The following is a 144,179-nucleotide window of genomic DNA, read 5'->3' as shown; positions in this document are numbered from 1 at the left end:
TGGACAGAGAAATACCCAGTGTACCTGCATGTAACTCCCCTTGAGCTATTACTGAAAAAGGTGTGAGCAAAATCCTAATAAGTAATTCAGGGGTTACAGTCTCTGTTGACAGAAATGTTGACATTTTGCCATTTGACAACCAAACAGCAGCAGCGATTCCAGGAAGGACAAACACAGCAAGAGTTTATTCAAATGCCAACTTTACTGGAAGCAGAACTCAACCTGACCAAGTTTCGGAAAAAAACCTTCGTCAGGGGTCATATAGGTTTCCACAATACATTCACAGACTCAAAGCATTAATGTAATACCTGCATTTAAAAGAAAAATGAGGTCCAATGTCAAAAGTAAAAGAATGCAGCCAACAGTATCTGCATAGAAAAAGCTCTGGTCCAATTCCAGAAGTCAGTAACTATCAAGTCTGTAGCCCAAATTCAAAAAGCACAGTTAAAGGTGATGTGTTGCCAATAACAGGCAATATTAACACGACATGTTGAGCGTTTTTTGAGTTCCACATTAATAGCACTTTTTTTTAAAAACCCACGTTAAACATGGGGTCTATGAGCTAAAACAGTTTGCAGTTTCTCATGAGATACCTAATAGAAAAAAAAAGACATTGACAGCCGTCGACATACTCTGTTCTTTTTTGATTGCGTTCGTATAGATGCCTTATTCAAAAAGAACATTCCTCCCATTTTGTGCCTATGGAAAAAAAAGAAATCAGAAGAGAATAGGACCACAGTGTCACAGCAGAAAGAAGAGCACTTTCTATGTATCTGAAAATGCAATGAATAATATAGCTGGGACATGTCGTTAGGTGGAATTACGTGTTTTAATAATGTGCTCTTTGTTAATGCCAATCCCTGCTTTCCACAGCCTCGGACACTGAGCAGCAACTAGCTAAGCAGGAACGGTCTGGTGCTGAAAGAATGTTTCAGCACCAATTTGCTTGTTCCTATTTGCTTTCCAAGCCTTGTGATCCAAATTGTTATGGAGCCTGTAAAAGGATCTATTTCTATTAATTTGGCCCGGTCGCTTCTCTTGTTCTGGCCATATTTAGTTTCTTTGGCAGTTCCACTGAGTAAATTAATTGAAACTGAAGTGACACCAGTGGCCAGTCCTCTGTTCTACGGTTTCATGCATAAAACCAGCCTCCTATCTGCCACAGAAACAGATATGCCGCACCTGCTGAGAAGGTGAAGAAATGCTGAAATGAATGTTTCAGGTCCATTTCTGCACTACATATAAGCACTGCTTGTTGGCCTTCCCGGTGAAACAAAAAGAGAAGGGCAATCCAATGCTGTTTTAATTAAGCAATCTCTGGATCATGTTCACTTGAGAGTTTTGCCACAGGCTCAACATAGAAGAATACCTTTGCTCAGATAACAGCACAGGACTGGGCTTTGTTCTAATCTTCATTTAGAACCCCCCCCCCCCCAAACTAGAGGCAGTACTTCTGTTTAAATGCTAGTGCTTGAGTGACTACAGACCTTTAAAGCTGTTTCCAGATCTGATCTTGACACAAAGTTGGGCTATTTTACTCCAGTACCTCGTACATGTCATCTTTAAAGTGGTGGCTGGCCACAGCTATGATTTAGGAGTGCTCCAACACATCAGAATAATTATTGTAGCCATCGTATAAGTTTTATTCAGAAAATGACCTTTTGGTAATTTCCTGCCTGTGGGAGAAAGAAAAATTTTGTTGAAGAAAGCCTTTTTTCTTTGCAGGAATTTGGGTTGTTTCATGACTGGCTAAATATTTCATGCTGCCACTAGAGGGCAGACAAGATCCTTGTAGAATATTCAGAAGGCTTGCCTTATTTACATGATACTGTATATGCAATATATTTCTTTAAAAAATGTATCTTCCATTTCTGTATCAACAGAACGTAGTAGTATTAATGTTGTGTAGCGCACTGGTTTATCTTTCATTTCACAAGCCTTCTCTGGAGTAGTCCTCACACTCTAGTCGAGAACACACTCCCTGAAAGGTTTTGCTTGATACAAGACTATCTCTACTTCAGGAAGCAGGTGAAAGCTTGGCTCTTCTCCCAAGACTTTAATGGAAGAAACAACTAACTAGCTAGACACACACACAAGGACTAACACCGACTGCACATAGTGTCTGTCTACCTGTCTTATCTAGATTGTAAGCTCTTTGAGCAGGGACCATCTTTTTGTGTATGGTGTACAGCGCTGCGTATGCCTTGTAGCGCTATAGAAATGATAAGTTGTAGTAGTAGTAGTAGTAGCAGGACTTGCTCCGCCACTCTTACCCTAGTTGAGAGATTATATTCATGCACCTGACTCCATGTGCAACTTTTCCTTAAGTCAGTCATCCTTATTTCTGTCTTACTCCTGTTACTCTCTTATCTATCTATGTTTCACTCCACTTACATACTATGCTACTAAAGGGCCTCTTTTATCAAGCCGCAGTAGGGTTCCCACGCAACAGTGTTGACAGAGACCATTCAAAGTAAATGGGCTTTGTTGGTATTACCGCACTTGATACAAGAGGCCCAAAATGTTTTATTGTATATTGTGTTGACATTGTAAGTAGCCTACTATACCATAATATGTACCGATATTTGAATATATTTAAAGGTCCTTTTACAAAGGCGCGCTAACGTTTTTAGTGCATGCATTAAATATGCATGTGCTAAATGCTTGAGATGCCCATATATTCCTATGTTGATTTTTTCCTGCATGGGCCTATTCTGCTATATTTACTTTTAAGGAGGCATTCAAGACTCAGCAGGCTTGGGTACTTGCTCCTTGTGATGCTGGACAAGTCACCTAACCCTCCATTGCTTCATATACAAAATAAATACCTGTATATAAGGAGGAGTGGCCTAGTGGTTGGGGTGGTGGACTTTGGTCCTGAGGAACTGAGTTTGATTCCCACTTCAGGCACAGGCAGCTCCTTGTGACTCTGGGCAAGTCACTTAACCCTCCATTGCCCCATGTAAGACGCATTGAGCCTGCCATGAGTGGGAAAGCGCAGGGTACAAATGTAACAAAAAATAAACTAGATACTATTGGAGATTCTACATGGAATGTTGCTATTCCACTAGCAACATTCCATGTAGAAGGCTGCGCAGGCTTCTGTTTCTGTGAGTCTGACGTCCTGCACTACGTGCAGGACGTCAGACTCACAGAAGCAGAAGCCTGCGCGGCCACATTGGTGATCTGCAAGGACCGACTTCTACATGGAATGTGGAATAGCAACATTCCATGTAGAATCTCCAATAGTAGCAACAGTGGAGGAGTGGCCTAGTGGTTAGGGTGGTGGACTTTGGTCCTGAGGAACTGAGTTTGATTCCTGGCACAGGCAGCTCCTTGTGACTCTGGGCAAGTCACTTAACCCTCCATTGCCCCATGTAAGACGCATTGAGCCTGCCATGAGTGGGAAAGCACAGGGTACAAATGTAATAAAAATAAATGTAAACCACTTTGATTGTAACTACAGAAAGGTAGTATATCAAATCCCATCCCCATCTCCTTTTCCTTACTTGCTGCATAAACTTGACAGGCATACCATGGACTTTGGTTTTACAATGCATGAACAGTAAACCAGCCTGTATTTTGATAAGTGCAAGTGGGATTTTTTTTTAAACACGATCATTGCATAGATGGACTCTGGCAAACAGATTATATGGTTCCCTTGAAATTGATTTTTTTTCCACTGGATAAAAAAATTTTTTTTTAACCCAACCCTCTTTTATGGTGATGAACTCCTTTTTTCTAAAGCATTGTGGGACAGAAATGAGTATTTTAATAAAAACACCTGTACCATTCATTTGGCTCTCTAATTAAAATTCCTAGAAGGACCCATAACACACAATTTCACCATAAATAGGACTCAATATAAAGGCACAGATGTAATATACAGTATTCTTGATTCATTGTAAAGCTGTTTGAGATCCTAATTGTAATTTTTAAAGTGGATTCACTCATTCAACAAAGTTTGGGCCTGATCCAGCACTAGGTGATAAGGCAGGCACTTTGCATTTAATGACATCGTAAGGTTTGCCAAGTTTCCAAGTTTATTAAGATAATTTACTATCCTACTCATCAAACATGTGCCTGAGTGGCTTACAATCTAAAAAAACGGATACAGGATTAGGCAACTGTCTAGGGCAGCAGCTTTTGTGGGGGAGGGAGGAGCGTCATGGAGTAGCTGGAGTCAAAGCAAAATAGTGGGTCATGACAATAACAGGGAGGGTGGGCAGTTTTCAAACAGCCCATTTCCCCAGATGAGGGGTGCTTTGAGGGTGATCACGATTGTTGAGGGCCTAGAAATTAATTGGAAGGGGTGCAGAGCTGAAGGTTTCAGCAGATCCCCTTATAATATTGCACTAGTGCTCTTTGGGGCCCTTTTACTAAAGGTTGGTAGGGTTACCGTGTAGTGCACGCCAAAACAGAACTACTGCAGGGTGCGTTGAGGCATCCGGTGGTATTGTTGTGATGTTTGCATACTGATCCCTGTGGTAGAAAATAGAAATTGTCTTCTAGTGTGTGTGTGTATGTGTGTGTGTGTGTGGGGGGGGGGGGGGGGGGGGGGGATAGATATGCCCTGTGCTAATCAGGTATAAATGAGAGTGGGATGTTTGACCACGGAAATTCAAATCATGGAGACAAGAATCTTAAAAAGCTTGTTTATTGATGAAAAGACGCTACACAACTGTTGTGTTTCGGCCGTCAGCACACTATATATATTATAGGATATCCTCTTAATACACAATTTTATTCACATGTCCTGTATGCCTAGTCCCTTTTTCATTTATTCTTGTGTTTATATAGATTTTACTGCACAGATGTTTTATGCAACATTAGCATTCCATGGGAATATTGTACATGCGAATATGTAATTACGGAAAAAATTTTCAGCTTTCATTATAAGCTTACTTTTCATTATAAGCTTACCGCCCGTAACTATACACATCATAGCATATCCTTCCAATATAATATTTCATTCATATGCTTTGTACGTCTAGTCCCTATTCTATTCATTATTTATATGTATTTTATTGTACGCATTGTTCTTGCAATATTTAGCACTTTATGAGAACATTGTATATGTGAACACATTTTTTGACGTTTAGCAAATGATGTTATTCCCATATTTTATCTTTTGATTTTGTTTTTTTATCATGTGTTATTGCTTTACTGTGGTTTTTATTTATCTTATAGGGTTTATGTTTTTACTTAATTTTTCTTTATTTTTATATATATATATATATATATATATATATATATATATATATATATATATATATATATATACAGTGCACTCCATTTAAGTGCACGTCGGATAAGCACATGCTCTGTTTAACTGCATGCCGTACTTCGGTCCCGTTTTTGGTGCCATCAATTTCTATGGGGACAAACTTCGGTTTAGCCCTCCACTGATAAGTGCAAGATTCGCTTATATGCTTGGTTTAAGACAGTTCCTCTGCAGGAAAGACTCCACATAAGCGCACGCACGGAATATAGAAGCCGATTGGCACGTGACAAAGGGGTGGTAAATTTGAAATCTCGTTGGTTAACTGCCACGGGCACAATAAGCGAAAGAAAGTTGTTAGCGTGTACACTGGAGTCATCGTCGTCATCGTGCAACTGTAAAATTTTAACACTGCCTGAACGAATAGAAGTTCTTAAAAAATTAGAAAACAAACAAAGCCAAGCATCTATTGCTAAAGAATATGGTGCCAATCCCAGTCAAATTTCATGTATCTTGAAGCAGAAAGATCAGCTTCTGGAAGACTGGCAAAACAATACAAATCCGCACAGGAAACGAAAATGGGCGGGAAAAGCTGAGGATGTAGAAGATACTCTTCTTCGGTGGCTTACATTTGCCATAATGGCGGTTGCCATTTCCGGGTAACAGAATTACAAATGGTAATGTGTTAACTTGCATACATGCATGTAACATAACATACGTGAACATATCATGGTATAGATATATATCATGTGCATATATATGTTAAGGAAGAATAAATTATGGCAATTCATGAAAGTTCCTGAGTAAGAAATTGGAAGAATAAATTATAGTAATACATGAACGTTCTTGAGTACGAAATTGGGTTGTATCATTCTTTAGGTCATCAACTATGGAGAGACCATATTTGACATAGAGATTGAAGTGGTTATGCTTATTCATTAGTGGTAAGGAGGTTGATCAGTCAAGTGATAAGATTTCAATTATGTCTATGTTGTGTAAAGTCTTATTTTTTGGTGTTTAAGATGGGTGTTTATGGTATGCCTTCTTGAACAGATCTGTTTTCAGTAGCCTTCAGAAGATAGTTAGGTCTTGCGTTATTTTTATGGCCTTCGGTAGTACGTTCCATAGCTGCGTGCAGATGTATGAGAAACTGGTCGCGTATGTGGATTTATATTTTAGTCCTTTGCAGTTAGGGTAATGGCGATTGAGGAATGTGCGTGCTGATCTCTTTGCATTCGTGGTAGGCAATTCTATAAGGTCTGACATATAGGTCGGGGCTTTCCCATGAATGATTTTGTGGACCAGGGTGCAAACTTTGAACGCAATTCATTCTTTTAGTGGGAGCCAGTGTAGTTTCTCTCTTAGGGGCTTGACGCTTTCGTATTTCGCTTTCCCAAATATGAGTCTGGCTGCTGTATTTTGAGCGGTTTGAAGCTTCTTAATGATTTGTTCTTTACATCCAGCATAAATGGCATTGCAGTAGTCTAGATGGCTTAGCACCATTGATTGTACTAGGCTGCGGAATACTTCCCTTGGGAAGAAAGGTTTGATTCTTTTAAGTTTCTATATTGAGTAGAACATTTTTTTTGCTGTATTTTTCGCATGATCTTCAAGTGTGAGATTTTGGTCGATTGTGACTCCCAGAATTTTTAAGCTGCCTGAGACCGGGAGGGTGTAGTCCAGTGTGTTTATGGTATTGGGTTTGTTTGTATTATATTGTGAAGACAAGATGAGAGATTGTGTTTTTTCTGCGTTCAGCTTTAGTTGGAATGTGTCCGCCCATGAGTTCATTATTTGGAGACTGTGTGTGATTTCATTTGTGATTTCGGCTATATCTTGTTTGAACGGAATGTACATCGTAACATCATCTGCATAGATGTACGGGTTGAGTCCTTGGTTGGCTAGCGATTTGGCTAATGGTATCATCATTAAGTTGAAAAGGGTCGGCGAGAGCGGTGATCCTTGTGGTACTCCGCATTCAGGTTTCCATGGTGTTGACATTTTTGAGTTTGATATCACTTGATAGGTTCTTGCTGTTAAGAAGCCTTCAAACCTTCTAAGTACGTTTCCTCCAATCCCGAAATAATCCAGGATGTTTGAGAGTATTTGGTGGCTGACCATATCGAACGCGCTGGACATGTCAAATTGTAGGAGGAGCACATTGTTTCCCGTTGCAATTAATTGTTTGAATTTGGTTATGAGAGTAGTTAGCACTGTTTCAGTGCTATGATTGGATCGAAATCCTGATTGTGATTTGTGCAGTATGGTGAATTTGTTTAGGTAATTGGTAAGTTGTTTGGTTACCATACTTTCGATTAGTTTGACTACCAGGGGGATTGATGCTACTGGTCGATAGTTGGTTGTGTTGTTTAATTTTTCTTTAGGTCTTTGGGTATTGGGGTAAGAAGTATATTTCCTTTGTCCTTGGGGAGTAGTCTGTGTTGCAACATGTAATTCATGTGTGATGTAAGGTCTGTTATGAAGCGTTGGGGGGCAAGCATTAATAGGTTGCTGGGACAAATATCCAGTTTGGAGTGAGTTTTAGAGAATTTATTGATTGCTTGACTGATGGTTTCTACGGTCACTAGATCGAAGTTATTCCAGGTTCGATCTGCTGGGTATTCACTGGGAGTTGGGTCCAAGCAGTCCATAAATTTTTCGTGATCATTGGTATTTAGTGGTAACGTGGATCATAGCTTTATAATTTTCTCATTGAAGTATTTGGCAAGGTTGTCTGCTGATGGGATGTCTGTGCTGGTTGTGGTGTCTGTTAATTTATTCACGAGTTGGTAGAGTTTATGTATGTCTTTGTAGTCTGGCCCTATTTTGGTTTTGTAGTATGCTCTTTTGGTTTGTCTTATTGAGTATTTGTATTTTCTTTGCTGTTGTTTCCATGCGTTAAGTGTATATTCATCTTTCATTTTTTTCCATGCTCGTTCAAGTCTCCTAACTTGTGTTTTTAGTGATTTCAGTTCTTCGTTGAACCAAGGTATTGAGTTTTGTCTACGTGTAGTTCTTTGTTGTAGTGGTGCAATTATGTCTAATGTGGTCTTACATCTGTCATCCCAATTTGATAGATAATGTTTGGAATCTGTTTGTGTCATCCAATCATTATTGTACATCTGTTCCCATATATAACCACTGCTCATTTTTCATGCTAGTGGAGGAGTGGCCTAGTCGTTAGGGTGGTGGACTTTTGGTCTTGGGGAACTGAGGAACTGAGTTTGATTCCCACTTCAGGCACTGGCAGCTCCTTGTGACTCTGGGCAAGTCACTTAACCCTCCATTGCCCCATGTAAGCCGCATTGAGCCTGCCGTGAGTGGGAAAGTGCGGGGTACAAATGTAACAAAAATAAAAAAATGCTTTCAAGGTTGTTGATCTGACCTTCAAAACTGAACCCAGTAAAGGTGGGACCTTACTAGTGACCTATATAAGAGGATTATTACTTCTGTTTTTCTGCTGCCAGTCCCCCTCCTTTAGAGCTGGAGGTTTCCCTATTGCCTTATCACATTGACAAGCAATCTTGAGATCACACGAGATGGTAAGATATGCAGTGTTGAGGCAATTCCATACAATCCAGAGCATAAGAATAGCCATACTGGGTCAGACCAATGGTCCATCATGCCCAGTATTCTGCTTCCAACAGTGGCCAATCCAGGTCACAAGTACCTGGAAGAAACCCAATTAGTAGCAACATTCCATGCTACCAATCCTGGGGCAAGCAGTGGCTTCCCCCATGTCCATCTCAATAACAGACTATGAACATTTCTTCTAGTAACTTGTCCAAACTTTTTTTCTATCTAGTTACGCTAACCGTTGTTACCATATTCTCCGGCAGCAAGTTCCAGAGGTTAACTATTCTTTGATTGAAAAAATATTTCCTCCTCTTTGTTTTAAAAGTATTTCCATGTAATTTCATTGCGTGTTCCCTGGTCTTCGTACTTTTTGAAAAAGTGAAAAATCAGTTCACTTCTACCTATTCTACACCACTCATGATTTTGCAGACCTCAATCATATCCCCCCTCAGCCATCTCTTTTGCAAACTGAAGAGCCCTAACCCCTTTAGCCTTTCCTCATATGAGAGGAGTTCCATCCCCTTTATCATTTTGATCGCTCTTCTTTGAACCTTTTCTAATTCTGCTATATCTTTTTTGAGATACAGCAACCAGAATCGAATGCAATACTCAAGGTGAGGTTGTACAATGGAGTGATACAGAAGCATTATAGTATTATTGGTCCTAATAATTCCTAGCATCCTGTTTGCTTTTTTGGCCACTGCCACACACTGGGCAGAAGATTTCAACATATTGTCTACAATAACACCCATATCTTTTTCTTGAGTGCTGACTCCTAAGATGGAACCCAGCATCAGGAAACTATGAATCAGAATATTCTTCCCAATGTGCATTACTTTGTATTTGTCCACATTACATTTCATCTGCCATTTGGATGCCAACTAAAGTCTTTAGTTTCTTAAGGTCTTCCTGCAATTTTTCACAATCCGCAGGTGTTTTGACAGCTTTGAATACTTTTGTGTCGTCTGCAGATTTAATCGCCTCACTCGTCATTCCATTTTTCCACCATAAGAAACTTTTTTGGATAAAGAAGAACTTTGCCATGCATCCCACTATAAGTTTGCAAAGCCAAAATGACTCATGTTTGCAGCGGGCTTTGTTAAGTGATAAGAAAAGGTGCCAGTGTTCCCCTCCCAAAAAAGTCCTCTTGGGGCTGAAACCAAAAGAAGAAGCTCGTTCTCCTACATAAGAAACAAACTTCATTTGATATTCAATTGACTTTCTAACTTAGCAGACAGGATTTTCCATCTTCAAATACTGAAAATAGATTGCATTCTTGGCCCTTGCCTGAGAAGGTTATGGAGAATAAATGCACACCCTGGTAGTGCTCTAGTGATCCCCCTAATCTCAGTTGCACTTTGTCAGAACGAGGTAACTGGTAGTTAAGTAAAATACCCTAGATCAAAGGGGGGATTAATCACCAACTGAATCCATGCTGAATAAACCTGTCATTCAAGAAAATTATTTCCACTGAACTTAGCGGAGGGATTGAAGGTATTTGCATAAGAGGGACCAGGGCTCTTCAGCCAGGTTAAAAGGTTCCGAATTCATCCAGTGTTTAGCTTTTTGCCTTCTTTTCCTTTCAGCAACCTCATACAATCTTTCCTAATCTGATAATACAGCTAACTATCTCAATGATGTCAGAACAGGAAAAGTATTGCAAAGTTTGCATGTCGGATGGATCAATTTCACTTTCAGTAACTCCTAAATCTGATTTGTTGGAATTTAAGATGTAATCCTCGAAAAAGTCCCTTAAACCTGAGGAGTGTTTATTAACATCCTTGTTTTCAACTTTTGTCTTAAAGACAGCTATTTCCAGGCAGCCCTTCAGAAGGGGCTCTGCCAGAATTCTGAACCCAGGTCAGGTCTGGTGACAGAACTTTTAAGCGCTATCTGATGCCCAGCTGCCTTCTTCCTGCAGCGGTGGTTACGCTAGGTTTGTGCTCCCCTCAGAACATTAATCTTGTTTTGATGCCATGCACGGTGGCCCTGGTTATGAAAAATTTAAGTGTCAGGCTTATAATTCCATGTAGCATGTAGAACAGGCATTATTTTCGTCTGACAAGCCAGTGCAGTTTCTGAGACTACTACTACTACTACTACTTAACATTTCTAAAGCGCTACCAGGGTTACGCAGCGCTGTACAAAGCATCACTCTCCATTTCTAAACTGAATAAATTGCTCCACATTTATAAATAGATAGATAGATAGATAGATAGATAGATAGATAGATAGATAGATAGATAGATAAATCAATTATGAGGACCTGGAATAGCTGTCCAGTTTACTAATGTATTGTACCTCACTTTTTTATGGTGTCTTTTGGTCTGTACCCTGAGAAAGGCAGGGACAAATCAAACTCGGGGGTACATATAAAGCATGGCATACCATGTAAAATGAGTTTATCTTGTTGGGCAGACTGGGTGGACCGTTCAGGCCTATATCTGCCGTCATTTACTATGTTACTACGTTTCCTGGAGCACACACCCACTCGTTTTTGCAATCTGGAGCTTTCCATTTCTGGCACAGTTTCATAAGTGCGTTAAGGTGTTTTTCCAACAACCCGGACCTCATGCTTCCTCCTCATGTTTTCCTACATGCTGGAATCCAGGCCTCTATAATACATATCTGACATGATTCAGTTCTTCACAGATAAAGGAGTTCTTATGGAACAGAATGGGGGGGGGGGGGGGGGGGGGGAAGTCCTTTTTTTCAATGAGACCCTTACATTCAAGACATCCTTTAAGTTAAAATAACAAGACAAAACAAAGAAAGGTTATAAAAGAAAATGAGGGAAATCCATATAGAAGTAATTTTTCTTTGAGAAAATGATTAAAGTTTTAACCCAAGAAAGGACTTGGAGTTTCTTATAGCTTAGAATAAGAACTTGTCAATCACGCTTAAGCTTCTGGAATCGGAATCCCTTTGAAATGCAGCTGTTTCTTCTTTAATTGTGGCAGCGGACTCGAAAGAACAGAAAGGTCCAGCCTTAAAGATGAGTAAGGAATACAAAATAGGGCCGGATTAGCTGTGGAGTTCAAAGGTCGCTAATTACACTAAGGAGTTCCCAGACAAGGGGAGAACACTGAACAGGTCAGCTACCAAACGGGAAACAGACTTTGCACCAGCTTTAAGCCTTGGGAGAAGGACCCGCAGTGCCTTTCCCCTAAGCTTTGTCCTGCATTTTATTCCCCCCCCCCCCCCCCCCCCGACTGCAAATTTAGGAGCTGTGCAACTGATGTGCTAATTCTGAACAGTGCGGGCAAATTGACTTGTGGAGTTTGTGTGACGTTTCTGTGCATTTTGGAACAGAGAAATTCTGAGGAGGATTTATGTTAAACGGGATGGAAATTTAGGAGAAAAAAAATATTAAACAAGGTATTTTTCTCCCAGTGGCTGTAAGAAATATCAGATTTACCCCGAGTACAGACAGTTTTGATGCTACATTTTTTTTGGAAAGATAGATCGATTTGATGGATGTGCTTTCACCCCAGTAACACCTAAGTCAGGTGCCACACACAGCTATACTTAATATTTATTTGACAATGCTGCTTTCTGAATTTCCACTTCCTGTCTGTGCTTTCTATCAAACCCTGCTCCACAGGTTTGACTGTCTTGCCTGTTGCTCTAATTTACACTGCTAGGATTATGATCATTCGAACATTTATTGGGATGTATGTGATAACACAGGGTCAGCATAGCATATTTTGAAAATGTGCATGGTGCTGGCATTGTAGGTCAGAAGCTGGCCCAGTGTCTTTACATGCCATGGGGTTGATAATCCCAGCAGTTAAATGAACCACATCATTAAATAAAATAACCACAGTTATGTTAAACTCTCAAACTTCTTAATTCCGAGCAGTGCTGCATGTGTTAAGCAGTGAAATGCTAGTTCAGTTGTTCGTCCTGCCAGTTTATCTGGGGGTTTTGGCCCTGTTGTTTCATCCTTTGGCCTTTATTCTTAGGTTCACTGGCTTTCAGAACTATTTTGTCTTGTTTAGGAATGGTTGAGATGAAAGGTGAGCATCCTTTATTATGCATTGATCATCCCTTCTTTTGAAAGAAAAAGCCTTGGAAACCATTTAGGCCTGCTTGCCAGATTAGGCGGTATAGCAAGTTTAAATAAACATAAACATGAAGGGGTCCTTTTACCAAGGTGCGGTAAAAGGGGGTCCTGTGCTAGCAGTAAAGCATGTTATTGCCATGCACTGAGGTCCCTTTTACTGCAGAGGGTAAAAAGGCTGGAAAAACAAACAAACATGGCTGTGCAGTAAGTTTAGTACATAAGTATTGCCATACTGGGAAAGACCAAAGGTCCATCAAGCCCAGCATCCTGTTTCCAACTGTGGCCAATCCAGGTCACAAATACCTGGCAAGATCCCAAAAAAGTACAAAACATTTTATACTGCTTATCCCAGAAATAGTGGATTTTCCCCAAGTCCAATTTAATAATGGTCCAGACCTTTTTTAAACTCTGCTAAGCTAACCACCTTTACCATATTCTCTGGCAAGTTTGTACTTGCTGTGCAGCCATTTCAGGGGGGGGGGAGCACTTACCACCATCCATTGAGGTGGCAGTAAGGGTTTCCACACTAACCTGGTGGTAAACGGGTAGCGTGCAATGCTGCCCGATTATCAAACATACAGAAAAAGATTTCTATAGTGCCAGAAATGGCGTGCACTGGGAACGGAATTAGAACCGGGCCGCACACCAACCCTTTAATAAGAGGGCCCCAAACAGAAGGGAAACCTAGACCAGGGCTTCCTACCCTGTCCTGGGGCCCCACAATCAGTCGAGGTTTTAGGATATTCTCAAGGAATATGCATGAGATAGATCTTCCTTACACTGGCAGATATGTCTTATCCATATTCATTGCAGGCTTCCTGAACACCTGACTGGCTCTGTGGTCCCCCAGCACTAGGTTGAGAAGTCCTGATCTAAACAGTGGTGGTAAATAATGATAATAAGGCCTATCTAGTTTACACATTTTCACTTCTTGTCTTAGTATCACAGACTCCACATTATGGGGTATTTTATTTATTTATTTATTTATTTATATATTAGGATTTATTTACCGTCTTTTTGAAGGAATTCACTCAAGGCGGTGTACAGTAAGAATAGATCAAACATGAGCAATAGGCAATTAGAGCAGTAAAAATATTCGAACAATACAAAGTATGGCATGGTATAATACTTGCAATGACAACACAATATGTACTAGAACATTATAATTGGTAGTGAAGGGTAAGGCAAAGTTGTAACGTATAGATGAGTAAGAAAGTAGGAAGAATTAGAAAGTAAGGTGATTGATTTGAAGAAAGTTGCACGTGAGGTCAGAGAGATGATTAAATATTATCTCAGCTAGGGTAGGAGTGGATAAACATGTCCCGCTGCAGCATGTGCAGCATGTGCAGCCCGAGTCAATCCTTGTGTGTGTGAGTGAGACTAACAAGTTAGTTACTTCTTCCATTAAAGGCTTGGTTGAAGAGCCAAGCTTTCACCTGCTTCCTGAAGTAGAGATAGTCTTGTATTAAGCGGAGCCTTTCAGGCAGCGCATTCCAGAGTGTGGGGGCTACTCCGGAGAAGGTGCGCTTGCGGGTTTCACATCGTGTAATGTTTTTTGGAGAGTGTGTGATTAATGGCAGTCCTTGGGAGGACCTTAGTGTCCTTGGCGGTATGTGGAGGATCATCCTATTCTTCAGATACTCGGGGCCATTTCCTTTCAGGGCCTTGAAGATCAGACATATTTAAATTTAGCCCTGTATTGTACTGGTAGCCAATGAAGTTTTTGCAAAAATGGTGTGATGTGGTCATGTCGCTTCTATGAGTCTTGCTGCTGCTGCATTCTGAATCAACTGGAGCTGGTGCAGGCCCTTTGTAGTCAGACCATTGTATAGTGCATTGCAGTAATCCAGTCTTGATGTTACCATGGCATGCACAACTGGGATAAGATTTACCTTCTCGATGTAAGGAGAGAGGCAGCGTAGCTGTCGCAAATAGTAGAAGCAGTTCTTGAAGGTTGCTTGGATTTGGGGAATCAAAGTAAGTGTTGAATCTAATTGTATTCCAAAGTTCCCGACTTGTGATTTGAGGAGGAGTTCATACTTCCCAAAAGGGATTTTGATGTCAGGTATGTATCCACTTGTGTTATGGACCCAGAGAAGTGTGGTTTTACTTGGGTTCAGGCAAAGTTTGTTGTGTTTAGCCCATTCTTGAATTGATGTTAGACAAGTGATCAGTTTATTCAAGGCTGTAGGTAAGTCAGGTTCAATGGGTATGAGTAGCTGCACTTCATCCGCATAGATGTAGAACTGAGTGTCCATTGACCGAATCAGCTCAGCTAGTGGCTTGAGGTAGATATTAAACAGAATAGGTGACAGTATTGATCCTTGTGGCAGGTCAGTGTCCATGGTGGTGATGAGTTGCTGCCAATCATTATGGATTATTGCCTATCTGATAGGGTCTGAACCAGGCAAGTACTGTTCCATTGATACCTGTTTCTGTCAGTCGACCTAGCAAGATATCATGATCCACAGTGTCAAAAGCTGCTGAGAAATCTAGCAGTACTAACATCGAGGCAAACCCCTTGTCTCGGTTTCTTTGAAGATCATCTAGCAGGGATACGAGGACCGTTTCTGTTCCATAATCAGGTCTGAATCCAGATTGACATGGATCTAACCAATTACTCTTTTCTAGTCATTCATTAAGTTGAACACAGACTGTTTGTTCTATGAGTTTCCCTAGAAATGGGATGTTGGATACTGGCCTGTAACTTTCAAGTTTGTCCTGGTCAAGGTTGTTTTTCTTCAGCAGAGGGTGAACCACTGCCCTTTTTAATGTTGGTAGTTGCCCATTAAAAAGAAAGGTGTTCACAATTTTTTGTGGCGCCTTCTATAAGGCCCATACTTGCCTGCTGCACTATCTTTGATGGGCAGGGATCGAGGGAGCAGGTAGTTGGTCGAAGGTCTCTTAGGATTTTGTCAAGGCTCTCCTATGTCATTAGGTTAAAAGTGGTCCATCTGTCTCTGTTAGGAGGGGGCAAGTTTGTGCACCCCTGGTTGACTGGTTGGACACTGGGTGGGATTGCCTGTAAATCCTGATGGAGACTTTTAATTTTGTTGGCAAAGTATGCAGCAAAATCATTGCAGTTCAGTTTAGACTGGGCAGGCTGGTTTTTTTGTGGGGGTTGCAGTAGGCTGTTTACTATTCTGAACAGCTGCTTGGTTGAATTGGCAGCCTGTGCAAAGCATTGAGAGAAATGCTGTTTTTTTGGTTGCTGTTAAGGCTTGGCGGTACTTTGCCATGTGCTTCCTGCAGTTTAGCCTGTCTTCATCCAGGTGAGATTTGCGCCATCTCCTTTCCAGTTTTTGTCCTTTTTAAGAATCCGAAGTTCTGGAGAAAACCAAGGTGAGCGTTTGTGAGTGGGGCATAAGACCTTTTTTAGTGGTGCTGTTTTCTCTAAGGTCTTGGCTAGGTGTGTATTCCAGATGTCAACTTGTTCTGCCACTGTTGTCTTTTCATCTACATGCGGATAGTCCAAGGCCTCTAAGAAATTCTCAGCGGTCAGCTTTTTTTTTTTTTTTGTGACTCTGATCTCCTTCCAAACTCTGGGAGGTGCCATTTGTTTCAGGTGGTCACTTAGGGAGAATTTAATTAGAAAATGGTCTGACCATGATAGGGGTGTTATTTAAATACTGTTTTCCCAGAATTCTGGGATATCCACTCCTTTGTAGAATACCAGGTCTAGTATGTGACCCTTTTCATGGGTTGGAGAATTGATCACCTGTGTAAATCCTAGTGCTGTCATCGTGTCCAGAAAGGCAGCTGTGGTGGTATCTGGGGTTTTGATGTGTAGATTGAAGTCTCACATGATCACCAGCCTAGGGTAATTCAGGGTCACTTGAGTAATCAGATCTAGGAGGTTTTGCACAGATAATGTGTTGTTACGAGGTGCTCTGTAAATCATGAGCAGCCAGATTGGCTTCTCCTCTTCAAGTTGGATTAAAAGAGATTCTGATCCATGTAGCTGGGAGATGGATATTCTGCATAGTTTGATTGTGTCCCGAATCAATACTTCTACCCCTCCACCCTTTCTTCCTGGTCTTGGTTGATGTTGGATGTTGAAACCTGTTGGGCATAGTTCAGCCAGTGGTAAACCCCCACTTTCATCTAGCCAGGTTTCACTTATTCCTAGGCTGTCAAGATGCTGTTCAATTATGGCATCATGGATCACCGAGGATTTCTTTGCAGCTGATCTGGCATTTACCAGTCCTCTAGTTCCCAAGGGTGGTCTGGGGGTGCTGTGGGGTAGCTTTGGTGTGACAATGAGGTGATCTTTTAAGTACTGTTATGTAGGTGTTTGACCTCTTGCACTTTTGCCTTCTACTTAAGGGGTTTAAGCCCTTAAAGTGCAGTAGGTGCATGCTAACTGGCTATCACAGAATGTGATTTTGCGGTGTTTTGTCTATTATTGTGTCCTAACCCGCACATTGATAGTTTTTTTAGATATTGCTGTTTGGAAGCGGTGTGTCATTCAAATAACATTGCTATGATACTAATGCTTTTTTCACAATACAACTTACCATATAGCTGAGGGGTCAAGAGTAGATATATAAATGGGGACAAGATGGGAGGTACAGAGTCAGTTGGGATAAATAGATGGGTGGCTAAAATAAAGGCAAGTTCTTTGTACAGTTAAACAAGATGTAAGGAATTGATCTAAGTTACAGCCGCTTGATAACAAAAAAGAGTGTTTAAATCATGTTTGAAGCACAAAGACTTTATAGTTGGAAAATATAAAATTAAGGGCCTCTTTTATTAAGTAACTCTAGCAGTTCCCGGTGTGGTAATGCCGACAAAGTCCATTCACGTTGAATGGGCTTCGTTGGCATTGTTGCACAGAAACCACTAGCATAGTTTAATAAAAGAGGTCCTAAATTACTTTTAATACAATTAAGAGAAGCAGGAGTATGTTGCTCTTTTGTTTATATATCGGCTGATGATGTGTGGTGACCTTTGATGTAGTTTTTATAGTTCTGTAGTAAAAATTATGGGGTCCTTTTAATAAGCCGCTCTAAAACGTGGTTGGCACTGTTGTCATCACATGAGTTTCTTGCGCACCGAAGCCACTTTTAGCATGGTGGTAAAATGGCCGCATTACCATATATTTCTTTAATGGCCACATGCTAATTTCCCAATTAGCATACGGCCATTACCACAGGAGCCCTTACTGACATCTATTTTGTAGGTGCTAAGGGCTCCCACGCTAACCCCATGGTAATTGGACATCATACAGCAATATTCCTACGCTACCCACTTAGCGCAGAACACGCCTACTAGTCACGCTTCCTGCACTGAAAAAGAAAAAATATTTTTCAGCACAGGATTAGTGCTTGCTGATGGGCACACTTCTGTCGGACGCCTCAGCACATCCCGTGGCAGTGCTTTTTGATCTTGCGGTAGGCACATGCTAATGCCAACTGTGGCTCTGTAATTCTCTGAGGGCCCCTTTTACCAAGCTGCAGCAAAAGGATGCTGGCGCTGGCGTCTCATTTTCCTACAGGAAATGGCCATGCGGCAAGTAAAGCACTTGCCGCACGTCCATTTCAGGGTTAGCCCTTACCGCCACCCACTGAGGTGGCGATAAGGGCTCCCGCGTTAACCTGGCAGTAGCTGGGCAGCACACTGCACTGGCTGATTACCGCCGGGGTACACTCCGGAAATGAGGCGCACTAGGGGTGGGAAGTATCGCCGGGCTGCTTCGGTAGCCCGGTGGTACTTCCTGTATAACAAGCGGTAAGACCACATCAGGCTTACCGTCGCTTAGTAAAAGGAGCCCTTAGACTAAATAGATAACGTGGGAAATAAATTTGTGAAAGAAATAAAAAAAATCAAATCTCTTAGAGTTAGAACAAGAAGTAATGTGTAAGATATTCTGGAGCAGAGCCTTCAAAGATTTTATAAATCAGGCAATTCTCCAAGTCTCGCCTCAATTGGCAGCCAAGAGAGGTGTTACTCTGTCATGTTTGTTTAATTTAAAAATCAATCTAGCTGCTGAATTTTGCGTTAACTGCAAGCTAGCTTTAAGCACTGCAGAAATACCTGATTAAAGGATATTATAATAGTCCAAATTTGTAAGAACAAGAGCCTGAACCACAGACTCTTGAATTCTAGCATAACTCTCTCTGATATTGGTTTGTCTTGTTTTTCACATGTTTTACCTAGATGTTGCTAATTACTCTCAGATTATTTTTCTAGAGGTAACTGATCCTTTATCTGTTTTTGAGAAGAAAGAATGAGCACATTTGCTGATCGTCTAGTCTCTCTAATCAATTAGCTACCGATCAGTGTGATTCCTTTGAATGATATTGTTTACCTATCACTAGGATTCCATTGATTGGGCTTGTTTTCCGATGTCTTACCACAGTTCTCTGAAGCCTTCGGAGATTACTGACTTTCTGAGACACATTTTCAAAATACTTATAGACTTACAAAGTTCCATAGGTTACCATCAGGCTCATTTTCAAAAGAGATAGATGTACAAAAAGTGACATAAATCAGCATTTGGACGTTTATCTCACAGAAACGTCCAAATCAGTATTATCAAAACTTCTTTTTGGATGTCTTTCTCTGAAGTCCATCAGAAGGTCGTCCAAATCTCTTTTGTATTTTTAAATTTAATTATGCTTTTATATATTACACAAGTAATAAACTTGTTACATGTAACATAGAGAGTAAAGAAAAAAAAACAATAGTAGTATTATCACTTATAGTTAATTAAACATACATCTTTCTCTTTGTCCTCTTCCTTAGACCACAATTAAAGGGGGGAGGGGATAAAAAGATCTGGGAAATCAAATAAGGAAAAATAAGAATTTAATAGAAAGGCTTCACCCCACCCCACTTATTCTTAAATCATGCCGATCTTTGCCTCTTCAGATCTATAAATGTTCTCAACTGTTCTGGAGAATAAAAAACATATTTAACTCCTAAGAATTTCACTATACATTTACAGGGATATGCTAATAAAAAACTTGCTCCCATTTTCTTCGTTTCTTCTTTCATATTCAAATTTTTTTTCCTCCTTTCCTGAGTAATTTTAGTCACATCAGGAAATATCCATAATTTTTGACCACAAAATTTTTGATATGCATTCTTAAAGTATAATTTTAGTATTGCATTAAAGTCTTGTTCAAATATGAATGAGATCAAAAGTGTGGCCCTATTTTTAACTCCAGATAAAGAGACCTCCAAAATCAAAGAAATGTCTCTTAGGTCATCTTGTTTCTCATCATTTTGAATTTGTTCTACCTCGTCAGAAGTTCTCACCTGATCATTTTTCATAGGAAAAAAATATATCTTGTTTATTGGAGGAATATTATGGATTGGTATCTTTAAAATTTCAACCAGGTATTTCTTAAACAACTCTAAGGGAAGAATCCCAACTGGATTTGGAAAATTCAATACTCTCATGTTCAAGCGTCTGTTATAGTTTTCGATTTGTTCTATTTTTCGTCGTATATTTGTATTATCTTTCATGACCATCGTGACATTTTCTTTAATATTTGAAATATCATTTTGAAAAGTCTGTACCTAATCTTTGAAGTCATTCTTTAATCTGTCCATCGATTTAGAGAGCAAGTCCACTGTAGAAACCAAATTCATGATTTCAGATCTTGATTTTGTTATAGAAGCATTCATGTTCTCTATAGCCTGCCAGAGAGTGTCGAGCGTTACCACCATGGGAGGATTCAAAGATCCCTTCTTCTGCAAGATTATGCCATTGACTGCTCTAGGGGAGAACCATCTCGATAGGCCCCGATATCCACGACTTCCATGATTTGTGAGCCCATTTTCTCCTCCCGCGTCATTGTGGGGCATGGTGGAGTGTCAGTTTCCAGGGGAGAAAGGGTGGTATTATGCTCCAAGAGTGTCAGGTTCCCTTCTCTGGCGTTCAAAGCAGAGCCTCCCCCTGTCTCAACCTGTGGGTGTCGGAGAGCGAAACCATCCAGTCTGCTGTTTCGGGGAAGAAGTCAAGGCTGGAGATGGTACAGTCCTTACTACCCCTTTTCTTTTCGTATAGGGCACATTGTCACTGCTGAAAGATTAAGTTATAAAGAAAGAAAAGACTCCAGCAAACGTCCGACGGTTCTCACTCCTCACAGTGTGTCGGCACCATCTTAGCCACTCCCCCTCAGTCGTCCAAATCTCAAAGGTGGCGTGCTGGGGGCGTGTTCAAGGCAGGACTTGGGCGTTCCTAAGACATAGATGTCTTTCAGCAATAATGGAACAAAACAAAGACGTCCAAGACTAAAACTTAGACGTTTTGAGCTAGATATGTTTATATAACAAACAGCTGCAGTGGGAATTGAACCCACTTCCCCAGGATCAAAGTCTGCTGCACTAACCACTAGGCTACTCCTCTACTCCACACAAGAGGTGCCCCAAATGACCACTGGAGGGACTCGGGGATCACCTCCCCTTCCTCCCCCAAATCACAAAACATTTTTCCAAACAGCACTTTCAAAAGGGAAAAGAAAGATTTTTTAGTAGAAAATGACCTTTCCTGTTCTGATTTTGGACATTTTACAAAAAACTTCCAAATTTAGACTTACATGTCATATCCAAAAATGCCCCTTGTGCATTTGACTTGCCCAAAGTCTACAAGGAGCAGCAGTGTGAATTAAACCTATGTTGCCAGGATCAAAGGCTGCTGCACTAACCATCAAACCACTCTTCCTCTGTTTGGGACACCTTGCATTTGGACGTCTTTGCCTTCGAAAAAGGCCAAAAATCAAAGACGTCCAAATACAAGGACGTCCATGGTATTTTCGAAAACAAAGATGGATATCCATCTTTTTTTCAAAAATGACCTTTTCCCCGCCTCCGGATTTGGACGTTTTACAAAGACGTCCAAATCCCAATTTAGATGTTTCTTTCGAAAATGCCCCTCTATGTAACTTTGTAAGTCTAAGTGATTTGAAAATATGCCTTATATGACCTCTGCATGAGTTATAGAAACTACCAGAGTTCCAGGGTTTTTTTTAAACAGTTTGACTACATATGTGTACTTTGTTGGAAGTTGATCTGTTCAAGGTTTATTGTAAAAGCAGTGTAAGTACTAAAATCAAAGCTTTTTGAACCCTTTTTAGTTGCTCCTCCCTGCACCATTGGCAAAAATTACATAATGCACAGTGTCTCAAATGATCCCATAGAGCAACAGGTCTGCTTGGTTCATGAGGTGCATCTGATGTCATTATTGACAATGAGCCAATAAGATCCAGTGAATGAGAGATTATGGAGCTATGTGCCATTTGCATAGATAAAAAAAAATATTACTGCATAGAAATCAACATGCACATACAAGTAGTGATTTTCAAAAAGGCACTTCTTATACAGATGTGCCATAACACACAGACCCCCTGTTTACTAAGCCATGCTAGCGGCTGCTGCATGCTAATGCCGACACAGTTCGTTCACTTTGAATGGGCTATGTTGGAATTGCCATGCGGCTGCCACTAGCACGGCATAGTAAACGCGGGGAGGGTTTTCAAGGAGATTGATCCTGGGCATGGTTTGGGCAGTCTTTCAAAGTTTACATGTATTCTGCATTTTAAAATGGAAATAACATGCACAACCTGGAAAATTTCCCCTCAGCATTTACACCTGGTTTGAGCCACCCACGACTCTTGCCTAATTTCTCACTTGGATCTACCAGTTAGAGGAAAACTTGAGGAGGAAACATGCTGACCTCTTAGGCATTCAAAATCACCTCAAATTGCCAGAAGTTTAAGTTTTGAAAGATGGTTCCTGAATTAGTACACTAGAGATATTTCCAAAATCAAAGAAAAAAAAAGGGGAACAACAAAACCTATCCCACAAGTAATGCACCACCTGTTCCTCTGATCCCATCCCCCCCAACTTACTTAACACCATCTCCCATACTGTCACCCCTCCATCTGTCGCATCCTTAACCTCTCTCTCTCCACTGCAACTGTCCCTGACACCTTCAAACACGCCGTAGTCACACCTCTCCTAAAAAAACCGTCACTTGACCCTACCTGCCCCTCTAACTACCGCCCCATCTCTCTCCTACCCTTCCTCTCCAAAATACTTGAGCGTGCCGTTCACAGTTGCTGCCTTGATTTTCTCTCCTCTCATACCATCCTCGATCCACTTCAATCCGGTTTTCGCCCTCTACACTCGACAGAAACAGCACTCTCTAAAGTCCGCAACGACCTGCTCCTCGCCAAATCCAGTGGCCACTATTCCATCCTCATCCTCCTCGATCTATCTGCGGCGTTTGACACTGTCAATCATGATTTACTTCTTGCCACACTGTCCTCTTTTGGGTTCCAAGGTTCTGTCCTCTCCTGGTTCTCCTCTTATCTCTCCCACCGCACCTTCAGGGTTCACTCTCATGGATCTTCCTCCACTCCCATCCCACTATCTGTTGGAGTTGCCCAGGGATCTGTCCTTGGACCCCTTCTCTTCTCAATCTACACCTCTTCCCTAGGCTCACTGATCTCATCTCATGGTTTTCAGTATCATCTTTATGCTGATGACACCCAGCTATATCTCTCCACACCTGACATCACCGCGGAGACCCAGGCCAAGGTATCGGCCTGCTTATCCGACATTGCTGCCTGGATGTCCAACCGCCACCTGAAGCTGAACATGTCCAAAACCGAGCTCCTCGTCTTTCCACCTAAACCCACTTCTCCTCTTCCTCCACTCTCTATCTCAGTTGATAACACCCTCATCCTCCCCGTCCCATCTGCTCGCAACCTCGGAGTCATCTTCGACTCCTCCCTCTCCTTCGCTGCGCATATCCAACAGACTGCCAAAACCTGTCGCTTCTTCCTCTTCAACATTAGCAAAATTTGCCCTTTCCTTTCTGAGCACACCACACGCACTCTCGTCCACGCTCTCATTACCTCTCGCCTTGACTACTGCAACTTACTCCTCTCCGGCCTCCCACTTAGCCACCTATCCCCCCTTCAATCCGTTCAGAACGCTGCCGCATGTCTTATATTCCGCCAGAACCGATATACTCATATCACCCCTCTCCTCAAGTCACTTCACTGGCTTCTGATCAGTTACCGCATACAATTCAAGCTTCTCCTCCTTACCTACAAATGCACCCGGTCTGCGGCTCTTCACTACCTCTCTACCCTCATCTCCCCCTATGTTCCCGCCCGTAACCTCCACTCACAGGACAGATCCCTCCTTTCAGTACCCTTCTCCACCACTGCCAACTCCAGGCTCCGCTCATTCTGCCTTGCCTCACCCTATGCCTGGAACAATCTTCCTCAACCCCTACGCCAAGCCCCCTCTCTACCCATCTTCAAATCTCTGCTTAAAACTCACCTCTTCAATGCTGTTTTCGGCACCTAACCTTTCGAGAAATATAGTATGCCCTATCAGATCGACGCTACACTTGTCTTTTAGATTGTACACTTGTCTCTAGATTTACACCTGTCTTTTAGATTGTACACTTGTCTTTAGATTGTACACCTGTCTTTTAGATTGTAAGCTCCTTGAGCAGGGACTGTCCTTCCATGTTAAAATTGTACAGCGCTGCGTAACCCTAGTAGCGCTTTAGAAATGTTAAGTAGTAGTAGTAGTAATAAATACTAACAAAAAAGGGAAATAGGTACAAATGTGGAGTAAAATAAATGTTTAACAGAAAAAAACTTCTCTATTATTAATCAATAAAGATTAAAATAAGTACAAAATGAAAGGAGGAGGACATCATAATATAGTAGGCAGGTCATAGGACCTCTTATAGGACCTGCTTACGATATGTATGATCTCTCAACGGGAAGACCAACACACACTCACTCACCCACTCAATGAAACAAATCACACACATTAAAAAAAAATCAAACACCCTACATCCCTCTCAAGAACTATAATATACTTCACAATAATATCAGTAGTATTAGTAACCCTAACACCCTAACCCAAAGAGATAACAACAATATACTGACAGTATGCAATCTACATTACCAAACTAGAAGAGACGCCCACCTCCCGGGAAGAACACAAACGATCGTACAAGACAACCCAAAAAATGGGAATCAATCAACCAAAGCCCATACATAAAAAAGGACCAAAAAAGAAACCAAAAGCACAAAAAACCAACATCAACTAACAATAATTAACACTACATCATTAATGGAGGTTGACTACCTACCTATACCACTGGGAAACATCAATGCTAGATCAGTAATAAACAAAACAGAAACCATAAAGGACTGGATAACCATGGATCCATGATTCAGGGATGAAGGCCAGGCCGAGGTCGATGAAGACCTTGGCCTGACCTTTATCACTGAAACATGGATCCACTATAAAGAAGATCCTATCACTTTGGACCTATGCCCACCATTGTATAAACTTCTACCGGAAATGGGAAAACAGGCGGTGGAATTGCACTAATTTACAGATCCTTCTTTATGGTTGAAACCTATGCAGAATCAATAACACCACATCTACAAACTGCCTCATTCAGAATCAAGGATCAAACTCTACACAACCAATTGTGTTGCATCCTATTCTACAGACCTTCAGGAACCTGGACACAGAATCAAATAAACTTTAAGGGCTTCATCTCAAAAGCATGTGTAGCTAACCCCAACACCCATCTACTAGGAGATATAATATACACCTAGAAGACCAGAGAACAGATGCCTCCAAAGAATGTGACAAATTCCTTCAATGATGGGACTTCCAGCAACCACCAGTGATATGCTCACTGGCCTGCAGAATAAGTTTCGGACTTGCATCAGAATTACCTGCACGCAGTGCACTAAAAGGAGCAAGAACCTGCCTCATCCTTCACTTTCCCAAATGCCAAGGATTAAAATACAAATCCTCATACTCCACCAGCTTCACACATATTTGTCTCAAGATCTGGAACACATTACCATCAACCCTAAAATGCGCAAATATGTACATAATCTTCCGGAAACACCTGAAAGCTCACCTCTACAGAATCTTCTTCTTTGATGAACCCACATAAGCGTCTGGAACACCAAACAACACAACACAATGTCTGACCAATCATGGATTCTGATGTAAGCCCATGACTACACCAAACAGCTTTGTGACTGGACTATTCTAATCAAAATGTAACCCACATTGAACTGACAAGTAGACTGGAAAATGTGGGGTGTAAATGCAGAACTAACTAAATATCCTTTTTCTAACAGTGGACCCAAAAGAGTATACACATCTAAATCCCAATTTTACAAAGCCAGTATACACACATCTAAAGCTCAAGAATGTACATCTGGCAAGGGGATGTGGTCTGGGCATGTATTGGGTGGGAGTAGGGTGGGCGAAAAGATACATATGCATTCCCCATTTCAGAAGAGGAATCACATTTGTATTTGCTGAAATGAATGTCAGGATTTACACTTGTTTCCAGGGATGTCTAAGTTTTACCCCTCTCCCCATTTACTGTGCTGCATGGCAATGCCAACACAGCCCATTCAAAGTGAATGGGCTGCGTTGGCGCTAGCGCAGCTTAGTAAACGGGGGGGGGGGGGGTTAGAAAGTTGTTCGTTTTGTTCAGCATCCCACTGGAAGGAGTAGGGGTGGTTGCCCTCTTAATCCCTCAGTGTATTTTATCCCTCCCCTGAAAGAGATACTGGCAAAAGATATCAGACTCTGTGACATCATCAGAAAAAATGCATGTGCACGTTTCTAAAATGGCTGGCATCAATGTGAATGTTCCAGCAGCAGTGGCATACCAAGGGTGGGGCAGTGGGGGCAGTCCGCCCCGGGTGCACACTGCAAGGGGGTGCAGGGAGCAGCCATGCGGCTGTCGGCTCCCTGGTTCCCTGCTCTCTCTGACATTACTTACTGTTCCAGGGCAGGGAACCAGCTTAGCTGACACCCCTAAGAGGTGCTGCGCCAAGGGGGGGTGGAGGTTTTGTGCCAGGGGGCGGAGGTGATGTGCTGGGGGGTGATGCACCAGGGGTGTGTGTGTGTGTGTGTGTGTGTGTGTATGTGTGTGTGCAGCGGTGATCTGCCCAGGGCAGTAGCCAACATAGGAATGCCACTGTCCAGCAGATACACTTGTTATTTCAGAACATACAGATGTATGTGCACATTTATTTATTTAGATTTTGCTCACACCTTTTTCAGTAGTAGCTCAAGGTGAATTACATTCAGGTACACTGGATATTTCTCTGTCCCAGGAGGGTTCACAATCTAAGTTTATACCTGAGGCAATGGAGGGTTAAGTGACTTGCCCAAGATCACTAGGCCACTCCTCCACTCCAAATTCATGCTTAGGTTACTGTACACCGCCTTGAGTGAATTCCTTCAAACAAGCAGTAAATAAATTGTAATAAGTAAATAAATAAATGTCTTGTTGATACTGTCGATTCTTTAGACAGTTATGACTCTGAAATGAATGCTTCCACTGCACATAACTGGCACATACACATCTATTCCTCAGGTGACAGGTGTTATGTCAGCATGGCCAGCGTTTGGGGGTGGCAAACAGGGCAATTGCCCTGGGCCCCCAAACCTGCCATAAGCTAAAGGAGACATAGGCTGAAGACCAGCTTTTCGGCCCCCTCCCCAGTTTCTGCCCTGGACCCCTGAATGTCTAATACCAGCCCTGTATGTCAGCAGATACTGTTCTACAATACTGGTGGAACTAGAGACATCCCAGTTTGGATGACTCAATTCCAATTTTTCAAAAGCCCACCTCATAAGTAGTAAAGTTGCAATTTATGAGTGTACATAACACTTTTTCCACGCATAGATTTCATCTAGATGGGTATTTGTGCTTAACCTTTGGGGTTTATTTTAGTGGTGAAAATGTTAAAAATCAGCTTTTAGGACTTTGCTCCTTAATTGCTCCTTAATTGCTTCTCAATCTTCACCTCTTCCCTGGGCTCCCTGATCTCATCTCATGGTTTTCAGTATCATCTCTATGCTGATGACACCCAACTGTATCTCTCCACACCAGACATCACCGCGGAGACCCAGGCAAAGGTATTGGCCTGCTTATCCGACATTGCTGCCTGGATGTCCAACCGCCACCTGAAACTGAACATGTCCAAGACCGAGCTTATCGTCTTTCCACCAAAACCCACTTCTCCTCTTCCTCCACTTTCTATCTCAGTTGATAACACCCTCATCCTCCCCGTCTCATCTGCCCGCAACCTCGGAGTCATCCTTGACTCCTCTCTCTCCTTCTCTGCGCATATCCAGCAGATAGCCAAGACCTGTCGCTTCTTCCTCTTTAACATCAGCAAAATTCGCCCTTTCCTCTCTGAACACACCACCCGAACTCTCGTCCACGCTCTCATTACCTCTCGCCTGGACTACTGCAACTTACTCCTCTCCGGCCTCCCACTTAGCCACCTATCCCCCCTTCAATCTGTTCAGAACTCTGCTGCATGTCTCATATTCCGCCAGAACCGATATACTCATATCACCCCGCTCCTCAGGTCACTTCACTGGCTTCCGATCAGATACCGCATTCAATTCAAGCTTCTCCTTCTTACCTACAAATGCACTCAGTCTGCTGCCCCTCACTATCTTTCTACCCTCATCTCCCCTTACGTTCCCGCCCGTAACCTCCATTCACAGAATAAATCTCTCCTCTCAGTACCCTTCTCCACTACCGCCAACTCCAGGCTCCGCTCATTCTGCCTCGCCTCACCCTATGCTTGGAACAACCTTCCTGAACCCTTACGCCAAGCCCCCTCCCTGCCCGTCTTCAAGTGTTTGCTTAAAGCCCACCTCTTTAATGCTGCGTTCGGCACCTAACCCTTACCGTTCAGTGAATCCAGACTGCCCCAATTTGACTGCCCCTATCGGACCGACCGTTCACTTGTCTATTAGATTGTAAGCTCTTTGAGCAGGGACTGTCTCTCTTTGTTAAATTGTACAGCGCTGCGTAACCCTAGTAGCGCTCTAGAAATGTTAAGTAGTAGTAGTAGTAATTAGAGCCACTTCTACACAGATTTATAAAACAGGGTCACATAATTTCTGGCTCTTATACAGATGTGTCAACAATTTGCACTTCCATGCATAATCCCTGAATCTATATGTGGAAGGTGCCAAATGATGCTGTTTTTTTGTGCACATGTATGTTAGCAAAATCATTGCCACCACTGTATGTACTGGCAAATAGGTTTGGATTCATTGGTGTCATATATATTTCAGGAAAGCTCTGCACTCGACAGATCCTTTTGTAAAATACCCAAGAAAGTATGAATGTCCTGACCTGGAAGTTCCACTTCCTACTTCAATGTGTTATGCAAAATGGGGCTTCATGTTTCCCTTAAAACCTGTATAGATGCCTTATGCTAAGATTACCTAGTGCACTTGAATGTAACACACCTTGAAGTACTACTGGAAAGGAGCTATTCCAGGTTTGGTTCTTCTCCTTCTGTCATGAGCATCGGGTAACCTTCCAATGTGTTTCTTCACCATTTAGCAGCCAGACCCATCTCTCCTCCAGTACTGGGCTCCCTCTTTATGTTGTGGAGTTTGAAATTTTCTGAACTTACAGTTCTCCATATTGGCCTTCTACTGGAGCTGAAATATAAATGACGTCTTTTTTATTGGAATAGACAGAGAAGAAAATTTGCATGAGTTCTTTTCTTGGTTAAAGATGAGCAATTTGAATTTGCTATTTGGCCCACACAGTGATAAACTTAAAAATGTGGGGTTTCACACATCCATTTATCCTAAACCCAAGGATTAGGATCACATTTAAAAGTATAATAGTTACCACAAAAAGCTGTGTTCTTTATCTTTACTGAGTATAAGGTTCAGGTACTGAGGCAGCCATGGGCATAATATATATAAGAAATCATATTAAGGGTTAATTTTGTTTAAAGGTGCTCAAATACTATTTTAAATTCTCAGCCCTGCAAATGAAGGAATGCCAGATGGTTCAGGTTAATTACTCAATGTCTAGCTTGCCGAGCAAAAGGTTAGAAAGGTCAGAGACAGGAATTTCTTTCACCCTTGTGAATGATGAATGCTAGCTCAACATCTGTATACTGTTAGGCATACTGTAGTTTAAAGCTGAAATAATTTCAGAAGTTCTTGATATGTAGATTTTGTTATAAGGAGATAGCTTAGATATATAGACCATTATAAGTATGTAGAATATGTCTTATAAGGATGCTTACTTTAGAATATGCTGTATTCTGTGTAAATTAATAATTCTGTGTAGAATGTCTGTTAAATTCTGTATTACTCTTTGTCTGCTGTTTGAGAGGTCTAAGCAAGGACTGCAGTGAAGAGGCCAACATGTGTTTTAAGTTATCTGCAGTTCTGGCTGGTTCAATGTATAAGCTGATAGGTGAAAAAGGTCAGGATTAGTCAGCTCTCTTCTCCTTGATTAATTATAGGTAAAATGTAGAAATGGTCTTGAAAGTAATAACCTGATATGTATGCTATTAAGTAAGATTGGCCCTTGACCCCTTTAATGAATGCCAGAGTTTAGTTAGCAGTTAGTACTAGGAATATGAGAAATCAATCATAATAACATGTAAGAGACTGGAGCCCAAATGTCTGGTGTAAGGGGCCCCAGGTCACAGGTCAGTTTAGGATGTCTGGAACCTATGTAACTGATATTTGTATGGAGCTGATTGGTTGAGGTAAGGTAATCAATCTATTCCTTAACCAATTGGAGAGTAAGGGGGCTAGGCTAGGCTAGATAGAACTGTATTTAAGTGGGAGAAGAAGCAGGTTACGTCAGAAGGAGCTCAGAAGAAAGAGAAGGACAGAAGGAACAGACAGAAGAAGGAGAAGACAGCATAAGAAGAGAAGCAGCTGAGACAGAAGCCACAAAGACACAGAGAGCTGAGAGAAAGACACAGAGAGCTGAGAGAGAGACACAGAGAGCTGAGAAAGAGAAGAAGAGACTTAATGCTGATGTTCTACTTTGTTTGCTGGCAAATAAAGAAGATTACTCTCTCATTCTGGTGTGTGCTGTCTGACTCCTGAAGTATCATAAATTCATGCATCCATTCCTGCAACAGTACAGGGTGTAAGTATGTGTTTCTTTCAAAAGTGATATCCACTGAAGAGGTAAGAGAGGTTTCAAGTCAGTGCTCCCTCTAATTTTTGATGGGCTATGTGACCAAAAGTTTTCTTTTGTGTAACTTTTTAAGAGCTGAGCTCAAATTTTGTGTCCCACAAGACAAGTGTACCACTGCAAGTGCCATGAAAATAATATAGGCCTGTATTAATGTACTGGATCAAGCATTTGTTAAAAGATATATCGGTGCTTTCATCAAAATCTAAAGCATGAAGCATTGATGTACTGTTTCATGCATGATATGATTTTGGACAATGTTACGGATAATTTCAAGAAATTAAAGTAATAAGTTTTACTTTGCCAGCTTTCTAGTATGCACATGTGGATACCGATATGCTCATCTAATACTCTGATCAGAAAGTAAGGAACTATCCATTTTAATTGCCAAGCAAACACTGTCAATAAGCATCTTAATTTCTTCTGGGTTTAAACATTTGAGTTCAAGATTAATTTGCCATTTTGTCTTTCAGCTGGATTTTCAAGCGTCATGAGACTTTGCTTGTGAGGTGATGTTTTAAGAAATCTAGCTTCCATACATCATCCCATATTCTCCCTTTAGAAATTTTTTCCTGGAACTTTGCCATCCATACAAACAGTTCCATTGTATTCATCATGAAGTTTAACATGCATTACAATTGAGATTTGACGCATTCAACCATTATAATTTTAAATGAAGTTGCTGTTCATTTGCACTTAAGCCTTAAGGCCTCTAAACAATGATATCTCAGGCTGGATATTTTATCAACTGGCTTAAAAATATTACTTTCACTATAAAGCTGCTACACTGTGTGAAAGGGAAGATTTGGAAGTTTTTCAATGGGAAGATATTTAGACTGATGCCACCTAGTGGCCTTTGTTATACCTTACTGTTTTCCTATTGTCACCTGTGGAGGGGCATTTTTGATAAAACGTCTAAGTCCAATTTTGGACATTTATTTATTTTTTATTTATTTGTTGCATTTCTATCCCACATTTTCCCACCTCTTTGCAGGCTCAATGTGGCTTACATCATGCCGTAGTGGCGATCGCCATTACCGGAATAAGAAATACAGAGTGGTATTGCATTAGAGTTCATAAGTGACAGAGTAAATTAAGCAATCAAGTATAGAGGGTTCACGGTTTGGTTTTGTCTAGTTCTGGTATAAGTTTCGTTGTCTGGTATTTAGGATGGATCATTGTGGTATGTCTTTTTGAACAGGTTGGTTTTTAGTGATTTTCGGAAGTTTGTTAGGTCGTGCATTGTTTTTATGACGTTTGGTAGTGGATTCCATAGTTGCGTGCTTATGTAGGAGAAGCTGGATGCATATGTTGATTTATATTTTAGCCCTTTGCAGCTAGGGTAGTGGAGATTCAGGAATGTACGTGCTGACCTTTTTGTGTTTCTGGTTGGCAGATCTATGAGGTCTGTCATGTAGACCGGGGCCTCGCCGTGAATAATTTTATGAACCAAGGTGCAAATTTTGAATGCAATGCGTTCTATGAGTGGAAGCCAGTGTAGTTTTTCTCTTAGTGGTTTGGCGCTTTCGTATTTCGTTTTTCCAAATATGAGTCTGGCTGCGGTGTTTTGGGCAGTTTGGAGTTTCTTAATGGAAGCCATAGCCACAATGCCTTGAAAGAAATTGGTAGATTTAAAGCATTTTACAGGCGGTGGAGAAACAGCCCAGTGGGGAGCCATGTGGCACTAACACAGCAGAGCTGGAAGGGCGAGCAGAGAAGATAAGACTTGCTAGAGGAATCTGAAATAGAGGAGCTGCATTTACCGTTGACGTGGGTGGCTCTAAAAAAAGCCCTACAAAGAGATCATGTAAATAGTGCTGCAAAGCTTAAAGGCTTTAACATAGTAACATAGTAGATGACGGCAGAAAAAGACCTGCACGGTCCATCCAGTCTGCCCAAGATAACTCATATGTGCTACTTTTTGTGTATACCCTACTTTGATTTGTACCTGTGCTCTTCAGGGTACAGACCGTATAAGTCTGCCCAGCACTATCCCTGCCTCCCAACCACCAGCCCCGCCTCCCAACCACCGGCTCTGGCACAGACCGTACAAGTCTGCCCAGCACTATCCCTGCCTCCCAACCACCAGTCCCGCTTCCCACCACCAGCTCTGGCACAGACCGTATAAGTCTTCCCAGCACTATCCCCGCCTCCCTACCACCAGCCCCGCCTCCCGATCTTGACTAAGCTCCTGAGGATCCATTCCTTCGGCACAGGATTCCTTTATGCTTATCCCAGCATAACAAGTTGTGTGCAGACTTTATGAACTTGGGCCAGAGGGTCAAGGAGGCTGAAAAACAATTTGAGGCGTATGAGCTGGCTTTAAGACTATATGATAAAATTGGGGGCATTTGAACTACAGCTGGAAGTGCCTAGAGGAAAAAGCAGAATTCTTTACATTTGCTACAGGATACACAACTTACGCATACGAGGGGTCCCTGAAAGTGGGGGGACAAGAACTGTGCAAATATGGTGCAGGAAATTTGTCAGAGGATTTTGCAAGCTGGATGAAACTGTACTAGTGCAGATTGGGAAGGCTGAGTGGGCACACCAAGCCCTGGGGCTGAAGTTGGTTAACAGCTGGCCTAGAGATATTACAGCCTGCTAGAAATGTCCAGAAATTGAGTGGTGAACACAGCCATTCTGGAACCTGAAAAACATCTATCTTTTTGGTTTAAAAATTACCTTTCTCCTAGATATTTTGTGCTCAATACGTTTTTCTTTTTGGACCATTTTGGAAAAAAAATGTCCAAGGTTAAAATGGCCAAAATCATCCATTGGCATATCTGGGGCTATCATTCATAGTAGACTGGCGACACAGACATCCCAGCATAGTAGTGAGGCAGTCTATGGGGTACTGCAGTGGACTTCACATAAAAAGTCCCAGGTACACATCTCACCATAACCCCCTTATATTGTATGGTTAGTCCTCCAGGAGCAGTAAAATACCTACTGTAAATCACTGTATACCACTACAATAGCTCTCAAGCTTGCAGGTGTCACTTATATGTAGGTACAGTAGGTATTTATTGGATTTTGGCGGGCTCACACTCTCCACAAGTTTACCAGTTAGAGTGGGAAATGAGCCTGGATCCTCTTCTCTACAGTCCACTGTACTGACCACTAGGCTACTTCTGGGACCTGCTTGCTTCTCTAATAGGAATGGCTATCTGTAATAGAAGTGAATTTTAAAGATTGTTTTTCAACTCTGCCTTGGCCGACAAGTGCACTCGGGGTCTGTATTTTTGATTAGAAGTAATTCTGTTTGTATGAAAATGATTTGGAACATAGAAGAAGATGAGACACAGCTGTAATGAATTTGGTATGTGAAGGGAGAGGTGGAGCCTGTTTCGAGTTCAGACTGGCCACCTGGACTGAGAAACATGTGACCACATTCTGTTTACCTAAACAGAGAAATTCTCAAGCATTCTGTAATTTGCCTTAGCTCTGAACATGAGTTCTAAGCCTAATAAAAAGGGGACATTTTACAGTGAAGCTGGAAGCTCATCTATGGGTGGATGCATCGCATAGAACCAGACTGCTGGTCAGACTCCGGCTTCGCTGAAAAAGGGGCTTCTCTCAGCTGATGTAAAAAGCCTGGCTGATGTAAGGACCAGTAATGGACATATTTATTTTTAGATTTTTGCTCACACCTTTTTCAGTAGTAGCTCAAGGTGAGTTACATTCAGGTACACTGGATATTTCTCTGTCCCAGGAGGGCTCACAATCTAAGTTTGTACCTGAGGCAATGGAAGGTTAAGTGACTTGCCCAAGATCACAAGGAGTAGTAATGGGATTTGAACTGGCCACCTCTGGATTGTAAGACTGGTACTCTAACCACTAGGCCACTCTGTATAATGTATAATGATGATTGTTTATTGCTTCTTTTCCTGGTCTAGAAACTCCTGGCTTTGCTTGCATATAGGGACCAGTGATGTAATGATTGTTTATAGGTATTGTTTCTTTTCAATTATAATCATTGTATGTATATATATATATATATATATATATATATATATATATAATTGTGTATCTTAGACTTTAGAACCTCTAATAAAAGTCTCATTTACCTAATACGAATCCACAGTAATTACTGAGTAGTCTGTGTCAGTAAAGCAGGCTGTAAAACCAGGTCAGAACACTATCATATGTGAAGCTGCCATACAGCCTGGTATGTACTGTTACTGTTACATTTTAGGGGGCTAGGAGAGGATCAGTGACTAGGGAAGTAAGGGGGGGAGGGGGTTATGTCTTAATAATTCCAGTGGTCATTTAGGGCACTTTTTGGTCACTTGGTCATGATTGAAACAGGTACAGCCAAAAATGACTTAAGTTTGGCCTCAGACATTTTCATTTTGTCCCATTATTGCAGAAAAACATTTATCTTTTGATGCTGCCCGTGTCTCACCCATAACACGCCATTACACCTCCTTGAAAGTTGGATGAATTGTGAAGCAAAACATCTAAAATTGGGATGTCCAAAAATCACAACTTGGATGTTTTTGAGAGAAAAACGTTCTTCTGCCACCTTATGATGTTTTTTGGACATTTTGTTTTTGTTTTGAAAATGAGCCTCTTTAACTTTACTTGTAAGAGAGCATGGTTCTTGTGCACTAGCTGTGTTCACAGAGTCTCTATTTCTAACTGAAACAGTTTTATTTAGGGCCATAGATTATTACAATATAACTTGCAACACACTGTAAAAATCTATGATTAATATTATAGTCCATCTTACACAACCGGGTCGTTCATTGAGAGCCCTATTGGAACTGTTCCAGGAGTATGGGGATTTTGCGGGTCTCCGGATTAACTACTCTAAATCCTTAGCACTAACAGCACACGCAAGTGTAAAGGGGGAATGGGAGTCTGGGTTCCCGCTTAAATGGGCGACGGATTTCCTCCCGTACTTAGGTGTGAGAGTCGCAATGAGCACGACCAAATTATATCAACTGAACTACACAAATTTATTAGATAAGATGAAGGGCCGGTTGGGTCAATGGGGGACGCTGCCGCTTACTTTACATGGGAGAGTTCACCTGTTTCGTATGGTGGAATTTCCCAAGTGGCTGTATGCATTTCAGGTGTTGCCTTTGCGACTCAGACAAAAAGATCTCAGCCAGTTGTATAGACACCTGTGGAAGTTCATATGGAGAGATGCGAAGCCCAAGGTAACATTGCAATGTCTCTTTGGGTCATGGAGGGAGGGGGGTTTGGGGCTTCCGAATATGCGGAGATACAATCAAGCGTGTTTGTTGAGACACCTAGGAGATTGGATGTTGGGGAGACAAGATTACACACCACGTAATATGGAATTTGATTTCTTTAGGCCAACTCATCCGTATTATTTGTTACATTGTGCCAGAAGAGAACTACCAGAACATGTGCGCAATAGCGTACTACTGGGCCCACTGAGAGAGGTGTGGAGAGACCTCAATGGGCTGTGGGGACTGGGAGCAGATACATCTGACTTACTTCCGTTACAGGGGAATTTACAGTTTACACCAGGTTCTGACAATCCAACATTTCGCAGATGGGCAGAGCTGGGGATCACAAGACTTGAACACGTTTTAGATTCTGGAGGGAGGATTTTGTCTCTGGGAGCACTGGGGGTGGGCATTAGTCCGACACATCTATTTGCATACCATCAGTTGACACACTATGTTAGATCCCTGGAGCCCAGTAAGCTGGAGGGAGGTCATGGGCGTAGATTAAGAGCTTTTTTCGGGGATATCCCCGGAGATAGATTGTCCGTATCGGGCTTACAGAAAGCTCTTGGAGAGCTAGAGGGTGAAAAGGACATGGGACAAGTTGGTCAGAGGTGGGCGGTGGATTTAGAGCAACCACAGCTACAGTTGGATTTTCGGAAATTGATATCTCGCATTCCGCAGATTTCTGTCAATGCAGGATTGCGGGAATGCCAATACAGAATAACTTTTAGAGCATATATGGCTAAGAACCAAGAGTTTAAATTTGGAGGTGTCGAGGACCCGTTATGTTCCAAGTGCAAACGGGGAGAAGGCACGTTCTTTCATTCTCTTTGGAAATGCAGCATGATTCAGATCTTTTGGAAACAGATATTCAGATATCTGGAATCCCTGGTGATGCACAAGATTCCGTTTTCACTCCTGGGAATAATTTTGGACAAATACGAAGTATTCAGAATTTGTGGTAGAGGGGCTCAGCAGCTCATACGCAAGGCCAGCATAGTGGGGAAAAAAATTATTATGGGTGCATGGAAGAGTGAGAAATCTCCAGAATACTGGCATTGGAGGAACAAGTTTCATGAGATCATGGTTATGGAGCGTAGGGGGGTGGGATCCTTCCCTAAGAGACGAAAGGCATTTCTGGATATTTGGGAACCATATATACAGTCGCTGTCACCTAGGACACGGAGTTTAATATTAAATAGGCTCTGAACATTTTTTTATTTATGATTATTATAATTTACTTAGTGTTTGTGATGATTTTTTTTTTCTCATTTATATTTTCTTCTTGCAAGCTAGAGGGTTCCCTAATGTGAAAGGGGACCATAGGTTCATAGGAAGAGGAGGGTGGTAGTAGTGTAAGGTCCCATTGTATCCATAGTCATGGTGGTGGGCCATCAGAGTCAAGGTACACCGCTGTGTTGGTAACAAGGGAGACTGTTTCAGGGGGGGCCTTGCCTGAATCCTATTTCAGGCAACCGTAATGTAAGCTCCTCTTGCTTAATAGTAGATTAACAGGCTACGGTGTAGCCTGGGAAGTTCAGCGAGAGGGAGCTAGGAGTCAGTTGTTGTGTTGATACAGATTTGTTGTTTAAATAATAAAGGGGATAACTGGGAGGGGGAGGGTGGAGCAAGGGAAGGCTTTTAAAGAGGGTTACTTTGCAGTAGGTGTTGCAGTACATAGTTACCGACATGTTCTTCTATTGTGTTCTTTGTGGGTACTACAGTACCAGTGGATTTTATGCGATATATAAGAATTATAGCCTAAATGGAGGTTTAATGAGTAGATTGAACCATAAGATAAGGGAATGGGAGGGAGGGAAAATTAAATTTATGATGACAAAGCAAAGAAGCACTCTGTGTAGTTTGACAAGTTGGTGTTACGTACTGATTCTGAATAGAACTGTTTAATTTCTGTATTTTGTTGTTCATCAATAAAAATGATTCAACTAAATATTATAGTGCCACCTTATGGATGGGACCTGAACAGCCAACTTTGCACAACATCAATTTAGTTAAATAGTTCCACTCACTCTCTCTCTCTCTCTCTCTCTCCATTGACCAATAATCTCTCCCCCTTTTCTGATCTGGATCAGTCCAGCATCCCTCTTCCTCTCCTTCCCCTCACCCTACCCTCTTGTGGGTCTAGCATCTGTGTCCCCCTCTCTTCCTTCCTCCCGCCCTTCGACACTCCCAAAGCAGCAGTGGTGGAAGGACCGGCAGAGGCAGCGCTGTAAACAGGCTGTCTTTGACCAGCCCCACTGAGGAATTTCCTTTGTCACACCACGTCTGCCTACAGAAAGTGACATTATAGGAGGCGGACACGGCAGAAGAAAAGCCCTAGCAGGGCCGCCCACAAGCAGCCTGTTTACTGCACTGTCTGTGCTAGCCAGCCACCACTGCTGATTTGGGAGGGCCATGGTGGGCAGGGAGTGGTATTCGGCACCTGAAGGAGAGCAGAGCGCACCGGGACCACTCCAGTTTCTAAGGAAGCATTGAAGAGGTCCATCAGTAGAGCCGACAGAACTTCTCCAAATTCCTTAAGCACCCTTGGGTGTATCCCATCTGGCCCCATCGCTCTATTTTTAGTTTGGCAAGCTCCTCACGAACACAGTCCTCCGTAAACAGGTCTTGGTCTACCATATATCCATCTGCTTTAGCCTTTGTTTTCTGCAGCCCTACCCCCCTGGTCTTTCATTCGTGAACACAGAGCTCAAATAATTAGCAGTTCAGCTTTATCCTTATCGTCCACATATTTCTCTCCCTCAGCTTTGAGCCTCACAATGCTATTATGGCACTTCCTCTTGTCACTTACATATCTGAAAAAGGTCTTATCCCACAATTTTACCGTATTAGCTATCTTTTCCTCTATTTGCCGCTTCACTTTCCTGATAGCCTATCCAGCTTCTCTTCGCTTATTCAGGTATTCTCTCCTGTCTCCATCTTTCTGAGTCGTCTTATAACGCACAAAGGCTAGCCTCCTTACCCTTATCTTTTCAGCTACTACGATTGTAAACTCAAATCAGATCACAAATGAGACAAGAGAATTGTCTGTAACTAAAATGAATTCTGATATCCTTCAGCTAAATTTCAACATATAAGTCTTCATTTAAAAAAAAATTACCGAGATTGTTTTATTTGAACTGCTTAACACGTTTCAATAAGTTCAGTTCACCTTTTCAAGGCAAGAATGTTTAATCAGGCTACCACAGAAATGGTAGAATACCCCACCATTATTCTCTTTCCTTTCACATATGGAATTTCTATATATAAAGATTCCATGGCTCTTTGCATAAAAAGACTGGTTTAAATTAAACAAAGGTTTCATGATACAAACCTGGATTTTCATGATTTTATCTGTAGTTTACAAACTTTCTCTTAGCACTGTGCATTTAACTGAATTGGATTCACTTTAACAAAATTTGTCTCACAGCAAACATTCAAGGCTTCAGGATTAATTGTGGTTGAAGAATGTTTTCAGCAATTGGAACAAGATAACCACCATGTTATGTTTCACAACACATTTTATTTGGGAGAATAAACTAAACTACTCCTAGATTGTTAGATGTACCCTGGTTGGATATTATTCAGTAACTAGTAAAAAAGGCCCGTTTCTGGCACAAATGAAACGGGTGTTAGCAAGGTTTTCCTCGGAGTGTATGTTTGAGAGAGTGTGTATGTGAGAGAGAGTGTGTGTGAGAGAAGGAGTGTGTGTGTCAGAGAGAGAATGAGAGAGAGAGAGATGGAGTGTGTGTGTGTTTGTGTGAGAGACAGAGTGTCTGTGTGTGTGAGACAGAGACTGTGTGTGTGACAGCGAGATAGAGTGTGATAGACAGAGTGTCAGAGAGAGTGTATGTGAGAGACAGAGTGAGGGCCCCACCCCCCCTCTCTCAGGGCCCCTCTTCCCCCTCCCTTTATGGCCTGAGGACCCCCTTCCACCCCCACCTCTCTGGTCCCCCCTCCCCCCCTTATCAGGTCCCTGCACCCCCCCCCCACCATGCCCAGCGACCCTCCTCTCCCCCTTTTTACAGATGGACCATGCCTAGAGACAGTCCGTTATTCGTAATAACTTTTTGTTATTGTTTTGGGTGAAGGAGAATGGCTGCAATGCCGGCAAGCTCCACCTACTGGCTTCAACCCTTACAATGGGCTAGATAGGCTCACCCAAGGAGGGTTAATAAACCTGGGCTCACCCCATCCCCTGCTGTTCTCAATCTAACCCTCCTTATTGCTTACTCCCGAGTTGCAGCCCACGTCCAGGGCTCGCAGACAACTTGATGTTGGTGCCAGGAAAAGGCTTTGGAGCAGCGCACATGGCAACAAAAAATCCTGTCTTCATGATTCGGCCTCTTTTCTCGGCACAGTAGAGGCTGGTGTTGAAGGAAGAAAGCAACGGGAGCACGGTTGTTGTTATAAAGGAATCCTGTGCAGTAGGAATGGATACTCAGAAGCTTAGCCAAAATTGGGTGGCAGAGCAGGTGGGGGAAGAGAGGTTGGTGGTTGGGAGGCGAGGATAGTGGAGGGCAGACTTATACGGTCTGTACCAGAACCGGTGATAGGAGGCGGGACTGGTGGTTGGGAGGTGGGAAATACTGCTGGGCAGACTTGTACGGTCTGTGCCCTGAAAAAGGCAGGTACAAATCAAGGTAAGGTATACACATATGAGTTTATCTTTTTTTTTTTTTTTTTCTTGTTGTTGTATTTGTACCCCACGCTTTCCCACTCATGGCAGGCTCAATGCGGCTTACACGGGGCAATGGAGGGTTAAGTGACTTGCCCAGAGTCACAAGGAGCTGCCTGTGCCTGGGCAGACTGGATGGACCATGCAGATCTTTTTCTGCCGTCATCTACTATGTTACTATGTTATGTAATAGTATCCATGGCTGGCTGTTTTTTCTTTACATTTCTCTTTTTCTGTTCCTCCTCCCCGCCAATGTTTTCCTGTGCATCCATTCGTTGCGTGTCATAATGGGTCCAGTGACGTCAGCGATCTACGGAGCCTAGCAGACCAACTCCAAAGGAGCCACGGTCTGAGGCAGCAAGAATAGAACAATGGAGGTGAGAATTATTATATAGGACAATGCATTTGTTTGATTTGCACTGTTCGTATAGTGATTATTTCAAAGGGTAAAATAAGCCAACTAGATTTCTATTGTAATCCAAATTTATTTTCTTGAAAAATTATCGTCTTGTTTATATCACTGTATGATTAAACAAAAGTTACTGTGGCTACAGCCATGTGTTCACTTATTAGAGATGACACACCATGGTGCTCATTTTCAAAGCAGATGGATGGTTCAAAATGCCTAAAAAAAAATGCACGTCTGCTAAAAATATCCAAATCCTGATTTTGGAAAGTCAGAATTTGGATGTTTCACACTGCAGTTCGTCTAAATAGCAAGGTGTGTTGTGTGCATGTTTTGGTGGGACTAGGGAGGGCTGAAAGTAGAACGTCCAACAGCAGCTTTCGAATGAGAAGAAATGCCCATGTCTAAAAAGAAGGACTTTTTATTTAGACCTGTTTCAGCCACATCCAAGTTACAAAAAGGTGCTCTGATTGAGGGATTGAGGGATTAAGGCATGGCCCCCTCCTTAATCCTCCAGTGGTTGCTGTCCCTCTCCCTCTTCCCTGAAAGTAAAACTGGAAAGGAAAACCAGGCTCTATGTCAGCTGCAGGTTGTGATAGAGTCACATCCAGGATAGTTGGGTTAAGGCAGTTTCAATCTGAAATACAAGTCACAGAAGGCATTGCAGGCAAGGAGCCAGGGGGTGAGATGAAGAACCCGGACTGGACTCCTAGCTGCAATAGGGGAAGACATGGGTGTAAGCTGGCAGGACGTGTAGATTGGCTGCCACTAGGGGGAAAGAGAGATAGGAAATCCTGTGTGCAGCGGCTCATCATTAGTCTAATGCTTAACTTAGCTGGTATGGATGTGGGGGAAACTAATAGAAGGAGAAGGGCTGGTTGTGAGAGCAGAAGCCAGGGATTGATTAGGCAGGTGGGAAGGAGTCGCAGGGAAGAGAGAAGCAGTTGCAGGCTGAAAACCCTTGGTTAAGAGAGGTCCCTAAAGTATTGAATCTACCAGTGAAGCTGATGCAGGGTGAAATCCCTTGGGTATGAGAAGTCCCTAAAGTATTGAACCCATCCTGAAGGTAAAGGGAGTACAAGGTAGAAACTGCTGCTTTGTGGTTTAACTGTGATGATGAACTGAATGAACTGTTTTTATTTGGAGTTGAACTACTGTTACTGTGCCCTGTTTAAAGAGCCCAGACTGGAGCTGACTGCGAGCCTGTATTGAATCCTGGTATGTGCTGATAGCCTACTGCTTAAAGGGGACTATTTGCCACACACTTTCAGGTGGCTTACATGTGCTTAAGATTGAAGGTGAATGCTGTTGTTTATTATTATTATTATTTGTTACACTTATACCCCGTGCTTTCCCACTCATAGGTTCAATGCGGCTTACATAGTGGTAAGGTTACAAAGTGTTATAGCGAGAACGTATATTATAGTACATGTGAGATGAGCAGGGGGAAGGGGTAGTATTGGTGGGAGATATAGTAGAATTAGTAGGGGATGGGGTATGAGGTAGATGTGGGATAGGTAGGGTAAGGAGGTCTAAAATGATATGGGTTGTTGTTGTGTGGAGGGGCCCTAGGTTAGGTTAAGTCGGGTCATTTGGGTAAGCTTGCTTGAAGAGGTGGGTTTTCAGCAGTTTCCGGAAGGGTAGGTAGTTGGAACTGTGTATCAGGTCTACTCGAAACCTGCATGGAATAAAGTCCTTAGGAGTGAAGTTGATGGTGGACATTTATTTCTTGACTGTACCGGGAGCCTGTGGCTGGAGGAGATTGTTCTATCCTTGGCTGCACCTAGAGGTCCTTGGTTACAAGGTATTATGGCCATTCTGAACAAAGCAATAAGCAAGTCAAAGGAGTAGCCTAGTGGTTAGTGCGGAGGACTGTAAACTAAGGAACACAGGTTCAAATCCTACTGTAACTCTATTAAATATTGTTTCCTGGTGCTCTCTCCAGGAACTGAAAAATATTTGCTGTACCTAAAGATAGATGACACCTGCAAGTCTGAAGGCTTTTGAAGTGGTGCACATCCAGGTACACAGTAGGTATTTTTCTGTTCATGGAGGGATTACATGAGTTACAGTGGGATTTGAAACTGTGCTAGACAAACGTCCCTGTCTTGTTCCCCCCTCCCCCGTTTATAATTTAAACATTTCAATTTGTAAAATGGTGGTTCAGGATGGATGTATAAGGACATCATTCTCATGTCCTTTCAAACAGGAAATCTGGACGTCGTTCCTGTTCAAAAATTGGTGTGAGGACGTTTATTTTTAGATGTTATAAGCAGGACATCCCAATTCTGACTTGGACATTCTTTTGAAAATGCCCCTCCTCATCTTTTTACATTTCATCCAAGGGTCACATTTCTTCTTCTTCCTTAAGTTAACGCTATATAAATTACTGTTTTTAAGTGCTCCTGTATCTAATTGGTTTTTCTCCTGTGCACTTAAAAAACTCTCTTTTATTGCAGTAAACTGGTATGATTAGAAAGCAAGAGGAAAAAATACACTAAAAAGCTGCTCGACTGTTTTCCAGATTTTGCCAATACTGTACGATACCTTTTTGCAAAAACAGTTGTAGAAGTATTCCAACAATAATTAGAAGGGAAGGCGTACTATTTATCACACATCAATGAAAGGGAAAGGGGATGAGGAATTTGATATACCACCTTTCGATGGTTACAATCAAAGTGGTTTACATATTATATACAGGTGTACTTATTTTGCACCTGGGGCAATGGAGAGTTAAGTGACTTGCCTAGAGGCACAAGGAGCTGCAGTGGGAAATGAACCCAGTTTCCTCAGGTCCTCAGTCTACTACAATAACCATTAGGCTATACCTCCACTCCTACTAACAAGGATTATGCTATACAGATCAACTAAAGTTAGCCACTATGATGCTGTGTGCTGCACGCATAAAACTGCCATTACAGAAAAGTAGTGCAAGTTGGCATTTATGTGCCGATATTCAGGTACTGCTGATTATGCCCTGTCCATAGCTGTTGTAAATATTTGCTACTAAATGTTGCAATTGCGCACGTCGCTAACATGATTCTAGAAACTTAGCATGTAAATGCTTGACATGTGTGGAAATGTGTGCACAAGATTACAGAATTAGGAAGATAGTGGGTAGACAGGGCAACAGAGCTGTGTCCCATAAACATTCTACGACATTAACAAAAATGACTTCATTGGACTAACTGCAAACAAAAAAGTGAGGTGAACACCAGGAGGATGCCAAAAAGTTTTTAATTCTAAAACAACAACATAAAAACGTTTTTACGTCGTTGTTTCAGAATTAAAAACTTTTTGACATCCTCCTGGTGTCCACCTCACTTTTTTGTTTGCTGTTTATTTTATTTTTGTTACATTTGTACCCCGCGCTTTCCCACTCATGGCAGGCTCAATGCGGCTTACATGGGGCAATGGAGGGTTAAGTGACTTGCCCAGAGTCACAAGGAGCTGCCTGTGCCTGAAGTGGGAATCGAACTCAGTTCCTCAGTTCCCCAGGACCAAAGTCCACCACCCTACCCACTAGGCCACTCCTCCACTCCACGTTCACATGAGGGACTTTATCCTCCCCTTTTTTGCCTGCATTGGACCAATTCACAGCTTTACAAACAAAACACATTTCATGCCACCATTACTTAAAACTGTTTATTTAGAAAGGAGGAAAAAAAAAAAGGCAGAGTTAGCTGGCAAAAATAAAAATTACTAAAGAGAAAGCCAACAACATAGATGGGCAGAGATGATACCTTTGTAAGACTGGGAAATGCTTACAAAGATCAGCTTTTCGGATGACACCATTCAGAGAAATGGTGTGCTGCATGCCAAATTAAACAACCCCAGACTACTCATTTTGCTGAGAAATGTGCACAAGTTGGAATAGTCTGTTGAGCCTGGAAGGTCACCTCGGTTTCCTTGGATCTACAGAAGGACAATTAGCAAGTGATTTGCAATAAGTAACCACAAAACAGCTGATATTAAATGCTTTTTTAGCCAACTTTCCAAAGGGAAGAAGACTTTCAAAATTGCCAAGTCTGTGTCCACACCCCGTCCCCTCCCCAAGTAAACTCTGTACCTAGCACCCTAATCAGACCAAACGTTTAGAACATCAGGCGTCCATTGGGATCCAAACAACTTGTTTCATTTGGATCCATGTATATGTGTGAACACATTCTGCCAAGTAGTCTCCATTATTTCCTGAATATAGAATGGTCTCAGTTCTGCTGAACTATTTTGTTGGCTTTCCTTCTAACCACAGTATTCGGCTGAGTTTCTCTAGACCATTAATAAAAATCATTAGTAAAATCAATTTAAATATGATTTACAGCAATATATAGATACCGTCAATAATAACCTTAGATTGTTAAAGTTGTCTCTTTTCACATAATTTAGTAAAATCACACAGATTTATTTTTTTCATTATTCTAATGTCTTGTCATCTTCCTTCATGAGAGATGTAAGAAACACCAAGTGAAAAAAAAAGAACTTTAAAACAGTTCTGAAAGTATTTTCTTCCAAAAGGGACCTGGCTGTAAACTCAAGTCAAATCACATATGGGATATCCTTCAGATAAATTTCAACATATAAGTCTTTGTTTAAAAAATTACTGAGATGGTTTTATTTGAACTGTTTAACACGTTTCAATAGGTTCAGTTCACCTTTTCAAGGCAAGAATGTTTAATCGGGCTACTACAGAAATGGAGATCTGTACACTACAGGTGCAGACGCTTTGGAATTCCAGATATAGTAATCTGATGAAATTAGTTCCCGTGCTAAAAAAGAAGAAGAAAAAATATTAGATGCAAACACCATGGGGTTAATCCTTCACAACTCAAAGCCCATGTTTCTCAGTAACAGACATGGGAAATACTTTACTTAGCAAGATGTGTTAAAATTAGCATCTCTTACTATAAATACCGGAAACAAGTAATTAAGTAAGTCAGTAAGACTAATTTATCAGGAGAAAAAAGCCTCAAGAAGCACCTTTTCCACTAACAAGGCGGATAAAGGGCTAGGGCTTCTTCATCATAGGCAAAAAAACCTCCTGGTGTAAATCGCTTGCCGCCTTATCATATTAATCATAGGGAGCTTCAATGGAGAGACATGATGAACTTTCTCTAAATCTTCATCTATATTAATTTTAAAGAGGGGTACTTAGCTCTAGGAACGTGACACTCTCTTCGGGGCTCCTCCGTGTTCCTGACCGTGGTCAACGTTGGCCTCCGTTTTGCCGTCGGCTTTCTGAACGGAGTAGTAATTGACCAGTGGTTTTGATGCAGCAGTGGCGAAATGGAGGCCAACGCTGACCACAGTCAGGAAAACCTGACTGGCTGGGGAACCTCCAGGACCAGGTTTGGGAACCACTGGAATAGGGCCTAGGACAGATCTGTGCCTAACTCCTAATTACTGCCAATTAAGTGCTTAACACCAATATTTGACTAATTAGTTTACGCATGGATCTGGGAATCACAACCAAATTTAGGCAACCTATACAGAATCAGAGATAGTGGGGCTCATTTTCAAAATAAAACAAACAAAAGAAACAGTCAAAAAACATCATAAGGTGGCAGAAGGATGTTTTACTCTCAAAAATGTTCAAAGTGCTATTTTCAACACCCCACACCCCGATTTTAGATGTTTTCCTCCACAGTTCGTCCAAATTTCAAGAGGACATGATGGGGGTGTGTTCTGGGTGGGACATGTTTTTCTGCAAGAATGGAAAAAAATTAAAACGTCAAGGACCAAAAATTAAGACTTTTTGGCTACACCTGATTCAATCACGACTATTCAGTGCTCATATCCTGCCATATCCCTGTGACCAAAAGGTGCCCTACATGACCAAATGACTACTGGAAGGATTAAGGCATAACTTCCCTTTACTCCCCCAGTGGTCACTGACCCTCTCCCATCCCCCTAAGATGTGAACATAAGAACATAAGGGTAGCCATACTGGGTCAGACCAATGGTCCATCTAGCCTAGTATTCTGTTTTCCAAATAGCGGCCAAGTACCTGGCAGAAACCCAATTAGCAGCAACATTCCATGCTACCAATCCCGGGGCAAGCAGTTGCTTCCCCAAGTCTGTCTCAATAGTGGTGGTGACAGTGCATACCAGGCTATATGATTACTGTTCTTGTTAGAGCAGCAGGCTGGTCCCAGGAGTAGCCTAGTAATTGATGAGGTGGACCGTAGAGAAAGGGAGCCAGGTGCATATCTCATCTAACTGGTACACTTGTGGTGGAAAGTGTGAGCCCTCCAAAATACACTAAATACCTACTGTACCTACATATTGGTGACACCTGCAAGCTTGAGAACTATTGTAGTGGTGTGCAGTGATGTACAGTAGGTATTTTTCTGCTCCTGGAGAACTCACCATCAAACATATAAACGGCAAGTGACCGTACTCACTTGCAAATGCGCAGTACAGACTTTCCTCTCTGTCCCGCCCTCGCGTCAAGACGCCATGACCTCAGAGGGCGGAACAGAGAGGGAAACGGAGTCGAATTGTCGGCCGCCGCCGCCTGGAAAGGAACATCGCGCAAAACAACCTTCACCCCCCTTCATCCCCGCCGCCGCTCCCGCCCCCCTCCGTATCGGGCCCCCTGCACTGACCTGACAGCGCCTCTCACCTCCGTGTGGAAGCGCTGCAGGCAGCAGTAGAGCGATCTGCTGCTGTTTGTAGCGCTTTCACATGGAGGTGAGAGGTGCTGTCAGGTCAGTGCAGGGGGCCTGGCAAGGAGGGGGGAGGGAGCGGCGGCGATAAGGGTAGCTGGGCATGGGGGGAGGGCAGGGCACAGAGGAGGGTTACTGGGGAGGGGGGGGAGGCCAAGGGAAAGATGAGGGTCGCTGGATATGGAGGGGAGGATCGGTGGACGGGGTGAGGCCAGGGGAGAGAGGAGGGCTGCAATACTCGCCCGTTTTTACGGGCTTAACGGCTAGTACAATATAAGAGGGTAATAGTGAGATGTGTACCTGGGACTTTTTATGTGAAGTCCACTGCAGTACCCACTAGGCTGTCCCACTACTCTTCTGGGATGTCTGTGTGGCCAGTCTACTATGAATGATGGCCCCCAGACATCCCAATGGCTGGTTTTTGGGCGTTTTTCTCTTCTTGACGTTTATTTTCCAAAATGGTCCCAAAAGAAAAAGGAACTGAATACAAAACATCTAGGAAAAAGGTAATTTTCATACCAAAAAGAGAGCCGTTTTTTAGGTTCCAAAATGAATATGTTCACCACTCAATTTTTGGACGTTTCTAGCAAAACTTCCAAAATTGGACTTAACTGTTTTATCAAAATGCCCCTCCATGTGGAGAAGCCAAGGTTTGTGGCTCCTGTTCATAAGCACTGTTGCTGCAATGGCTGGGATAACAGAGTGTGCTTCTACCACACCCGAATCCTGCAACACAACGAAACTTGTACCAGAAAAGGACAATTAATTCTTCCTCCTCAACTACCTAAGACACTCTGTTACTCCTGAACTTTAACGCAATTACCACTATGTATTTCTGATACCGGAACTGGCGTTCGCCATCATGGTACTATGTAAGCCACACTGAGCCTGCAAATAGGTGGGAAAATGTGGGATACAAATGCAACAAATAAATAAATAAATACAGAGGAAAAATATTCCATTATTGCATGATGCTATATATTCAGTTAAAAAAAAACAAGAATTTGTAGAACTTACATGTAATTATTTTGGGTTTTGCAGATGAAAACACTTGAACAGAATGCTGATCTGTATAACAGCCACTAAGGGTGTAATCTGGAATCCTAAAGTAAAGCTGGTAAACAGAAAAAAGAAAATATCAAATTCTCCTGCATTTATTGCTATTTTGATTTCCCCATGTGCTCTCAACTTCCCCCATCTCCCCATGACAACTGACTCAGAAAGTTGAATTTCTTTACCTGTGAGGAGGAGCTTTGCACTTTAAGACAGAATCCCCTCAGTGCTGCCCCCTACTGGACCACTCTCACAGTGGCAGGCACCATCTATCCTTCACTCCCTCTCTCCCAGAGCCCAAGGACAGCACCATCATAACTCGCATCTCCACTGCCGCCAAAGGCAAATCACATGACCTGCCAAACCATTTTTATTCTTTCTGAGCTGTGTTGGAAGGAATTATACACAAGGGGTCAGGAATGTCAGTCTGTCTCCCTGGCGGCAAAATAACTCCCCCCAAAATTTAGCAAAATGGAACCTCACTCTTTAAATGGCTGCTGACACTTCAAGCAGCGGCCTCACGAGACTTCCGAGTCTTGCAAGGCCACCGTTTGAAGTCTCAAAATCCATTTGGAAGCGGCGCCAGCAGCGAGCGGGTCAGTGGCTGCACCAGGCAGGAAAGCGAGGTTCTTTCCTGTCCTGAAAAGGCCACCCCATGCCCCCCCCATGGCCACACCCCCCTTTGGAGTTACTTGCTATGAAATTTAGGTGTGCAGTTTATAGAATAGGGCAGTGGTTCCCAAACCTAGTCCTGGACACCCCAGTCAGGGTTTGAAGATATTCACAATGAATATTCATGAGAGAGATTTGCATGCAGTGGATATGCTGAAAATCTAACTGGCTGGGGTGCCTCCAGGACCAGGTTTGGGAACCACTGGAATAGGACCTAGGACAGATCTGTGCCTAACTCCTAATCACTGCCAATTACTTGTTAACACCAATAATTGATTGATAGCACCTATGTGACTATTAGTTTACACATGGATCTGGGAACCACACCCATTTAGGTAACCTATATAGAATCTGGGAGATACTGGGGATCATTTTTAAAACAACAACAAAAAAAAACAACAGCCAGAAAACATCATAAGGTGGCAGAAGGATGTTTTTCTCTCAAAAATGTTCAAGGTGCTATTTTCAACACCCCACACCCCAATTTTAGGCATTTAGGCTACTCATGGATGGCAGGGAAAGGAAAGTGGGTCATTCTCATGAATGTTTGCTTTTTTTGGAAAAGTACATATTTTCATTTTGTATTTAGCAGAGTACGGAAGAAAATGCATTTGTTACTTTACCAGTATTTTCACTGCTTATAGCATCTGGCTTTTTTTTTTTTTTGGGGGGGGGGGGTCAAGGTGACTGTGCGGTGCAGGGGCGTGATTGGGTGGGGGAGGGTGGGGTTGGGGCTGCATTTTATTTTGTGTCCTCTTTTTTGTTTCAGCAAATATGGTAACCCCAGCTGTCACCAACTGCAAGAACTTTACATGATGATGGGCAGAGCTAAGCAGGCAGAAGCACAACACCAGAAGAATGTGTGCGTGTCTTTCTCTAGTGGGGCCACTGTCACATTAATAGAGTTTCATTTTGAAAATCTAGGCTGGGAAAGTCAAAGTGGAACAAACTTTTCAGTCAGGGGAATCTACCAGATTTTTGTGAGGGAGATTTTAGGACACTTCCCTAGTTCTGCCCCACTCCACTCAGTCCTGCTCCCCAGCCCCACACACTCTGCCTCCTGGCTCCAACCTTGGCACACCTCAATTCCAAGGATGCAGCACCAACAAGTTGTCTCCCCCTCCGACAGCTAGATACTTAATAAAGCGTTATCTCCTGCTGCCATGGGACCAGTCTCACAATAAGCTCTTATTTCAAGACTGGTACCGTGGCAGGAGGCAACGACATCGTATTAACGCATTTTCTGCTGCTGATGCAGACATACCAAGTCACACACATTTGGCATGTAACACAAGCACTAGCCCCCCCCCCCCGACTCCAGCTCACACGCCAAAGCCCCCTCCTTTCATGCATTGAGAGGAGGTGACTTTGGCATCTGGCATAGGAACCCGGTATAAGAGGTAAGCCTCCAACATTCACTGGGCTGGCTCCAGGTGCCTATATCACTCTCCATGTGTCCAGACTAGCACCTCTTCCCCCCCTCTATCCAGGTTTCAGTATCTCTCCCCTTTCCTTCCCCCCACTTCCTGGTTCCAGTGTCTGTCCTAGTCCCTCCCTGCGATTCCTGTCACTTTTTCCCCCTTGCCGCCGGTAGCGGCACTGCTTCAATTGAATCAGCCTGCCTTGGGGCTTTGGGCCTTTCCTACAGATGATGCAACTGCCTGCTTCCGAAAGGGTGGGTTGAACTACAGGGAAGGCCCAAAAGTCCTGAAGCTGGCTGATTAAATTGAAGCAATGCCGTTACCAGTAGCAAGAGGCAAAAGCGACTAGGACCACAGGGAAGGAGAGGGCGGAAGGAGAAATGGGACAGACACTGGAACAGGGAAGGGACGCTGGAACAAGGAAGGGGGGAGGAAGGGAAGGAAAGGAAATGAGACAGATGCTGGAACCGGGAGGGGGGGGGGGAGGAAAGGGGACAGATGCTGGACCTGCAAGATGGAGAAGGAAAAAGAGGTGTTAGACCCAGGAACAGAGATGAAGTTCGGTACTACTCTACCAGACCAGGAGGGATGGACAGACAGGAAGAAGTGGTGGACTAAGGAGATGGAGGGAGATGAATAAGTGCTGGAACAGCATGGGGGGGGGGAGCAGAATGGAGCAGACATACAAAGTCATACGCATTGTGCCCCCGACTCCAGCTCATATACCAAAGTCCCCTCTCATGCATTGAAAAGAGGCAACTTTGGCATCTGATCAGGCAGCAATGATCCCCCAGCAGCAATGATCTGCTAAATAGGTGCTGCTTCCTGTGCCGGCTCTGTGGTTTAAAATGGTGACCGTGAACTCTCACGAGACTACTACTGCGAGAGGTTGCAGCCGCCAACTTAAACAGTGGAGCCAGCATGGGCAGCAGCAGTTGGGGATCACTGCTGTTCAATAGTACCCTAGAACAGCAGAGCAAGGAGTGAATAGGACGGGGGGGGGGGGGGGGGGGGGGGGGGGGGTCAAGAGTGAAAGGTGACTGCATCGGATCTGGGGGGGGGGGGGGGGGCAGAAATGAGAGGTACCTGCATGGAATTGGGGGGAGGGGGGTTAGGAATGAGAGGTACCTGCATGAGATGGGGGGGGGGGGGGGGAGAAGGAATGAGGTACCTCTCATTCCTGGCATATATTGTTGCAGTATATTACGCAGGTAAGAAGTCCTGATGTAATCCCAAATAAACTAACGGCAACAGTTCCTTTAGTGCAATTCCTTGCACTAAAGGAAGCCAGCACAATTGTTGCAACAAAGGAGATACACGAAGTCCATACAACAAGCGGACACCAGAATTCTGTATTATTTGTAATGCCTGTAAACTTGAAGCAGGCAAACCCAATCCAAAATTGATAAGAATCACAGCTTATATTACCTTTTGAAAATCTCTCTGAGATAACATAGGTCGCAAATTACTTAGTAGCTGTAGCTTAAAATAGGAATTTTTAATCACTGCCTGGATCTGGGGCCTAAAGGACAAGAATAACTCTCAGATTCCTTACTTCACGTGAAACGTTAATAGAAATTTCAGTCAGCGAAAGTTGGGTTAAATGATTAAATGGTGTAAATGACAGGAACATTTGCAGTGAGTTATCAGTGGATGCAAACAATACAAATTGGACCCACATACAACACATATGTTTTGTAATAAGAATCATGTCTGAACCAGGAGATTCAAATAGTACGTTAAGAAAAAGTAAAGCTTACTTTAACATAGGCAGTGTTCCCAGTACAAATAGGATTAGATGGTTGCTGAAGATGGCTCATTGAACCAAAAATCACAGTGCCAGTAAGAGAAATCTCCAGAGATTTTGGAAACTTCTGACCTGAAAATATATATATTTATTTCAGATTAAGCACAAATAAAATGACTAACCAAAATGTAATGGAAAGGAAATAACAGTGAAAGTGGTACTTACTCACCAATGACCCAAACCAATACACCCTTCTCCCGTAATACTTCCAACTGGCCATAACTAAGTTTGTGCTCAAAGTGTGTGATCGAACCCCTATAGCACAATAATAAAACAATGTAAACATGTCAGTAACCAATCATCTGATCAAACATAGCAAAATATATTTGACTAATTCTAATACAGATCCTGCCTGTAGAAAGTCTAAATTTGCAGCAAGAATATTTTCATTTTAGAACATTAGACACATTAGGAATTTGTTCAAACTCCAAATAAATAAATAAAATCAGCTGTTTGATCTAACACATCAGTGCTTTAAAAGTTGGACCTGTGGAAGGTAATTTTATGACAGTTTGCCTAGATTAGGTGGGCTGGAAGGTGCCTATTTTCCTCCTATTTGTTGTTATAAAATAGTAGCATAAATCCTGCTGAGATCATGCCTACATTGCAGGTGCAGATCTTACACCTGCTCAACAGCAGGTGTAAATGTTGGCGCATAGACCATTGAACTATACATGTTAATTAAGGTATTTTATAATCTATGCACATACTTGGTGACTGTATCCAGGTTCTGCCCAGAACACAGCCCTGGAGATGCACACAGTATATGTGTATGCCATTATATGTACTGTATGTTTACACCTAGTGCAACTTTATCAACTCTGAGGGTAATTCTACAAGTGCATTGTTAGATTTAGGCCCTAGGCATGCACCTATTTGAAGAACTTACTTTTCTTTACAGAATAGTAGCGTAAGTGGCAATTTAAGGCATGAACACTTACACTAACCATACAGCTGGTGAACATGCTCGCTCCTTGATTGCAAAAGACCATGTGTAGATTATAAGATTCTGTATCTAAGGAGAAAGGGTGGTTGATGAATGGAGTGACCTCCCAGTGGAGGTGGTGAAGACGAGGACTGTATCGGAATTTGAGAAAGTGTGGGACAGGCACGTGGGATCTCTTAGGGGGAGGAAGAGATAGTGGATGATATGGATGGGCCATATTATCTGCCGTCATTTTCTGTGTTTCTATAATTTTATAATTTACACATGTGTGTTTATGCTGGTTTCCAGCTAAGCAGTATTCTGTGTGTATGTGCCTTGATGTGATGGCGTATATTTTGCTGGTGGGTTTTCACATGGACAAAGTTTGAGTGGACACATACAAATTCTTAATCAAAAATAAAAAAAAATGTTCCACTCAAAGAAAGAGAAAACAATACTTAAATCAAAAAGGAAAAGCCTCAAAGAGCTCCAAGGCAACAAAGACCTATAGAGCTAGACAGATCAAACAGATCTACTCTTCATCATCGGCAAAAACCTTCCATAATAAGATGTACAAACAAAATCAAAAACACCCACAAACAGTGTTAAATAATGTCCAACTTCTTCTTTTCAAAAATAATAATAATTTGCTAAAACCATTAGCTTAGTGCACACTAATCTTATCAATTCTGTTTTTCATTCCTCATGGGGGACTTCTACACTAAGAAGCTGGCTCATATACGAGTTTTTATGTCAAACTTTTGGTTTTTAGCTCTTATTTCATACGCTGTCCTACAGATGTCAACACTGTTACTGTTAATATGCATACTAGTGGGCTAATTATATTATTCTTCATCCTCTTGATTTTTGACTTATTTTTCCATTGGCGATTCATTCAACAAACCGACTTGCTTGTTTGGGTATGTCTTGTATACTTGCTACAATAAGTACTTCATGCATTTTTAATTTTGGTTGCCTGTCTTGCTTGCCTTTCTGTTATTATACATTTGTGATTTGTTTCTGTTATATTCTTTTTCTATTGTGCTTTTGTGTGGATTTTTACATTTATTTAAATTTCTAATATACTACCTCCAATCCTGAAAGCTGAAGTGGTGTATATTCATGTACAGTAGCTAATTTTCTGTCCCCGGAGGGCTCACAATCTAACCTCCATGTTTACTAAGCTGCAATAGCGGCTTCCGTGCACTAATGATACTCGTGATAAAGCCTATTCACTTTGAATGGGCTGTGTCAGCACTGCCACATGGCTTAGTAAACGGGGGAAGGGGGTAAGTTTGTACCTGAGACAATGGAAGGTTAAGTGACTTCACAAAATCAAAAGGAGCTGCACAGGGATTTGAACTAGGCCCCCCCTGGCTCGCAGCTCATTGCTCTAAGCTTTAAGCTACTCCTAATAATGATAAGTTGTTTGTCTTCATTTTTTATTATGTTTCTATTAATTGTATTTTATTGTCTTTATTTCCAACACAAACAGGCATATTTTCAAAGCACTTAGCCTTCCAAAGTTCCATAGAAACTTATGGAACTTTGGAAGGCTAAGTGCTTTGAAAATGAGCTCCTTTTTAAAGCAACCTACAACTAACAGTATAAATTAAACAAAATAAAATGTAAGTACTAAAATGCATTATACATAACGGATCGTTTTATAGCAGAAGCAAATAAAACAAATTGCTTTTGAAATGAGGTAATGGTCAAATTGTTTAAACCTAAATTCTCAGTTTATGAACTGGAGAAGCATAGAAGAAATGTACATACCTCCTCGTACATTACAAAACCTCCTTCAATTGTTTGCTAAAAAATACAGAATCTACAGATGGGAATCCATTTCTATTCAAATTATGACCACACTCTCTGAAAATGCCCCCTCTCAGTGGTAAAAATAGGCAAGATGGGGGGGGGGGGGGGGGGGGAGGAGACTATATCCACATAGGACTCTGAAAGTCCCATGTGACATATATATTTGCCAAAATAGGAGTCAGGATTTCCCTTTAAAATTGGCCTTGCAGGCCTGTGGAAATAATGTCCTGAAAGTCTGTAAGTCTGACAACCTGTCTCAAAATTGCCCTGTATGACTACTTGGTAACAGCTTTTTTGACATTAATATACAGGATCAGATATTTTTCTGGTGACCTTAAGTAGGAAAGGTATGTATGCCAAATGCTCCTCATTGATCTATGCTCTCCCCGACCTTTGATATTAGAATGTTACCATTATTACCGGTTAAAAAAAGGTATGCGAGCTTCACAGTACTCAAACCCATTTTTTACACTTTCATGAAGTTTTAAATTTACTGTTATTTTTAACTTCAATTCTTCTTCTTGCAACTGGTAAAATCCCAAAATAGGTGGTACAGGCACCTAAAATGAAGATGATAAAAGTCAACATTAATAAATTCATCACCCTCACTTCTCCCCTTAAGTCAGTAGCTACTAGAAATTCATAACAATGGGACTTTAAAAATGACTTTTTTCCCTTTCTGTGCTTATAGAACAAAACAAATTATTGAATGTTTAAGCACAGTAGCTAAAACATTATCACCTTTAAATCTGTGCTTAAATAAGTTACTAGTTAGAACCTCATCACCAGAAAGTGATATCTATAGAATGGCAGGGATTAGTTTTGTACAAATTAGAATGCAGGGAGCAGATGACCAAGTTCATCAAAACAGAACTGACCAGGTGGAAAAAACATTCTAATTTTCCTCCCAAAACTATTCTGGGTGAAGTGAAGAAAAAGAGTATGTTGTAGAATTTATCCTTCTCTGCTTCTTGCTTGGTCAACTGAGCTGACAATCATTTCAAAATTCCTGTTTAGTGCAGTGGTTCCCAAACCTGTCCTGGTGGATCCCCAGCCAGTCAGGTTTCAGAATATCCACAATGAATATTCATGAGAGGGATTTACATGCACTGCCTCCAATACATGCAAATCTCTCTCACAAATATTCATTTGTCGATATCCTGAAAGCCTGACTGGCTGAGGAGCCCCCAGGGCAGGTTTAAGAATAACTGATTTAGTGACTGGATTTACTATCATTAAAAAAAAAATCCCATCTATTTCAAAACTATCCAGCCCAATTCTTTTTGGCAAATGGCATCCAAAGCACGTCATTTACTACTAAATATCATGCTGAAACTGTGTGAAAGTACATGAATCATAACATTTTAGTAATATAAATTCCAAGATATATGAGTTGGAACATTTGTTATATTTTCAAATCTAAATCTTGTGTTTGTGACAGAGGTTTACCACTTATTTCTGAGCAAAAGAAGAGAACTTAGATGCTTGGACAGATGTTGGTAAAAATCTCATGATTTAAGAGACAAATAGTCACAGTTCAAGGGGAAGTGAGCCCTTGGGCCATAGCCGCAGACCCACTATGGCACGCGAGTCACTAGGCAAGGCAGAACTCAGCCTGGAAACAAGCGGAGCGGGCATGGCTTGGCTAGAGACAAGGCAAACAAGGCCGGAACACAAGACAAGGCTTAACAAGGCAGGCAAGGCTTGGAAAGACAGGATTGGAAACAAGGTAGACTCGGCAGGAATTTGGCTGGGTCAAGCTGGAGCAAAGCAGAACAGGACAAGAACTAGATCCAGACAAGGCAAAGCATAAATAAACCCAGTCACTAGGTGTCATCACTGCAGATACCTTGGGATTCCCTACCCTATCCTCCCTTCAAGGACCTGTGAATGCTGCAGTCCCAACTGGCCTAATGAGCAGAAGTGCCAGTCTGGGAATCAAACCTAGGTTTACTGCATGGCAGTTCTCGGACAATGAAACAGCCCCATTTCTAGAGAATCTTAATGTGTCCCTGAATGCACTCTCCCATTTTTTTTTTAAAGACTTTCTCACCTTTCTTTCTAAACAACACACATGATATTCAACACAGGTAACTGCAGAACACTTTAAATATCCGAATTCTCCACATATTATTAGATTTGTTGGTAGGACATGCTTTCCAAGTTACTGGGTGCTGCACAGATTAGCTAGTACACCTAAGAACTTTATATATGTTGAGGTACACAAAGCAATTCTTCTAAGTCCTCATTTTAACTGGGAGTAGCCTAATGGTTAGTACAGTAAGCACAGAACTGGGAAAACTGGGTTTCATTCCCACTGAGGCTCCTCATGATCCCGGACAAACTTCCATTGCCCCAGGTTCAAAAAACATAGATTGTGAGTCCACTAGGGATACTTGTATGTAATACTGAAACTGCTTTGTTTCAACCATAGAAAGGTGGTATATCAAAAACATAAATGATTAACACACAAAATGGCATTTCTGTTAACATCACCCCTCTCCTCCCCCATATAATATGAGATAGTGCCAGCATGCTGAATACATTTTACAAATCAACAAGTTTTAGGTTTATGTTTAAAATATGCTTATTCAGGAAGGATGACATTCTTTACCTGTGAGGTATAGTAGCACAAATTAAACCAATCTAAAGGTGGTGTGAATGGAAATTTGTATGGTCCACTAAATGCAGAGTCATCTGTTAAATCAACACTGCTGGAAGTCAGAACAGCGGAGTCAAGAGAAGCCACACAAGGATGAACAAGGATATCCTGAAGAGGAGAGCCATTGGCAGGAAGATTCAGGCTGACGATCACATGCGGCATTGCTTCCTCCAAATCACACTTCAAAAACAACCAAGCAGGGAGTTACTGAGCAGAATTCCCAAAATCAAAACCAAATTTATTTATCTACCTTTTCCTTTACACACCCCAACCTCCTTTCCTGGTGAGGTCCTGAACACTCACATACATCCTCACTGTATCTGGCTAATCCAGGTTTATCCTCTAATAAATTGCTAAACTGATTCAATCAGGCTACAAATTCATACAAAGAATGATTTAGTAATACCAGCATACACAGGGCCAGATGTACTAAGTATTTTTCCCATAGATACATATGTGCCTGATTCACTGAGGCTTTTCTTCCATCCTGTATCTATGAAAAAAAAGGTTTAGTGAATTAGGCCAGAAATGGAAAAATAAAAACTTTTAGTACAGAGGCTCCCAACTTTTCAAGATAATGACCACATAGGGCATCCCAAATTGATGAAAGGGTCCCCCTTTGAGGTTGTTAAATTTGTTGCCAAGTCGTGTTACTCTGATTTTCTTTGGCTGGTGAAGCCTGGAAAGCTTGTTCATTTTTCTGCTTTTAATTTTCTTTTTTTTATGCATGGAAAATTTGCTCTATGGAATTGATTTAAATGCAGATAGGAAAAAAAAAAAGAGTTTAGCGGGCACCTATTAACTACTAAAGCCGGGATTCAACACTTGTACCATTCTTCTAAACACAACTGCTCATGCGAGAATTACAGGGAAGCTGCTTGTCAATGATAAAAGTATAAATATAATGTTAGCATTTAATAATATAAAACCTATATAAATTTATGTATACTCTTGTACTGCCATACTTATAACATTTTGTAAACAAACTGCTGTCAAACTTCAAAAGTGATATAAAAAGCATCAACTTATTACATTTAGTCCAAAATTATTTGCTATCAAAATGTAGCTTCCAAAAAGGAAAAATCATGTTTTACGTGATAATTTTCTTTTCTTTAGTCAGCCACATTCCTCTGAACCAATAGGTGCTATCCCTTCCTATCAGCAGGTGGGGGTAGAGAAAACTAAATTCTGATAGCGACATCATCAGCATAAGCAGAGGTGCTCCCTGAACAATCCAGCATGCATCTGCCCAAGCAGCAAAAGGCCCCTTTGTAAAACACCCATGATCCATCAACCACTGCAGTTGCAATGATAATCAAGTGATAAAAGACACCACACTCGTTACCCTGCATACATCAGGAAATAGTCACATCACATCTTTCTTTTTTTTGAAGCACTGAAAAAGAAGCACAGAGAACAACAAAACCCTGGGCCGAGGTCTTCCAAGGGAAGGGCTTCAGAACAGTGTTGCTAAGAAAATCATCATGTAAGACATAATTTCTCCTCTCTTAACATCAGCTCCACTGTTCTGAAACAAATGGGATGCACCGAAGATCTATTGGGGATGGGAGAAAGACAAGGCCCTCTTAATGACAGCTCTGCTAGTCCGAGCGGGCTCTGGCCAGCACATCCATTCTGTAGTGCTTAACAAAGGAATGAAATGACGACAAAGTTGCCGCCCTGGATACCACTTGTCAGTCTCCTCGAGTTACTTGTGCAGCGTCCTCCAGACATCCAGTTTGTGAAATCTCCAATCCTCTGGCGATGATCCCTGCGCCACAAAGGATGGCAAACTTCCTGATTCACTTGGAATGGAGACGCCACCTTCAGAAGGATGGTACTGTGCACAAGGACACAAAATCCTCCAAGAAGAGATAGTGATCCTGATACGATAGGGCCTACAATTCTGAAACACTCCTAGTAGAGGTGATGGCCACCAAAAATACCGTTTTGAGGGTAAGACTCTTGATGGAAATCAAATGCAGGGCTTGAACAGCGCCCAGAAGACCAGATTGAGGTTTGAAGAAGGAAGCACAGATGCACCACCCCCTTCAGAAACCGAGCTGCCTCTCTATGCAAAGCCAGCAAAAGGCCCTTCACATTCCTCCCATGAAAGCTGGACCACACAGCCACTTGGATTATCAGGGAGCTCAAGGCTAACTCCTTCTCCAAGCCATGCTGCAGAAAATCCAGAAAATCGAGACCCTGAGCCTTCCAGGGAGATAGGGACTATTCACACCAGGATACAAACACATGCCAGACAGCGATGCAGAGAACTTCCTGGCGCAAAGCAGGGTAGAAGTCACTGCATGGGAAAACCCACACTTCTCTAACCTCTCAACAGCCATTTCACAAGTCAAAAGGGATCCGGATCTTCCATGTCTGCTGGCCCTTGGGCAGCGGAAGCGGGTCCTCCACCGGCAGATGCCGGAGATCTGCATACCAAGATCCGTGAAGCCAATCTGATGCCATCAGCAAGACCAGATAAGTATGATGCACAATCCAAGCAGCCAAAGAGGCACCATGGAGGGAAGACAGTGTTCCACTAACGGCCAAGACTGTACCAGGGAATCTATCCCATGAGAGGCCAGGTCCCTCTGGTGACTGAAAAGACACTCTGCGTTCGCATTTGTTCTGGACGCCATTAAGTCAAACTGAGGAGGTCCCCAGTGGTCCATAATGAGCAGGATGGCCTAAAGCTCCAGCTCCCATTCTCCTGAATGCAGGAGAGTGCAATTGAGAAAGTCCACCTGCACATTGTCATTGCCTGTAATATGGACCGCTGAGAATCTGCAGATGCGTTTCCGTCCACTGACAGAATCACTGCCTCCAGCAATTCTATCGGTTCTGTCCTGCTGATTGATGTATGCCACTTAACCAACATCAAATATCAACATCACATATCAACATCACTCTGACTACTTTCCCTTCCTGCAGAGTCAGATGGATCACCCGGGTCTCCAGGTGGCTGATGGACCAAGATGCTTCTTGGCTTGACCAGGTGCCCTGTGCAATATGCCCAAGACAATGAGCTCCCCATCTGAGGAGACTCGCATCTGTGGTGACCAGGGACCAGCACCCACTAAGGAGGATCCAGAGGAACCCCTCTCAAAAGTTTCACCAGACTAGACTGATCCTCATCCTGGGTGTCAGCAGGAGAGATGGATGGAAGCCCTGAGAGACTGGCGCCCACCAGGGCCCGCAGTAGAGGGAGTATGTGAGCCCTTGCCCATGGCACCACCTCCAGAGTCATAGCCATGGAGCCCAGAAGCTGCAAACAGTCCCAGACCATGGGCTACGGAAGCTTGCACAACCAGCGCCTCTGGACCCGCAGCTTCTCCACTCACACCTCCAGAAGAAAAAACATTCCCCGGCTTGTGTCAAAGTGGACTCCCAGATACTCCAGAATCTGAGATGGAGCAAGGTGGCTCTTGGATCAATTCATGACCCAGTCTAGAGACTGCAATAGAGATGACTTGAGTGGTGGCCTGACTGGCCTCTGCTACTGAATCTGCTTGAATCAGTCAGTTATCCAGGTACAGGTGAACTTGAATCCCCTGGCGCAGAAGATGCCATCACTTTGGAGAAAGTGCATGGCACTGCAGCCAGGGCAAAAGGCAAGGCTCAAAATGCTGCACCAGCACACAGAAGTGCAGATATCTCCTGTGAGGAACTACAGGAAATGGGGGGGGGGGGGGGGGGGGGGGGGGGGGGAGAGATACGCTTCTGTGAGGCCCAGGGAAGTCAAAATCTCCCCTGGGTGGACCAATGTGATGGCCAAGCACAGAGCCTCCATTCAAAAGATGCAAGCGCCGACCCCTTACAGATCCAAGATGGGCCAGAAAGAGCCACTTTTCTTCGGGACCATGAAATAGATGGAGTACCTGTCCAGGCTGTTCTCCGCTGGTGGAACAGGTTCCACTACTCCCATACTACAGAGATGCTGAAGGGTAATAATGACAGCCTATCATTTTAGAGCCGAGCCACCAAGGTGTCTGGAACTGGATGGGTGAACTTAACATAGTAACATAGTAGATGACGGCAGAAAAAGACCTGCACGGTCCATCCAGTCTGCCCAAGAAGATAAATTCATATGTGCTACTTTTTTATTTGTACTGTCCTCTTCAGTGCACAGACCGTATAAGTCTGGCCAGCCCTATCCCCGCCTCCCAACCACCAGCTCTGGCACAGACCCTATAAGTCTGCCCAGCACTATCCCCGCCTCCCAACTACCAGCTCTGCCACCCATTCTAGGCTAAGCTCCTGAGGATCCCTTCCTTCTGCACAGGATTCCTTTATGTTTATCCCATGCATGTTTGAATTCCGTTACTGTTTTCATCTCTACCACCTCCCGCGGGAGGGCATTCCAAGCATCCACCACCCTCTCCGTGAAAAAATACTTCCTGACATTCTTGTTGAGTCTGCCCCCCTTCAATCTCATTTCATGTCCTCTCGTTCTACTGCCTTCCCATCTCCAGAAAAGGTTTGTTTGCGGATTAATACCTTTCAAATATTTGAACGTCTGTATCATATCACCCCTGTTTCTTCTTTCCTCCAGGGTATACATGTTCAGGTCCGCAAGTCTCTCCTCATACGTCTTGTAACGCAAATCCCATACCATCCTCGTAGCTTTTCTTTGCACCGCTTCAATTCTTTTTACATCCTTAGCAAGATACGGCCTCCAAAACTGAACACAATACTCCAGGTGGGGCCTCACCAACGACTTGTACAGGGGCATCAACACCTCTTTTCTTCTGCTGGTCACACCTCTCTCTATACAGCCTAGTAACTTTCTAGCTACGGCCACCGCCTTGTCACACTGTTTCATCGCCTTCAGATCCTCAGATACTATCACCCCAACTTCATAGAATACTCCCTCTCAACCAACTCCAGAGCCCACTGATCTGAGGTGATGCAAACTCACTTACTGTGGAAGAGAGAAAGCCTGCCTCCCACTGGAAACAACAAAGAATCTGGTGTAATCTCATTTGGCAGACCGATTGGCTGCGGTCCCGCTGGAGGGATCCAAGGGTCCGGGTTGCTTGGGGCCTCAAAAGGATCCCTGCTTGAAGGATCTACTCTGCCCCCCACCTGGTCTGTACGGTGCCGAGTGGCCCTGAAGCGGCCTGTCCCCTTGAGGCTGAGGATCACTGTGTACCCTTGTCGTAGCTCAGAGACAGAGAGCCATGCCTCCCCCTAGCTTTCACCAACTTCTCTGAGTCATCACCAAAGAACAAGTGTTCCCTAAAGGGCAGCTGACTCAAAGCTTCTCGGAAGCCGCATCCAGCAGTGAAGCCATGACCAACGGCGACCCTCAATACTGCCATCGAGCGGGAAGCCAGACAGACCAGATCGTATAGGATGTCCACCCAAAAAGGCCAACCCGGACTCCAGGCGAGAAGTCTCCAGGGACTCTGTCAACTGCTGGCACCAACGCAACATGGAACTATGTAACTGCCACAAATAGCAGCCTGAATGCTGGAGACTCCACTGAAAAGGCTCCACATACTTTTAATGGAGCTCCCTAAGGGCCAAGCTCACTTGGACAGGTACAGCACCACCGTAATCAAGGCAACTACCTTTGGGAAGGCCCAACACTTCTCGACCTCTGCAGCAAAAGCATAGAGACAAGCAAGAACTCCAGTGACCCTGAGGGGACCATCCAGGGGCTCTCACTCCACCATTATCAAGCGGGTAAGGGCCTTATACAGAAGAAAATGCACTGGGGCCCCAAGGTGCCCACTGCAGGAGGCTGAAGCATAGCCAAGGTCCCTACGACCTCGTCTAAGACAACTCCTCATGACAAAATGGCTGGAACCCATGGGATCAATCCTCTACAGCCTCCCGACAGGAAGGGTCCTCAGAACCAGTGTCGAAAAGTTCCATCCAAAGAACTTGGGACACCCTCCCCCCTCCCCCCCCCCCGAAAAGGCCAGAAACATTCTACAGCGCTGAGACCCTCCTTGCTCAGCTGCTGGCTCTGAAGGCTCTGCAGCATGTATTGCCAGCATGCTCTACCATATGGCAGACGCACACAGTCCTGTCTGATTGTTTCAGCCTCCTTGGCCCAGTGCTCCAGCATCTCTGTTTTCCCCGGCTCTCTGTGGGTGCACCTAAAGGGAAATTCACTACTTTGTAAGGGCTAATGCTATGGTAAATAACCAAGGGCATAAAGCAAGCAGGCGAACTGATTTTTTTTTGTTTTGGCTATATGTGCTGCTGAAGCAAGCACTTTTAGAAAGACTGGGAGCTGCAGGGGGAGCCTGAGGGGGGAGTATGCAAGAACAGGGTGAATGGGCAAGAGGGGTAGGGGGGGTGGGGACCCGTACCTCTTGGGCAAGGCCTCCAGGACCGAGCCAGTGCCTCACAGTGGCACTAAGAAGTGCAACTGGAGGTACGGTCCTGAGACTATGACCGGGGATTGGCATATAGGCTCGCCAATGATGTGCGGTCACAGCCACAGAGCGGGGAGCTAGGCCAGGCATAGGAGTACCATCAGCACAACCTACCACCTGCTGAAGGTAGAGAAATATATTGGATTGTTCCAGGGAGCACTGTACCATATTTCTGCCAGTGACGCTAAGAAAAGTGGCTTTATTCAAGATAGCACAATGAAACAAAACAAAACAATTAAAACAAACCGACCAACCAAAACATTGGGTACCAAAAATGTTCTGCCTTGTGCATTATTATACAAACAGCTTCTGATTTTACCTTTTAACTGATACTGATAAAACACGCTCAAAGAAAAAAAAAAGAAAAAGGTATTTACTGGATAAAACGCCAGAAGAATATCACTTCCCTACTACACTCCTGGCTAAGCTTGTATCCTCCACTCAGGGTTTCTTGCCTTTTCTATGCTGATGACTCCTATGCGACACAAACATGCATATTTGATTCCACTGGAAATGGTACCTAGCAATACCATCTGTGTCATTAAAATATTGAAAGACACCGATTATTTGTACCTTCAAAAACCTTTAATTAGTTGGGAAATGAACACCCAATATATGTTATACAGACCTTCACCACTTGTTTTTAATCTTAGTTTGATTTGGAACCACTGTTTCTTTTTGTGTTAAAGGGAAGATGCATATTTATGCTAAGTAATCTGTTTTTTAGGACATTTTCTCACCTTGCAGGTCACAGTTCCATGCACTTGCCACATATCAGTAATGTCTCTCTTGTCATACTGCATGCACTTCACTTTTTCTGAAATGCAGACTTTCACCTGAGCTTTACCTTTGTATTTGCTTGTCTTCCATGCTGGTTGTTTTTGTATCTGATTCCCAGGCCCCCCCATATTGCTGTCCAATAGACCCTGCAAATTGCTGTCTGTTGGGGAGCCAAGAGGACAAGCTTGTGTAAGCAGAACAGGAAGCTGAGCCACTTTTGCACATAAATCAGTTTCATTTTTCTGACCAGAATTAATAAACCCCATTAATCCTGCCAGGAACGTAAAGGCTTCAGAGATTCCACTAATGGTAATGAGTGGTGGAAGAGGGTTCATGGATTGCTCCACCAGTGGAACACACACGTATACCAGATCCTTGTTTGGAATGGCAAGGACAGGCCAGAGATTTCCTTCACCTACAGGAAGTGCATAAACAGAAGTCTTATTGATTCGAGAGCAGCTATCTCTGTACTCCACAAAGTTCTTATCTGGGTCTGTCAGACCAAGTTCAGTGAGCAATGCTGGGAGGAAAAGGTCATCCTCTGGTATAGTTACATAGCTGTCTCCATTGAAGGCCTTTGCTCGCTTTTCAACTGTGGGATATCTCCTGCATTATGAAAAACAAAGATAGTTCAAGTGAGAATAAACATAATACAAAAATATCATATGAGTACCAGAAAAGCAACTACAATATTTATGTGTTCCTTTGAAAAAGTGAATGCACTTCTGAATGGTCCTAAATTCAAACTACATTTTTATATACAAATATATTTGCTGCAGTTTTAAAGGGAAGTGGACTCCCAACGGTGGATAAATGACTTCCATGAGCTCATTCAATCCTTCCTTCTCTGACAGTGATCACTTTGCTTTCCAGATAGGACAGCTGCAAAAAAAACTGAATGAATAGCACTTGCCTCACTTGGGGCCTCAACCAGAACAATGTCAACAAAAACTAAGTAAGAAAGTAGGTTTTCCTTAGTTTTATCATTGGATGCTAAACACTTATATTAAGGTGGAAGGGAAGTCATCAATGTGGGCTACTGTAAACGTGGGTTATTTTAACACAACTCACATTTTATGCAATGAGACCGAGTTACTAATCTGAGTTAACAGTAGAACAGCCCATCTTAATGGTAGCCCACAATGATAACAACCCCCCAACCCTCCAAGACTTACTTGCATCACTCATAAAGAATGCTGCTCGGATAAGTCAGAGATAGCAACATTTAAAAACTATTTTGGAACTTTATTTTTCTTTGGAAGGAAAAGACTGGCCTAATACAAGATTTAGGGTGTAAGATAGACCTGTTTTAACCCACCCTTTCCTGCGCCAAGATGTTTTGAACCTTTTATGTATTTATAAAAGATGAGAATGAGACAAGTAAAATCATAAAAATACAATGGTTCAGAAGAAAAAAATAAAACGAGGACCACATTAGTAAACAAACAAAAAAGAGTAGAGAAAAGCAGCAGGCAAATTATTTTGTTGACTACTTCCGCTCTCTGATTTTTATGATTAGATGAGCATATTTTCCTTCATTGTGGTCAAGGGGATAATCCTTTGACAAGGTACTAGATATTTGTGTCTCAAGATAAAAAATATATAGCCCTTTTGCTCACTTCAGACCATAAATATTGAAAACACATAGCGCACACACACACATAGTGTTTAAAAATCATCAGTTGCTTACAATTTTGAGATTAAATACACATCTGATATTTTGCTGATAAGATAATGGTGCTCATTTTCAAAGCAGGTAGACTGTAGTTCCATAGTAACATATGCAACTTTGTAAGTCTATCTGCTTTGAAAATGAACCTCAATGTGTGTGTATTAGTATTATAGACACTGAACAGTTAAAACTCACTATTTCCATAACACAGATTTCACCTTGAGAACCTGACGACTCCTATTCCCCCCTTTTCATGACTAATAAGCCACAGTCCGCGGATAGCCATCTTTTGCAAGAGTTGATCCGCTTCCTATGAAACTCTCAGGACCAGTCTGAGACTCCCCGAAGATTTTTGTACTGACAGCACAGTGCAGGGTATCCCATACTCTCGCACGACAGCAAATAACAGCAGTGAAAATAAAAACCACACTGAAGACTCAGAGAGAGAGATGCAAAGAAAAGCAATCCGTCTCAGTAAACAATGTGCCTGCCCCGGCCAACACGTTTCTTTAGCTATACTTCCAGCCCATACCCCTCAGCTCTACTTCCGGGATGAAACGCAGCGTGCGCAGGTCAGAGGTCACCTGCTGTCTGCGCAGAAGGTGACATCGGGACCTACGCGCAGTTCCATCCACATCCGTTAGTCACGGACTTGGTGGTGACAGAAGAGAAGAGGCGGTAGCGGAGTTGCGGGCGCTCTTTCGCTTGCTCCTCGGTTCTCTTTGTCGCTGTTTTTAAAGTTTATGGCACTGGGTTTAACGGCTCTCCGGTTCCGGCCGAGTTTCCCCCCTAGTCGCGGGTTCTCAAGGTGCATCATGTGATCGGGGGGGGGGGGGGGGTGTACGGGGACTTGTCGCTGGGAAATCGTTCCGGCAGCTCCAGGCGGAATGGCCACCACGGCGGAACTCTTTGAGGTGGGTCTCGGGTTGGGGCTGGGCCGTCGACTTCTGTTTTTGATGCTTGTAGGCAGGGCTGCGGCTTGTGGTTGATGACCTGGTCGGGAAGTGGTATATTTTCTGCAATATTGACGCCAGATGCCTGGTGTTCACGGGTTACTGCGTTAATCCCTTCCATGTCACTGTTTCTAATTTCCAGACTGCCTGCCGTATGTGTAGCATTTGAGCCTTAGTTTATAGCAGGGAAAGTTCGCGCTGCAGATGGGTGGCTCAGGGACTTTCCCTTTGTATGAAAAAATGAGTTATATAAAGCATATTCAGTAATTTGGCAGATTGGCAATGTGCAAAACCTGCAAATTGTAAACATTGATACGAACATGAAGATTAAAGCACTCTTTTTGCATAGAGAGGTTTGAATTACTTTAGGGTAGGGTGTGTGCACAGTAGCAGGTAAAGAGAAGCATCAGCTCGCAGGGAGTCAAATGGGGTTGTATAATTTTGAACTTTGCATATATGCTTTTTTGTTTTGACTAGTTTAGACCCCTCCTCTTGAGTGTAGTAAATGTAATTCTGTACATGAAGCACACACACACGTTTTATTTTGGGGAGTGCATCAGCAGATTTCTTGTGAAGGCTATTATATTTCTGTGAAAATAATTTTTACTAGGTTTGGTCATAGCAAGCTTTTTTTAAAAGTTCTTGGTTATCTTTTGAAGATCTGATTATATACTCTAGCGATAGTTTTATTTTTTTTAAATACAGAACATTAATGGTGTAGTTCAGCCCTAAGGGCTGTTGTAGTGGAGTACAGTGTGTTTTGGGTTGGTTTTGGAGGGCTCTGGGGACAAGATAAGGAACAAAGGTGAGATGTGCACCTGGGAGCATTTTTATGAGGTGCACAGAAGTGCCCTCTAGGGTCCCCCATTGCTATCCTGGGATGTCTGGGGGACCAGTCTACTAAAAATGCTTGCTTGCTCCTACATTCCAGTGGCATTAATCTCTCTGTTTTGCACTTATTTGTTTTCTTTTTTTGAAAATGGATTAAAAAAAAAAAGTCCAATGCACAAAACCTTGTTCGAAACAACAGTATTTTTGAAAAAAGATACATGTTTTTCTTTTTTTCATAAATGACCTTGTTTCTTTTTCGGATTTTGGACGTTTTGTGCAAGTTGTCCAAAGTTGGACTTAGATGTCATATTGAAAATGCCCCTCTATATCTCTTGAGAAACTCCATTGGTTAGAACTGCTCTTTCTTATTCAGTACAACATTCTCGCACATAAAAGCATAAATGTAGGTATTCCCTACTACATCGCCCCAGTACTTGCTCCCTCCATGATACCATTCTGTACTCATCCACAATATTAAAATCTTTTCCTTCTGCTTCCTCTGCTGGCTAGACTGCACTAGTAAGGCCAGCCCAAAGGTATGTGACACCCTATGCAAACTTTCAGCTACACTCTCTGCCATCTTACCCTAGGGGTGGCTCAAGACCTTAACCCTCTCCCTCATAGTCCAGCATCTTCCCTACCTGCCCAATAATCCAACATTTCTCTTTCCCCACCTCTTTCCATGTGCACTATCCAGTCATTTCTTCCTTCTGCCAGTCCTTTGTTACTGCGTCCATCCTTCTGAAGTTGAACGGATTAGGTGCCAGCCTTGGGGTCTTTAACCATAGGCCCACTTCCTGCTTCTCCTTCAACAGAAGACTTCCTGAGTTGGGGGAGGGGGAGGTCAGCAGTGCTCAAGCACAGGCATGTGGTTAAAGTTCCCTCCAAATGCTGCCATCCTAGGTTGATGCACCTCTTACATCGACCCCAGTTATGGAATTCCCTTCCCCCAGAACTAAGAAAGGAAACAAAATGTGCCCAATTCAAAAGTCTTTTGAAAACCTCATTAGATTTCAGAGAGTCTTGAAACTCCTGAGCTCTTTGAGAACAGTCATAATTTGTGGATGAAGCACAAATTTCCCTTATATATGTAGAGAGAGAATGAGAATTGCATCATTGTTGTAACTTTATTCTTCCTTAACTATCTTGTATTTCCTTTCCTGCTCCTAATCAGTATGTAACTATCCTCAAGTATTGTATTTCCTTTCCTGTTCCTTAGCAATATTTTACCAAATGGTATGAAAGGTAGTATATCAATCAAGTATTAAACTAAGCTAAACTATGAAAGAATCAGGACATTTCAGTTTGTGTGGGTTTGATTGTATTTTCTGTAAAGCAGAACTAAAATCTTCCTATGACAGAATGACTTTTTAGTAAAAGCAGTCACATAAATCAGCATTTTCTGGATATACCTGGAATGTCTGTTGAAGGCTTAATTGTTGTTTTTTGCCCAACAGAACAAATAGTAGAGCAGTAGATGGTGCCTAATGTTTAAAATCCCCTTTGTTATGTGATCAGGAGCCGTTTGTTGCGGATGAGTATATTGAGCGCCTCGCTTGGAGAACTCCTGGAGGTGGTTCCAGGGGAGGGGCAGAAGCCTTTGATCCTAAAAGGTAAAACATGTTTTAATCGTTGAATAAAAGCTGTATGGTATGCATGTTTAAGTGAACAAATTAAAAAGTAAAATTCAAATCATGAGTGTTTGAAACAATACTGAGCATAAAAACCAGATGTAGATGTACAAAAGGGTTTTCCATGTTTTTGTGTCTATGAGAGTAAGTCTGTCTAACTCAATGTGTTATAGTAACATAATATCTTTGTAAATAATTCTCACCTCAAACATTCTGAAGCTCACTCTGTGGCAGGGAATCACTGAAGCCCTGCACTGTTGGTAGGCTAGGCTATCAGCACCACTCACTGTCACTCATAGACCCGCCCTCAGCCATGCCCCTTCCGCACATAATTCGCAACCCCAACGTTCTAATGAAGCTGCAACTTCCGAGGTGGCATAGATCGGAATTTTTCCCCATGAGTGTGTGCCCCACCCTCGCGTCACAACGTGATGACTTCGAGGGCGGGGCTATGACACTCAGCGAATCGCATCGCTCACCCCTACATCCCCCCCCAAGTTGCCACCGCTACCACCCTCCACCCCCCCCCAAGGTCGCCACACCCACTACTCAACCCTCCACCACAGATCGCCGCCGCTCCCCCACCCCTCCGTCCGACGTCAGCTGTGTTAAAAAGGAAGCGGGGCACCGCAGGCAGACCGCCTGCTGTCCCACCGTACTGCTAGCGCCGGTTTCACGCTCACATCGCTGATGGAAGGGGGATCATCAGCTGACAGCCGCATAGTGCCTTAAAAGGTGGAGGAGCCCTCGCCGCAATGCCACGCCCCCCCAGGTCGCCGCCCCCAGCCGTGCCAACAGACCTTCAATAGACAGGAATGCAAGTGAACCAATCAAGTCCACTGTAAGCAAGGAAGCACGTTGGGTAATCTCTGTTTCTACTCCCCCACGCAGCCATCATTGCCATACACTCAAAACCAAGCAAACCTAGGAGCTGCTGCAAAAGCTGTTTTAACTAGATAGACAGTACCAAAAAAGGGGGGGGCGTAGAGAGAAGGGAATCGCTGGAGGGGGAGCAGCGGACAGAGGAGACTCGCTGGGTGGCGGGAGGGGGGCAGGGGAGAGAAGAGCATCGCTGGGTGGATACAGGGAGGGGGGACCCTGGCGCATACTCTTATTCTCACACACACACTCGCACCCAGTCTCACTCACTCTGTCACACACACACACACTCGCACATTCACTCTCTCTCACACAGTCACTCACACACACTCTCTCAAACATACACACTCCGAGGAAAACCTTGCTAGCGCCCGTTTCCTTTAAAACAGAAATGGGCCTTCTTTACTAGTTATCTATATATTTAATACCAAGACGAATTGCCTTCCTAGTGGTGAACAAGAAAGTTAAAATCCCACAGTGAGAATATACAAAATAGTGCTATAAATAAATTGAACACCAAAAATTGATACAAACATGTTGTAATGGCAGAAAAAGGTCATGGTTGCCTAATCCGACTTGCCTAGTTGTGGTTCTTTCTCTTCTGAGTAGGTAGAAGACAATATAAATGCCCTTACTCAGCCCAACACTAGCTCTCCACTGCCCGATCTCTTTGAATTGAACTGGTTACCTGGTTAGTGCAGTGGGCTGAGAAGGAGGGGAACTGGGTTTGATTCCTGCTGGGTAAGTCATTTAACTCTCCTTTACTCCAGGTACAAAATTTAGATTGTGAGCCCACAAGGGACAGAAAGAGTACATGTGTATATAATATGCAAACTGCTTTAGTTGTACCACAGAAAAGTAGTATATCAGATGCATTACCCTTACTCCTACCCTTTCTTGTCTATATTAGTCCCAAGTGTCCAAAATCGGTTAAAGTACTAACCTCCATCACCTTCACTGGAGACCAGTTTAGGCCTCATCTCCCTCTGCTTCTTACAAAGCCAACACTGTATTTGGTGAAATTTTCTAATAATCCATACAAGTCCAAAAACATCTGGCCACCTAATGCTCATTAAAGTTTGGGTTTTAATTCCATGAGTGTTCTACCTATGCATTCCTAAAAGTATAGCCTAATCTCTCATTGCAGGTTACCCCAGTGCTTCCTTGAATGCTTGATACAGTCTTCAATCGCTTTTGGGGTGACTTAGGTTTGTTTTTCATTAGGTACGTTGGAGCTCTGGGTCTGCTTTCAGTTTGTCTTACCAGGAGACTGCATCTTGCTGGCTACATAGCTTCATGGCATGATATCGCCACCATCCTCCAGATGTCATCCATAGCTCACAACATGAAGGTCCATAGTAGCCCTTCAGATACATACAAGACAGAAATCATGCCAACAGCCAAACATATTTGTATTACTTGCATTTACTCTTGGGTTTGGATTCCTTCATTGTTTAAGACCTGAGTGGCAGTTACAGCCCCAAGCAGAAGTGATATCCCTGAATTGTGCTTCCATGATGGCAGGAGGAGGAGTGGCCTAGTGGTTAGAGTGGTGGACTTCGGTCCTGGGGAACTGGGTTCGATTCCCACTGCAGGCACAGGCAGCTCCTTGTGACTCTGGGCAAGTCACTTAACCCTCCATTGCCCCAGGTACAAATAAGTACCTAAGCCGCATTGAGCCTGCCATGAGTGGGAAAGCGCGGGGTAAAAATAAATAAATAATCACTGAGTTTCTCAAACAGTCTAGAGTCACCTGTAGTGGTACGTCAGCATTGGACTTTCAGAAGGTTGGGATGAAGCTATTTTTTTTGTAAGAAGCAGAGTTAAAAAAAATAGCCCTGAAATGGCCTAGTATTGTAACTAGAGACCATTATCAATTTAAGAGATTTAGGGCATGGTCAGAACATATATTGAGTGCAGTAGTGCAAAAAGGTTGAGAGGTCAGGTAAAGGTGAGGAGGGAAGTTTGTGCTGTGGTGCCTTGCTGTGACAAAACAAAACTGGCTTTACATAATTGTTTGTTAAAGGGATAATAATGGACTCTTGGAACTTGTCTAAACTCTTTTTAAACTTGGCTATTCTAACTGCTGGCAACAAATTCCACAGCTTAATTGTATATTTAGCAAAAAATACTTTTTCTGATATGTTTTAAATGTGCCAGCTATTAATTTAATGCAGTGCCTCATCTTGGTACTATTTGAAAGGATAAACAACAGTTCCCTTCATTCCACCCTGCTCATGATTTTGTAGACCTCTGTCGTATCTCCTCTCAGATGTCTTGCCCTAATCTGCTTATCCTTTCTTTGCAGGGAACTATTCCACCCCATTTATTGTTTTGGAAGCCCTTCTCTGTGCTTTTCCAGTTCTGCTGTATCTGTTTTGAGATGGAACAACAAGAACTGCAGAGAGTACTCAAAAGTACAGTTGCACCTACTACTACTACTACTACTTATTTCTATAGCGCTTCAAGGCATACGCAGCGCTGTACACCATACACAAAAAGACAGTCCCTGCTCAAAGAGCTTACAATCTAGATAAGACAGGTAAACCATGCATCAATAGAGGCATTAAGTACAGTTATAGTTTATTATACTCATTATACCGCTTAACTTTTTACATAAAAAGATAAGAGGTGTACAAAGATAAAACATTCCAAAATATAACATATTAAAAACAGAAATACAAAGTAGATAGAAAAGAAACATAGAATCAAAAATCAAACAATATTGCACTGGCCTCAACCCACTCAAGTCTCAGCAACTCCAGAGTAAAATAATTGGCCTTAAGCATATGCTTAAATTGCTATAATGACCTTTCATCTTGAACCTCCAAAGGAAGTGCATTCCAGAAAGACTTGTTTAATGGCTACATGAAAGAACATTAGAATAGCTATACTGGGTCAAATCAATGGTTCCATCTAGCCCAGCATCCTGTTTCCAACAGTGGACTAGCCAGTTCACAGGTACCTGGCAGAAACCCAAATTGTGGCAATATGCTATGCAACCAATCCCAGGACAAGCAGTAGCTTCTACATGACTGTCTCAGTAGCAGACTATGTGCTTTTCCTCCAGGAACTTATTCAAACCTTTTTTAAACCCAGATATGCTAACTGCTGTTACTACATCCTCTGGCAAAGCGTTCCAGAGCTTAATTATTCTTTGAGTGAAAAAATATCTCCTCCTATTTGTGTTAAAAGTATTTCCATGTTAACTTTCTCGAGTGTTCCCTAGTCTTTGTACTTTTGGATCGAGTAAAAAATCGATTCATTTCTACTCATTCTACACCACTCAGGATTTTGTAGACCTCAATCAAATCTCCCCTCATCTGTGTCTTTTCTAAGCTGAAGAGCCCTAACCTCTTTAGCCTTTCCTCATATAAGAGGAGTTAGTACATAAGTACATAAGTAATGCCACACTGGGAAAAGACCAAGGGTCCATCGAGCCCACCATCCTGTCCACGACAGCGGCCAAACTAGGCCAAGGGCACCTGGCAAGCTTCCCAAACGAATTGTGGATTTTTCCCAAGTCCATTTAGTAGCGGTTTATGGACTTGTCCTTTAGGAAACCGTCTAACCCCCTTTTAAACTCTGCCAAGCTAACCGCCTTCACCACGTTCTCTGGCAACGAATTCCAGAGTTTAATTACGCGTTGGGTGAAGAAACATTTTCTCCAATTTGTTTTAAATTTATGAAACTGTAGTTTCATCGCATGCCCCCTAGTCCTAGTATTTTTGGAAAGCGTGAACAGACGCTTCACATCCACCTGTTCCATTCCACTCATTTTATATACCTTTATCATGTCTCCCCTCAGCCATCTCTTTTCCAAGCTGAAAAGCCCTAGCGTCCTTAGTCTTTCTTCATAGGGAAGTCGTCCCATCCCCGCTATCATTTTAGTCGCCCTTCGCTGCACCTTTTCCAATTCTACTATATCTTTCTTGAGATGCGGCGACCAGAATTGAACACAATACTCAAGGTGCGGTCGCACCATGGAGCGATATAACGGCATTATAACATCCTCACACCTGTTTTTCATACCTTTCCTAATAATATCCAACATTCTATTCGCTTTCCGAGCCGCAGCAGCACACTGAGCAGAAGTTTTCAGTGTATTATCGACGACGACACCCAGATCCCTTTCTTGGTCCCACATGCATCACCTTGCACTTGCTCACATTAAACGTCATCTGCCATTTAGCCGCCCAGTCTCCCAGTCTCGTAAGGTCCTTCTGTAATTTTTCACAATCCTGTCGTGAGTTAACGACTTTGAATAACTTTGTGTCATCAGCAAATTTAATTACCTCGCTAGTTACTCCCATCTCTAAATCATTTATAAATATATTAAAAAGCAGTGGTCCTAGCACAGACCCCTGAGGAACCCCACTAACTACCCTTCTCCATTGTGAATACTGCCCATTTAACCCCACTCTCTGTTTCCTATCCTTCAACCAGTTTTTAATCCACAATAGGACATTTCCTCCTATCCCATGACCCTCCAATTTCCTCTGTAGCCTTTCATGAGGTACCTTGTCAAACGCCTTTTGAAAATCCAGATACACAATATCAACCGGCTCCCCTTTGTCCACGTTTGTTTACTCCTTCAAAGAATTGAAGTAAATTGGTCAGGCAAGATTTCCCCACACAAAAGCCGTGCTGACTCAGTCTCAGTAATCCATGTCCTCGGATGTGCTCTGTAATTTTGTTTTTAATAATAGCCTCTACCATTTTCCCCGGCACCGACGTCAGACTCACCGGTCTATAATTTCCCGGATCTCCCCTGGAACCTTTTTTAAAAATGGGCGTTACATTGGCCACCCTCCAATCTTCCGGTACCACGCTTTATCATTTTGGTCGCTGTTCTTTGAACCTTTTCTAATTCTGCTATATCTTTTTTGCGATACGGCGACCAGAACTGAACACTTCTTTGTGGATTTTGCTTCCTTCAGAGTTTCGAGCTGAAAGGTCATTACAGTACTCTGTTTTGTTCGTCATTCCTTTATGAATAATTCCTATCATATTGTTGGGTTTCACTCACGCTTTTATATTGGTAACTGAAGATAAATTACATTCAGATGCCATAGGCAAAATTTCTATCTTGCACCTTGTTCAGTTGTAGCTTAAGGCAAGTTACATTCAGGTACAGGAAATAGTTTTCTATCTATGTTTGTACCTGAGGTAGTGGAGGGTTAAGTGACTTGGCCAAAATCACAAGGAACTGCAGTGGAATTTGAACTGGGTTTCCCTGGTTCTCAGCCTGCTGCTCTAGCCATGGGACTACTTCACTCCACTCCATCTCAAAACATAGCAAAACTGGAACCAAGTACAGAGAAGTGCACCCAAAAGGATAACTACTATTACTACTACTTATTTCTGTAGTTCTACTAGATGTATGCAGTGCTGTACACATTATATGCAGGTACTTTCTCTGTCCCTAGAGGGCTCACAATCTAAGGTGTTTATTTTGTACCTGGGACAATGGAGGTTTAAGTGACTCGCCCAGGGTCAGAAGGAACTGCAGTGGGAATTGAACCCAGTTCCAGAGGATCTCAGCCCACTGCACTAATCATCAGGCGGCTACTCCACTCCAGGGAGGAATGAATTCCCTATGAAGAAAGGTTAAGCAGGTTAGGGCTGTTCAGCTTAGAGAACAGACGGTGGTCTACAAAATCACGAGTGGGGTGGAATGCATTAGTAAGGAACAGTTGTTTATCCCTTTAAATAGCCTTAAGCTGAGGGACACGTCTTGAAACCATGAACAGGCGTTTCTCTGTTCCCAGAAGGCTTACTCTCTGCGTGAAGGTTTTGCACCTAACATGGCGTTAAGTACAAAACCTGTGCATTAACTGATGGGAGCTATCCAGCACTTTGAGAAGTCAGCCATGCAGTTAATACAGACAGTGATTGGTACTACACTTTAAGGGCGCTAATAGTGAAGAATGCTGTTAGCTTCACTTCCAGAAGTATAGCTTTATGAACTACGTTATCTGGCACATTAGCACATAGAGAATACATTTATTACATGGTGCCTTGCTTAATAGGGCAAGAAGATGCCTATTTTATGATGACATACAGTGGGGGAAATAAGTATTTGATCCCTTGCTGATTTTGTAAGTTTGCCCACTGACAAAGACATGAGCAGCCCATAATTGAAGGGTAGGTTATTGGTAACAGTGAGAGATAGCACATCACAAATTAAATCCGGAAAATCACATTGTGGAAAGTATATGAATTTATTTGCATTCTGCAGAGGGAAATAAGTATTTAATCCCTCTGGCAAACAAGACCTAATACTTGGTGGCAAAACCCTTGTTGGCAAGCACAGCGGTCAGACGTCTTCTGTAGTTGATGATGAGGTTTGCACACATGTCAGGAGGAATTTTGGTCCACTCCTCTTTGCAGATCATCTCTAAATCATTAAGAGTTCTGGGCTGTCGCTTGGCAACTCGCAGCTTCAGCTCCCTCCATAATTTTTCAATGGGATTAAGGTCTGGTGACTGGCTAGGCCACTCCATGACCCTAATGTGCTTCTTCCTGAGCCACTCCTTTGTTGCCTTGGCTGTATGTTTTGGGTCATTGTCGTGCTGGAAGACCCAGCCACGACCCATTTTTAAGGCCCTGGCGGAGGGAAGGAGGTTGTCACTCAGAATTGTACGGTACATGGCCCCATCCATTCTCCCATTGATGCGGTGAAGTAGTCCTGTGCCCTTAGCAGAGAAACACCCCCAAAACATAACATTTCCACCTCCATGCTTGACAGTGGGGACGGTGTTCTTTGGGTCATAGGCAGCATTTCTCTTCCTCCAAACACGGCGAGTTGAGTTCATGCCAAAGAGCTCAATTTTTGTCTCATCTGACCACAGCACCTTCTCCCAATCACTCTCGGCATCATCCAGGTGTTCACTGGCAAACTTCAGACGGGCCATCACATGTGCCTTCCGGAGCAGGGGGACCTTGCGGGCACTGCAGGATTGCAATCCGTTATGTCGTAATGTGTTACCAATGGTTTTCGTGGTGACAGTGGTCCCAGCTGCCTTGAGATCATTGACAAGTTCCCCCCTTGTAGTTGTAGGCTGATTTCTAACCTTCCTCATGATCAAGGATACCCCACGAGGTGAGATTTTGCGTGGAGCCCCAGATCTTTGTCGATTGACAGTCATTTTGTACTTCTTCCATTTTCTTACTATGGCACCAACAGTTGTCTCCTTCTCGCCCAGCGTCTTACTGATGGTTTTGTAGCCCATTCCAGCCTTGTGCAGGTGTATGATCTTGTCCCTGACATCCTTAGACAGCTCCTTGCTCTTGGCCATTTTGTAGAGGTTAGAGTCTGACTGATTCACTGAGTCTGTGGACAGGTGTCTTTCATACAGGTGACCATTGCCGACAGCTGTCTGTCATGCAGGTAACGAGTTGATTTGGAGCATCTACCTGGTCTGTAGGGGCCAGATCTCTTACTGGTTGGTGGGGGATCAAATACTTATTTCCCTCTGCAGAATGCAAATAAATTCATATACTTTCCACAATGTGATTTTCCGGATTTAATTTGTGATGTGCTATCTCTCACTGTTACCAATAACCTACCCTTCAATTATGGGCTGCTCATGTCTTTGTCAGTGGGCAAACTTACAAAATCAGCAAGGGATCAAATACTTATTTCCCCCACTGTATGGGTAGCTGTGTCTTTAAAAAACATTAGCACAACTCCTGCAGAAATAGCAGCCACAATCTAGGCGCTGGCAATCCTACCTTTTCCAAAGCCGGCATAATGTTAGCATGTGAAGTGTGCTCGTACACCTGTATCTTATAAATTATGCATATAACATGCGGCTTCGCACAAACTCCTCCTCTCAGCACATGGCAATGACCGTTATGCTATCTGCAAGACACAGTCAGAGCTCGTACCATGCCCCCTAAAAGGAATTTCTGCATTAGGTGTTTAATGCAGCAGTTAGCATGTGTTAATGTAGCTTAATAAATGGGCGCGAAGTTTGGACCTGAGGCAGTAGAGGATGAAATGAATTGCCCGAGGTCATAAGGAGTGTTAGCAGGAGAAGCAGAATTTGAATCCTAGCTTCCCTGCTACTCTAACCACTGGGCTACTACTCCAGTCCACAGACTCTACAATCCTTTTCCTGACTGGTGACTTCTAAATGAAATCTTACTAAACCTTCCCACAAGATTGGCGCTATAGTGGCATTATCTTGAAATTTAATTGTTTATGGACAAATTCCTTACTAATTCAGGCGAACTTATGGCTTCCAAAGCAAAAAAAAGATAAGGAGAGGAGTAAACTCGGTGAGGAGATGGCGGATGGAACGTCCCCCACCACATTACTGCTGGCAGATGAACATATCAAACAACTCGCTACGACTGTCATTGGTGCCTTAGATCCTAGATTGTGGCGGAATGGTTAAAATCTGAATTGTTTCTGAAAGTGGGTATGGAGCCGGGAGACCACACTGAGTGGGGTGTAAACAAGAGGGGACCCAAAGGCCTTGAATCATCATAGTTAAGTACATAACTACATATGTGCATAAAGTAGAGATCCTTAAGCGCTATAGGGAGAAGAAAGATTTATTGACCTATGAGGGTTCTCCCATAATGATCTCCCAGGATTAGTCCTCGGCATTACTAGAACGAAGAGAAAAGTTTACTATGTTATGTAATATTCTTTACGAGTGCAAGCTTGGAAGGCATTTGACTCGGTCATGGAATCTCAGGATTTCGTTAACAGATTGTCTTTGGTAGACTAGTATTAAATGACTCTTATTTGAGTCAAATTTGTGATTTACAGGCATACAGATAAGTTATACACTCTTTAAGCCAATTGCTATCAACATAACATAGGAGCTAAATGGCATGCTGTATAATAATAAAGAAAAAAAGATAAAAAGAAAAAAAGGTGATAAATAGTTGAAGATAAGCGTGCAGGGTAGCTCAGTCAATGGTAGGAGGGTGGGTAAAAGTCGATGATTACAACAAAGCAGCGTAAAAGATATTCAACGATAATTGTTGCTAGTTTATGAGACTTTACCTATAAACTCCACCATATGATTCTCCCTTAGCACTCTGCTTACTTTTCTTTTTGTTGGTAGTTGTGATATTGAGCAGAGTTAGCTGCGTTGTTTGGCAGTAATTTGACTATCCCAGAAATAAGCAGTGGATTTTCCCAAGTCAATTTAATAATGGTCTATGGACTTTTCCTTTAGGAAGCTGTCCAAACCTTTTTTTAAACTCTGCTAAGCTAACCGCCTTTACCACATTTTCTGGCAACGAATTCCAGAGTTGAATTACAGAGTTGAAGAAAAATTTTCTCTGATTCATTTTAAATTTACTACTTTGTAGCTTCAAGAAAGGAAGAGAGCCCTAGAGAGCCTGATGTGTCAGGAGAGAAGGAGTGGCCATACTATTGAGGAAGGCACTACAGTATAAAGCAGAACTTCACACATCATTCCAGAGCGCATGGCAGTTTTCCATCTTTGGTTAGTGAGTGTAGTTTTGCCTGTGCCAAATTGGTCCTTAGATATCAGACCACTCGCTTATACAGGCAGATTTGATTCCAAAATCTTATGCTCACAACCCAAATTATGGAGATTTCCTTTGTATCTTAGTACTAATTTGGATTTTCAGAAATATGCCCTAGAAAAGTGGGAAGTATAAACTAAGAACAATCAACATGTTGCCACTCCTATCTTATTTATGGACACTGCTAAAGCAGTTCTTAGGGGAAATATCGTAGCGTATCAGTGCGTGTAATAAATTATTTGTCCAAGTAATTATAGCTCTTGAGTGCACCCTGAGGGCTGCTAAATGGGCTTATTTACAGTCCTCAAGATACTGTCTGGGCCAAGCAGGTGGCATTAAATTCATTGCTCCATAAACATACTGTAAAAATGCTGATGTATAGGAAACACAAATTTCATAGCTTTGACAACAGAGCAGGTAAATTGCTTCCCAGGTGGTAAAGACCTGGAGTGGCCATAAACCAATACTGTCCATGAAAAATCTGGAGGGAGAAACTAAAACACAAGCAAAAGACGTAGCCCAGACAATATATTCTTATTTTAAACGAATCAAGTGGAGGAAATCCTAAGGTACAGATAACAAAGATGTATGCATGATGCACAGTACCTGCATCAGGGGTCATAGATGTAGCGAAAAGACTGTCTTTTTCCTTATTTCTTCAAAACACAACAGAATATTCATGCTGACCAGCATGCACTGGTTGAGGAAATCTTCAACTGCTGGAGAGAGAAACTAAAACACAAGCAAAAGATGTAGCCCAGACAATGTATTCTTATTTTAAAAATATGTATTCAACAGGTGCCACCTCCTCGTCGGAGGAAATTCTAAATGATATAAGGAGCTCATATATGCCTCAGTTATCCTTAGAAGCAATAACACAGATGAATAAGCCACTCCAGGCAAAGGAAATTCAAAAAGCAATCAAATCAGCAAAAAATCACATGACGCCAGGCCCTGATGGATTCACTGCTGAATTTTATAAAATGCAATTTCAAACTTGTGAACCACTAATGTCTTACTATATATAATTCAGCAATTGAAAGTGGTAGCCTGTCACTACTTTTATGTTTAAATCTTTTTATTAGTGGTAACAGAGCTTGTACAAGTTGCTCAGAAAATGAGACAAACGCAAATTATCAATGATATCACTTAAGTCACCATACACTTTTACATTTTATCCCCCCCCTTCCCCCCCCCCATCCCTCCCTATTTCCATCTCTCGCCTTATGTTTATTAATGCGAATCACCCTTGCATATTCCAAAAGGGTGCATACCACCCTGCTCAATACAACCACACAGAACAGCCAACATCGAAACACAGGAGGTGTCGACCATACGATATAGCCTGCCCCACATGGACTTATATCTTACGACATAATCTGCCCCACATGGACTTATATCTTACAGCCCTTCATCTTATGCCAACACCTCTTTAGAAGTCGTGCAAACTTAGTAATAGGAACCCCCATATTCAAGGAGTGAGTCATCTCTACATTGTGGATTGTCCTTGTCTGCTCTCCTCAGTATTACCTTAGTCCTTCCCGCCTCACCCACCCCCCCACACTGCTTCCCATCAGTCACTCCACATTCATCCCCTCTCAACCCAGTTCATTCAGCACCTGACTTCTAGCTCTAGGGGCTACTACATTCAAATATGCAGTCCATGTTCGAACAAAGTGTTGTCTCCTTTTCGGCGTGTAACGGGCACCCCTAGCCTCCCATAACATGAGAGCATGCAACTTGTTCCTCCAGTACCAGTATGAGGGCGGTATGTCCATTAGCCAGTGGTTCATTATGCATTTCTTCCCCAGAATGCAGGACTTGCTCAGGAACAATTTTTCTTCCCTTGTTCCCACCGTCCATTCTCTTGGGGAGCTAAACATTACCCGTTCAAATGTAAAGTGTATCCTACTTCCCAATAGCTCTGATACGAACCGGGCGAGAGCCGCCCAGAATCCTTGAATGAGCCGACATTGCCACATCCCATGTGCCAGAGAAGGCATGCCCACTCCGCACTTCCCGCATTTATCTGCCCCCACTATCCCGGCATGCCAGGCTTGCTTACCCGAGAAATATGCCCTGTGGATTGATCTAAAATGACATTCCTGCAGTTCCGCACTATGCACCACCCCTGTCATCCCTTTTAAGGCAGCCATTACCTTCTCGATTGCAAAGGAGCCCCCCACTTCTTGCTCCCATCTCCCCACTACCTCACCAATATCTTTTTTTAGGCTTCAGTTCTTCCAGTGCCTTATGAAACAAAGAGATTGAAGTCTGCCCCACTGCATCCCCCTTCAGAAAGTCACGAATCTTCCTCCCAAAATCCAATGTGAGTGCAGACTGGGGCAAACCTCTAAAGTAGTGTTCCAACTGCAAGTAGGCCAATTTTGCCAGTGGACCTCCCACACATCTCCTTTCAAATTCCCCATAGGGCAACAGCGAACCATCCACTTGCAAAAAACTCTCCAATAAAAACACTCCCTGCCTCTTCATGTCTTGAAAAATACAACTCTCCTGACCCGCCGGAAAGTCCATGTTCCCCACTATCGTCAGCATCACACTGGTTCCCGGATCCTGTCCCCAGTGCCCTAAGAGTACCCTCCAGGCCTGTCATAGAGGTTGCAAAAGTACACTATCTTTAAACGGGTTTGGTATCCCCCTTCTGTTAGCGTGTAACAAACAATTTAAGGACCATGGCCTGAAGAAAGCTTGTTCCCAACATATATCGGTATAGGTTGTCTTATTAAGGAGCCAATCCCGCAAGTGTCTAGCCAAGCACGCCCAATTATAATCCTTCAAATCAGGCATGCCCAAGCCTCCCTTACACTGCGCCCCATATACATGTTTCCATTGCATTTTCGATTTTTTCCCCGCCCAACAGAACCACGCTACATGCCTCTGCAGGGCTTTCAGATCTTTAGCCAACAGCCTAATAGGCAAGATCTGCAGCATATACAACCATTTTGGGAATATTATCATGCGATATAAATGTATTCTTCCAAGAAAGGACAGTGGCATGGAAATCCACGCCGCCAGCTGTGCTTTAGATTCCCCAATCAAACGAGGGACGTTAACCTTATACAGCTGCGCTGGATCCATTGGGAGCTGCACTCCCAAGTACCTAAACTCCCTATGTGTTTGACGGAGCTGTGTCCGATTCCAAATCACCGGATCCACCCCCGCACTAACTAGTGCCTCCGATTTCTCCAGATTCAGTTTAAACCCTGAAAAGTCCCCATATTCCCGCAAACTGTCCATCAGTTGGTCCAACGAACTCTGTGGGTCTGTGATCAGTACCAACAAGTCATCCGCAAATGCCGCAGTTTTAAACTCCTGACCCCGGATCCGTACACCCTTAATTCCTACATTATTTCCAATTTCCCGTATTAGCGGGTCCAGGGTCAATACGAACAAAAGCGGCGAGAGCGGGCAGCCCTGCCGGGTTCCCCTCCCTATAGTAAACCAGCCAGAATATAGCCCATTGACACTTACTCGCGCCCTAGGCTCCGTATACAAAGTCTGTAAAGCCTTCCCAAAAAATCCCGTTATGCCATAGGCCTTTAAGGTCTCAAACATAAAGCCCCAGTCCACCCTGTCGAAGGCTTTTTCAGCATCAAAGCTGATTAACATAGCTTGCAAACCTTCATTCCGCACTCGCTCCAGGGCACCAAGTATTTGCCTTAGATTCTTGACTACTTTCCGGCCTTTCACAAAGCCCACCTGTGACTGCTCCAGCAATGTCGGTAAGAACCGAGCTAGTCTATTTGCCAGTATCTTAGCTATAAATTTTGTCTCTGAATTCAACAGAGATATAGGCCTATAGGCCTCCGGCAGGTGCGCTTGCTTGTTCGGCTTCAGTATGACCGTAATATTAGCCTGGTTCAAATGGCTGGGCATCTGTCCCCTACTGATCACTTCGTTAAAAACCTCCGATAATTGTCGTCCTATTCCCGGCCTAAGTAGTTTATAGAATTCATTGCTGAGACCATCCGGCCCAGGTGTCTTACCCAGCGAGCTCTGCTTTACAACCCAGTCTACCTCATCCTCCGTTATTGCTGCATTTAAGATCTGTAGGTCATCATTGTGCAGCTTCGGCACATCAACGCTCCCAAGATATGCCTCACTCGGAGTTGCTATCTCCAGCTGCGGCTTGTACAGCGCTTCATAGAATTGCCTAAAGATCTCCGCTATTTCTCTATCCTTATGCTTTAGCTCCTTTTGTTTATTAACTAGCGAAAGAACTTTCCTGGAGCCCACCTGCTTGTGCAATAATCGAGCTAAAAATTTTCCCCCTTTGTTAGCGAATTTATAAAGGTGATACTTATAATACAGTGCAGATTTTTGCGCTGTTTGCTGCAGAAGTTCATTTAAAGCTTGCTGCGCCTCCAACAACCGGGCCCGCACTTCTGGTGTCTGGAGTGTGTCCATATAGTCTCCTCAAAGCTGTTACCCTCCTCTCCCACCTCTGCACTTCTCGTTGCCTCACCTTCCTCCGAAAGCTATTGTAGGCTATTGTCTCCCCTCGGAGCACCGCTTTCGCGGCCTCCCAGAAAAGCACCGGGTCACTCCTATGGGCTTCATTTTCCTCCTGATATTGCTCCCATCTATTTCTCAGCTGCAGGTGGAATTGCTTGTCTCGGTAAAGGTATGTCGGGAAGCGCCAGGAAGGGGTCCTCTGCGCATCTCTGTTCAATTGCATGTCCAGGGAGACTCAAGCATGATCAGAGACCACTATTGGACCAATCTTAGTCCCCTGTACTTGTGTTAACATCTCCCTTGCAATCATTATATAATCAATGCGGGATAGCGTGGAGTGGGCTCGGGATAGGTGCGTATAATCTCTCTCTAATGGATTTAGGGTTCTCCAAACATCTATCACATCTAACGCCTCCTCCAGCATCCCCAAACCCCTCTGGCTTCTGGACAGCTCCCTTCCCGTTGGCTTAGATCTATCTAATTGCGGTTCTCTGACTTCATTAAAGTCCCCGCCCATCACAACAGGGCCTTCTCCCATGTCCTGTAACCGCCGCAGAAGCTGCTTATAGAACACCTTCTCAAATTTATTGGGCGCGTATATATTACATAACAGCAATGGCTGTCTCTCTATCTCTAGAGCCACCAGGACATACCGCCCTCTAGTGTCCTTTATAGTTTTCTGTACTTTCACATGCAGACCTTTGCGGATCAGTATTATCACTCCGCCTTTCCCGTCTACTGCAGGGGAATCCATAAACTCTCCCACCCACCATCTCTTCAGCTTCTCGTGTTCTACTTGTGTTAAGTGTGTTTCTTGCAGGAGAGCTATTGTTGCTTTCTGATCATTCAGAACTTTCAAGATTTTCTGCCTCTTTATTGGGGAGTGTATACCCCCCACATTCCAGGTCACAATCTTTAAATTTATCATCCCCAAATGCTAGTGTGCCTTCCCATCCTCTGTCTCCCAGTTATACGCACCCAGGAGATGTCCCAGCCACCACCTCCCGGGTAATCTTCTTTATCTTCCACCTCACACCCCGTTCCCTCTCTCCCAGTCAGCCAGATCTCACTCTCACATTCCACACACATCCACATTCGTCTCTCTCCAGTAACCCTCCTTTGTCCTACCCCCCCCCGACCCTACTCCTCCTTCCCCTTCCCAACCCCCTCCCAGCCCCTCCCCCCCCTATCTCCCCCCCACCATACTGTACCCCCACCATGCCCGAAGGCAAATGAGCTTCCGTGTCCCCAGGATTAGGACACTTTCTTACTCCTCTGAGGGTTGCAACCCTCTGGTATCCATGTCAAACTGCAGGCTGCCCACAGCCCCAACTATAAACAGTTGCGACTCACAACGATGAGTCCGCACAAACATTTGTAACAATCAACTTGAAATCTCTTCCAGACTCCTGCGGTCATAATTACCACATCAGACTTGGCCAAGTCTTTAAGAAGTTGTCCTTTCAGCCATTATTCCCTCCATGCACACCTCCGTCTGCTGCTTGCAGTTTGCTGACATAATCCTTCGCCTCCTTCACCCTCTCAAAAAAGACCGCTTGGCCATTGTTGATCACCTTCAGCCGCGCTGGGTAAAGGAGGCTAAACTTGTATTTGAGACCAAACAAAGTAGAGCAGACAGGGGCAAAATCCCTTCTTGCTGCGGAAACTTTCTGCGAGTAGTCTTGAAAGCATAATATGTTCTTCCCTTGGTAATCCAACTTCTTCCCCGCTCTCAGGCATTGCAGAATCTCTGCCTTGTGGGCATAATTCAAGATCTTTAATATGGTTACCCGTGGCCTGTCCATATTATCTCGCCTTGGGCCCAAACGATGCGCCCGCTCAATTCTCAGCTTCCCTCCAAGGCTCGGATGCTCCAACGCTCCTGGCAGCCATTTTTCCAGGAATGCACTCAGATTTTTTTCCCCCACGCTTTCTGGGAGACCCACAAGTCGCAGATTGTTCCGTCTTGAGCGGTTTTCGAGATCCTCTAGCCGCGATTCAAATTCCTCCATCCTGCGAGTTAGTTTCGGCTGCTCTTCTGCTACCTTCCGGACCTCCTCCTCCGCCTGCCCCACTCGCTGCTGCACCTCGTGGAGTTCCGCCATCAGCGTGGCCTGCCTCTCTTCCATGCCGTCCAACTTGTCCAAAATCAGCTGCAGTTTCTGTCCGACCGTCTGCTCCACTGCCGCCTTCACTTCTTCCGTGATCTCAGCGGCCCATAGTGAGCTGGGCGAAGGTGAGTCGGGCGCTCCTTTGTCCGCCATCTTGCCGTCTCCCAGACGTATGCGGTCTTTGGGCTCCTTCCGCCCCGATTTCGTCGCCATATCTTTTAGTTCGCCGCTCCTTGTCTCCGGTCTGTGCAGGACTCACTCCCGTTCTGGAGCCGATGTTTATTTTCTGTTTAGGACGCCTTTTACGAGTGCAGGTCAGTTAGTGTCCCGGAGCAGCTTCGCCTTCCGCCTCGCTACTCCATTCCCCAACCGGAAGTCGCCTGTCACTACTTTTTAACGCAGCTTTGATTAACATATCCCAAAGCCTAGCAAGCTGTTAGTCCTCACAGACTCCTACATACCCATATCCTTGATAAACATGGCTCTTAAAATCTTATCTAGAGTACTAGTGGGGCAGTTGTCCCCTTTCTTTCCAACAGTCATAGGGGAGGACCAGGTTTGGTTTGTGACAGGAAGGCAATTGGTATGTCACATTAGGAAAGTGCTGCTAGCAGTGTCCTACTGTCAGAAATTTGAGGTGCCGTCTTTGTTGGCCAACTTGGACGCGGAGAAGGCATTTGATAAGGGTACCTGGCCCATCCTGTTTCATATACTGGACTATATTGGGCTTCAGGGGTGGTTTGGGCAGCTATCCGAACACTATACGCTGATCCCAAAGCCTCTTTAATTGGGATCTCTATGAGGACAGAGACTTTTCCTGGTGCGGTGGGTACAAAACATGACAGGGCCGCCCCCTCTCCCCACTCTTATTTTTGATTGTTAGAGCCTCTGTTTTGTGTACTTTGTAGGACTCGGAAAGTGGAGGGGGTTAGGCTGGGAACAACAGAAATTAAGGTGTTAGCATTTGGTAATGATCAGCTTCTGGTACTAACTAACCCACATTATTCCTTACCAAATATGTTATCCTTGATACAGTGTTCTGGTAGACGGTCTGGGTTGAACCTGAACCTGCAGAAATCCAAGGCTTTGCCGGTGCTTCCCACTGTTAAAGCTTCTTGGAGGGGTAATGTTCCATTATCGTGGGTGGACACTTCTCAAAGTATTTGGGCGCTATAATTCTGTCGATTTTACATCCCTATACAAACTAAATATGTCCCCGTTGGTTCCTTAATTTTCCTCAGACTCACTATCTTTCTGCAGAGAGTTTGATTAGGAAATTTTTTTAAGACGTTCTGGGTCGGACAAATTCTGATTTAATTTCTTAAGTGAAATGTTATTGCCTTTCTAGAAAGCAACTTTTGGAAGGTGACCAGGATATTCTATATGAAGGTTGTCCTTCGGATAGAGGCAGTTTAACTGTCTTTCTGGAGGACTTCTTAGATACTATCTCTACTAGAGCTACCCTTTTGGTCACTTTTTTGAATGAAGCAGACAAATTGAATGTTTTAAGATCATATTCTGTGGGAAGCTAATCCAGGTCTTCTGGATATGTCACGTTCTACCCAGTTGCAAAGGAAAGCCTTTTTTGGCTCTCAAAAATCAAGTGACTGTAAAGGGGACCACCTTTTTTCTTCGTTTCCTCTGTAAGGGTTTGTTCATGTATTAGGGGAAGCAGTATATTTTCTTTCAGTCATTACAACTTGAGAAATTTCTCACCTATCCACCCCCATCCTGTTAGACTGTCACTGAAATGCTTTGATGTTTCACTTATATATATACTGTCATCTACCAACACTTGCTTATTTCCGATCTGACGAAGAAGGGCAACCTTCAAAAGCTAATCAAGAAATGTATTACGTTATGTCCAATAAAAAAGGTACCATCTTATTTTCTTTTCCATGTTTTATTTTGTTTTATTTCTATTGATTACCTTTAAAAGTGGACTAACACGGCTACCACACCTCTCTACGTTGAGTGAAGAAATTATTTTCTCTGATTCGCTTTAAATTTACTACTTTGTAGTTTCATCGCGTGCCCCCTAGTCCTAGTATATTTGGAAAGAGTAAACAAGTGTTCCACTCCGTGGAGGAGTAGCCTAGTGGTTAGTGCAGCGGACTCTGATCCTGGGGAACTGGGTTCGATTCCCACTGCAGCTCCTTGTGACTCTGGGCAAGTCACTTAACACTCCATTGCCCCTGGTACAAATAAAGTACCTGAATATACTATGTAAACCGCTTTGAATGTAGTTGCAAAAACCATAGAAAAGCGGTATATAAGTCCCATTCCCTTTCCCCTTTCATTATTTTATAGACCTCTATCATATCTCCCCTCAGCTGTCTTTTCTCCAAGCTGAAGAGCCCTGACTACTTTAGCCTTTCCTCATAGGGAAGTCGTCCCATCCCCTTTATCATTTTCTTCGCCTTTCTCTGTACCTTTTCTAATTCCATTATATCTTTTATGAGATGCGGTGACCAGAATTGATATACAGTATATTTCCAAACATTCCCAAATGTCCCTTTGTTGACCTCCCAGGAGTGTTTCACACTTCACCTGCTATACAAGTGGTTAAGTAACCCATATATCCATGATAGTGCTATACGGTCTGGAACGACTTCTTAATGTTCATTCCATAAAGAGAGCTTTTTCCACTTGTAGGTCTTTTGGGTAGAATGCCTCCTATGCTGTACTTTAGGGGAAAAATGTCTTATCTTTATTTGTTTCTTAATATACTGCCTTATTGAGTAGTCACACAAAGCAGTTTACAGCTAAGCAGCAGTAAGGCAAAGAATGTGATTATCCGATGGGAAGGAATAGAAAGCTTAAAATGGAGGAGAGGAAAAGAAGGAGAGGGGAGAAGGGCAACAAAGGACCAGGTTTTTTAGTGGCCGGCTGCTGCTCTGTATATTCCTTCATGAGCTCTCTGGAAATGGTAGGTGTTAATTTCAATCTAAATTTTATATATGATGGTTCAGACCAAAAGGCAAAAGGTAGGGAGTTCCAGATTGCTGGGGCTGTATAAAAGAAAACTGAATGCCAATTACACTCTGAATAGAGAGCCTGGATTCATAGGTAAAGTGGAGGACTCCAGTTGGACTATAAAGATGTTATTAAAGAAGCAAGGGGGGCTGAGGGGGGTTATCAATAAAAGGGCCTTATGAGTTAGACTGAGAATTTTGAATTTGATTCTATACTGAATAGGAAGCTAGTGGTGATGGATTTTTATTTATTTTTTATTTTTGTTACATTTGTACCCCGCGCTTTCCCACTCATGGCAGGCTCAATGCGGCGGGCAATGGAGGGTTAAGTGACTTGCCCAGAGTCACAAGGAGCTGCCTGTGCCGGGAATCAAACTCAGTTCCTCAGTTCCCCAGGACCAAAGTCCACCACCCTAACCACTAGGCCACTCCTCCACTGCTAATGGTGTGATGTGGTTGAATATTTTGGCATGAGTGAATTTATGGAGAGTAGTATTCTAGACCAATTATAATTGCTTAGTCAGATTATAAGTGATTTATGATGTTAGAGTAATCGAGAAGCAAGATTATTAGAACATAAAGAAGAGTTATTCATGCTGCAATGTCCAGGAATCTTTGAATTACTTGGAAGTAATGGAAAACAAGAAAGCTTGATTTGACAACAATGCCACCTGATTATCAAAGGAAAGTGGGTAATCCAAGTATACTTCCAAAGCAGAAACCTGCAGGTCAGAGTATGAGAACCCCCAAACATACAACAGTTAAAGTTAAGAAGTAGGGGTGGACCAAAAAGTCTCGTCAGTCGAGGGTTGATTGGAGTAACTTTATTGCACCAAATACATGTATATGACCTTACACGGGACCGTGTTTCCACAGTTTTACCGTCTGCTTCAGGGGTCAAATTACTACGTACAAACATAAAAATATGTGTTAAAAACATATAAAAAAATAAAACATAGATGTAATGTTATTTATAGACATAAACAATATGGCCATAATTAGACCATTGTGAAACTACTATAATAAGAAAATGAAATAAATTAATAAATAACTCAAATGGCAACCATTGGTAAATGCAAAAACAACATATGATATAAACACACAAAAAAATAAAAATAAGCATAAATGATAAATGTTAATATTAGATTATAACAGGACTGACCTTCCTGGAAGTATCGCAAAAAATGAACAAAACCAAAAATGAAATCTAAAGAAAGAAACACATCATAAAGATTACTCTGCGTAGAAATTACAAAAAAATTCTCCTTGCAAGAAAGAGAAGAACACTGGAACACCTAAAGCTGTTTGTGATGATAAAATAAATTATATATATATATATATACACACATATGCATAAAGAACATGTTTAAAAAGCGCCCTTGTGAGAAGGCATGATCAAAAAGATGGTCAAGATGAAGAAAGGGGCAATGGCATAAAAAGAGAACAGTATCTCTGTGGACATAAAGGGTCTCTGTACTGTGGCCTATTCTTTCAGGGCTCCTGCCTGTGGCAGCCCTCTGGTTGAGCAGGGGCTGGATCAGGAGAATTGGATCCTACTTCTACCCACCCTTCTCTGTCTTCTTTACTTCTCTGAAGAGAACCCTTCCTTGTGATTCTGGTCAAGTCTTTTAACCCTCCATCACCCCAGGTACAAAATAAGTACCTGAATATAATATGTAAACTGCTTAGATTTTAGCCACAGAAAGGTGGTATATCGAGTCCCATTCTCTTCCTCTCCCCCCCTCTTTCACTGGGAAACCATTTTATTAAAGTTATTGGGAAAATAAAACAAATAACAAAGAGCCTAACTGAGTAGATTTACCAGGCCTTCTATAAGCAGCAGCTCTCTGGTGGAGAAGGAGAATGTCTGCTTCTTGGACTGGAGCTCTTCCTGATATTTCTTTTCAGGTGCATTTCTCCCCACCCCTACCCTAGAGGGTCAGGGCAGAATTGTTCTTGTTAGATGGACTCCCCTTCTGGCTTCTCCTGAGGGATCTTTTGGGGATGAGGTGTCTGTCTAAATTCCCTAGTGAATCTAGGCAGAGAGAGCCTTCTTCCTCTGAAGGGGATGTCTCATTTGTTTTTAAGCTTTTTTGTAAAAATGACCTTTATCCCTGATTAGCCAGGTAGTTTCCTTGCTTCCTGCTGCTTCAGGTTATTATTGTTGTGGGTTAATGGAGAGTCCTTGTTCAGGGCAGCTGATGAGATAGCAGTGGCCCGAGTGGGGAGGTGTTGATGGCCTTAGCTAGGTCAGGAAAAAAGTTAACTATGCGCTGGTAGTCCTGGATCCTAGCCTGGAGTAAGGCAGTCTGGGAGATGTCAGTCTGTGCAATACCGTTAGCTGCCGTGAGCATCCTGGAAAGCCCTTCTAGTGCTCAGTTACTGGGAGAAGTAAGCCATCTTTGACCAGGATGGAGTTTTCTATTGTAGAATCAAGTAGGAGCCCACATAACTTGAGTTTTGATTGAATAGATGTCCCCTATAAGGGTATTGAAATCAGTTGTAGCCATTTTCTCTGTATTTGTCTGCTGGCAGGGAGGTATAATCCACTTGTGTGGATTGATCTGGCAGAAGTCATTGGAAAAAATAGTAAATAATGGTGGATAAAGACCAGCATGGTCCTCACCCTTTCTGTGAAAAAGTATTTCCTGCTGTTGCTTTTCCCTCCTTGCAGCTTCATTTCATGTCCTCTAGTTCTATAGCCTCCCTATTTTTGGAAAACGTTTGTTCATTAATATCGTTCAAGTATTTAAATATCTGTATCATATCGCCCCTGTCTCGTCTCGTCTCTCCTCTCCTTCATGGTATATACTGGTCACTGTCCTCTGAACAAGTTCAAGTCGTGTTATGTTCTTGGCAAGATACAGCCTCTAAAATTGAACACAGTACTCCAAGAGGGGCTTCACCAATGACTTATTCAGGGCCATTATCACCTCCTCCCTTTTGCTGGCTATGCCCCTCTCTGTATTTAGTATCTTTCTGGCCTTGGCCGCCATCTTGAGATCATCAGTCTCTCCAAGTTCCCTCTCCTGGTCCGTGCATATCAGCCTCTCTCCTCCTGCATACATTTCTTTGGATATCTGCACCTCAAATACATCGCTCTACATTTCTTCACATTAAAGCTTAACTGCCGAGCATTAGCTCAAATTAGTTTTTGTGGATCACTGTTTTTCGTGTTTTCCACCCAATCTAGTGTGTCAACTGTGTTGCTAATCTTTGTGTCATCTGCAAATAGTCATGCTTTTCCTTCCCTTCTAACCTTTCAGCAATATTGTTCAAATATATTGAACAGGATAAGCCCCAGAATGGATCCTTGAGACATTCCGCTACTCTCCTTTCTTCTGAGTGAATTCCATATACCACCATTCTCTGTCTCCTGTCAGTCAATCAATTTCTGATCCAGTTTACTATCTTGGGTCTGATCATCAAGCTGCTTAGTTTTTTTCATGAGCCTTCTTTGAGGAACAGTATTGAAGGCTTTGCTGAAATCTAAGTAGATCACATCCAGCACATGACCTTGATCTAATTCTTTGTCACCCAAAGAAATCAATCAGTTCCATTTAGCATGATCTGCCGTTGATAAGGCTATGTTGCCTCGGGTCTTGTAACACATTGGATTTTAACAGGTAAGCCTAAATTTCACATTTGAGATCTTTCATACTACTGGTGTTCATCACAGTAACATAATATATTCAGACTCTTTTTTTTTTAATTATAATTATTTATCTGCTCCTTAAGAAATCTCTAGCATTACCCAGTATGATGCTGCTTGAATGAGGGAAGCCATGAAGAGTGAAATTGTACCTGTCCTGACATGAGAGATGGGGATTATTTATAGCAATGTAAAATTTCTTCTTAAATATATCTTGTATACAGAGCTTTGACATTCACATGGATTTGTTTGCAAATTATAAAATATTTTGCCACTGATTTTCAAGTTTGTGTGCTGTTGATACTAAAAGTACTTTTGAAATGAGAGGGTTTTTATTTGGTTTTCAGTTGTGACATTTCATTTATTTTAGTATTTAGTTTATAACTCTCCAGTGGTAGTTGCACATAGGTACAGTAGGTATTTCTCTGCCCCCAGAGGGCTTATAATTTAAGTTTGTAGCTGAGGCCATGGAGGGATTAAGTGACTTATCCAAGGCCACAAGGAGTGTTAGTGGGATTTGAACCCTGATCGCTGTAGTTCACAGCCTGCTGCTCTAGGCTACTCCTCCATTCTGAATATTTGGCTGCCCTCCTCAAAAGCCTTAACCGGTCTTTTTTTCTATATCAGCCATGAAAGATCAAAGTTCTGTACAGCGTCAGCTGTGAGCAAACCATTGAACTTGTTCTATGAAATATAATCCCAAAATTGACTCCATGACCATCATAGCATTCTAAGTATCAAGAAGTCCTTCTGTTAACTCATTGTCAGATTGTTAGAAGAATTTGTAAGCCATATCCAAGAATTGAAGATAATGGATGAACGAATTCAAAGAAAGGTTGAGAAGCTAGAGCAACAGTGCCAGAAAGAAGCCAAGGAATTTGCCAAGAAAGTGCAAGAATTACAGAAAAGCAACCAGGTAAGACACAATCAGACATGCTGCCAGTTGTAGTGATCACACACATCTCTGAAGTTTTCACCTGTGTAGTGCTACTCTTTTGGATTTTTTTGGTTGGTCCCTATTAAAATGTCCTTCTCTTTAAACAAGGACACAGAAGTTGCAGAGTGCATTGACCCTATGTTTCTAGCAGCTTCAGTGCAAAGCATTAATGACCAATTGTCTAGGCCAGGGTTGTCCAACCTCGATCCTTAAGGGCCACAAGACAGGTTTTCAGGATTTCCCCAATTAATATGCATGAGATTCATTGTATGCAAATAGATATCATTCATATTCATAGGGGAAATCCTGAAAACCCGACCTGGTGAGGACCGAGGTTGAGCACCCCTGGTCTAGGCAGTTAAAGTAGGAAAATGAGAGTTCACGTTGCAGAAGTGTATCATGTTGTCAAGTGTAGGAGCCAGCTAAAAGATGCATTGATGGAATGGTGCTTGAAATTTTATCCACCCTTTACAATGTAGTACTTCCAGCCAAAGAAGCAGAAAATCAAACTGGCGTCTAACATGTAAGAGTTCTTAACTGGCCAAGTCAGGAATGTATTTTAAGCTTAGTACAGAAGCTCAGCTTTGTACTGCAGTTAACAGCCCTTCTCACGACAGAGAGAGAGAGAGAGAGAGAGAGAGATCATGTTTAGATCAGTAAGTTGAGTTTCTAGGGATATGCAGTGGTAGTGAGTTGTGAGCCTACTTGGGGAAACAGATTTAGTGGTCTGAGGAAAGATGCTGTCGTGGTTATATCCGGGCAAGCATTACTGAAGCTAGTTGGCATGGTTTAAGTTTGTTTTCATGTGCTGTCATTTCTTTTTTAATTGTACATTATTTTTAGGCAAATTATGGGATTTTGTTTGAAAGTGCATCAAGAAGGCCATTTGCATGTGTGCTTTCTTCTAGATTGCCTTTCAACATTTCCAGGAGCTAGATGAGCATATCAGCTATGTAGCAACTAAGGTCTGTCACCTTGGCGACCAGCTGGAGGGGGTAAACACACCAAGGCAACGGGCAGTGGAGGCCCAAAAGCTGATGAAATACTTTAATGAGTTTCTGGATGGAGAACTGAAGTCTGAAGTTTTTACAAACTCTGAAAAGGTAAGAGCTGCCAGCAGGATAAAGTAAGTTCAAAGCAATAAGCAGCACTGCTCTAATTACAAGCTGCTACCATAACCCGCCTTAGTCAGGCTTCCAACCAGTCAGTGACTGACTTGTTGAAGTTTTATTGTTCTGCGATGTAAATTAACAACATTAACCTGCAGAGTGCTGATAAAGCATTTTTATTCATCAGCTCTTAATATGGCAATGCTAACACTTTTTCATTTTATGAAAATTATGAAAGACTTGAGATGCTGAGAGAGCAGCTATCACACTTGTAGCAATTTTTTTCCCTGTTAAAGAACACTAATCCAGGAACTGGGATAGATGTATTAAACCTTTGCAACTATGAAAAGAATTACAGTTAGTAAGGTTTTTATGTGTGTCCCAACTTGACAAGGCTTAAATGGACTCCAGCTCCACCCAAAATTGTTTCCGACTCCACAGCCCTGATCAGTGAAAAAATTATTTTCTCTAAATTGTGTTAAATCTGTAGTCTGTTAGCTTAATGGATATGTGTGCTTGTCCATGGGCTGAGTGAGTAGATGTAGTGCATGGGTAAAGGGTATGTTGCAGGTGGAGGCTGTGTGTGGGACAGGTCTTCTTATATATGGTTAAAAGTTTGTAAATGAGAGAAAGTGTATTGGTGTTCTTTTGTGAGATAATGTGTTGATTTGGCTACATATATCCATGTGTGTGACTCATCCCCTTACCCTATTATTTCCAGCAAACCTTCCCTTCGACACATGTCCCATTGTCTATTGTTGCCAGCTCTTCCACTCACCCCCACACATCTCCTACCCTCTGTCTCCTCCAGCCCATCTTCCCTTCCACACTTGTCCCTTTACCTGACTTACCTGCTTGTTCCTAGCTCTTCCCCTACACATCCACTGTCTCTTCAAGCTTATCTCACCTTATCTCACACATATATCTCATTATCCACTGTGATCTCCCCATCTCATTACCTAAGTCCCTTCCTCAACTTTTCTCCCCAAACTCTATCTCTTCAGACTATTTCATGAAAGCTGGCACAGTGTGACTTTCTGGTGGTGATTTGATTCATCTGGCCCCATGGCCGTCCTGGACCTCTTGGTCCTAGCAAAATGTGATCAACATAGTGCTTGAAATCTTGTGCTGTTCAGTTTCATGAGGACAGCATAGAACAGTGATTTTATGAATTTTTTGTTATTATAAACCACTTTAATCAAACTCTGATAAAACAGTATATCAGATGCTTGAATTGAGTAAAATGCTTTAGTACTATACTGACAGCACCCTAGAAACAGGACCAGGTCAAAAGTATCTGATTCCCCAAGTGAACATTTAGCTGTGACTCCCCTAAGGGGTGGCTCCTGGCACTTCCCTACTGTGCCTTCCCAACCAGAAACCAGCATTTCCCTTTCCCCTCCCTCTTCCCCAAGTGTCCAGCATCTTATCCTAACTTCCCTGCCTCCTCTGGGGTGGCACTGGTGTGGCCATCAGTGTATTTTAAGGAGATTTGATGGGACTGGCATGGGGTCTTGAGCATCTGTGTGTGCTCAAGGCCTGTAGTTTCCTGCCCCCCCTGAACTGTGTTTCAGAGAGAGCGGGACATGGCAGGCCTTAAGCACACGCGGATGCTGAAGGCCCTGTACCAGCTATATTGAGTGACCTTTAACATGCTGCCATGCCGGTGCTGCCATGGAGAAGCTAGGGAAGGGAAGCCACTAGAAATCTCAGGGGAGTAGCGAAAGGAAGGTGCTTTGCTTGGCATCCCAGGGGGTAGGGAAGGAATCTGCCTATGACTCCCATTAAGTACAAAGGTTAGGCATGTTAGTGCCACCCTGGGTTGCGCATCCCCTCCTGGAAGAGCTGTGTGTTGTAGGAAGGCTGATTGCACCAGCTGTCTTTGAATTGCTGTTTTCACCTCCAACTGGTTTGAACAAATTATATGGGATTTTGTGGTTTTGTTCATACTCATTAATTATGTAGAAAATTATGTGTACACGTGGAGGGGCATAATCGAATGGGGACAATCATCTCTAAGGGCGTCCATCTCTAAGGACGTTCCGGCGAAGGGGCGGGGAAACACGTATTATCAAAACAAGATGGATGTCCATCTTTCGTTTCGATAATACGGTCGGGGACGCCCAAATCTCAACATTTAGGTGGACTTTAGAGATGGTCGTCCCTGGTTTTCGGCCATAATGGAAACCGAGGACGCCCATCTCAGAAATAACCAAATCCAAGCCATTTGGTCGTGGGAGGAGCCAGCATTCGTAGTGCACTGGTCCTCCTCACATGCCAGGACACCAGTCGGGCACCCTAGGGAGCACTGCAGTGGACTTCACAAATTGCTCCCAGGTGCATAGCTCCCTTATCTTTGGTGCTTAGCCCCCCAACCCCCCCCCCCCCCAAAAAAAAAAAAACCCACTCCCCACAACTGTACACCACTACCATAGCCCTTAGGGATGAAGGGGGGCACCTACATGTGGGTACAGTGGGTTTCGGGTGGGTTTTGGAGGGCTCACATTTACCACCACAAGTGTAACAGGTGGGGGGTGGGTGGGCCTTTGTCCACCTGCCTGAAGTGCACTGCACCCACTAAAAACTGCTCCAGGGACCTGCATACTGCTGTGATGGAGCTGGGTATGACATTTGAGGCTGGCATAGAGGCTGGAAAAATGTTTTTTACATTTTTTTTAGGGTGGGAGGGGGTTGGTGACCACTGGGGGAATAAGGGGAGGTCATCCCCAATTCCCTCTGGTGGTCATCTGGTCAGTTTGGGCACCTTTTCGAGGCTTGGTCGTGAAACAAAAGGGACCAAGTAAAGTTGACCAAATGCTCATGAGGGATGCCCTTCTTTTTTCCATTATCGGCCGAGGACGCCAGTCTCGTAACCATGCCCCCGTCCCGCCTTCGGTACACTGCCGATATGCCCCCGTGAACTTTGGTCGTCCCCGCGACGGAAAGCAGTTGAGGATGCAAAAAATCGGCTTTAGATTATGCCGATTTGGGAGACCTCGGGAGAAGGACGCCCATCTCCCGATTTGTGTCGGAAGATGAGCGTTCCCTTTCGAAAATAAGCTAGATAGCCACATAATTCTTCAGGATGTATCTAGAGTGTAAGATAGTCAAGAGCCTCAGAAACTTGAATTGAAATCCTTCTCACCCCCTGACTGTATCACTTCATGTCCATGTGCCTTAGTTTACTCAACTGTGGCTTAACTGTAATAGTTCTTCTTTATGCATGCCACTATAGAATCTGTTGTGCAGTTCAAATACATAAACTGATAATAAAAGGTTTTACCACCAGAATTGTCTATGAACAAGTTACTAATGTTCAAATTGTAAACCCAGGGTAGATGATACTAAATTCTAAATTCTTTTTGCTATTATTGGGCTTCTAGCAGTACTGCAAGAAACTCACCAATATACATTTGCTCTCAAAATCACAATTCACCTTTATTTGATAAACTGCTAATAATAACAAACATCTAAGAGTTCACAAAAATAAAAACAAAGTGGGGGGAGGGGGACACGAGGTGACCTAAATTACAATAATATGAACAAAATGTTAAAAGGAAATAAGAGGAGAGGTGGAAATAAAAGCAAACAGTAAGTAATAATTATATTTAAGAGTAACTTGGTATAATTCCTTGTAACAGTCTACTTGCACTTATATATTTTTCATATTCTGCTATCTAAAAAAATATATAACTAAATTAAGAGTTTCTTTCACTGATCTCCACAACATAATTTACACTTTCAATATGAAAGAACAATTATAGAAATATTCAAAAAGTAAGATTTTTTAATTTATTTTTATTATATTTGTACCCCGCGCTTTCCCACTTATGGCAGGCTCAATGCAGCTTACATATACAGATAAATTGAGGAACCTAAAAGGCTTGATACGTTTTTTTCCTTTATTCTTCACAAACAGAACCCTACTACCAAATGCTGCTACCACTCTGCATTTCTGAAGGGATGATGTTGGCAGTGTGATGTGTTTTTATGCCACATATATGGCTTAGCACTATCCTGCTGAATTTTGGTTTTGATTTATGTTGCTGAAACTGGCCCAAAATCCTTTTTCGGCCTGATTTTTAGTTTTGTTTAAAATGTTTGATTTTTCGCCATTTTTTCTATTACGGCTGAAAATGATCATGTGTTTTTGGTGGAAGCTGAAAATTTGTGCTTTATCCCTCCTTCCCTCCCCCACTCTCCAAATAGGAATTTTTCTTCCTTCCAGACTTCCTCCCCCCCTCTGAGTGCCTTTTCCCCCCATCCGTTGGCCTATTGGACCTTAGAATCCACGGTGGTCTAGAGGTATAGTTGGAGCAGGAACGATCCCCAGTTACTCCTTCTCATTCTGGCTCTGCTGTCAAAATGGCATCGCTCTGTGGAACTGGGAAAGAAAGTTAAACTTATGTATTTAAAATAAATGCAAGAAGTTGTCTTAAGTGAGTTATTTACAAATGCTATCTTAACAGACCTAAAGGATGGCTAGATAAGTACAAATAGAGATGTTTAGTTCAGGCCACCTTATTTATATTGACAAAGAAAGGCCAATTTGATAAGAGAGGTTAAAAGAAGGTCTGAATTGACCAGTATTTGTGATAGGTGGCTTCTTTTAGAAAGGTAAAGCATATTCTGTAGAAAAACAGGTAATAAATGTTAATCTATTATTAAAGGTAGGTGAGAAATGTTATGTAATAGGTTTTCTATTGACCTATGCCATTATACTTTAGACTTTTAGCATACTTGCTTAGATTAAGTTCAGTCTTTTAAAATGTTTTGCTGTTACTATGGAAGTCAGTATAGATGAAACAGTTACCTCATATGTGTTTAAGGTTATAAATGTAAGCATTGGATTGTCATATTTCAAGGAGACTTGGAAGGAGAGAGCCTTCTCTCCCAGTCTTCCCTCCTTATAGCAGTAAGATATACTATTTAGCTTTAATAAATAGACCAATTTTACTGGTCCTGTGTGGGACAATGTATTTGCTTAAAATACTTTCTACAGCTTCTACCTTGACTACACCACTAGACCACCAGGGATTGTAAGGTAGTCTGGTATTGGGGGAGGGGGTACTCTTTGTATTTTAAAAAAAAGTTTTTTTTTTTATACTGGAATTGCAAGTAGTGCAGTTAATGATCTTACACAATAGTTTATAAGGTAAACAGAGTGCTCCAAATAAATGGTTTTGATACAAAATTTTAGCAGGAATTTAAGTCTGTAAATTTGCAATGATAAACTCCTTAGGAATTAGTTGCTCTGTGGAATTATGACATCAGCTGCCATTCTGAATGTGACACAAAGTCAGTCGCTGTAAAAGCACCATGGCTTTAAGTTTCAGTTTTCTTTAGCTGTGGTCCATGTGTGTGGACACTATTTTGCTTGGAAGTCTTTCTTTAAATTATTATATTCTGTGTTGGATTCTATGGGTTTAGCAGAAGGATGCAGACTGCAAGATAATTACAATCCCCAGTAGCCATCACTGGTTCACATTCACACAACCAAACATGAGGTTTCAGTTTTGGCCAAAACCAGGTGATAAATTTTAGCAGTTTTGGTTTCAGCCAAAAGCTTTCAGACTGTATCTGCTGCAGTTTTGGGTTTGGCTGAAACTGATAAAAGCTGTTCTGATGGCTTCTAAGTAGACTAAAAAAAAGAATTCCACTTGTCTCGTCAGACACAAAAATCTTAATCCACATGCATGTGCTTTCCCCTAAATGGTTTCTCTTGTGGGCAGTTTCTCCAAATGTGTTAGTTTTGCACATACTGTGACAGGATTGAACCTCAGTCCTAAGCCCAGGGTATGTGGAGTATAATCTCAGTCTCAAATTTATTGCTTATGCTTGCTATAGTATTTGCATGCTGTATGGCACATCATGTAATTTTTCTTCAGCACTGATTTCCTTCTTGCTATCCTCCTATACAGGCAATGGTTATGGAGTGATCTTGAAATTGGGAAAATGTTCGCTGTTCATCAATCTCAAGACTTGTTTAGTTCTGTCATAGTAATTTTAGGCCTCTCATTTACCTTCCTCAGCAGTTTCCCTAACCCATGATTACTGACTCTGGAGGGACTGCTTGTTTGAGGCAGGGTCTTGATGATGCCAAACTGCTTCCACTTTACAATGATGAACCTGATAGTGCCCTAAGAGGTATTCAGACACAATGAAATTTTCTTCTAGCCTTCCCCAGTCTGTACTTTTGAATAACTTTATTCCAGAGTTCTTTGGCAGCTCTCTGTACAGTGTATTTAGACCTCCTTCATCCAAGAGTATTTGAGTCATCCAAGTACTGTAACTTGAAAACAGGTGGACTCTATTTAACTTATTATCAGGTAATGACATATCTTTGAGGGGGCCCGGGGAAGCCTGGACTTTGGGCTCAGGTACTCCACCCCCAAAATTGCAGCACTATTGATATGGCTGATGGGGATCCTCAAGCCTTCTAGCAGAAGAGGTCCTCCTCTCTCAACTGGAAACTGCCCAATGTTGGCAGTCAGTGGCACTTTCCGTGGGCTGTGAGGGAGGGAGCTAGCGTAGCAGCTCAAATTGTTAAACTTTGAGTTAAGAATTGTAGGGGATGATGGAAAGCGGGAATGGGACAAAATTGTGCCCACCCACTTTGGGCTCAACTCCTCCCCCTTTCAAAATTAAAGGCCTGGATATGCCACTGTTATGGACCTTTAAGACAGTTTTTGAAACCAAAGTTAATTTAGGTTTGTGGACAGAAATGGAGTAAAAGATTATGCAATCAAGACTTCTTTGTTCTTACTCTTAGTTACATGTTAAATGTTTCTGTATTCATTCCTTCAGATTGAAAGGGTAAAGTATGTTGTATGGATCTGTGAAACAAACTCCTGTTTTAAATGCATTTTGAATTATATTTTTTAGATGACAGCATGCGAAAGATACAAGGGTGTGAAGTCTTTGATGCGCCATATTGCCTTATCTCAGAAGCTATTGAACTGTCATTTTGTGTTTATTTTTTTAGTATGGTAGCAGTGTATCACATGTTCCTATTTGCTACACTAAAGTTATGATTGCCCAAACAATGAGGCCTATATCTAGGCCAAAAAAATTAGATTTTTGTTTTGCTGAGCAATCTCTGTGCCATCTATAATATAGGACTGCATAATAAACCCTGAGAAAGGTACATCACGTTCCCTGAACGTGGCTTAAGAGAGGATATATAATCTTGGAAATATGTTAACAATTTTGAATGCAAGATAACTTTTCAAAGCTCTTATGCAGGTAAATAGCATTTGATATATGTCTGAAAATTACCTTCCCTCAGTGCAGTGCAGTTAAACATGGAGGTTCATTTACAAGAGGTATTTCCATGGGCTTGTTTAAGTTGGGGGAGAAAAATAATGCATGTTGAGCAGGGACTGTCTTGTATATATTTTGTGTACAGCACTACATAAGTCTAGTAGCATTGTAGAAATAAGAGGTAGTACATTTTCAAGCTTACGCATGTCATTTTTCGTGAAAAAGTATGCACACAAAAATAAGGTGCAAAAACCCATTGCTACTTGTACCCACAGCAACGTTCAAAGTGAAAGTATATGCAAAATTGAAACTTAGTACAAAATCCATGTAGAAAAAGTATCTGTGGACTCTGTCACAGTGCATTTTGAAAATTGTCCAATTACTATCTCATGCATGCACACCATAGTAAGACCATGGACGTTGTATGAGTCTGTTATGCCAAATCTTACTACCATAGTAGAAATTCTTTATATATATATATATGTATATATATATATATATATATATATATATATATATGATATTTAAAATGACTGAAGACACACTAACTGGCTGCAGCTTTGTACGAAATAAAGCACTAGGAACGGAAAAGATATTTATGCTAAAGCTGAGAAGAAGAGTAGAAAATGTGATCATGAAACAATCAGCCTTGTGAGCCCAGTCTAAATAGTACATTATTATTTTTTAAACCACAGGCTCTCAGTGATGCCTTAGTATTTTTAATAAATGCACTGCATTGATGACATACAGCCTCAGATGCTACAGTACAAACAAGCATTATAATTTTATAATGCAGAAACTATAAAAATGACCAGCCTGCCCTTCAGCAATTAACAGGACTGGTTTTCAAGATACTCACAACGTATGCAAATATATCTTGTACATATTCACTGTGGCTATTCTGAAAACCAGGCCTGATGCATTCTTGAGGATGGGATTTGGCCATTCCTTTGCTTAAGCATAGCCTTCTTTGGCCTCAGGTTAGAGTGCAGAGTCAGGAGGCAAATTGGAAGAGTAGAGTTTATTACAAAGAAACATGCACAGCATTGGAAAGAAATATAACAAGTAAGTATCAGAAGCTCTGAATGTTGAGGATAGACGTCTTCAGCATATTGGTCATCATACAAATAATATTTTTTCTCTTTTTGATAGATTAAAGAGGCAGCTGATATTATTCAGAAATTGCATTTAATTGCACAGGAGTTACCGTTTGATAGGTAAGTTTGTGCTTGGAAAAGATAAGAAATGCTAGGCTAGTGATACTCAACCTAGTCCTCCAGGAACCCTGTCCAATCTGGATTTCAGTATACAGTGAGGAGACATGAGAGAAACTTGCATGGGTTGCTCCCAGGGCCAGCTTAACTATTACGCAGACTATTTGGTCACCAGGGTAGTAGGTTCTGAGTTGCACCAAATAGGAGCTGCGGCCCAACCTGAACAATAAATCTGGAGAGCCACACAAACTCAAAGAGCTAGTGGTGCATACTTTTATTTATATATATATACATATATATATATATACACACACACACACACACACATATATTTATATTAGTGTTTCCAGAGAGAAATAAAAAGGAATCTAAAAAAGCAAAATTTAAACATTAAAAAAAAAACCCTTGTGATTGTATTATAGCACCATGCATGAATAGTACATCAGTGCTAGAGTAACTCACTAATTAATGAAGTTGAAACACAACACACATAACCCCAAAACCATCAACACCCCAGATCACTCCCTCCCCATCTCAGACAGCCTGAAAATACTCGGCATCACATTGGACTGCAACCTTACACTAGAGAGCCAAGTAAAATCAACAACAAAGAAAATGTTCTACTCAATGTAGAAACTCAAACGTGTGAAACAATTCTTCCCGAGGGCAACCCTTCGCAACCTGATACAATCAATGGTATTAAGCTACCTAGACTATTGCAACGAAATCTATGTGTGCTGCAAAGATGCAAAGAACAAACCTTAAAGAAACTTCAGACCGCGCAAAACACGGCAGCAAGACTCATCTTCGGAAAGACACGATTTGAAAGCGCAAAACCCCTCCACGAAAAACTTCACTGGCTTCCTATCAAAGAACGCATTGCCTTCAAAATATGCACTACGATTCACAAAATTATCTACGGTGACGCACCGGGATACATGACAGAACTATTTGACCTTCCATCCAGAAATACATCCGAATCAACACGTTCGTACTTAAATCTACACTACCCGCGATGCAACGGACTCAAATATAAATCAACCTACGCATCCAGTTTCTGTTACATCAGCGCACAACTATGGAACACACTGCCAAAAACCCTGAAAATTACTTACGACCACCTACAATTCAGAAAAACACTAAAAACTCGTTTAAAAAAGCATATCCTACCGACCCAACATAACCAACAGATTCCCCACGACACAACATCAATAAAGAACGTAATGGACATAACACAATTCTTCCGTTGAACGATCCCCTAATGTGGCAGTGCCACATGAACTTTATCTTTATTCTACCACATCATCACTTTGTATTTGTTTAACCCGGAGCTTGTAAACACCTCTCCGGCGCTATGTGAGCCACATTGAGCCTGTAAATAGGTGGGAAAATGTGGGATACAAATGTAACAAATAAAATAAATGTTGCAACTACTTAGTAATGCTATATACTGGAAGCAGAACAACTTTTAGTGTAACTATCTGTTTTAAGTACTGCTTTAAGATATTTCACAAAAATTTGTTTAGGTTGTAAATAACTGTTTTGCTTTCACTTACAGATTTGCAGAAGTAAAATCTAAAATTGCAAGTAAGTTGTTCAAATGTGATATGTATATTGATTCCTCTGATTCTATTCAGAATTGAACATTAGCATGTTTGAATCTTTATCTGTGGTTTGTTGTAAAATAGAAACATAGAACTTGATTGTGTATCCGGTCTGCCCATCCATACCAACTACTAAGTTGTACTAGCCCTTCCTCTCCCTTAGACATCCTCTTGAGCTCATCCTGTGCTTTCTTGAATTTAGATTTGGTTCTTGTCTCCACTCCATCACCTCCACTGGGGTATAGCCCAATGCATGATCCTGCATTTTTTTTATCATTAAAGACCAGACTGGGTAAATGGCACCCGGAATTTGGGTATCATAAAAAATCCATGCTAAGCACGATTCTATAAAGAGCACTTGTCCTTTTTATAGAATCTCACTTAGCTCGGATTTCCATGCCCAGCTTTGGGCATGAGGACTTATCCCAACTGAAACCTGGTGTAAATCCTGGTGTTCAGACAGAGCGCAGATCCCCCTAATTCTATAACACTGCGCACATCTAGGGAGAATGCCCCTGATGGCAGCCAGTCATAATAGCCCTGACAAAATAGACCCGACAAAAAAACCCTGACAAAACAGCCTTGTAACAAAGTAACCCTTGACATTTCACACCCTAACAAAACAGCCCCCTAAGAAAAAAATACATCACAAAAAATATAATAAACTACAACGGAAATCTCGACTGATAAAGACTCCTACCAGCATTCCATTGCATAAAGCATATATAAATAAACAAAATTCTATAGCTACAAACTGGTATTCATGATCTGTTCTGCTATTTAAAGAAACTTCTTCCATCAACATGCTAATTAAACAAAAATCATTATTGTCATCATTTTCATAGTCTTAACCAACCTTATCCTGTTTGGCAAGGGAAGATTATTAGGAAAAAATGCAGTCCCATATTCTGGACAGCCTGATTGGGCCCTTTTGTCGGGGGGGGGGGGGGGGGCTAACTTGTCAAGGGTTATATTGTGGGCAGGCCGTTGACTGCTATGTCAGGGACTATTATGTCGGGAGCTTTTTTTTGTTTGAAGCTTTTTTGACCAGGTACCGCCCCTGACCCACCTATGCTCCTTTCATGGCCATGCCCCCTTTTGGGTTACGCGCTGTGGGATTTGGACAAGCAGTGTTATAGAATAACGTGTAGCAAGATGCAGGCACAAATCCAAATTGGTGTCAATTAACATCAATAATTGTTGGCACTCTATTATTGCCATTGACTTGTTACCCAGTTTAGTTGTGTGTGCATCTCATGATCTCACGCAGATTTGGTTATCCTTTATAGAATCTGGGGGTAAATCTTTGCTTCATTAGATCCTCCTCACCCTTCCAGGATGAAGATTTTGGTATCATCTGCAAAGAAGCAAACCTTATCTTACAGTCCTTCTGCGATATAGCTTACATAAATGTTTAAAAGAACTGATGGACCAATTTTTGCAGCATACCACTAGTAATCACCTTCTCCTCTGAGTGAACTCCATTTACCATTACCCTGTGTCACCTCCCAGTCAATCAATTTCTAACCCAATTGGTCACGTTAGGGCCTATGTCAGTGGCTTTGGATTTATTTAGAAGATGCTAGTGTGAAATAGTGTCAAAGGCTTTCCTGAAATCCAAACTGCCTCGCTATTTGACAGTGAGAGGCGGTATATCAAATGTGGTGTATTTATGGTTTATTAGATCTAGCAGTCTGCCTTGATTCTACTTTATGTTCATCCAGTCAAAGAAATTGATCAGATTGGTCTGATAAGACCTACATCTAGTAAAACTGTACTGCCTAAGGTCCTGCAGTCCATTGGATTCTAGAGAGCAGAACTACAAGAACTTCCCTAAATTTCTTCAGTATGCTTTATCCAGTCTGGCCCATTGTTTTGTCTACTTTTAGTTTAGCTAGCTCCTATTTGTGTGTTTATATAGTCCTACTACTGGCCCTTCATGAATAAAGAGCAGAAATATTAATTATGCCGTTCTGCTTTATTCTTGTCAGCGTCTACTTATCCTTCACCTTTACCCTTGAGTCTCACAATGCCAGTTTTATACTTCTTCCTATCACTAACTTAAAAAAAAATGCTCCCCCCCACTTTCTGTATTGGTAACTTTTTCTTCCATTTAAGTACGGTTTTTCTCCCCATAGGTAAATATCATGATTTGGAGTGTCAGCTGATTCAGGAGTTCACCAATGCACAAAAAAAGGGAGAAATTTCTCGTATGAGGGAAGTAGCAGCAGTTTTACTTCACTTTAAGGTAAAGATTGGCTGTAATATCAGATTTCACACTGTATATAAAGATTTGAATGTATGCATTCTTTTGACCTTGAATCACGGTAGTAGGATGAGAGTGGTATCCACTTCCACTCGAGGCCACAGATGGATGGTTTTTCAGGATATCCCTAATAAATATGCTTTTCATAAATTTGCACACGCTAGAGGTACTGTGCATTAGTGCCTGATTCGGCCAAAAGGTTTTCGATTCAATTCACCCATACGAATCGATTTTTAAAAAATTTGATTCAGTCCTTTTAAATCTACTATCAATAAATAGAAAATAAAATTCATTTTTCTACTCTTGTTGTCTGGTCTTTTAATTTTTTTAATCGTGTCTCTGGTTTCCATTTTCCGCTATCTTCTCTTAACTCTTTTGCCAGGGTCTCTTGGTCCATTTGGCATTTCTTCTTTGTCCATATCCAACTCCCCTCTGTGTACTTGCCTCTATCTTCCCGCCATGTTGAGCATCTCCCCCCGCTGTATCATTATTCTTGCCCTGTTCAGCAACACCCCTCTCTGTCCCTATCCCCCCCACCATGTTCAGTATCAATCTCTGTCCTTATTCTTCCTCATGTTCATGTTCATCTTCCCCCCTTATTCCTGTTTCCCTCCTGTCTCTGATCCCCCTCTTGTCTTTCCTCTCCCAGGACCAGCACTCCTTTCCTTCTTTCTTGTCCTCCCCTCCCTCTTCCATTCAGCCTCTGCCCTCCTCTTCTTTCTTCTGTTCATGGTCTGCCCTCCTTCTGTGTTCTCTTTCCATCCACCCTTTGCACTCGCTCTCTCTCTCTCCTCAACTATCCAGCCACCATCCAATCGCTCTAACTCCCAATCCAGCATCTGCCCTCATTTTCTGTCCCCTTTCCATCCAGATTTTGTCCTCTGTTTCCCCTCACCTCTTCTGTCCAGCCACTATCCCATCTCTGTAACCCCAAATCTAGCATCTGCCTCCTCTCTGTGTCCCCTCCTACCCTGACACCTCTGCTCTGCTGATCGCCGGCATTTACACCATGTTTAACAGGTATAATTCTGTTATCCAAAAGTTAGGTGTGGGATCCACTCTAAATGCTGTTTTATATAAGGTGCACACCCTTTATAGAAGTGCTTTGTGAAGAATTATTTTAAGTTTTGGCATCATTTATTGGATTTCCTCCTGAATATTCGTTTACTGGATTGAGGAACTTTTCTGGCCATAGAATTAATCATTCTGATAAATCTATATCAGATTTGTATTTATTTTTGGTTGCAAACCTATTACATTTATTCTTTTAACTGTAAAGTGTGTGTATTGTTATCTCTGAGACACCTTGATTTATTTGTATTCATTTCTAGGGTTACTCCCATTGTGTTGACGTGTATATAAAGCAGTGTCAAGAGGTAAAGTCTCAAAGCTTTATTTAACATTTGAAAGGCATAGATGGTTTCTGTTTTCTGCTAGCAGTTATCATCATTTGTCATATGTTTTTCTCTAGGGTGCTTACTTGAGAAATGATATATTTGACGATTCTTCTATGCTGTGTCAGCGAGTGAGCAAGCAAGTTGGAGAAATTTTCAGCAGCCCAGAGGCTGTACTGGCCAAACTTATCCAAAATGTTTTTGAAGTCAAACTACAGGTATTCTCTAGTGTGGCAAATCAATCTTTGCTTTTATTGTAGAGCTAATTATAGAATGAAATGTGGCTTATAAGTGTATGACTCTGTTATGCCCAAGCCTTTGGTACGGGAACCACGTGTACTGGCAGGATGCCCTCCTTAGCTTACCTTTTCAGGAAGTTCACAGAATGCATTAGAGCTGATTTGCCAAGGCTGCAGTGTTTACACGTTATACTGGAACATAATAATGGAGGCAATTTTCAAACGCCTACTCAATTGAAAAGAATGTGGGTACTTTTTAGTATTTTGATTTTACACTGATTTTGAAGGAGGATAAAGAAGCGATGTAGGTTGTTCCTCTGTAAAAGATTAGCATAATCTATACGAGTTAAAATTAGTTGCATGCTTTGCATTTGCTTTTTTGAGTGGGCAACTGAGAGAGAAAAATAGCAAGCATATTTGTGAAAGTGTCATGTACAGCTGTTTTGCTCCTGTTTTCCAAATGTACGTGTGGGAATGTCTCATCGCAGTGTAGCTAAATGCACTTGTGCTACGGATGAGTCTACCTACTCTTAGCCAGAGGAGCGCAATTTTGAGCTGAGACATTTTGCCTGTTTAAACGGCTTAGAAAATTGTCTGCTTCCTATGCACAGCTTCCAATCTTCAAAACCGTTTCTTTAAATGACAGATACTACCTAGATAAATTTTTTTAACCAGTCGGCTGGTCTTCAGGTCTCAGTTTACTATTTTTTGGGCATCTCAAAATGCAGCTTAGCAGGTGTTCAGAGGAAAGCCATTGTTCACGGGACACTGTTCTGGTTCTTTGTTTTGTGGTGGTTTCTCCTGGAACTCTGAATTTATCCCTTTTGAAAGAGATTCAGGGAGTTTTGTATGTTATAAAAATACTACTGAATAGGGGCTGCACAGTGCCCTTCAAAGGCGGAGCTTGAAAGTGGTTGTTCCTTGTCTCAATCTGCTGGTTGATGGGCATAACCCATTGGTTCTGGACTAGTCTAGTAGGATTCAAGCGGAAAAATTTAGCAGGTAAGACCAAATATCTCCATTTACCTTTTTGGCAGTTGCAGCACACTGGGCTGAACATTTCAATACATTGTTCACAGTGACTTCAAGATCTTTTTCTTAGCTGGTGATTCTCTACATGGAACCCAGCATTGTGAACCAGTAGTAGTAATTAATTATCCTGTATACATTACTTTGCCTTAATCCATATTCAATTTCTTCTGCTATTTTGATACCCAGTATTTTATAGTCGCAAGATTTCTGCAATTTTTCTCAGTTCTCTGCTGTTTAAATGCCTTTGAATTATTTTGTCATCTGCAAACTGTACCACCTCACTTGTTGCTCTTTTTCCGAATCAGTTACAGATATGTTAAACAGCACAGGCCCTAGTACTGATCCTTTGGGGACTCAACTTTTGACTTTTTTTCCATTTGAAAAACTGGCCTTTCTGTTCTGGTTATAGTACAGTCTGTTCTGGGGATGTCACAACAAGAATAAAATAATATGCAAAATATTTCATAATTCAAAGAATAGAAAGGTAATATACTTCACTTTATATTTCCAAAGCTTTATCCAGCCCAGTAAATATAAACCCCCAAACCCAGTCTAATTAAAAATGTTTCATACAACCATATTTTGAAATGTTTGTGAAACCACAAATAGTTGACGATGAAGTGATGAAAAGGAAAACCTGTCATCATTTGTTTAGTGCTGCCAGGTATGTACGATGCTTTATAGACACACATAGTACAGTCCTTGGTCTTTAGAGCAAGACGTAAAGACCAAGAACAAACAAGAGGCTTAATATTAAAACAGGGAAACTGACTGGTAAGAAGTAAATTAGATGGGTTGTAGGTAGGATTAAACCAGTTAGGGACAATTTTAAGTTGAGTGGTTAGAAAGAATGACACCTCTGAGGCTACTGTACGTGAATGTACGCTACTTTGATAACTTCAGACTTGCAGGTGGTATATAAAAAATTTGAAAAAATAATTATATAAAACCACCAGGTCAAGTGGCACCTCAGAAAAGAGTGATTTAGGTTGGATTCACATGAGGACGAGATCCACTTGATGTAGTGAGAAAGCTGCAAGAAATCATGACTCTGCCCCAGAGTCAGTCTACAAGAGAGAACCCCAGGGTCCTCGAACAGTTCCTCTACAGATAGCACCTGATAAATTCTAATGTTTTTGCCTTTTGCATCATCGTTTACTACCTCATATCCCACCTTCATTTGCAGCTCAAAGTGGCTTTGAATACTTTAAAACGAGAAGGTGTATCCAAGGCGCCTCTATTACCATTGTTTAATTCAAAATATGCCCTACCATTCTCGGGTAGCATTCAAGCTAGCAGTTCATTTGAACTTGTTGCCATAGTGCATGATAAATCACAAAGAACCCAGATATAATCTTTAGATTGTCCTTTGTCTTGAGTTCAGAACTTAATGCTTTTTAAATTAATTTTACAGAGTTTTGTGAAGAACCAATTAGACGAATGTAGAAAATCTGATGCTGAGCAATATCTAAAGAACCTCTATGATCTGTATACCAGGTAACTATGATTGCCCTTAACTCTAAATTGCATGAAAGGAATTCAGGGATGAGTGAGTTTGGCTATTTGTCGATGGAGAAGCACAAGTGTTATCTACCTTGGACTATTAATCCTTGACATTTAACTCCGGAAGAATGTTTGCCTTCCATCAATCACATTTACGTTAGTACTATATCATAGGAACTTATTTAAAAAACACTTAGGGAGATGTTACCACACACTTTTATACAATAACTTTTATGACTTTTCTTTGAATGTCAGTTTTTGATATCCCTTTTTTTTTTTTGGGGTGTGGGGGGGGGGGGGGGTTATTTTGCTTTTGGTCAGTTTAACCCTGCATGGCTTGCTTTTTTCCTTCTTGCATGTCTGAATTGGCTCTGAAAATCTGGCTAAGCTCCTTCTTTAGCAAATGGGAAATACTTGTTTATAGCATTGACAGAAGCATAGCAACAAACTTCGAAAATTGGACAGTGCATCATAGTATTTCCCAAGTCGGTCCTGGAGTACCCCCTTGCCAGTCAGGTTTTCAGGATATCCACAGTGAATATGCATATAATGATATTTGCATATAATGGAGGCAGTGTGTGCAAATCAATTTCTTGAATATTCATTGTGGATATCCTGACTGGCAAGGGGGCACTCCAATATCAACTTGGGAAATACTGCCATAGATGATAGATTTTCCAAATTTAATTTATATAATTTTCTGAGTGCTATCTAAGGAATCTAAAAGCAACAAGTGAAATAACCAGTTGGACTACTTATTCATAATCTGTGTGTACCTTCTTCTGACATTTGAACAAATTTGTGGCACTGCTATATTAAGTTTCAGTTTCTGTATGACCCTTTCCGTATTCAGTGCTCTCTTCAGCGCTTCAGTTTTATTTTTTACACTCAGCTGAATGGATGTGGAACAAAGCTGTCCTTTGGTTTTTATTTGTGCGATATTGTTTTTTGTCAGGATTCTTTATAATTCGTTTACTGTGATGATGTCACCTAAGTCAGACTTTTCATCTGTGTCTGAAAAAATCCAAAACTTTGATATGTATACCAAGTTCCATGGTCCTGTATTCTACTATACAGGTGGAGGAGTAGCCTAGTGGTTAGTGCAGTGGACTTTGATCCTGGGGAACTGAGTTCAATTCCCACTGCAGCTCCTTGTGACTCTGGGCAAGTCACTTAACCCTCCATTGCCCCTGGTACAAAGTAAGTACCTGAATATATGTAAACCGCTTTGAATGTAGTTGCAAAAACCTCAGAAAGGCGGTATATCAAGTCCCATTTCCCTTCTCCCCCTTACTAAATGGACTGTAAGCATTGTGCTTAAATGTCACTGAGGGCATGAAAAGACCTCTTTCGACTTGGTCATTGTAAAGACATGACTGTTAGAAAAGATATGTAAAAAGGCTTCCTCTACACAGAAACATTATACTCTTGCACAGACTAGTTTAAAATCTTCCATGGAGAACCTTACAAATCTTACTGTAGTGGCCCAAGAGTCTAATCACCCAAAAGCATAGACCTATGAGATATCCAGGCATACAGTGCAGCTGCTTCTAGAGTGCCTGCAGATCCCTAAGCTGAAGTTGCTTGCATCAGTTCCAGCAAAAGAACTAGTTAGCTGCAAGCAGACAGCACAGATTTTCATTCTGATAATGAGGCACTTGGACTCGCTCTTTGCACAGAAATATAAGCACAGTATTGGTGCTTCTTCCGTGGAGCAGTCTGATGCCACAAGATTTCTTCATTGCAGACTGGCCTGTTATTGTGGAATCATCTATGTAGTGCCCTACTCCCTAAGACTCTTGACTTTGGTTATAGTAGCTAATGAGTACTCTGTCAACATCTTTTCAATTGCCTTTCAAAGGATATCTGAAGACTTTGTGAAGGAATATCTCAAAGACGCATATGATCTTCCTTCTACATCACAACCTAATTTAACACTGAATATTTTGTAACTTATTTTTAATCTCCTAGTGATTGACCTTTTATAATCTGCAATGACCAGGAATCAGTTAATTGTGAAATATAAGAAATGTCTTGTATTGTATTGCACTGAAAGAACCATCATGCTCCTCTGCTCGGACACCTGCACTCCTGCTTGGATCCTGTTGGCCTCTTCAGACTTGGGGCACAAATTGATTTGTTCCCTTCCTCTGTTCTCCGCAGACTTGCTTTCCTCCAATGTGGGGGGTCTGTTAGATCTTTTTGATAGTCACCTTTTCTTCACAGAAAATGGAAGAGGAGTAATTTGATGAGAATTCCTTCTTTATCTTCTCTGCCTCGAAGGAATGAGTTCCCTATACGAGGACATTTCGTATCCAAAGTTTGTCAGTAAATTGGCTCAAGGGGTGCCTTTTCCCCTTCAGTAGGAAATGAAGCCCAGATCATACATCCTTGGCCTTTTAAAATATATAGAGGTCCCAAAGACAACAATTGCTGTACCTGTACATGGTACATTTAAGGATCAACAATTCTGTGTGTGCGGTAAAACTGACATTTATTTTATTTGTTGCATTTGTATCCCACATTTTCCCACCAATTTGCAGGTTCAGTGTGGCTTACATTATGCCGTAATGGGGATCGCCATTTCCGGATTGAGAAATACAAAGTGGTGTTGCATTAAGATGCATAAATGGTAGAGTAGAATACAAAGTGGTATTGCATTGAAGTTCCTAAATGATAGAGTTAAATGATAGAGTAAGTTAGACAATCAACTTTAGAAAGTTCATTTCCGGCATGAGAAATAAAGTGGTAGTGCGTAATGCGTAACTTCACTAGTGACAACGTAGGTATCAGTCTGGTGTAGAGAGTTCGGTTTTGTCTAGTTCAGGTAGAGTCTGGTTGTCTAGTATTTAACTGGTTTCTAAATACTTGGGTATGATGTGAAAAGTTCAACCATCTCCAAGATTTCATGAGGTCCAACTGTTACACTTTTCGGTAGTTATGGAAGCAGTGATGCAGAGATTTTTCTTTACGTATTCATTTGCATGCCTTGGTTTTATCTGAATTGGTCTTCAAAAATCACAACTACATAGACTCCAATTAGATCAAAACACTGCAGTTATGCTTCTCTATAATAAAAAGAAGTTCGAGCATGTTATTCCACTTCTTATTGCCGAGCACTGGCTTCCAGTTTCTTACATGATTCTCATCCTTACTGATCAGTTACGATCTCTTCATTGCCCCTCTTTTTTTTGGCTGTCTGTCTTACTCCTTACTCAACAAATAGGATTCTCCGGTCATCACAACAGCATCTATCTATTCCTTCTTTTCAACATATGTATTTAGATTGTAACAGGACTTTGTGTTTTAGTGTCGTGGCACCAACCCTCCAGAATAATCTTTTCCTTTACCTCAAGATGGAAACCTCTTTCTAAATTTACATCTCAATTAATGGTGTATTACTTTTCTGTAGCTTTTCCTGTACCTGCTTAAAAGTTTATTATTTTTCATCTGTTCATTCATTGTGCTTCCTGCTCTCTTCCTTTGCTGCTCATCCAGTGATGATATTTGTTGTCCTCTCTTCCCTTTGTTTTTCCCTCTACCACTTTTCCTGGTTGTTAAATTGGACTTCCTTCCTCTTTTTCTCTTTTGTGGCTAGTTTTGTTATCAGTTTTACAGATTTTAGTCTTTGTTTACCTTTCCTTTATTTTTATCTATTATGTTAATTGCTTAGATTTTTATAATATTTGCAGTATATCAGATAGATTGAACTTGAACAAGTTGGTCTAAAACCCCTTCTTCCAACTTCTTTATCACCAGTGTGACATCCTAGTAATGGAGAACGCACTGCCTAGGGCAGACAGCCCAAGGCAAGTGGTGGATCAAAAGAATCCAAGGAACTAATAAACAGACTGGAGATCAAGGCCATTAGCCTGTCCTTCCTGTTCCAGTGTGTTATGGAGGAGAAAGCAGTGCAAGGAAAAGGAAGGACCAGAAGCTGTCACATGGCAAGTGAATCATTTGATCATGGTCTATGCAGAAAGGTATGTGGAGATACTGTTGCCCTGCTACATAGTGGGAAAGACCAACATACAGATAGACTTTGAATCATCATATTTTGGAGTCCAGAGAGTAAGAATTCAACATAGCCTTCAGCATCATGACCAGGATTGATGGCAACATTGAAGAATTCCAAAGTGGTCAAGTTCTTCATCAGATGGAAAATGACAGCACCAGAGGGACACATGTCCTTATGATGCCATATACTTATAAGAAGTTGCTTATGCCATAGGATACAGTACATCACGATGCACTTGGGCTACATGATTCTGGTTGCTCCAGATTGGCCAAGGTGGTCTTGCTTTGAGGGTCCTCGGAAACTAATGACAACTTGAACTGCTTTTTTCACGGGTCAAAGGACAAGGCCTTCTGCGACAAGGGCTGATAGAGATGCAAGACCTCTGTTCATATTCTTGTGGCCTGGCTCTTGAAAGGGCAAGGCTAAGGAGAATGGGTATCTTGAAATCAGTAATCAACTCTTGAGAGCCAGGAGGAAGTCTACCACCCTGGCATATTTGAAGACTCTTTAATGCACGACTAATATTCCGCCAGTGTCATTATGCTCATATTAGCCCTCTCCTCAAGTCACTTCACTGGCTTCCTATCCGTTTCTGCATACAGTTCAAACTCCTCTTATTGACCTATAAGTGCATTCACTCTGCAGCTCCTCAGTACCTCTCCACTCTCATCTCTCCCTACATTCCTCCCAGGGAACTCTGTTCACTGGGTAAATCTCTCTTATCTGTACCCTTCTCCTCCATTGCTAACTCCAGACTCCGTTCCTTTTATCTTGCTGCACCATATGCCTGGAATAGACTTCCTGAGCCGGTACGTCAAGCTCCATCTCTGGCCGTCTTCAAATCTAAGCTAAAAGCCCACCTTTTTGATGCTGCTTTTAACTCCTAACCCTTATTCACTTGTTCAGAACCCTTATTTTATCATCCTCACTTTAATATTCCCTTATCTCTTGTTTGTCCTGTTTGTCTGTCCTAATTAGATTGTAAGCACTGTCGAGCAGGGACTGTCTCTTCATGTTCAAGTGTACAGCGCTGCGTACGCCTAGTAGCACTATAGAAATAAGTAGTAGTAGTAATGCATGGATTATAGCAAGACAGGACTCACTTTGAAAGGTTCAGATCCCAGACATTTCTAGCCTTTCTGCAGGGAGGCAATAATTGGGTCTTGCATAATACTCCATCAGAATACACTCTACAGCTATAGTATGGTATAGAACATTGCTTCTCCACCTAGTACTCTGGGCATAGGTTGGGTATGCCTCAAGGGAGAGATGGCTGAGTATTTTTAGGGGTATTTTCTGACAACAGAATCAATGTTTGTTGGCAGCTAGTTTTGTCTTTTATTACAAAAGTGTAAAAATGTTATCCATGGCAGTAACCTGATCTGGACTTAAGTGTCCTGGAGCAGGAGTAATACGATTCGGGTCTAAGTGCTGCAAGGGACAAATGATGTGTATTTTGCAGAATACTTACGTGTGGGCTGAGTGGAGGGTATTAATGGATCGTCTGTGATGACCCACTTGCACGTTCCAAATATCTTTTTTTTTTCAGCCATGACCATTTTTTTGTATTGACAAATATCTCTTAAATATCTATATCTGGTGACTTGTGTCTATAAATTTTTAGCTATAATGTTCTACTTCAGGTATGCTGCACTATTTCCCATCCCCCATCTCTCTTTTTCTATCAGCCACATGCAAGAATTTCTGGCTGATTACAAACTCTGATGGGGCCTCCAGTTGCTAGAGCAACTCAGCTACCTGGTATAACTTGTTACAAATGTAATTTACTGAGAAGAGGTGTGGCAAGGACACCAATTGCAAGAGGAGTGGCCTAGTGGTTAGGGTGGTGGACTTTGGTCCTGGGGAACTGAGGAACTGAGTTCGATTCCCAGCACAGGCAGCTCCTTGTGACTCTGGGCAAGTCACTTAACCCTCCATTGCCTGCCGCATTGAACCTGCCATGAGTGGGAAAGCGCGGGGTACAAATGTAACTAAAATAAATATGAAGGAACCAATTACAAGTCTCCAGCACGTATGCAGCACCTATGATTTGTCCAGGGTAGAGGAGAAATGAACGCTCACTACAGGCCTATAAAAGCACGCTGAAGACAAAGAAACTCTGAAAACTAGCCATGTTGACAAGAGAGTTTCAGATCCTCCCATGGCCTTTTTTTTCCTGAAGGGGGTACTTCCCCCCTCGTAAAACTAATTCTTTACAGCTAAGAAACTTTCTTTCATTCATTCTTTATTTCTCTCTGTTCTGTGTCGTTTGTATGACAGTGAGGAATAAACTTTCCTTCCTATTGTAGACTCTGTTCTGTAAAACTACTAATGCCAAGAGCCAATAATATTTCTTGTGCTGTTGCTAGTGAGAAATAAAGATTCCTTTTCTTCTTCTAACTTAGCCTGAATTTTTTATTATAATAGCAACCAAACACAGCCTAGTACATTTGCTTATTTTGTTTCTGTTCAGTGTGTCTACCAAAAACCAGTTACTAGGTGGGGAGTTAAGCCTTAAGTTGTCCGGAACAAATTTATGTTCATTTTGCTTAGATGATTGTGTTTTGCATTTTCTCCGTTAAGAAGTGTATCAGTCGAATGCACGAAACATACTTCTGCTTCTTTTCCCCTTAGGACAACAAATCTGTCAAGCAGCCTGATGGAATTTAACCTGGGTACAGACAAACAGAATTTCTTATCTAAACTTATTAAATCCATTTTTCTTTCCTACTTGGAAAACTATATTGATGTTGAAACTGGTTACTTGAAAAGTAGAAGTTCTATGATTCTCCAGCGGTATTATGACTCCAAAAACCACCAGAAACGACCCATTGGCACAGGAGGGTATGTGTTTTCCTTTTCTCATAAAGCCCTACCCATTTTTTCTCCTTAACATATTTCTTTTATGCTGAGGGCTTGTGTTTGATAAACTGCAAATTTTAAACCCGCAGTATTGCTAACACTGTTTGCAAACCATGTAAATTATTGTCATCTCAGTGCATAGAACTAGATTCTGTAAATGGCGTCCAAAATTTGGGCACCCAAAAATAAATGAGCGCTAAGCAGTATTCTATAAACAGCTCTCTGAGTTGGACACCGTTATAGAATAGCGTGTAACCCTGAGATCCGCGCCCAACTTTGAGCTTGAGGATTTACACCAAATAAAACCTGGTGTAAATCCTTGCATGTAAATTAGGCGTGGATCCCCCAAATTTTGCCTCTTTAGTTAACACCCCTGACCTGCCCATGCTCCTCATGTCCCCTTTTCATTTGCATGCTAAAAGATTTATACGCACATCTTTATAGAATAGCTCTTAGCAAGATGTGCACACAAATCCAGATTGTGACCAATTAATGCCAATAATTGTTTTACCCAATTATTGGTGCTGATTGGTCATTCAAATTGCATGGGCAAATTGAACTTGTGCAATTTTGAGCACTATATGTAGGATCCGGGGAATAGTGTATACATATTAATCTCTTATCATTTTGCTTTATCTGAGACTAGAAAAAATCTGAGCATTTGCTTTCTCTTTGCTCTGTCATAGTATTCAAGATCTGAAAGAGAGAATCAGGCAACGCACAAACTTGCCACTCGGACCAAGTATTGATACTCATGGTGAGACCTTTCTGGCCCAAGAAGTGGTAGTTAATCTATTGCAGGAAACAAAACAAGCTTTCGAGAGGTGTCATAGGGTAAGAGACTGTGGATTTCATTATGCTTTATGTGCTAAATTACAGTTTGGACAAGTTTTAGGTGTTCTGTTTAAAGCCATATTCAGGAGTAGTTTTCAAATGGGGTGTGTGTAGTTAGCAAACTCTGCAGTTGCTTTTCAGGCCCATGCAAATTTTCAGAGACGTTGCCTGCATTGTTGTTTGAAAATTAGCAAGTACACTGCAAATTGCATTCAAAAGTGTTTGTCTATTTTGCATCTGTTTGTCAGGTGGGCAAACGAGCAAAATAGCACATATACTTTCTAAATGTACCACGTTGTACAGTGCCTTCCCAGCGATTCATCCTTGCGGTCCACGCAGTCTGCTTGAGGAAATGATGTCAACGAGAGCAGGTACACAGAAGAGAAAAGCATTGCCCTTTCCTTTTCCTTCTGACTCACATGGCCATACTTTGTATTGTAATTTGAATATTTTTAGTGCTGTAATTTTCTGTTGTTTATGTTTGACTTATTCTTGCTGTTTATCACCCTGAGTGAATTCCTTAAAAAAGGTGGTAAATAAATTCTAATAAATAAATATATGTGCCCTCAGAGATGCCTCTTGCTCACTACTAAAAGTACAACTGCTGTGGAAGGCTGCATATGCTTTTTGGTGCTCTGAAGAGAGTAACTTTGTCAAGCTAATTTACCCATAGAAACAGCTTTTGAAAATTACACTCAAGAGTTCCTGGTTTACAAAGTTTTTACACCGTAGACACTGAATGGTGTGACAATGCTTGGTGAATTGGGCCTTTGGTCATGTGGATATTACTGTCTGTCTTAAGGCAATGCTTCAACATATCATGAATCAAAAGTTCTTCTTAGTTGGTGTATATTGCTCAATAAAATTTCAAATACTAAAAAAAAAGATAACAATTTTAAAAGTTATTTACCTTCATGTTTGAGACGTCATGTACAAGGAATGCATAGATTCTTTCCCGAGTGGAGCACAAGACCCTATGCTAGGCCACTGGGGACATTTGCAAGAGTCAAATTATATAATTTTGAGTCTTTAGCCTGTACTTCATGAACCCAGCAGAGAACTTGGGTTCCGTTGGTGAGGGAACTCCATTCCTAGTGCTAATCACCCCTGAAATATGTAGCTAAATAACGTATTTTATTATGTTCTCTCTCTTAAGAGCATTAAACATTTCATTATTGGTGACTTAAAGTGCTGGTTCAAATAGTACTATTGCAGAGGTAAAAATAATCTGAGGTGTCATTTTATTTGCCTTTATTCTCTATTTTGATACTATGCCCAGTACAGAACTGGTTTTATTACTCTTCAGAAAATGCTCAGATCTAAGGTTTTTGTGATGAGGTATGAGATTTGAATTACAAACACCTGTTAGTAAATTAGTTTATTATGTGTTGCTGCATAGTGCTACAAGACAAGATTTTTAATGTTCTTCCATAGTATGTTGACTGGTAACATCTAATTTCGTAGAAATGTAGTATTGAGATTTGTATAAACCAGTTATATATTTCCAGAAACTCAACATATATTTTCAGTTATTACAGTTATTTCTAAATTAGAAAAGAAAAACCTGCTATCTGAAGAAGCATTTTTTTTAACCAGCAATATTCAAATGCTGTCATGTATAACTTCTGACTTATACTGCTGTTATAGAGATGCATGCCATCTGGAAGCACATATAATTTGTATTTAGAATGTATAGCTTCATTATTTTTTAGACTAGTACATGCTAGGAAATCTCTTCTTTCCCTCTCTTTCTGATAACTCCCTAACGTCTCTTTTGAGCCTAGGTAAGGGTCTGCACTTTTTTAGGCAGTCTCCTGTAGAGGCTGGCCAGAATTTATTTATTTATTTTTATTTATTTAACAAAACTGTTTTGCTTCCAAAAGGTTTATTTCACAGTATAATTAGATGCATGATTGACTATTACTTTTTGGCTAGTTTTAATTAAATGCTTCAGCATGGGTATTTTACCTGATTCAGCGAGCTCCCCTAGTGCTGAATCTATGCTAATTGTACGTAGCCTCCTGGTAGGAATGTTCTAGCAGTTCTCGTCACCAGTCTGTGCTGTTATAGCACCTGTGTCCACTTATCCTCCTCACTACACAAAAGCTGGCAGCACTGGGTGAGATTTCAGTGCTGGAGAGTGTGCCAATGTGTCATTTGCCAGCTCAAGAAACTGGCCAGAAGGAACAAGTAAACAGTAATTAAACAACCTGACAGAATTGTCATCTAGATGATCAAAATATATATTGTCCTGGGTTTTATTTGTTTAAATGTTTACCTTTAGATTTCAGTTTTAGTTGGATTAATCAGTTGTTGACCGGTTGCAGGCTGTCTTACTAGATTGTAATAGTGTATACCTCATGGAGAAATGTTTTGTTATTTTTCCTTCTAAGTTGTCTGATCCTTCTGATCTGCCAAGGAATGCCTTTAGAATCTTTGCGATTCTTGTCGACTACTTATGCATTGAGCACATTGATTATGCCTTGGAAGTTGGACTTGCTGGTAAGACTAAACTAGTGTGTTCGTAAAATAATTCTTGAAAAAACTATTCATGATATGTTAACAGAGAAACTTTACAAAAGTACGACCACATAAATTTCAGTTCAGATAGCATTTAGCTTTGCTTATTTTAGTTTTCCTTGAGAAATGCATGTTCTTCCCTCAGATGAGAAAAAAATGTATAGGAACCAAGGAAAAGCGTGGAGAGCACTCTTATGATAAATGCCTGCAAACCTCCATATTTTAGTACTTCTCTTCTGGATGATCTGTTCAAAGATTGCTGTAAGTCCTAAAGCAGTATTTGAGTGGGTTGAAGTGCTATCCTGGAGGTTCACAGGATTATATAGTACAGCACTATAGAAACATCCAGTAAAATATTTGGGGGGGGGGGGGGGCACCCCAGTCATTTCTCCATTGACTGAGTTAATCTTCTCTGCCCCCCCTCCCGCACAGTGTGTTTTAGTCTACTGTTGTGCTGTATCAGGAAACCTTTGCCCTGTATTTTGTTCCTTGTTTTCATTAGACTTCAGAACATTAATAGTCCCTTAGGAGCACAGTACTCAGCACAGGCCTTCAGTATTGAGGTGTTTATTAGCTTTAATAAAAATAATTAATTAAAAAAAGTATTGCTATGGGGAGAGCTTGAATTGTCCAGGCAGGCATTCCTATGGACAGGGCTGGCTATAATATATGAAGAAAACAGGACAGGCAAATCTTGGCCTATGTAGCACCAAACAGATCCTTTTAGAAAATCACATGTATCCTCTATTGAAATGTTTCCTTTAACCTTTCATTCACAGATAACATACTTGCTGCTGTGTGGTTATTTCGGGGGGAGGGGCAAGGGGGGGAGGGACAAGGGGACTTGATATACCGCCTTTCTGAGGTTTTTGCAACTACATTCAAAGGGTTTACATATATTCAGGTACTTATTTTTTGTACCAGGGGCAATGGAGTCACAAGGAGCTGCAGCGGGAATCGAACTCAGTTCCCCAGGATCAAAGTCCACTGCACTAACCACTAGGCTACTCCTCCAGAAACGTAGCCTGTGATCAGTACAGTTGTAGACTGGTGGTACTGTACAATGGGCTGTTTTTATGCTACATGTAGATTCAGTGGAGGCTTATTTATTTATTTTTAGAAGGTTTTGCTTTAATGTCTATTCTGTGTTTGCTTCTGTTTTAGCCATTTCTTCTCCTGATTCCAAGAATGCAAATCTTTATTTCTTGGATGTTGTGCATCAAGCCAATACAATATTTCATTTGTTTGACAAACAGTTTAATGATCATCTTATGCCACTAATAAGGTAAACCACTTTTTCTCTTTTCTGTCATTCCTTGTAAAGAAATCAATAAACTGGCATGAGAAGATACTCGGTGCTAAAGGTAGAGTTATAGCTCTAAGGGGGAAGAACCTCTTGGAAATGTAGAAGCTGTTCATGCTAATCATGGCTTAAGCCTGAATCTTCAGCGTCTCAAGTATTGAGGAACCTGAGGCTTATGATCCCAGCAAGAATAAATATTTCTGTTCTTTCTCTGGAAACCAAATATAGTCTAGAGAAAAGTGCTAGATGAAGGCGCAACACTGCATGCTCCTATTATATGTGGCAGAAATCTGAATGAAATTGAATAAATAGCTCAAACGTTATTGGATGATGGAAGAGCAGACAGATATGCAGACATAGAGGGGCATAATTGAACAAAAACGTCTATCTCCATGGGCGTTTATCTCCGAGAACGGGTCCGTGAAGGGGCGGACCGAACCGTATTTTCGAAAAAAATAGACGTCCATGTTTTATTCGACAATTTGTGAGCTGGGCGTTTTTGTTTTTCAGTGATAATGGAAAATGAAAGCGCCCAGCTCAAAAACGAATAAATCCAAGGCATTTGTTCGTGGGAGGGGCCAGGAGTCATAGTGCACTGGTCCCCCTCACATGCCAGGACACCAACCGGGCACCCTAGGGGGCACTTTTACAAAAACAAAAAAAAAGGTAAAAGAGCTCCCAGGTGCATAGCACCCTTCCCTTGTGTGTTAAGCCCCCCAAATCCCCCTCAAAACCCACTGCCCACAAGTCTACACCATTACTATAGCCCTAAGGGGTGAAGGGGGGCACCTACATGTGGGTACAGTGGGTTTGGGGGGCGGTTTGGAGGGCTCCCATTTACCAGCACAAGTGTAACAGGTGGGGGGGATGGGCCTGGGTCCACCTGCCTGAAGTCCACTGCACCCCCTAATAACTGCTCCAGTGACCTGCATACTGCTGCCAGGGAGGTGGGTATGACATTTGAGGGTGAAAATAAAAGTTGTGAAACGGCATATTTTGTGGTGGGAGGGGGTTTGTGACCACTGGGGGAGTCAGGGGAGGTCATCCCCGATTCCCTTCAGTGGTCATCTGGTCATTTAGGGCACTTTTTGGGGCCTTATTCGTGGAAAAACAGGGTCCAGGAAAAGTGCCCTAAATTCTCGCTAAAAACGCATATTTTTCTTCCATTATCGGCAAAAGGCGCCCATCTCTGATCAGCCGATAACCACGCCCCAGTTCCACCTTCACCACGCCTTCGACACGCCCCTATCAACTTTGTCCGCATCCGCGACGGAGTGCAGTTGAAAACGTCCAAATTCGGCTTTCGATTATACCGCTTTATTCGTTTTTGTGAGATAAACGTCTATCTCCCGATTTGGGTCGCAATATAGGCGTTTTTCTTTTTCAATTATAAGCTGGATAGTGATTCTGTCTTACAGACTAGAAAGCAGCACTGTTTTCTAAAGCAAGTTCGACCTTTTTTGGAAGGAGAATATGAGTGTATATACAGAATCCATTATTACAGAATGAACTCAAGGAAAATCAAGAAGGACAGAAGTCAAAGGGTGTAGACATCTAACTTTACTTGCTGGGCTCCCAAATTGACCTCTTGAAAACTGACTGGCTTAACCTACTAAGTTTAGGCACCTGTTTTTGACTAGGCCCCTTAATTTAGAAGCCTCAAAAGTGGGTACAACCAGAGGTGGGGGTCACTGTGCATAATGGCACTTATTAATAAGCTGCATTAGATGTAAATGTGGCAAGTAATCTTAGCAGAAAGTGTGCACATTAACCACCTAATACAGGTGAGGACATGGAATGGACAGGGACTACACCTTACAGTTAACACAGAGGTAATTAATTTGTGTTAACTGTTAACTTGGCAGTTAATCCTGGCTCAGTAGATATAGCTAACTGTGTAAGATACCTGCCATACAGCCAATACATATTTCTTTTTTAATTAGTCTCTGTTGACTGAATGGAAAAGTACTGGGAACACCCCCAATAGTTAACACAGGTGTTCTGCATGTACTATAGGCACTGTACTTTTCTTTTTGGCAATTACCTTGCCCTAACTACAAAACCTTATTGCAAGTTAGTAAATACACCTCGGTGTTGAAATCTTTGGTTCAATATTCAGCCATCCAAAAAAGGCAAATAAATTTTTTTAGAATTTATTTGGAAAAGAATTAAAAAACAGAAAATATACAAGGAAATGAGCTGAAGTTGTTTAGCGGGAGGACTTTTGAGTATTTTTGGCAAAAACCTTGGGATGATACTTCTACTTATGCATTGTCTATGTCTATGTGTTCTACACAGATACATATTATGTATTCCATTCCAAAGCTGCTTCACAGCTGGGGTTTTATACTATCTAGTCAGTGTTGGAGAGGTTGTGGTGAAACAAGGGACTTTCTTCATATCTGGTGGAGCTGTCCTACAATTTAGGCTTTTTGGGCTCAATTTCATGTTCTTTTACAGCCTATTTGTGGGGGGAGATTTCATTTTTAGGTGGAATATTTCTGCTCGATTACTTGAAGCTTGTTTCCTCTCTTCATCATAACAAGCTGTTCTGAGTTTGTTTTTAGCTGTGAAAATGGTAATAACTCATTTTTGAAAACACCATACCCCTCCATCTTTGAGTGAATGATGGCAAAAGGCTTCTCTTTCTACCCCAGAACGAGTGACCTATACATTGAAAGGAGATTTGGCAATCTACTGTAAAGTCTGGTCTCCCTTTAATTTTCTTCAATTTGATTTTTCATTTCCATCACCACTTGCCAAGTTGACTTAGGGGAGTACAGGAAGGGTGGTAATGTAAAGTTGTTCTTGATGATATATTATTCCGCCAAGTATTGTGGCTTGAATTATTTATTTTTGCACTGTAGATGTCATTTGTGAATGGGCGATAATGCCATCGTCAGACATTCTATGTATCACTTGGCCCATTGTAATAGATTATACAATAGATATCAGGTAATAAAAGCATTAGTGCACACTATTAGTAAATGATCCCCCTGAATATATTGTGTGTGGTTTTAATCTTCACACCTCAAAGTATGTATAGCCTAACTGGAAAAAGGAGAGAGACAGACAAGAAAACAGATGGTACCCAAGGTGGTAAACATAATGTGACAGAGGGTGGTAAATAGAATTCATTGGAGGAAAGAAAGGTGAACAGTGGAGTAGCAATTTTGTTCAATATTTTTGTGTGTGATATTGCTGAAGGGTTAGAAGGAAAAGTATACTGTGGAAAAGCATAGGAGGTGACCTAAAAAATTAGAAGCTTGTGCTAATGCTTGGCAGTTAAGCTTTACTGTGAAGAAATGTAGAATGATGCATTTGGAATGCAGAAGTCCAAAGGAGCAGTATGTGATAGGAGGTGAGTTACTGATGTAAATGGACCAGGAAAGAAACCTCAGAGTGATAGTGTCTGAGGATCTTAAAGTGGTGAAACAATGTGACAAGGTGGTAGCCATGGCCAGAAGGATACTAGGTCATAGAGAGGGGTATAACCAGCAGAAAGGAAGAGGTGATAATGACCCTGTACAAATTGTTGTTGAGACTACACATTGAGTACTGTATTGTAAGCCTTATCTTGCAAAGGACACAAGCTTGAAGCCATCCAGAGGAATGTGACCAATATGGTATGGGGTCAAAGATGTATGAAACGAGACAGAGACTTGAATATGTATACCCTGGAGGAGAGGCGGGATGGGAGGTTTATGCTTATAGTTGGTAATTTTACTAATATGCTGTTAAAATTATAAGTTTTATGTTGAGCCATGCTTGCTGTACACCACCTTGTTTGAATCTCCTCTTCATAAAGGTGGTTAATAAAGCCCAATCAAATATAAGACATTGAAATACTTGAAAGACATTAATAAAAAAGTGACACATTTCAAAAAATGAAAGGCTTTAGAACTAGAGGATATGAAATGAAGCTGCAAAGAGGAAAACTGGGAAAACAGCATTAGGAAACGAGGGTGGTGGATGCCTGGAATGCTTTTCTGTGGGAGAAGATGGGAACAAGAACAGTGACAAAATTTAAAAAGTCATGGGATAAGCACAGAGGATCCCCTATGTGGTAAGAGGGTGGAATAAAAATATAGAGTATTCCCACTCACAGCAAAACTTAAATGACTTTCACGCTTCAGTTATAACCCTAAAGTAAAGGGGGAGGGATTGGTATCCTGCACAGAACCGCAGATATAACCCTGGTCATTTTTCTGTGAGACTGTATGGGCCATTCTAGTAGTATAGCTGGGTTTTAAAACAAATTGGACAAGTTTCTGCATGCAGATTGATTAATAATTAGGCACATAGTCTTGGGTGTGTCCACCTGTTACCTCTGAGAGAAAGCAACATGGACCAGACTGTCCTCTTAGAATCCACTGGGTACTTCCAAGTGGCCTGGACTTGCCTCCGTCAGAAACAAGATGCTTCTGAGCTTGACAGACCATTGGTTTGAACCAGCATGGCATGTCTTATGTTCTTATGGAGGTTAATAAGAACTACCTGAGTTCTTAGCCATTTAAAAATTTTCCCAGAATGAAATATTGGCTTTGTAAGATTAATTGTATGAGATTTATGCTCTCAGTTGGTAATATATTGATTTTCATACACTTACAGCTCTTCTCCTAAACTGACTGAATGTCTTCAGAAAAAAAAGGATATCATAGAGCAAATGGAGGTGAAACTAGACACAGGCATTGACAGGCAAGTTCATCTCATCACATTTCAAAAATAAATCCAGCTAACTCTTCTAGCAATTTGAGCACTTTGAATACTCCTTGGGTATTCTTTGGGTTTCTGACTTTACTCAAAATAACCCAAACAGATGTTTTTGTTGTGGTATATTTACATCTTATTGTAAGCAATAGCACTGTATAAAAGTAGGCCAGGGGCATCAATAACTGCATTGTTTTATTGAGGTGGGTATATATATTATTTTAATTACTGCCATATTTGGTAGAAGGATTATGACTTTGTTCTGTACATCTTATGAGTCAAAAGGGAAATTAATAATTTATAATCTTATACTGCCTTTCTCAAACAAGAGTTTGACCAAACATTAAAAAAAAGTGCAATCAGATATAGTACAACACAATATTTTAGTAGAATATGATGATAATACCTAAAATGCTGACAGCCTAGTACAGTGGTTCTCCGTGTTTTTTTTTTCAGTTGAGACACACCTGATAATACTCACATATGACATGTTGCACACATGACCCTGACTGACCTTTGGTCTGAGACAGTTATAGCAGTTCTTATGACTTAGTTGTGCAAAAACGTTTGGCAAGGTTAATGTGTGCAAATAACATTCTGGTTCACACACAGATGTATGCTGGCACTTTTGTTTTTATTCGGCTATGTGCACAGTGGTGGCACTTTTACTGCAGAACCTTTGTGTGCATGTGCCTAGAAGACTTTCCTTGATTAGCATGCAAATTCTGCGCGTATTGAATTTGCATTTCAGCTTACAGCATCTCATTATTTTTGCGATGGAAAGCCGTTCGCTCAGCCATCGGCGTGCAGCTCTACTGTGCGACGTTGTGCAGTGGATTATTAGATTGTAAGCCCTCCAGGGACAAAGAAATAACCTGGTGTATATGACTGCAATTCACCTTCAGCTGCTACTGAGAAGGTGTGAGCTAAATTCCCAATAAATAGATAAATAAACAGCAGCCTCTGAGCAGAATCTGGGAAATATACAGAGCCAGACAAAAAGAAATCCTGAAGTGAGATAGTGCTGCAGACAAATCAAATTTTCTTCTCTGTGGGCCTCTTCCCTTACAGCTTTCTTCCTCTGGCTGCGAGCAGCGATGCATATGAACTCATGTCCTCCCCACAGTCTTCCCTCTGACAGTTCCTGCCTATGCGGAAACAGGAAGTTATCAGAGTGAAGGCTATGGGGAGGGCACCAGCAACATATATGCATTGCTGCTGCACTGTAGACCACAGCTCCAAGCATTAAAAAAAAACTGCTCGATGGATTGTTGCGTAGGAGAGGAAGTCCTGGGCGCGGAGGCTGCACCTCTGACTGAACCTTTACACTTAGTATGTGGCATCTCGGAAAAATTTTTTTTTTAAATGCTACTCCTCGAGGTATGTTAATCGTGAGCACTTCGTGCCTCCATCTTGAAACTCCTCCCCCGGGAATCCTTCCTTGGTGTTAGCACTGAATAGGAGTCCATCAGAGGGATAGAGACAGGTCTGACTTAGAGAGCTGCACGGGAGGGGGATGGCGGGATTCCCGTGGGAATCCCACGGGGATCTCCTCCAGGTCTGTGGGGATCCCGTGGGGATGGACCCAGGTCTTGCGGGGTCCCTGCGGAAATGCACGGCGATGTGAGCTTTTCCTCTCCTCCTCTGAGCCACAGGGTGCCCTCCCAGCACATACCAAGCAAAACTCCAGACAGCCCAGAACACTGCTGCCAGATTGATATTCAATAAAACGAGATATGATAGCGTTACATCTCTTCGTCGGATACTACACTGGCTCCCAATAAAGGACCGTATTACCTTTAAGCTTAGTACACTGGCCCACAAAATAATCTATGGTGAAGCCCTGGATTATATGATTGATTTACTTGATCTTCCGGCAAGGAACAGAAACAGATCATTTCGTAATTATATGAATCTTCATTATCCCAGTTGCATTGGTCTTAAATACAAAACCACCTATGTGTCTAATTTCTCCTACTTTGGCACGCAGATGTGGAATGCATTACCGAACTGTGTAAAAAACGCTGCATGATCATCAAGACTTTAGGCGCTCTTTAAAGACCTATTTGTTTTGTAAGGCCTACCCTCCTGCTGCTGCTCACTAGACTCTCTACATTATATTGCCTCAAAGGACCATTTTATTCCTTATTATTTTGTACCTTATTTTACACATGTACCCCTCCCTTACCTGACCCTATTTCTTATTGACTTGTTATCCACATTGAGCCTGCTTTTGTGTGGGAAAATGTGGGATAGAAATGCTGCAAATAAATAAATAAATACCTTAAGCCACCCTGGTGGTCTAGTGGATTCTTCAGGGCAGGAAAGATCCCCAGTCTTTCCTGTCCACTGCTGCTGACCCTCTTGTTGCCGCATCGCTTTTTAAAAAATGGCTGCATGAGACTTTCAGCGGAGGAAGTCTTGGCAGCCATTTAAAAAAAGCGATGTGGCAACGAGGGTCAGCAACAGTGGACAGGAAAGACTGGGGATCTTTCCTGCCTCAAAGAATCCACTAGACCACCAGGGTGGCTTGAGGTATGTGCCGGGAGGGCACCCAAGGCTGGAGGGGAAGTCTGGAATATTTGAGTGGGAGGGAGGGGAAGGGGTACTGTTAACTTTTTTAAAAAAAAATCTTTTTCCCTTTCCTCACACAGACGAATCCCTGTACCTTCAAAACAAAGCAAGCAAACCTATGAGCTGCTGCAATCACGTTGTCGTTCTTTATTGTTGGTGGAATATTTATTTAATCTCACTTAGATTCTCAAACATGCCAGCTTGTGCATACAGATGTACACAGAGGAAGTGTAATCAAGGAATAACTTTTTATAGATAGAGTAGTAATTTGTTATAAATTGTAATCAGTGTGTCATTTGGAGGGGCTGGTTAAGGGGACACCCTAGTACTGTTTTTGTTTTGTTATTATATTCGTGCAGCGTTTTCTTTTTTCTGCTGGTAAAGGGCCAGTAAAACAGACATCATGTTATGAGAATCAGGTGCTCAACATTCAGAATTTCCATCTATTTATTTACTTATTTATTTATGGTATTTATATCCCACATTAAACATGAATTAGGTTGAAACCTAGGAACATTTAAAATCTTTTTTTTTCCTTTGCCTACATCAAAAAAAAAAAGATGGCATTTGGGAACTTGCTCCTTTTGTTTTGTGGATTGCAGTGGTATATTATAAAAATGCACTTGCCTTTTTTTAAAATGCCCAGTTGGGTGTATATGCTAATCTCAACTTTGTTTAATGTTTCAGACATATCTATCATAGTTGCTCCCATGTTATAACTGAATTCTATTATTCTGTCTCGCGGCATTTTCCAGTGTAACTACGTTGAATCAGAATTTGCTTGGGGTAATGTGTGATGTAAATATATTTTTAAAAAAGGTCCCTTATTTCTAATAATCATTTTGCTGTTATTTTCAGTAGCATTTGCTATGGTTTTGGGTGAACTAGTGTGGTGTCATTCTCCACCTACTGGCTTCAGCCCATATAACGGGCTAGATAGGTTGAACGTGTCTCCTGTTTTATTTAACCTCCTTGGTAAAAAGGGTGGAAGGAGTGTGGGTGGGTGCAGGGAAGAGGGAAAAAAGTTTGGTAAGGGGGACATACATGGAGGAGTGGGGAACGGAAAAGTGGAAATTAGAGCATATGGGATAGAAAGGGGTGGAGAGGAGAGGGGGACATGCTATGTGTATCTTAATTTTGTATTTAGAGTATGGAAGAAAATTATTTATGTTACTCTTACTAGTACTTTTACTGCTTATAGAATCTGATTTTCTTGAGAGGGGGTCAAGGTGACTGGCATGGCAAGGGCAGGCTGGGGGCTGGGATGGAGGAAATTACTTGAGGCAGGGACGGGTTAGCTTCCCCATGAGGTGGGGACGAGTTAGATTTTTGTTCCCGTTCAACTCTCTAGTCGGACTCTGCTAATTCTGGTTCATCCTTAGAAAGGATCTGAGCCACAGCCAGATGCTGGGCTTGAGGCTTACAAGACCTGCCCAATTTAAAGTAATAACTCAGCCTGCTTTAGTATTGTGTACATATTCATGACTGAGCCAGTAGCTGCCACATTTTCTCATTTCTGATGTTTGAAAATCACTTTTATTTTTTTAATCCAAAGGACGTTGAATTGTATGAGTGGACAGATGAAGCACATCCTTACTGCAGAACAAAAGAAGACTGATTTTAAGCCAGAAGATGAAAATAATGTTATGATTCAGTATACCAATGTAAGAAAAAATAAGTTTGATCTTACCTTTTGATAAGTAAAGCGGCCTAACAGTCTAAACTAGAATTATTGGGGGGGGGGGGGGGGGGGGGGAGGGAGGGAGTTGAAGACTGAGGGAAAAACGATCAAGGTCTATATTTTTTTTAAATGTAAATTAGTGCTGGCAATTAGTGAATGCCTGCGTTACAAATATTATTACAGTTCTCCTATTAACTTACAGTGGTTCATTTTATATCAAGCAGCCTTTAAAAATACTCTCTTAATATACATAAGAGTCTTTAAAACTTTGAAGTCATTTTTCTTTGAATACCAATTTTTGGACATTGATTGTTCTTTCCTCTTAGTCTTCATTTACTAAAGATTTTAGGCATTTAAGGCAGTAATAATATGTTATAATATAGATGCCAAAACCAAGATGGCTGGTAAGACCGGGTTAGAACTGCTGTCAAGCAGATGTTAGCTAGATGATGATCTGTGAGGATGACCTGGCTCCAGTGAAGCGGGATCAGAAACAGAATGCATTATCCTGCCACCATGCAGAGAGCTTTTCTCAGCAGCAGAATTATCCTTTAAAATCTCTCTGTTACCACTCATCTTGCTGTTGTCTAGCACTGCTTGGGAGTTGTCTTAACATTCTGATTTTTTTAAAAAAATGTTCAACTTTCAAATCTCTTGAAAGGATATACCTTTACTTCTGGCCAGGCCAATCAGATATTTGGCTTCTGTTCCTCTGCTGCTGTGGTTAGAAGGTGGTGTGGCATGTATATGCTTGGTGGTATTGAAAGGCTACAGTATGGGACTATGTGAGGGAAGATGCATGGTATGGATATATTGTTCCTTTAACTTGTTTGGTAACCTGACAAATTAATAGTTTAATATATAATTACTGAAGGTAATCCTGTAATGTTATATTTATCATCAGTGATATAACAGGATTAGCACCTTTTAAAATACGTTCTTTTTTTAGGCCTGTGTTAAAGTTTGTGGCTATGTCCGAAAACAAGTGGAAAAGATCCGAAATTCCATGGATGGGAAAAATGTTGACACAGTACTTATGGAATTTGGAGTTCGTTTTCATCGACTTATTTATGAACATCTGCAGCAGTATTCCTACAGCTCCATGGGAGGCATGCTAGCAATTTGTGATGTGGCGGAATACAGGAAATGTGCCAAAGACTTCAAGGTTAGTGTTCTTGTTTGAGCAATATGGACAAGAGTGTACACAAAAATAATTCAATATGGTATTTGGCCACGTAATGCACTTTCATTCATGGAAACTGCAGTGAGCAGACTGGTTTCTATATGTACACTAAGTATTTTACATAATTTCACCACAAGTAGCTGTTTACCCAAATGTGCATGCCTTTTATTTGTTTTTGGAAACCCTAAGACTGAAATGACTGCCGAAGGCTGCTTTAAGTTTGAACTTTGAGCACCGCTGCAGCTAAGCAGCTTCCATTTCCTCCTATGGAAGCAGTTTTGACATATTTAGAAACTTTTTGCACTTTGGAGAAATTTTACTCTATTGGAGGTCACCCAAAAAGTGTTAACAGCCTTCCCCTATTATAAACGCTAGTTAAGGTTTCCCATGTGAAAGCCATTTTTAAAGGACTGATACTGCTTTTTCCTATTGAGGTTTTTGCACTTGTCTTTTAAAGCTCACTTTGGCCTACATTATACTGTCCTGAATCTAGTTTTATCTGCATTCAGACTTATTATCTCACTGTGTTCTCACGCTCACACATTTTAGTCACATCTCATGCTATACTTACACTTGCATAGAAATTGTGACACATTTTATTTTTAAAACTTCTATACTATCTTTCCCAAATAGGCTACAAATCGATTCACAGATTCAAAAACACCAGTAATATCAATATCATCATAAAACATATTAACAGCAATAACAAATTAGTCAAAAGTACAGTGTAAATAACCATGCCTTCCATTTGTAAAAAAAAATCATTGTCAGTCAAGGTTTACTTGGGTGAATCTCTTCATAAAGGTGGTTAATAAATCCCTGAAAATAAAATAAACAAGGTTTACATGTGCATTGGCAGTGAATTCCAAAGAGCAGGATCTCTACAAAAAATTTTTTTATTGTGTGGTTGCTGAAGAATCCCATTCGGAATTTGCAATCAGACTTGCTGAAACGAGTGTAGGCATCATTCAGTATGCAGATACTGAACTGAAAAATATATGGAAACTACCATAGACAATCTTTTGCAGTTAAAACAAATCCTTAAAGCCAGTATGTTACATAATAGGGAGTTAGTACAGTGGTTTGGTTTGAGCCCTGTAGTAATAGGGTCGATGCACTTAGTTCTAATGATAATATTTGCACTCCTGTATTGGACCAGCAGTGCTCACTCATATCAGATTGTGTGTGCTACCTGCTTTCTTTGATCATACATAAATAAGTCAGAACCCTTCATATCAGAACACCAGGTGGCAGCTCCAGTGATTCCGGCAGGTCCACTAGGCTGAGCATATGTTTGGCCTACTGAAAGACCACTTTCACTTTTGAACCAGTCACTTTGTAAATAGAAGGATTAAAAAAAAGTGTATAATATAGTAAACAATTACATTCATTTCCCTTGTTTCAATGTGATTCTGACTAGTCAGTATGGTGATTGAGTTTGGGCTCTTATTTTTAGCTTTTTGGAACCAAAATTACAACCAAAATATAGAGCTTTAGTGGAAGCTGTTGGGTAGATGTGTGCTTTTTTTCTGTGTTTATGTATTAAACAGTACTAAGAATAGTGCCGACTTGTTGATTTTGAGAATTTTATAGACATTTAGGAAGCATGCAATGGAGACTCAATTTGTACAAACTATTCTCATGCATATTCACTGTAGTTATACTGAAACCTTGACTAGCTATGGGGTTCTCAGGACGTTTGGAAAGTCCTGTATTAAATGTTTTTCCTACCACTGCCCAATGGGTAATTGAAACACAACTCTGGCATGGCAACTCTGGAGCAAAGTATAGTGTATACCATTGGTCTTCATTAATTTTTAAGCTGTGGTCACTTTCAATTCTAATGAACTGAAGAAAAGCTATCAAATATCTACCCATGCAGGGCCACAACACTGCTGACCAGTGTTTGTCATTGACATCCATTCCCACCAGCCCACCTTCAAACTTCATTGGGGTGGGGGGGGGGGGGTGTATCCTCAAGGTTGTGAGCATTTTCAGATAAATTCTCTTTTATCTACTGAGAAATTCTCTGTCTTTCAAGCATGTAGCTCTCTCCCCTCACCACCCCACCCCAACCAATCCACTTTCCATTTTCAGTCCTCAGCCTGAGTTGAGAGGCAGAACAGAAAAACAAACCTCAGAAAGACAATGGGGGGCCACCATTGGTCCCCCAGGCCTCGCATTGAAGAACACTGGTATATGCTGTGCTCTGCCTTTGCAGTTAACAGGTCACTGACTCCTCCCTTCCCCTCCATGTGAGGGCTGCTTGAGGCGGTACTGATGCCAATGGTGCTTGTGGAGAGGTGGGAAAGCCAGAACATGCACATATAAATAGGATTTGTGAACTTCCAGTTAACGTTATAGTCATCAGTATTACTGTTCATAAAATTGAATACATTTTGATCTTTTATGTTGCTTCTTCTCCGAATACAGATTCCACTCGTGTTACAGCTTTTTGATACGTTGCATGCTCTTTGCAACCTCCTTGTGGTAGCTCCAGACAACCTAAAGCAGGTATGCTCCGGGGAGCAGCTTGCCAGCCTAGAGAAGAGCATGCTTCACTCCTTTGTGCAATTGAGGGCAGACTATAGATCTTCACGCCTCGCTCGCCACTTCAGCTGAGACTGCGAGTGGAACTCACCTTTGCTGGGTCCTGATTGAAAGCACAGGGGATGGTTCCATATTAAACATGTTACTTTTTTTTGGACTATAATGACTGGACAGAACACAGGCAGCCATATTTGAGAGATTTTATTTGAAGACTTCTCATTAGAGGTGATGATTATACTGATATTTTTCCACATTATCTAACTTGATTCACTCCTCCCCCCCCCAAGTGCTAAAATGGTTGAAAGCCAGTCAATACTAATTTTGTACTTGAAAATATTTATGTAGGAAGACAGTCATTTACAATATTTGACCTAACAGATTACATTTGTGAAGTTTCCACTACAGCACTTGTGTAATGTGGCAGAACTGCTTAAAATATGTTCATTATCTGATTCTAATGACTTCTGTTTCAGCACAATTGGTCAATTATGTTTACCCGTTCCTATTTCTATGCCATTTGAGTCTTTCAGAATCCCTTTTGGTATGATTTCTTGATTTAAGTACATTGTAGCTCTTTGGATTACTTTGAGCTTCAACACTATCCTGAGAAAGGTGTAATTTATTGTATGTACAGATCTTTAAGCTGAACCAAAATTAGGGACAAGTTTTATGCTAATATTAGTCAGAAGTCTGTATCTGCTTAGCCTAGTATCCTTCTTTGCATGCATTTTAATTTAATACAACCTTTGTGTTTTACATTGTGTAGTTTGGGGGTGTTATAGGACTTTGGCCTTGTATATAATACAGATCAAGATTCTGGGGGGCTAAGCAGAAATATGAAATGTCATTTAACCTTTACCACTGCATTAGTAGGGGGAATGCCAGAGCGATCATCTTGTACGTAGTTTAACTTGTTGGGGTCTTGTCCAGTTGTCGTCAAGCCACATAGGTCAGACATGTTTGAACTTTCTTTATACTTCACTATGTGGCACACGTGTAAATCTTCTATTGTGAATAACACCCCATTTCTCATCATTGGGTTTGGCCCTACACGTTTTTCAGTGCCTAAGGAATGGTAACATGGGTGGAAGTCGCAGTTCTCTCTATTTGTATTGGAGGAATGGAATGCCCTCTTACAGATAGGATACTAGTGCAGTGGTTTATATGTTATATTTGGGCTGCCATTGCTTCTTCTATATTCACTTGAAGGATGTCCCCCGTTGGAAGTAGCAGGTCAACTAGTATCTTTATCAAAATAAGCTACCTACAGGGAAAGCAAAGTGGTGTCATTCTTCATTGTGCTTACTTGTAGACATCACAAGTAAAACACTTTAAGGGTCATTTACTAATGATCAGCATGTGCTACCTGGCCATGGGGTCCACAGGAATTAAATGGACCCTGTTATAGACCGCACACTAAATAGCAGTAAATGATCTTAAGTAGCCCTACTTCAGCATCTTCCTACCCCTTCACAAGTTTTCATTCCTTAATTGTGGATATTTTCCTTTGTGGCTTCAAAATTTTTATTTTTGAGGGTTCCAGATACATCTCAAGAGGAAGGTTCTTGCTGAAAAGAATTGAATTGTTCTATTTAGTACAGTATTAAATTGGTAAACAAGAGCAATATGGCTTATGACAGCTTCAGAGCTCTTCTCTTCCTTGAATATGGCAGAACTGCAAAGAACTGGAGCACTAAGGACAGAAGGCAATGCTTGTACTGCTGCCATGTTAGAAAGCTTTGATGTGAATTCAAATTAGACGTCTGTTGCTGAAGCCAACAATTGTGTTAGGCAGTGGGTTCCACTAACCATATAAAGTCTTTGTACAAGGTGTCAATTTGTAAACACTTCAGCGTCCTGTTGAATGAAAAAGTGTAAATTTTCATTTTAAGACTAGAAATCACAGAAGTGCTTCAGAATTTTTATATTTTGTACCTTGTCTTGTTTTATGTTTTAAAGTATTGCATATACTAATCACTGTGCTCTTTTCTTAAATATAATATTAGCTATTTTGTTTTCTATGCATAACTTCTCTGCAGTATTTTCCATTATGTTCATTAAAAGAAGGCTGACAAAATTTAATAATAGGAAAGTAATTACATTTCAAACATGTAAACATTTTTCCATAATAAACAAAAACTCCCCCTTAGCATGCCTTTTGTTCATTTCAGTCCATTTCAGCATTAAAGTGGCTTCATAGTTAACTTCATAATTTTTTTTACATTGAAAAGATCCAAAGTAATTGTAGGAAAGCAAAATCTAAAAGACCTATCACTTAGTGGTAGATGACAGTACCTTTGGAGATGACAATTAAGAAAATTGTGTTTATCCCCTTTTTAGGTCATAGAAGTAGGAATTGAGACACGCAGGTCAGCTTAATTTTTAGTTGTATGCTTTTATGTTCATTAGCAAATATTAGCATTAACTTGTCCATTTATTACCAGTCTTTTAAGAAAAAATTAGGATGCCTGAACATAAAATTTTTTTTTTAATTTATTTAGGTTTTAGCTCACAGCAAAAAGAGGCTGATTTTATTGCAGCGTAGTTTATAGAATTGTAGATTTGATTTTTTTTTTTTAATGAAAAATACTTGTGTCAATTGAATTTTCTTAGGCAAACACTGGACGTCTATGAACTTGTGAATTAATGCCCACAGTTTGACAACTTCTACCTGCATTTTCAAGGTTGAATCTCATGATCCAGAGAACAGATTCTGTTGTCATTCTATGTTAGGGATAACCAAACAACAAATTTATGTGATTTAGTTTTTGTTGCAGTCACATTGTTGCTGATTCAAATGTGTCTTCTATCCAGCAAATGTAAACAGAGGGGTATAGAGCTTTCCCTCTGACTGTCCTGGCTGTTCTGAAAATGCTTCTCAGGTTTAAGAGTGAGATAGAATTCTGTTCTGTTTCTTATTACAAACAGTACACGTGTATTATAATGGAGAAGGCGGCATTATGCAGAAGCTAAATGGAAAGCAATGCAGCCAAATTAAGGAAAGCTTTATTTACTGACATACTGTGATAATTTTCTCACCAGTTGGCTTATACATACTATCCCAAATGTTTGCCAACCTTTTCCTGGTAAAAAGGGCTGCTAAAGTCCAAGGAGAAGCCTAGTGTCTCTCATTCCATTCCTCTTTAGTGACACAAGCCTCAGGCAAATAACAGATTGTTATTAACAATGTTTACTGACTATGCTTAAATACCAGATGTTCAAATTGCTCTGGTTTGCAATTTCACAGACAATCCTGCTGATTTTAAAGACAAACAAAGGAGTTCCTTATACATGTTTGAAGGTTTGAAGAGTAGCTTGTTGTAGATCTCTTGTCATTCATAAATATGTCTCAGGATTGCAACTCAGTTTGTCAGCAGTTGCAACCATGCCCAGTGGTACACAAACAATTTATTTATTTCCATCATTTTTATCCTCCAGAAGCACACAAGAGCATGTTTTTGTACTGAAAAATCCTAATTTACATAGGCATAATGGAGAGAAATGCGTGGACGATAGTTTAAGTACTTCTGCTATAGTTGTAAAAATATTTTGACATTTGAGTAATTACACTGGAAGTTAGTATTTTTTTAGAACTCAGATTAACTGATTAGTAAAGGAAATTTTGTGAAGCATAAGTAAAATGTGCAAAATGGAAATAATTGACAGAAATAAAATGTTTAGAAATTATGAAAACTTCTGATAGCTTAGAGGTTGTCTTATCTTTTTACATCTGTGTTCAAGGAGGAACAGAGGTGCCTCCTTCCATGGAGGAGTGGCCTAGTGGTTAGAGCACTGCACTGATCTTGACATCCAGAGGTGGCTGGTTCAGATCCCACTGCTACTCCTTGTGGTCTTGGGCAAGTCACTTAACTTTCCATTACCTCAGGTACAAATTACATTGTGTACCTGAATGCAACTCACCTTGAGCTACTACTGAAAAAGGTGTGAGCAAAATCCAAGTAAATAAATATAGCTAACGGGTCTCATCCCCACCCCTGCAGAGGGTCAGAAAGACTAGACCTACATAAATTATGGTGGGTTCTGACAGAGTAAGAGCTGTATCTTCTAAATGATACTAATGATATTTATGGTGGATATTCCCAAAAACCTGACTGGCTGGGGTACTTTCAGGACCAGGGTTGGGAACCACTGGATTGATGGGACAAAGCCAACATGGGCTTAGCCAAGGGAAATCTTGACCATACCTTTGAAGGAGTTAATAAACATAGATTAAAAAGTGAGTCAATATTGTGTCTGGGTTTTCAGAAGGCATTTGCTAATGTACCTCATGAACAACTCCTGAGGAAATAGAAAGTCATGGGATAGGAGGCAGTGTCCTATTGTGGATAAAGAACTGGTTAAAAGAAAGAAAACAGAAAGTACGGTTAAATGGTTAATGGAGAAAAGTAAGTAGTGGGGTTCCCCAAGGGTCTGTGCTGGGACTGCTGTGTTTTAGCATATTTTTAAATGATCTAGAAATGGGAATAATGTAGGTGATAACATTTGCTGATGACAAAGTTTTTAAATCACAAGAGAATTATTGAAAATTGCAAGAACAAAGGCAGATGACATTTAATGTGAATAAATGCAAAGTGATGCGTGTAGGAAAGAGGAATCCCATCTATAGCTATACGATGCAAGGTTCTGCATTAGGAGTCACTAAGAAAAAGATCTAGGTGTCATTATTGATGATACATTGAAACCCTCTGCTCAGTGTGCAGCAGCAGCAAAGAAAGCAAATAGAGTGTTAAGTATTACTAGGAAAGGAACTTTTGAGAAGGGGTGGCTTGGGGGGGGGGGGGGATATGATGGAGGTCTATAAAATACTGAGTGAAGTGGAACAGGTAGACATGAATCACTTGTTTACTTTTTCCAAAAATATAAGGACTCGAAGGTACACAATGAAGCTACTAAGTAGTAAATATAAAACAAACTGGAGAAAATATTTCTTCACTCAATATGTTATTAAACTCTGGAATTCATTGCCAGAGAATGTAGTAAAAGCAGTTAGCAGGGTTTTAAAAAGGTTTGGTAATTTCCTAAAAAAAAAAAAAAATCCATAAGCCATTCTTAAGATGGACTTAGAAAAATCCACTACTTATTTCTCAGATAAGCAGCATAAAATCTGTTTTACTTTCTTGGGATCCTGCCAGGTACTTGTGACCAGGATTGGTCACTGTTGGAAACAGGATAGTGGGCTTGATGCACCATTGCTCTGCCCCAGTATGGCAATGCTTATGTTCTTAGTGGAGACTCAGTTTAGGCATTGATGTGGGAGCATGTTTAAAGGGAAGCAATGTCAAATTCTGGCAGAGATCTTCAGCTAACTGGAATACTAATAATATTCTTAGTATTACATTGGAGGCATGGGCCTTTCCCTACCTGCGTTGGCTATAAGCAAATTCCAGTACTCTGCAGCCTTCCCAGAAAATACAATTCCCGTAAACAACCAAAATCCACCATCATACATCTACTAGAGAGTTCCGACACCTGCTCTCAAAGCGCCACATCCACACCAAGACATAGGACGCCCACCAAGCCCAATGTTCGGCCTAAAACAATCTCTTGTGAACCTGACCAAACAACTCTCATACTCGGACCACATGTCTCAGCCAGCCCCCACACCAGCAATCTACATCAATGCAAGATCAGTAGTGAACAAGATACTATAAATAAGGGAACTATTAGAATCATCAGATCTGGGCTTTCTGTTAATCTCTGAGAAATGGCTCACAGAAGTCAATAGCCCGATACTACCACACCTATACCCACTTGGATAGGACATTCTTCACTCCCCAAGACTAAGTAAAAAAGGAGGAGGTCTTGCCCTCATCTACAAGAGCTTTCTCCATATAACCTTAGTACAGGAGGTTACCCAGAACTGGAATATATGATATGCAAACTCTTAGCTCTATCCTTATCTACTGCCCACCAGGAGCAGAACCGAAGCTATTCAGTGAAACAAAACAAACACCTTTCCAAATACTGGATTCTGAAATAAGGTGTCCCCCAAGTGTCCCCGCTCTCTCCAATCTTTTTGAATTTCTTCATGTCCTTCCTCAGTTCAATACACCTGGGTTCAGGAGAGCTACTACTACCATATGCAGATGACATTATACCCTTACTGCCTCGGACACCCTCACAACAAGACCCAACCCAATTGGCAACAATCGGGATGAACACAATTCAAACCTGGGCCCTGGGAAACAAACTGAAAATACAAAAGACTAAGAATCTTTGGTTCCGGAATCAAGGAGTCGAGGCCCCAAACTCAATAAAATTACCCAACAATAACATCTGCTTCTGCCAAGGATAATACATTTACAAATGGAAGCATTAGCAAATGCTTCTCGTGCTTTTAATTTGAGACTTTTGAATTTCCCGGTTACCCATTACCTATGGAACTGTTTAAAATGTACTTAAAAGACATTTTGCAAATTGGTTTGGCCTCTTTTGAGATTAAGCAGTTCTATTATTTGCCTAGGAATATTAGGTCTGGTAATCAGGAGGGTGATTATGATGTGTTAAACTCACCTGAAAGTTTGGACTTAACAAAGTTTCTTGAGCATCTCAGGATAACATTCTTTAAGAAAACAACCCTATTAGTGGTGGTAGATTCTAATAGCTTATTTTCCTAAGAAAAATTACTTTTTTGTGGACAAACTGTGTTTGTTTCCAGACATCGCCAGGCCTACTCAGTTGAGGCCTAAAGCCTTCTTGAAGTTGAAACCTAGGGTTTCGGCCGTAGGTGGGTCTTTTTTCTGAAATTTCCCTGTAAGTGCACCTGGAAAGATTTTTTTTGCTTCTATGGAGGGAACTGTTATCCCTCCTACAGCATTAGAGACAGGTTAAAAATAGTTGGATTTTAAGATTTTATTCTCCTCTTCTACAGAATTATTGTTTTATTTGCTTTGAATTTTTAGAACTTTGTTAGGCTGGTTGAATCACCATGATGTGGACTAGCATGATTTAATGAGATGCATCTTTTTTTTTTTTAGTGTTTTTCCAGCATATTGCTTTAAGATTGCTTTGTAATTATTGAAAATTTGTATTTAAAAAAAACCCAAACAAAACATGGCATTCACCTGATTCCAGCCCTGGTTTGTCCATCCATTTCCTCTCCCTAGTATATAATACATTTCCAATTTACTCATTTCATACACCCCTCCCCAGCTATTATGCACCTCCCAACAGGTCCATCTTCGTCTCCCTCCTCCCTATGCCATAAGGCTCGACATCATTTGAGGCATGGCCTTCGCATATGCTGGGCCTAAACTTTGGAATACTTTCTTACTTCACCTTCACGAAGCTCATAA

The 144,179-nt window shown here is 41.7% G+C and overlaps 2 protein-coding genes across 4 annotated transcripts; one reads left to right on the top strand and one right to left on the bottom strand.

The window, feature by feature from the left end:
- Positions 1-44,820: 44,820 nt before the first annotated feature.
- On the bottom strand, positions 44,821-67,575 carry AP5M1 (adaptor related protein complex 5 subunit mu 1). 2 transcript variants are annotated; one of them, XM_030215144.1, is made up of 8 exons: positions 67,262-67,575; positions 65,332-65,977; positions 58,149-58,376; positions 55,955-56,094; positions 52,961-53,046; positions 52,745-52,863; positions 48,856-48,952; positions 44,821-45,939 (listed from the first exon to the last, which is right to left on the bottom strand). In XM_030215144.1, exons 1-8 carry the CDS (start codon positions 67,327-67,329, stop codon positions 45,857-45,859), a joined length of 1,467 nt encoding a protein of 488 aa, XP_030071004.1. In that variant the 5' UTR covers positions 67,330-67,575; the 3' UTR covers positions 44,821-45,856. The 2 variants fall into 2 exon arrangements, with proteins under 2 accessions (XP_030071004.1, XP_030071005.1); XM_030215145.1 differs by having other exon boundaries at positions 56,042-56,094.
- Positions 67,576-67,698: 123 nt separating this feature from the next.
- On the top strand, positions 67,699-139,010 carry EXOC5 (exocyst complex component 5). 2 transcript variants are annotated; one of them, XM_030215142.1, is made up of 18 exons: positions 67,699-67,957; positions 70,346-70,440; positions 94,836-94,983; positions 95,913-96,107; positions 104,529-104,593; positions 106,149-106,177; positions 108,333-108,442; positions 109,792-109,836; positions 109,932-110,072; positions 112,540-112,622; positions 119,281-119,490; positions 120,195-120,342; positions 122,736-122,844; positions 124,027-124,147; positions 128,777-128,863; positions 133,005-133,113; positions 134,080-134,295; positions 136,747-139,010. In XM_030215142.1, the coding sequence occupies exons 1-18, from the start codon at positions 67,931-67,933 to the stop codon at positions 136,933-136,935; spliced, it is 2,127 nt and encodes a 708-aa protein (XP_030071002.1). In that variant the 5' UTR covers positions 67,699-67,930; the 3' UTR covers positions 136,936-139,010. The 2 variants fall into 2 exon arrangements, with proteins under 2 accessions (XP_030071002.1, XP_030071003.1); XM_030215143.1 differs by lacking the exons at positions 67,699-67,957; positions 94,836-94,983 and having other exon boundaries at positions 70,358-70,440.
- The last annotated feature ends 5,169 nt before the right edge of the window (positions 139,011-144,179 follow it).

This window comes from Microcaecilia unicolor, chromosome 9, assembly GCF_901765095.1.
Source record: "Microcaecilia unicolor chromosome 9, aMicUni1.1, whole genome shotgun sequence".
Taxonomy (NCBI): domain Eukaryota; kingdom Metazoa; phylum Chordata; class Amphibia; order Gymnophiona; family Siphonopidae; genus Microcaecilia; species Microcaecilia unicolor.
Note: the sequence above shows the minus strand (reverse complement) of the source record. Positions and strands in the feature narration are given on the sequence as shown.

Coding starts and splice junctions, on each gene's coding strand:
- AP5M1 (XM_030215144.1), bottom strand. CDS start 67,329: ATGGCTATCCGCGGACTGTGGCTTATTAGTCATGAAAAGGGGGGAATA. Junction 58,377..65,331: donor ATGGAACTGTGACCTGCAAG/GTGAGAAAATGT, acceptor TTGTTTTTGAAG/TGTGATTTGGAGGAAGCAAT. Junction 53,047..55,954: donor CGCATACCTTTTTTTAACCG/GTAATAATGGTA, acceptor ATTGTGCTATAG/GGGTTCGATCACACACTTTG.
- EXOC5 (XM_030215142.1), top strand. CDS start 67,931: ATGGCCACCACGGCGGAACTCTTTGAG. Junction 120,343..122,735: donor CTTTCGAGAGGTGTCATAGG/GTAAGAGACTGT, acceptor TTTCCTTCTAAG/TTGTCTGATCCTTCTGATCT. Junction 133,114..134,079: donor TTATGATTCAGTATACCAAT/GTAAGAAAAAAT, acceptor TTCTTTTTTTAG/GCCTGTGTTAAAGTTTGTGG.